The 114,508-nt window shown below is 46.5% G+C and overlaps 1 protein-coding gene across 3 annotated transcripts; it reads left to right on the plus strand.

Annotated features, from left to right (window-relative positions):
• Positions 1-20,597: 20,597 nt before the first annotated feature.
• Positions 20,598-102,214, plus strand: ABCA12 (ATP binding cassette subfamily A member 12). 3 transcript variants are annotated; one of them, XM_059868216.1, is made up of 55 exons: positions 20,601-21,037; positions 24,837-24,930; positions 37,576-37,723; positions 39,983-40,071; positions 41,106-41,215; positions 41,967-42,152; positions 42,972-43,150; positions 46,012-46,124; positions 47,186-47,282; positions 47,411-51,544; positions 52,160-52,275; positions 52,894-53,000; positions 54,444-54,697; positions 54,808-54,920; positions 55,352-55,476; positions 56,274-56,447; positions 57,336-57,500; positions 58,517-58,718; positions 59,307-59,446; positions 60,001-60,120; positions 61,254-61,344; positions 62,691-62,870; positions 63,731-64,037; positions 66,040-66,154; positions 67,465-67,794; positions 68,634-68,703; positions 68,805-68,939; positions 69,604-69,759; positions 70,499-70,676; positions 72,159-72,377; positions 73,008-73,204; positions 73,803-73,963; positions 74,698-74,922; positions 75,685-75,823; positions 77,761-77,776; positions 78,044-78,280; positions 79,888-79,974; positions 80,775-80,868; positions 82,341-82,468; positions 83,715-83,802; positions 84,232-84,337; positions 87,654-87,708; positions 88,418-88,595; positions 91,043-91,158; positions 91,896-92,055; positions 93,313-93,581; positions 94,229-94,439; positions 95,896-96,005; positions 96,628-96,772; positions 96,901-97,035; positions 97,841-97,944; positions 98,188-98,280; positions 98,728-98,833; positions 99,477-99,614; positions 100,797-102,214. In XM_059868216.1, the coding sequence occupies exons 1-55, from the start codon at positions 20,969-20,971 to the stop codon at positions 100,914-100,916; spliced, it is 11,934 nt and encodes a 3,977-aa protein (XP_059724199.1). In that variant the 5' UTR covers positions 20,601-20,968; the 3' UTR covers positions 100,917-102,214. The 3 variants fall into 3 exon arrangements, with proteins under 3 accessions (XP_059724200.1, XP_059724199.1, XP_059724198.1); XM_059868215.1 differs by lacking the exon at positions 77,761-77,776 and having other exon boundaries at positions 78,028-78,280; XM_059868217.1 differs by lacking the exons at positions 77,761-77,776; positions 96,901-97,035; positions 97,841-97,944; ... (2 more) ...; positions 99,477-99,614; positions 100,797-102,214 and having other exon boundaries at positions 20,598-21,037; positions 78,028-78,280; positions 96,556-96,629.
• The last annotated feature ends 12,294 nt before the right edge of the window (positions 102,215-114,508 follow it).

The raw sequence follows: 114,508 nt of genomic DNA on the forward strand, positions 1-114,508 counted from the left end.
CACAGTGGAAGGTGGTGCAGTAAGAACCATTAATTTTTTCCAGGAGCACTGACAGGAGTTTCACCTCTGGGAAGTCCTCCCGCAGAGCTTCCACACGGGCAGAGGCAAAACACTCGTTTACCAAGTCTGAGGTAAAAAATCATTTGCAAATAGCAAAATGATGCTTTTCTTTATTTATTTTCTATTTGTCTCCCTAAAGGGAGCTTTTTCCCCTCTGTGGGCCTCCAAATTTCCTGATGCTCCTTGCAAGAGAGCTTTGTTTGTTTTCCCGCTAGCCTGTGGTTCACAGGTAACACTGAACACGTCGGCTTTCACTGGTTAAAATCTCTGCTGTGCCCCTGTACACCCCAGCAGGGTTTAGCTGGAGCACTGGGACAGCAGCAATCTGCACACAGAGAGCTCTGCTGTTAATTTGCAGCACAGGCCCTGGTCCCACCTGGTAATATTGAATCAGCAATTATGTCAGCACGGGCAGGCCCCCGAGGCATCCCTGCCTAATTCTGCCACGTTTTCATCGGCCACACAGGGGTTCACTGCACACCTGCAGCTCCCAGGTCACCCAGGCTGCATTAGGCTCTCCACTTGCATTACAAAAGAAGGAATAAATGGAAGTTTTTAGCTCTTGCAGGCAAAAAGGTGGGAAGTACAAGGCAAAGTGCAACTGGAAGGCCCAGACACTTGGCTGTTGTGATTTGTGAAGTCTCTGGGCTTGTCTGTGTGAGGAAGAGTCAAGCCAGAAATACCAAATATACTGAATAAACCCAGTGTGTGTATTACTCTCAGTAGCAGCTAGTGACAAGCAGCAATAAATTACTGCTCAGAGGGTGGCTGGGGCCAAATGAAAATATACTGTTAAGTAAAATATACTGTTAAGAGCACTATCATTATGAAAATACACACCTTGGAGAGAATAAAAGCTGTGCACAGAGTACAGCTGAGGCAGACCTTGGTGATGATGAATGTATGGGCAAATGAACAATTTGACAGAGCACTGCATTTTTATCCAACATTGGAGAGCGACTGTGTATTCCAGCAGGGTGCCTGGTGGCCCTGTCAGCCTGTGCATGAGGACAGGGACACTGCTGCCTTCAACAAACAGTGGGAGGGACATTATCAGGGTCAATAATGGCATTGGTTCCATTGTCTGTCCAGCAGTTTGTTGTCCCCTGGCATCTGAGGTGAGGTTTCTGTTTGTGCAGGAGTGGCAGGGGGTGGTTTGGGCTTAATCCCGGCTTTTGGTTTGTTTGCCTTTTGCTCTCAGGGGTCGTCAGAACTTCAGGGTAAAATCTTCTTGGTGTATTCCAGGAGAAGAGGAGCTGCTAAGTATTGCTCTGTTGAACCTTGTTCAAGAGCTGCATCACACTGCCCGTGCCACTCCTGTGAGTTAACTCTGGGGTAGCTTCAGCACTGAGCTGGTGAACAGGCTGGCCAGGAGTGTTCCACAATAACAGAGAGGCTCAAGAGCCCTGATGCATTTTGAGTTTCTTTTTCAGCCCTTATCAGCTCGGAGCAGCTTTTGTTTCACTGTGCTCCTTGGAGGTCCCAGTTAAATCACATCCGTGCCGTGCCGGCTGTCAGCTGTTGTTGTAAATCCCTGCTCAGGGTCCCATGGAGCTGCTGGGGTGACAGTGAGCCTTTAGCTGAAGTTTAGAGACACCAAAGAGCTCTGCACGTTCAATCTGACCTGTGGTGTGAAGGTTACATCCCCTCTTCACTCACCAACACCAGTGGTCACTTTTCCCACACCTGTGATATCAATGCCTGATGCTTTTCCTGCAAAAGAACCAATTCCCTTGTAATAGAATAAATATTGCAGATTTCAGCCTGAGTTATTCTCCTAATGCACTGGGTTATGAATGAGACCCAAAGGTGCATAAACTGAAGGCCAATTTATTTTCTGAACACTTCCATTCCTTTCCTCCCAGAGGCTGGTTCCTATCCAAGCATAGAAGGAAAAATAATACCAAAAAATATGAAATAGTTTCTCTTGTTGGTGACTCAGTGCCTGCTCTATGATCTGAACCCCACATACAGGCTGTGGGTGAACAGGTCTGTTTGCAATTGCAAATATGGGGTTTGCAGTATAAAAAATAACCTCATTCACTTTGAGGTTCCTTGCCTTGTCAGGCTATTTGTGTGAAAGGAAGAATTCCCAGAGGAAAGGAAAGAGGAGGAAATATTTTATTTGTGTGTTTTTGCTGTAGGTGAGAAGAAATAACTTTATCCATAAATAACAGGCTGCTTTACCTTTTCACAGCACCATGGAATCCCAGAATGGTTTGGGTTGGAAGGGACCTCAAACTCATCTCATTCCACCCCCTGTCCTGGGCAGGGACACCTTCCACTATCCCAGGTTGCTTCAAGCCCCAACCAACCTGGCCTTGGACACTTCCAGGGATGCAGCCACAGCTTCTCTGGGAAATTGAAATCACTGATTCATCGGTGCCTCCCTTGCCCCCAGCTCTTTGGACACCAGTGTTTGTGTCCCTGGGTGAGAGGGCTGCTGCCGGGAGATCTGTCCTGCCGGAGATCTGTCTGTCCTGCTTGATCCTGCTGGGATGCTGCCAAATGTGCAGGGAACGGGCTCCCACTAGAGCGCGCTAGGACAGTTAAAATGGAGCTGGTTTTCCGCTGGCATCGGGGTGGAACCGTCTAAGGTGCCTATGTAAGGAACGGCACTTCTGGCTTTCAGCAGGGATTCTGGCCAAGTTCCCCATCTTTTGAGTACAGTTTCCCCGGATGAGTGTGCAGCAAAGCCAGCTGTAGCTGCCTTAGAGCACTGAGGTTTGGGCTGGGACAAGTGCTGGCAAAAACCTGTTGGAAAGCCCTGGCCTGGACAGAGGGCAGGGAGAAGCTTTGTCCTCAAGGCCTGCCTCATCTCAGAGTCCCTTCGTTTGCTGCTCTGGAAGGCAGAGGAAGTGGAAATCTGTGCAGTACCTGGACAGGAGTCCACCTCGAAGTCCCATTGTTGGTCTGCTGTTGTCATTTGTGCATTTTGAAGCTACCCCTACCAAACTTGCCCATCTTCACAGGAGAATTTCCTGCCTCCACCCAGGCCCTTGGACCCCTGTCTGCTACCCTGGTTTGCTTCATGTTTACTTAATTAGCCAGCTGGAGCATAATTCCTTTCATGATGCACGGTCTAATACATAAAGATGACAGTGACATGAATCTGGGCTTAGGTTTCAATTTGCATGTTAATTCATTGTGGTTCCCCAGATAGCTGGAATTTGCTCCAGCAGGATCTGGGAGATGATGAAATGGGCGGGTGTGCTCTCCTGTGTCCCAGCGAGAGCCTGGAGCGATAGGTGACATAGTTTTACTGTCCACCAGGCACCATCTCTGCTAGATCTACAGCAAAAAGCAAAGGTGAAAAGCAAAGCAAAAATCCTAGTTGAGGAGCTTTTCTTAGTACAAAATGCAAACAGAGTCATGGCTCTGGTAGTTGAGAAGCATCTGGAAATCAGTGAAGCCTGGTGAGAAAGCCTGCAACAGATTAAGAGGGAACAGAGTGATTTTACATAACAACCCAGCCCCAGTCATCTCTGGTTCACAAACCCCTCAACACACCTATCTAGAGAAAGAGAGACTCCAGGCAGGGAGGAAACAGTGATTTCCCTGAGTGGCAGACAAGCCCATGTTGTCTGTGAAGGGTTTAGGCACAAACCCCATCACTCCATGGGACTCATCTTTCTGTGTGACATCCAGGAGCTGGCTCACAGGCAGGAAATGCTGTGAGCCTGTGTTCAGTTCCAGCGCTCTGGGGGACCATGGGAACACTGTCAGGCTCACAGGAGACTGACAGCAAACACTGGCAGAGCTGCCATTTCCCTGAAATGCCTGAGAAAGCATCACCTTGCCAAAAGTGGCACAAGCTCTCTGGGAAAGACAGCCATAGGTGGTTATTTATCTGTTACATTAGAGCTGACTGAGATCCAGACCCTGGAGAGCCGGGATCCAGGATAAAAACAGGGCTTTGCCGCAAGACCCTGTGAGCTGAATAGAAATCATGGCTAAACAGGAGGATGGGAAGAGAGACAGAGCTGTGGGAAGAGGCATGGCCAGCATCACACAGCAGGCAGTGCCACAGCCAGCGAGGCTTGGAGCAGTCTCTAGCTGGCAGATGGGTTTAGTTGCAGCAAATCATCCATTTTCAGATTTTGCTGATTTTACACAGTCTAATTTTAATAACAGAAGAAAAGAATGAGACATTTTTTCATAAATCACTTGCTCCTTTCCTTTGTTTTTCCTCCCAAGTAACAGCACTAGGTAACTGGATTTTGGCCTTAGAAACATGGATAACATTTTAATGAAGAATTGTGGGGACAAAAAATTGAAAATAAATGTTGTCTCTTCTCCGTGTTCAAAACCCAGTGGCTTTGGATTCTCCAGGAATTTCTTGTGCTTTCTGAAAATGCTGTTATCTTGTATCCCTTGCATTCACAATCAGTTGTGGTTCCTTCTTTCTGTTCTGACCTTCCTTGCTCAGAGTCTTGAGTCACAACAGGACAAGTTCTGGCTTTTCAAAATCATCTTCCCGATGCTTAATGGCTAGAAAAAGAAGGTTTTTTCCCCCGCAGAAGACATTGTAAATCAAGCCTTTTCATTTTTCACCTCAATCAAAGCCAAGTTTCTCAGCTTTTCATTAAAAACCAAGTATTTGAAGTTGTTCAGGAGGCCCTAAAATGAACATTTCCAGGTTCTAGAATAAACACTGTAATTTTCCAGATACTACTTTTCAAGGAAGCAGAATTTAATCATGTAGCTTCTGTTCCATTAACTAAGTTATATTAATATTTTGAGCTCGCTTAGTACAGCTGTTTGGGAATTGGAAAATGCAAGGTTATGATAAGCCAGTGCAAATTCAGTGAGAGGTGTTGGTGTTTCCCTGCATGAAACAGTGTGGGAGGAAAGCCTGTTCACAGCTGAAATCTCTTGGTGCAGAGCCCTGGGCAGGACTGAGCTCCATCAATCCTGGGCCCAGAGCACCCGTGTTCATGTGGCAAATCCACCTGGAAGCAGCAGGGAGCCTTCAGGATGGGGAAGACAAACACCACCCCTCATTAGGCAGAGCTGAGGCAGGTACTAATTAACCTGGAGCTGCAGTGGTGCTGCTCCTGCCTCCTGCCCTGATGATTCCCAACTCTCTTGGGCGAGGGCAGGATCAGCATTGGCTCTGCTTGTGGTGCAGCTTTCCTCCACCTTTTCCTCCACCTGTCTCCATGCATTTCAGGCATGGAAACTGTGTCCCTGTGCCCATCTGTGCTCAGTGACTCTGGAGCCACTGGAGCTTTAATTGAGTGGAGCTGTTTTCCTGAGCTAAGTTAGCAGACACATGGGGGTGACAATTTGGGCCCCGTATGAGTTTGGTGGTAAAAACTGAGCCTGGGACTCAGGCCAAGACAGCAGGGCCAGAGGGAATTTAATGGTTCTTCCTGCAAAACACAACTACAGACTTTCAATTGACTTTCTTCAATTTGTCTAACTAATGTCTTCTCCAGCCCTGCTTTTTAATTCATGATACTATCATCAATCACATAATTATGACCTCATCTCATTCTCTGTTAAAACTTGGGTGACAAATAAGGACAGGGTCACACTTCAGTTTTTGTTGCTGTGTTTTATTGCCTAGATGAAAAGAAGTAAACATGCTGGGGACAGAATTCCCAAAACATAAAATTCTGCTGACAATTTGCAACATTTAGCTACTTCTGGAGAGCTGGAAAGCAGGACTTTTTGGTTGGTTGGTTTTATTTACACTGTTTTCCACATAAATACACACCTTGTCAGACCTGGGAACAGACTCCTTTTAACTCATCTCAGGAGCACACATCAGCATCATAACAAACACATGGGGAGAAGAACTATTTCTCCAGGCAAGAGGCAGCTTAATCCAGTGGGCCAGATAAAAATCCTTCAAATAGAAAATGGGAAGTTCTTTTATAGATTAACCACTGCAAGGGACAGAAATCCCAGTGTTAGGCAGCCTCAAATTCCACTGATGCCAGAAGCCATGGCAAGGAGCACACTGAGAGTAGGAATTAAGAACATGATTGAATCATGTGAAAGGGTTTATACTCCTGAATTAATGTTAGAGATTTGGGCCTAACGTTATGGTTAATTATTCACATCCTGTATTTTTGTTCAGCTTTGACATTTCCCTGCCAAAACCTCCCTTTGCTGACCCACTGTTCATAATTTTACTTGGTTATCAGCACCATCACTTCTGGAAAGAGGGTGGCTCTATTCTTCAAGACATTTTAGGCTAAAGAGATCCTCTTCTAAGCATCTTGGGAAGACCCTGAATGCTGAATTCCATGGGATTCCTTGGATTCCCAAGAAGGGATAAACGCCAAGGCTGTGGGAAGTCTGGTGTTTGAAGTCTGATCTGTGGCTCTGTTGCAGACACTTGGAGCAGACTCTACCCTTGCACAGCAGAAGTAAACCATGAAGGTTGAAAACTAGAAGAGAAACATTTAGAATGTATGGAGTGTTTTTATAAACCCATCCATTTTCAAGCCACTTTCACAGTTTCCTGAGCCTAACTTGAAAGTTATGAGTGTTTGGGGTAGGCAATACCCCACAAACAATATCCACTTCCAACACATGCACATTCACAAGCTTCTCACTGTTTCTCCTACAGATAATGCCATGCAAAACGATTCATAATGGTTTGATGGCATAATGCTCAGCCAGTTTGAGCTGTGCCACACCATGCAGCAGTTTTGCTGCTCATCTCTTGTATTCACACTTGGTAGCTGAAATACTGCAGCCCTCTGAACCTGCTTTCCTGTTTCCCCCTGATTTTCACTCATGTTCAGATAAGCACTTAGTCATCTTTACAATCCTTGCCTTTCCCTGTGTTCTCTTCCCTACAGTATGACCAAAATTTATTAGCACAGGGTTTTTATGAGCTTCTGCCCTCACTAAAAAAGGGCCAACTTGTCTTGGGAAGTTTCCCCCATCAGTTTTGACATCTCCTGCAGCTTGCCATTCCTTAGCATTAATTTCTATCGCTTCCCCCAATTTCCCTGGAAGAAATTCTGATTAGGCAATAAGTGCTGGGCTATCCATCATCTCCTGCCAGTCACAAGTCCAGGGTTCTTCTCAGCCTGGAAGGCACCGATCATTCTTAATCAAGCTGAGAGTGCCACAGGTAACAGAGCTAAAGACCTGATTTCCGTGGCCATCCCCTGGGATCCTCTGTGAGCACGGCAGTAAGGCAGAGCCATTGTGAGAGCCCTGTAACACAGCCCTGCAGCACAGCTGATTAAATCCCTGCAGAGCTCAGAGGGCTTCACAAAAGTCCTGTCAGTCAGCCTGTATTTGATTTCAGGTCTGATTTTCATTTGTTTACAGTATCGCCCATTATGTGTAGAGTGTGTGCTAAACACTGAAGAATAATGGTCCTGTCCCAGGTAGCTGACAGCAGAAGGGCTGACAAAGGGAAGGAAAGCAGTAAAATAGGTAATTTATGTATGAGTCATGCTTCCCAGCCAGCTGTGCTGATAAAAAATGGCCACTTTTATGGGAAGGCTGGAAAAGAGCAACGAAATTACCTTTCTGAAAGAAAACCAACCCAAACCAAACCAAATATTTGGACCAGCAGTTTGATTAAAGATGACTTATTGCCAACAGCACAGGAGAGTCCTGGGGAGGCATTTGGGTTTCTCAGGGAAAGATGTTTCTGGCACAGGCACCTGCACCTAAAACAATACGGAGGCAGCAGCAGGAGGTCCTGCCTAGGGCGCAGAAAAACCTGATAAGGAAGCAGGAAAACAGAGGATATGAAGTGTCAGAGATGAGAATTGATAAGCAGGGGTGGAGTTAGGAGCTGGGAGCAGTCACTGAGGCAGGGGAGGAAATCCTTGGAGGTACTTTTCTGGCAAATTGCTGAGCAGTCCTGTATCCACCTAGAGCTCTGGGGAAGATTTATATTGTCATCCAGCCACGTGACTGGGGGCCTGACTTTGCTCCACTTAGAGGCAATGACAGACTCCTATTGATTCATGGGAACCATAGAAATCAAAGAAAACTTGCTGTGGCAACTGGCTAATTCAATAAAAGCATTGATTTTTCCAGCTGGATAATTAGAGAGCGTGAATGCAGTGTAGCTGATTTCTGTCTCTGAATTAATGTAACAAATGATCATTGATTCATGTGAGAGGAAACTGTACCCCAAAGGAAAGGACCTCCCATAGTAAAAATCCCCCAGCCTATGTGTGCTTATCTTTAATGTGCCAGAGATAGAGCTGGCTATGATTCTGTGTCTCTCTTGGTTAGCACACTTAGGAGTGAGTTGACTGTCACCTCACAGAGCAGACAAGGTAAAGGCAGACACACAGGGCCAGGGAGAACCCTGGAAAGGTGATGCAGGAGACCATGGAGTTCAAAACAGGTAGTGGGGGCACCTCATAGCATCACTTCAGAGGAATGGCTCTAGTTTTGCACTGGGTTTGAGATAGACTCATGGAATGGTTTGAGCTGGAAGGGACCTTAAAGATCAACCAGTTGCACCCCCTGCCATGGGCAGGGACATCTTCCACTATCCCAGGTTGCTTCAAGCCCCATCCAGCCTGGCCTTGAACAGGGATGGGCCAGCCACAGCTTCTCTGGGCAGCTTGTGTGAGGGCATCACCACCCTCACAGGGGAGAATTTCTTCCTAGCATCTGATCTAAATCTACACTCTGTCAGTGAGAAGCCATTCCTCCTTGTCTAGTCCTTGTAGAAAATCTCTTCATTTTTGGTGTCAGTTCCTTCAGGCACTGGAAGGCTCCAATTAGGTCACCCCAAAGCCTTCTCCTCTCCAGGCTGAGCAATCCCAGTTCTCCCAGCCTGCTGTCCCCACAGCAGAGGTTCTCCATCCCTCAGTCACCTTGGTGCTTCCTCTGGACTGGCTCAAACCTCTCCACATCCTTCCTGTGCTGGTCCCCCAGGGCTGGAGGCAGCTCTGCAGGTGGGCTCTCACCAGATGGGAGCACACAGCTCTCTCTTCCTCCACAGTGGGGAAGATACTTTGAGCACCCCCTTAAAGCCTTAAAAGAGGAACTTACTTATACCACATGCAGTAGCTGTGAACACCCCCTGAGATTTTTGGGTCTCTTGGGTATTTGCAAATGTAGGTTATGGCTCAGGATATTGCTGCCCTGCCTCAGGAGTCAGTGTTCCAGGCAGTGTGAGCATTTCTTTCAGAGGAAACTGGTGTGCCACTTGTCCATTTGCAAATCCCTTTTGCTGTTGAGATGAGCTCTAATGGTGTTGAAGCATCTTGAACTCACTGCACCATGGAAGCCCCCCAGACTGGGCTGAGGAGTCCCAGCTGCTGACCAAGCCTCCCCCAGGGGTGACCCTGGTTGCAGCAGGGCATGCACCCCGGTGTGCCCAGCCCCTGGCTTCAGGCTGGCTGCTGGCTGTGTGGGAGGTGCCCCGGGTGTGCTGTGCTGCTGGCACAGGGGCTGTTCCCCGCCGGGTGTCACCCGGGGTAGGACAGGCAGTGACGTTTTAACAGCTGCCGTTGTTTGCGTCAGTGCCTGTGAGTCAGGGCCCTGACCTGGGGGATGTTTCACCTTGGTCCCTGGGCTTTGACGTGGTTGGGCCATCCCAGCACCCCTGACCTGCCAGAGACACCACCTCCTCTCATCTCCCCCCTGCTTCTGCTCTGGGTGCTTTCTTTGTTCCGTTTCTGATGTCCTGTACCTGCAGTAGAGATGTTCTGAGAAGACCCTACAGACACAGTGCACCTCCTGCCCTTCATCACAGCAGCAGCAGCAGTGAGGAGGTGTGATAAGAGTTGTGGAGCATTAATGGAGCAGGATGCTCAGTGCTGGAGGGGGAGGAGGGATATTTCTATCAAAGTTAAGCTGCTTTACAGCACAGCCTGCTAGAAAGTGGTGGTTAGAAAAACGTGTCTATTAAAAGGTCAGGTGTGGTCCTGAGTTCTGGGCTGACACTTGCACAAGCTGGTAAATGATACATAATGAACACCTTATTAGATTAATTTTGTCTATTTGGGGTCACCGTGAACAGCCCATTAGAAAATAGTAGGTTTCTCTGAGGCTGCCAAGTGCTGGTTGTTGTTATTTCTGCAGATAAGACTGAATCTGTAACTTGTTTGAGAGCAGCATATGCAATATTTGGTGCTCACATTTGGAACATTAACTGGATAGCTGAACTACTTCGTGTGCTTCTCTTCACTGACCATGGGAGTGTAACTCTTAGAATCAGATTTCCCATGTGCAACAATCAGAGGGACAGCCACAATTAAAGCTTCACTACCCCAAACCACTCAAAAATTGTGGTGGCTTCTCTGATCACCATGTCTTTGTAGAGTCTCTGGTTTTCAGCTTTTCAGTTGTGAGAGATGAAAATTAATCTTTTGCTTCAAGTAAAGGAATATTCTCACTTATATCCCAGATGCCAGCACCAGAAACACCAGGGAGAAAAATGAAATACCTGAGAGCATAAAACTGCAAATGTACTTTCAGAATACAGCACAGGATTTGCTCCCAGTAAACTGTCAGAGCTCCTGCTGGTAGTGGAGAGTGCTTGCTGAAAAACAATGTGAAAGGTGCCAGACTTATTTAAAAATTCACAGACACATTTTCATACTCAGAACTTCTCTCCCAGTGTAGTAAGAGAGCTCCACTCCTGGAATGGCTGGTAGCTGTCATGGAAGCTTTTTGTTTCCTAGCAAAAGGCACAGAGACAACAGTGGCACAGGCAAGAGAGCTTTGATGCAGAATGTTTAAAAGCCTGATTTCTCTTTCCTCTCCAAAGACAGGCCCTCCAGAAACCTTCCTTAACCTCTTCCAGGTATAAAATAATCCAGGATGGGCTTTGGTGCTCTTCTTCATAAGATTCTTCCATGTCCTCCCTACAGGCATCTTGCCAAACAGTCCAGGAAAGTATTGCTAGCACTGCTTTCTTCTGTGGATGGATTTTGATTATTAATAACTTGGTCAGGATGAATGGAACTAGTTCACACCTTGTCAAAGCAGCACAAGCAAGATGCTGCTTTTATGAGACTTGCCACTGCCCCTTCCTCCTCCAGATCATCCCTTTCATGTGCCTGAGCAGCACTGAGGTGACTGCCTGCTTCATTAAGAGCTGCTGCAGCACAGGAACCAGCTCAGGAAGTGGTTTACAAACAGCAAAGAGAAAAATCAGAGGCAGAATGAAAAAGGGGGGTAGAAAGAGATGATTGCAGTTTTAAGTTGAATTTCCATGACCTTCCAAGCAGGCATTCCAGTATGAGTACATTAAATTCATGTATTTCTCAACAGCAAGGGCTGTTTAGCAATAAAGACCTTTGGCACTGAAAGAGGCTCAAAACAAATCTTTGCAGCCAGCAATAAAACAGAAGGAGTGCCATGCTGAACATCACTGGGTCGCATAGCTTGTTAAGGCAAGAGGCTGGAGGCTTATTTGTGCAATCCCTGCAAGAAATGCTGTCCTGTGACACACTCACTGTCAGAGATAACTGCTTTGGAGATTAAAAAAGAAAAAAATTAAATGTAGCCCTTCCAATGCAGTGCTGTAGCCACACTAAAGGAAAATGTGCACACCCACAGACACACAGAACATGAGAGCTTTCTGAAACTTGAACCAAACTGCATTTGGAATTGGGTTTAGAGCTGTTGATTGTTGCCCGTGGAAAAAAAAAATAACTGCAAGAGATGCTTGTGGGGTGCATCCTCTGAACAACCTGATCCAGGGGAAGTGGTGAAGTGATCCCCACCCTTGGCAGGGACTTTGACTGAGATGATCTTTAAAATCCCTTCCAACCCAGGCCATTCTATGATTCTGTGATTCTAGAAATTAAGATAAAAAAAGTCTCAAAGCCAATGCATAATACAGGGTCTTGTCTGGAAGGTCCAAGCATATAGTCCAGGAAAAATGCAGTGGGGGATTTTCACCTTTTCTCCTGTAAAAAAGGAGATGTTTGACTCCCCAGCTTTCCTGAGGTCTGAATAATGAAATAGTTCTAAGCAGTGTTTATAGGAAGCTTTGACTTTGGTGCTGCTTTGCATTGCACCTGCAGTGTGCCAAGAGCCTTCCTGCCATCCAGGAGAGGCCTCTGGCTCCCACTGGCTGGTGCCCCAGTCCTGCAGGGATTTTTTCCACAGGCTTTTCTTCCTGTTTGTGGGGAGCTGTTCCACTTTTCAATTGTCTGTGGAGATAAGCATGTGTATAAATGACTGTAGAAGTGGGTTATTTAAACTTGGGGTTATGTAAGGGCTGTACATTTTAAGATGGTTTCTACCAGGGATTTTGCAGGCAGATCAGAGTTTGCCCTGCTCATACTCCAAGGAAAACTGAGGAAATGTGGAAATGTGTCCATGGTTAGCTGACACACCATTCCAGCTCAGCTCATAGTGAACTCCAAGCATTGCAGCCACAGCTTTGTATGCCTTTAAGAACCAAAGCAAATACAGAAATTCTTCAAGACTCGAGGCAAGGTCATGCTGAAACTCCCTGTGCTCTCACACCACAGTGTGTAGCTGTGTGTGTGTGTATGGGAGTTACTCCATGTTCTTACATGCAGGAGAGTTTTTTTTCCAAAATTTCTCTCCCTTCCCAAACCCACTGTTTAACCAATGCTTGATGAGGATGTTTTAAATCATGTTTTTTATTAACTTTCCCATGGAATTTAAGATAATTTCACTGTCACAAAATATCCAGTTGTATCCAAGTGGCATTAACATATGGGACTGGGGGAGATTCCATAAATACCAGTGGTGTAGGAACCCAGTGTTTTACATTGGTGGGGCCCCAAGGCTCCTGCCTGTCTCCAAGTGATGAGCTCCTGGGTAGCCTTTGTGCCCAAAGCAATCTGAAAATAGTCCTGCAGCACAGAATTGCTTGCAGTATTTTGTTCTGTTGATAGCCCACCCTTGTTCCATATTAATCTGTGTCTAATTTGCTTCATGTAAATGCAGGAGATAAATTGTTGATTCTACAATAGCTGGATTAGTCAAATGAAGACCATGTCTGAGTATCATGGAGTCCCCAGTTTTCTGTTCATGTCTGAGAGAAAAAATGTTTCCAAAAGGAGACAATCATCTGTTGTTTGCTGATTTCTGCTGTTACATGTTGTGTTATTTGTGCACCTCAGGTCTCTTCACCCAGGTCAAACAGCCTGAACTGGTGAGGAGGTTCATGCCTTGCTGTGTCATCTGCCTGATGTGGATATTGCATCCCTATTTATCCTCTGGTTTAGCTTTTAGGAAGAAGTTCTGTCCCAGATAAATACACAATCCCATTTGCCAATTCCATCAGTAGTCCTTAATGTTGTCTTTCAGTTGTCAGGATGGCAAAACTGAGCCTTTCTCACCCACTTCTAGTGAGATACAGGTATACATCTGTCACAGTCTGTCTTGGAATTAGTTCTGGAAAGGCAGGCATCAGTTAGCTCCTTCCCAGGGGTTTACATGGATTAGTGTCTACAGAGGGCACTCTCTTCCCTGGCATTTTTTCCTCAAGCAGACATCTGATGCTGCTTCTGTTTTCTTGGAGGCAATGAATGCTGCTTCCAGTACATCATCAAGTGTCTCATTATTAAATAATTAGAAAAGGTTTTTTAGAAGCATTTTGACTGTAAAGAGCCCCAATTACTGCTGTTACTACGACCTTCTGGCAATGCTGAGGAAGACACTGGTGAATCTTCCTTTGATCTTTGTGGAAACAAGCTGGAGAAAATGGGCAGACCTTTGGACTCTAAATAATGATGATATCCATAAATAATAAAACTCTTTGGGGCCCTTTGAAAACAGACTGTAACTTCCTGCCCAAAGGTGTTCATCTTCACCCACAGGCATAGTGTGTGTCCTGTGCTCTCTTATCCCTGGTCCTGCTGCTTACATTTCTGACTGTGGTAGTTGTAATGGCATCCAAAAGGAGACTCATCCTTTGGCATGGGTTTGAGGGGTATTTTATAAGGGGTTTTTATAAAGTAAAAGTTTTTCTGGGCAGAAATTTTTGGGGGGCAAGGAAAAAAAAACCAAAAGGTTACAAACAACGTCACTTTTTGGACATTTTCAGACATGCAGGCTGGCAGTGAGGGGAATTCTGGCCAGAAGCTGCAAAACCCAGGAAGATATTTGGGATATCTTGGGCTCCAGACCAAGGAGTCCAGAATACAGTGACCAAAGAACCTTGCTAATAGTCAGAGGGTTCTGTCAGGCCTGCCAGACAGGCAGAGGTCCTGGAGCTGTGGCTGTAGACAACTTGCCTTTCAGCTTTACGATGCACATGGAGTGGGACCAGCACAAACAGGACCTGTCTGACCTGCTGAGGAGGTCCTGCATGGTGCATCATTCTGTGCCCACCAAGCATGGCTTGGTTTGGGTGTGATTGACCATCTGTGGCTATCCAGAAGCTGCTGGACTGGCTGTGCAAACCCATCCAGCAGTACTGGAGTTTAATTTCTCCTCTTTCTCTGTTCCATGCCCAGGATAACTTCCATGTGACAGCAAAGTCCCAATATCAACTCAAGGTTTCATTTCTGTTTGAAATGTGAAACTACAGCATGAGTCAACTCTCTGAGGTGTAAATCTAGAGTGGGGTCTGTCTGCCTGGGCATCCAGGGATGTGCATCTCCCAGGACACCTCCCAAGGTAAGGACACGTCATGGAAGCCCCAGTGAGGGCGTGCAGGTGGCAGGGAGAGGGGAACTGCAAGCTCAGGGTGTGCAGGTGAGGCCCAGGTGGGTGGCAGCACATCCTCCAGCCCCTCCCAAGGAGCTGCCCCTCCCAGCACGTGTCCCACCCCTGCTGCCCAGCTCTCCAGGGATCAGCCTGTGTGCCCTGTGCTCAGGCACACATGGGCTTTGACATGCAGGCCAGAAGCTCAGGGCATGCCTTACAATGAGCCCTTCTCTGTGCACTGCACTTCCTGAAGGACCAGGCTGATTCCTCCCAGGAAGGGTGCCTGTGCTGCAGTCATTAGGGAAAGGAGGGGTGAGCACTCTCTCCAGGCTGATTGCAGAGCCACCTTCCTTGCCCATCCAGTGAAGATTGCCCATCTCCACCCTGGGAGTCAGAGAATCAAACCCTCTTTTGAGAACCTGCCTTTTATCAATGACCTAAGAGATCTTTAACCTTTCCTTTGCTAGGAATGAAGGAACTCTCAGAAATATTCTGTAGGTAAGCAGCTCTCCTGTGCTCCTCCATCACTGTGGTGCTTGTGAGGGATTATTACAACACCTATTTTTCTCTGCAGCAAGCAAGTTCCCAGCTCCAGGAGGCTGACAGGCCTTGTGTAACTTGTCATTACTCATCAGCACTCCCTATGCTCGTTTAGATCCCAGGGTGTGGTTTTAATGAGCTGATTTTGTAATAACACCCAGGTGACTTGGTGATGGATAGTCACCCTAGAAACCTATTAAGCAGGAGTGTGGTGGCTGCCTGTCCTTAGACCATGCTCTCAGATTGCTGTTTGCTTCTAGATATGGAGCTTGTGGGGTTGCCTGTCTGCCCTTCCCCACAGCTTCCAAGGCTGTTGGTGGATAAATCCCACAGAAATGATTGGTAGGTTCTTCACTGAAGTGTGCAACCTTCACTGAAGTGTGCAACCTTCACTGAAATGTGCAAGCAGGTAGTAGAGAAAGAACATAGTGAGTGCCTGGGCTGCTTTAGAGAGTCCATGTGAGAAGGAACATGTGTGAGTGCACTCCAGCTATGGGGGAACAAACATTGCTCACAACTCATTGCTAAATCTGAGCAAGCTTTTAAGAAGGTGTTTTATTATCCCATAATATAATAAAAATTATGGTTTTTTCTGGTTTTTTTGTGTGATGAGGTATATTGGGTTAAACCACTGCATTATGGAATGTAGAAAAAAGCCTTTACTAAATCCACATGACTGAGGATTTAACTTCCTTTGATGTGCAAATATAGTTAATTTTTAATTTGATACTATTTTAATCTTTCATTGCAGATAGAACAGCCCACCCATGATACAGCTGTTGTCCCAAGCACATCCTCTCTCTGTGTTTCCTTATCCTTACAGTCTGTTCCTAGGCCTCTGAACTTGGAAGTTGTTTTGTTGGAGTTTTTTTGTGCAGCTTTGCTAACACTTTGGCTTGGAAAGCACAAGTTGTGCCCAGCCTTGGAAATACCAATTGTTCTTTGCAAAGTCAAATCTATTTTTCACAGTGACCTTGCTTTGACCTTGTTATCAGCCTTGCCATGAATAGTGTGATCCCTAATTAGTCCATCTGTCAGCTGTCCAGGCTCACGTGATGGGACAGGAGCATTGCTGGCAGATTGGAAACCAGCTGAAAACACAAAGAATGATAAATGAGAAATGTCAGGATTTGGACACTGGCAGCCATCTCTTGTTGGCATCAGATCTGGGTTTAACATTGTTAAAGATCTGAAGGAAGGGTTAAAGGACATCCTAATGAAACTCTCCTATCACCCACTTGCTCCAGCCTTGGGATTTAGTGGGTTTGTGTAGACTGGGAGTGGGGCCCTGGCCCCAAGAATATGACTTTTTAGAAAGAGTTTTAATGAATCAGGCCCCACCCATAACTGTGTGAGCACACCAAACCCCAAGTCAGTGGCTTCACTGCATACTCTGAAGAGCTGTACATTGCTGAGCAGGAGCAGAGTGGGGGGTGGCTCTACTGGTGACCTTCTGCTGTGCAGGGAGAGACTAAGCTGGGGTTGTTGGTGCCTGCCAGGATCTCCCAGCAGCTGCTGCCTTTCACTGCTCATTTTGTGCCCACAAGTCTTTGCTGACTAACTTCTAATCCTGATCCAGTGTTGATGGGAGCACAGGAGTTTGTAACCACTGGAAAAGGGGGAGTGTGGTGCCTACAAGCAGCCCTGTGGCAAGGTAGGTGTGTGTGTGTGGGAGCCTCACAAATCCAGCCCTCAGTGCTGGGTGTGGTGGGAAATGATTCATGCACCTGTAGGTTTGCTAGGACCAGATGTGGCTAAAGGTGACCTTGGGAGCAAAGGAGTAGGGTGAAAGACTGGCTGGGAACAGGGCACCACGGCCTTAAAACCAAAAGTTGCATTTCCCTGCCTTTTCCTAAATCCAGCAGAGCACTGTTCACATAAGAGGAAAAACCCCAATAGTGAGCTCTTCTGCCAACCCTGTCCCATATGTTTCAGCTTGTCATGCCTCTAATTCATTTGCAGGAAGCTTGGACTTAGGCTAAATTAAAATTTATTTTTATGCTCATCTGCTCTGCTATCAGAGTATCTCAAAGCTCTGCTTGGTCTGGGGGCTTGTTCCTAGAAACTATTCCTGCCTTGCAGGAATAAGGAATTAAAATCCAAGAACTTTGAGCCAAAAATCAGCTGCACAGTTCTCATTGACCTCTTTGGAGCAGGCCCTGTGTGAGATAATCCTTGTATTGATGACAGTGACAGACCCCTTGAGGGAAAACTGCTTCCAGGAGGGGCTGCTTTGCAAATGCATTTTAATAGGGGGGGAAATCACTAATAAATAGTGGAAATGGCAGTGGGAGTTTGGTGGCAGAGTGGTGCTGTGCTGGTGCCATATCACCTGCAGTTTCATAGGGACTAAAAACAGTGCTGCCCATTTAATTTTTTTAAATGTTCTGAATGTGTTTTAAAAATGCTGAGGGAGCATCTCTCAAAACCATGTCTTGTGCCTGAATTTAGGCACCCAGGAAATGTGTTGGAATTTGCATTTCCAGGCTCCTGCCATGCCATTGGAAGGAACTAGGAACAATTCCCAGAGAGTGTGTACAGCCTCTCCTGGGGAATGCCATGGGCTGCTCAACAAAAGCCTTTTTTTACCATTTCTCAAGTGGTGTTTCAGTTTGTCTTACACCACTGCAGCATCATCCAGAGCTGTGCACTATGTTGCCTAATCCTGGCAATTCCTCAGGCAACTGCTGCTCCACCTGTGAGGGAGGCAGGGCTTTAAATTGGTTATGGACTTTTAAATGCTACCTTCCTTGGTGCTGCAAGGCCATGTGATGTTAGAATCATGGAATTGGAGAGGGTGGAAAAGACTTCAAAATCCAAGCATCTATGCAGCCACCACCATGTTCACCTCAGACCCACATCCCAGGGATAGAGACTGGCACTGACTGACTTCAAATATTCTACCCTGTAAGGTTTGATCCCCTTGTATTTCTCAGCCAAGCCATGAGCAGACTGCTGCATTTTGTGGTGCTGCTGTGTGGACCTGTCACTTTGGCCAAGAAACCAGTGAAATATGAATGAAAAGTGCAGCCATTTCTTCTCATCCCCCTGCTGTGTTAGGGCTGGAGAGAGCCCCCAGCACCCCCTGACTGACCCTGTGCAGCAGCTCCTCCACAGCACTGCTCTGTTCATGGATCCCTGCCTTGCTGCTGCCTGTGGCACTCACAGCAGCCAGCCCTGGCACGTTGGACCCGTAAGGACATGTCCTGCAAGAATGTTTCCAACATCTGGCAGATCATTCACTCATGGGCTTTATTCTGTCTTGCATCACTTATCTCACTTTTCATTTCTCATAGAGGTAACTGGGCACACTTGGGAAGCACAAATGTCATCATTGCTGCTGAAATAAAAACTCCTCTCTTTGAAAGAGCATCCCAAGGAGAGGTCTGTTGGTGAGTTCTGGCTCTGTGGGGTGATTCTTCCTGCCCTGGAAGCTGCAGCCCCTGCAGGGTGATGGGAGCTGCAGTACAGGGCATGAATCATGGCTCTAATCATTTGCATTGGATAAAAATCAGAGTTCAGAGCTCCCCTGAGAGCTTCCTCAGCTCCACAGGCACAGAAACAGATGCTGCTTTTCTTCTCAGTGATCTGAACCACCCCTCAGTGGGTTTGCCCTTCAGCCCAGAAGAGCCCTAGTTGTTCAACCAGAGGAAAAAACCAACTGAGGATGTATTAGGAGAGAATTTGGCCTTTCCTTCCTTTCCCCCTCTGGCTATTTGCACACATTGGCACACTGGGACATGTTCCTGCTCTGGTCACTGTCCACAGCCTCCTGTGCTATCTACAGCAATTATTAAGTACAGGAATTAAAAAGCAGAAGAGTATAATGGTTTAATAAAGTTCTCATCCTGTTTTCTGGAATGGGAATGCTGTGGTGTTTGGGGAGTTGAATGCAGGTGCTCTGAGAGCCAACTGACATTGAGTTATTCTGATTTTACAGTGATGATCTTGAACAAATTATCCTTTGGGTACTTCCCAAGGGGAATGTTTGTTGACTCAGTTCACAAAGGAAGTAAGGATGTGCATTTGCTTGGGAAAATTATTATCCAAATCATAGTGCTCTTTTGAAACAGTTGTTTGACTGAATACCAAAAAGAAGCAATCAGACACTTGCCTTAGAAGACCTTGGCAAGGCAGTGAATGGTGAAATTATAGATTTCTTCTCTCTTACCCCCTCAGAGCAGAATTATCTATATTTGGATTTCTTTTTTCAGCCCCAGAGAGGAAGTGAATGAAGTTTGCAAATCCTGTTTGGACCAAATGCAGTGAATCCAGCTGTGCTTCCTATGTGGAGCTGAACTGAAACAGGGTCCCAAGGAGCAGTGATTGTTCTCAACTCCCAGACCCAAACGAGACCCCTCTCCCTCCTAAGGATATTTAGTAGAGAAAAAAAAGGGAATGTAGAGCTGGAAGTTTAGACATTTAGGTTTCTTCCCCTTGCTATTAAAACTATATCAGGGAAGCCTTTTAGGTTAATTTTAGCTCCAGCTTCACTCCCACTGTTGGAATGTCCAATCTATTTAGGCTGAAGGTATGTGGGGCAGGGACTGTTCTGGATCTGTTGCCATTCCCACCTTTGCAGTGCTTCCTCACCAATCCAGAGAAGCTGTTTCCCTTCACCAAGTACTACATGTCTCTCTTCCTCTTGGTGCTTTCATCAGCCCTTGGATCAAAACTCCTCTGCTGCCACCTCCACTCTGGTCCCTGGATGGAGTTTTGCAAGGACTCCAAGAGGGTTTTCATTTCTGATGCCTGAAGTTAGTTTGTGTCTGAAAGAAATGTCCTGTGCAGGAATGCTTTTGGATGTCTTTTGTGGAATATGCTGAGAACAGTGCTGTCTTCCATTGCTTACCAAGTGCTTCAAGGATGGTCTCAGTGTTAGCAGACACCCAAGGGGGACCAGAGCCATCAGACAAATCCATATTTCAGATTTATGCTGCTCCTGTTGTGCAATGAGCAGTTCCCTGTGCTGTCATTGCTTCCCTCTGTACCTGCCTCTTCTCTTTCCTCTCATCTTTGGCTGTTCTGTTTAGGTACCACTACCTTGGGAAATTCAATGATTAGTAGAACAATGAGTATTTAAGCACACTAATGCTCTGAAATCTTGTGAAATCTGACCCATTCTCAGGGGACTCGGTGTGTTTCATGGAAACCAGGCAGTGAGAACCCCAGGACTTGATTTCCTGGAGGAAAGGGAAGATGCAGGAAGCCAAGCAGTTGGATCAGGCCCTGAGATGCATGCTGTGGCTGTGGATGCTTTCTTCCCAGACATTCCCTGTGAACTTGGGGAAGTCAGACTGGCCTGGCAAGTGGCCTAACTCTGCTGCTGATGACACCTCTCCAGCAGAAGCGGTGTGTGGGCAGACAGGGAGTTTCATCATGGGGAGGAGGAGGCATGCATCACCTTTTGTTTAAGCAGAAGCATCTTTTTGGAATGCTATCCATTTTATCACTGAGGGTTGGACAGGGAGCATCCAGGAGAGGCTGGATATTGTAATTAACACAAGTGGAGGCAGGCTGCTGCATCTGCCCGCCCGCCCAGAGAGGAAGAACCTGTTGAATTTGCTAGGAGCTATTGCTGTGAGGACAAGAGCCACAGTTCCTGGGAGTACAGCAGCCACAAGTGGATGGAGTAGCTGCTTCAGAGCTATGCTGTGGGGAAGAGGCAGAGGCCTGGATTTTGGACACTGGATGCCCTTTTGGGTTAGAGCCTCCACTTTTGCCTCCTAAGCACGGGGAGGAGGAACACGCAGCCCCTCGCTCTCGGTCGGGTGAGCCAAGGATGGCTGCACTCTCCCAGCACCTCAGGATCCTGCTCTGGAAGAACTGGCTGAGTGTCAAGAGGCAGCTGGTGAGTGTGGGAACAGAGGAGTGCAGGAAGGGGAACCTGGAAACACCAGGAGCTGAGGAGCGAGGGGGGCACTGCAGAGAGGCAGGTTGGGCTGTTAGGGTGGGAGGGTGGTGGTAGAAGCAGAAGGAAGGAAGGAAGGGAATGGCACAGAAGTGAAGATGGATCTTGTGTGAAGTCAGGAGTCCAGACTGAGTACCATGGATGCCTCTTTTGTTCCCTCAGGACAATGTCTGTGCAAACAAAACCATGCACAGACTTGTGGGCAGACCTGAGTTAGGGCTGCAGTTCTGAAGCTGCTGCCATCTGAGCAGACCCTGTGCCTGCTGCACAGCCTGTAAGGAGCCCCTGGGATCTGGGGGTGATGGGACTGCCCTTATACAGAGCATCCATCCTTGACTATTTGTAAAGGATGGATAACAAAAAAGTAGCTCTGAGAGATGCAGGTAGGACAGGTTTCCAGTGCAGTCCAGTGTCCTGCAAATCAAACAGCCCAATGATCTTTGTGTCTGAAAGATAAACCACTGCCAGCAATATCCAGAGAGGGATCTGAGCTGCAGCAGCTTCAGGGAGCAAATGTTCCTTTGGGAGGCATTGCATGGCCAGGCAGAGTTGCTGTGTCCCAGTCCAGTTTTGGTCCAGCTGTGTGTGGTATTTTCAGCAGAAGCATGGGCAGTTCAGGGGCTGCACCATAACCTGTGCTCCAGGAACCCAAACCTGGTGGAGTTTAAACTTGCCTTGGTGTAATGGAAACCTTGGCAGGCACAGGAAGTGCTGGCCAAAGAGAAATGTCCATGGAGAGTGTGATGTGAGGGTGAAGTGAAAGGCCTTGTATGACTGTGTGCTTCTGCAAAGTCTGTTCCAGCTTATCCTGCCCCATCTCCTGGTTGTGGAGCCTGATTCAGAGAGGTGCTGAGTGCCTCAGAGCCTTCTTCACTGCTGCAAAATACACTTTTCCTGAGATGCAGGCGAGTCCCCATAAATTACCTCTAATTTCTCAAGAGAAATTGTAACAGCCTTGTTGCAAGCAGAAGGCTTGGGTCCCTTTTAGCTCTTGTGTACCCTGAGTAAATGCCACCTAAGCCCTACCTGTGCTTCTGACCACAGTCTGACTTGCTGTAATTCTGGTTTCCTGTGGAGTTGAAATATCAACTCTGTAGAACTGAAATGTCAATTAAAATTAAAATCTGCCCACTGCTGACTATTTTATGGTTGGCATGCTTTGCAACCCTCCCTAATTTTTCTCTCTTACTCCAAATTAGGGAGCTTGCTCAGGCTGAGGAGGGTGTGAGGAGGTAAACTCAGATCTTTTTGGGAGCAAAGTTGGGCCTGAGTGCCAAAGGGATCTGGAGATATTGGTGCCTCTTGTGTCTGGCACTTCATTATTTAAACAGAGGCAGAAGGGGAGAGAAAATGTGCACTCAACCAGAGATCCTAAGTACGATCTGAGAGATTAAATCAACTTTTAGCAATGAAATAATCCAGCAACTAAGAGATTATGCAACCTACATCACAGTTCTTAATGTCCCAAGAGCCAGATTGAGGTTGGTTGTGGTTCCATCGGAGTCAACACGTTCCACCTGCAAACAGTTTGGCCAGGGTGGTTGACTTGTTTTTGTTTATTAGAAATGCCTGGGACAGTGGGAATGCTGTGATGTTGCAACTGATGTGCCCAGCTACTATTAAATCCAATTAAATCACACGACAGAGATACTGAGAGAAGACATGTCTGGAAAGTGGGGAGTGTAAGCTCAAAATGAGGAGGGACAACGATTTTCCTGAGTAGGAGCAATCAGTATTCATTTATTGTCCCAGGAATGTGACAGATGTCCAGCCCTTCCTTTAGGCAGCTTCTGACTAATATCAGTTTCTGTGCTGTTACCCCATAATTTTACTTTAGCCTGTGTGGTGCTAAACAAGGAGGACACATTAATGATACCATTTGCATGAGAATTAATCACAGTTAAACTGCATGTTTGGGGACTGATTATAGGGAAAGCATCTGATATAAAAAATTACTAAAATATGTCAGTGCCAGTGATGGATCTTGTTACAGGTTGGTATTGTATCCATAAAAAGCAGGAAGGGTACTGTCTCTCTAAGCTAAAATGTAGCTGAATGCTAAAATTATAGGAGCACCTCAGAAGGGGTGTGTGGGGAGGTGCCCTGTGGTTTGATGTCTGTCACTTACCTATTTTGGGGCATGAATTTGCTGCTACTTTCAAGCCTGAGTCACCTCATCAGGGACGATAGGGATGGAGTTGCTGTAGAACAACCATCTTTAAGCTGAATTGCTCTCCAGGATTTGTTTGTCTGTCTGTTTGGCTTTATGTTCCAGTGAGTGTTACAGGAAATGAAAACACGGTTATGGGCTTGGAATTACTTTGGAAAAACAGCTTTGGGTAATATGTACTGATCTTAAAAAAAAAAATAGCAACACAACGATGAAAAATGGGATTATTTTGAAGAAAGACATCTTTGCAGTTCCAAAAATGGGCATGAAGATAGAACAGCAATTTTGTAGCACAGAGGAGTTTCAGTTTAACTACTGATGGATGGAAAACTCTTAATCTAGTAAGCATGGGAACTAGCTTGCCAGCTAGTGCAAAAACAGGGGATTGTTTGAATAATTACAAATTATAAAACTCCAAGGTTTGTGTTCTAAGATTTTGGACATCCTCCCTCGATTGGTTTACTATACTAGATGATTAATTCTAGTATACTAAATAATTAATTTACTATACTAGAGTATTAATTCTAGTGTTTTCTTAATTCTTGTCCATTGAAAGGGTCAACCCTCATGTCAGAGGCAAGAGTTCTATACACGTTCATGTGTTTTCCAACACATAAGGGCAATATTACATTATTTCTCTTCCACCTTAAGTTAGATACATGGAAAAAATTCTTCCCTGTGAGGGTGGTGAGGCCCTGGCACAGGGTGCTCAGAGAAGCTGTGGCTGCCCCATCCCTGGCAGTGTCCAGTGCCAGGTTGGATGGGTTTGGGGCACCCTGGGATAGTGGAAGGTGTCCCTGCCCATGGCAGAGGGTGGGACTGTATCAGCTTTAAGGTCCCTTGAACCAAAACCATTCTGGGAATCATCTCAGCTCATGTGTATGGACTGCTACAGTCTGGAGATGGAAAGGTGCCAGGGGTTTGGGCTGCTGGGGTCAGAAGTTCTTCTAAGGGATTTTTTTCTTGATGATGGGTGTTCAGATGTGTGTTCTGTAGGCTGGTTGCACAGCTCTATAAACCCCTTCCTCTACCATGCTTGAGCTCCACATCTTCTGAATGACCACTGTGAAAATCCTTCCTTCCAGCTCTACCATGAAGATCCACTGGTTGTGAAAAACAGCTAAATATTTTTGGGGAAACTGCTGTAGGCTTGTCAAACACTTTAATTCTGGGGTGTAGGTCAGTTGAGGTCCTATTTACCCATCATTTCACTGAAAGTGAAACCAAGCTTTCACTCTGCAGCTGCTTTATCTTCTGCTTGGTGCTTCCCAGCATGCCTTTACTGTGACATAGCAGTGTCTCAGAGCTGGGTAAACACAGTCCCCCATAATTACCAGCCAAACTGAAACCTTGTGCTGCTCTCAGCCTTGTTATTTGCTCTTAAAATCTTCGGTAGTGTTTCTTCCTGAATAGATAATGCTTGGATTTTAATTGTATGCATGCCAAGACAGGTGTGATTTACAGTGCACCTCATAACTCACTTAGGGCACTGCTTGTACATTCCAGACAGGCTCTGGGTGACATCAATGGCACAAACATAACCGATATATTTTCATTGTTGTTTTATAGGTATGGTCGTTTGTTTTAATTTCCTGGCCTGTGGTTGTTTTCATAATCTTGGCCATTATCCGTCTCAAATTCCCTCCAGAGCCACAGCAAAACTGTAAGTAACTGGTTTGTTTTTATGTCTGTGGGGTTTAGCTCTCATTTCAGTGACTGATGTGTTCATTTGATGTGTTTTGTTACTTTTACAAATTTGGCTCTGTGTAGTTTCCAGTGGAGATTTCCTGGGATGCATCATGCTGTAAATAAAATGTGTGTGCTCCTCTGAGGTTGTTTTTGCTCATGGTTTTTTTTTTTTCCAAATTAGCTTTATAATTAGAAAACAACCTTAAAGAACTGTCTCATCAAGATTTATTTGGATACTGCAATATAAATTTCCAGAATAAACTGAGGGAGAAGAGGGCAGCTGGGGGAGAGCTTGCTCAGAAAAATGAGTGTGGGCAGAGGCTGATTATGCAGGTGAGGTGGCAAACATGAGGTTGGTCAACATGAAAGGTTTTACCTTGTGCATGCCACAGGCAAAATGTGCACATTAAAGTATCTTGTTGCTAAGGCTCAGTTGAAGAGTGATAACTTGCTTGGCTCCTGGGACCTGGTGGTGCATGTGAGCCCCTTGTAATAAAAACAGCAGCTCCTTGGGTGGGTCAGGAGTTGTTGGGGGTCAAATGGGTGAGAGTTTGCACAAGCTGGTTCTGCTTGCAAGCCTTGCTCCTTGGGTCAGGAAGTGTCCATCTCAGAGCAGGGATGCACTTGGGTCTGCTCTAAAGCACTTCTGCTGAGCAGTGAGTCCTTACCACCACCAGAAGCATGGCCCAGCCCTGAGCACATTTGTTCATGAAGTAGAGTAAAGCAGAGCAAGGAGTTCCTCCAGTTGGGAGCTTTTTTATCTTTCACAGTGTTAGTTTTGGGTTGAATCAAATGATAAAGCCATAGAATGGTTTGGCTTGGAAGGGACCTTAAAGATTTTCAGCCCCTGGTTGACAGCAGAGACACCACCATGGATGACCCAGGTGGGGCTGTCCTGGGCCTGCAGGAGCAAAGCCCTGGCATGGGCAAGGTTGGGGGTTTGTGTTTGGGCAGGGAGACTGGTGCAGGAGGAGAGGAGACAGAGCCTGGCAGGAGAAGAGACAAGCAGTTGGCTCCCAATGTCTGTAGCTGTCCCATGTGTGAGATGTGGTTGGGAGGGATCTGCCTCTGATCACCCTGCTGAGTGACAGGTGTGATTCTCTGGTTAGCAACTCCTCCTTCCTCTGTGAGCTGTGGGACAGGAGCACACTGTGCCAAGTTTCAGACATGCAATTAGGATAGTCCTTGGTGCAGAGAGTCCTTGTTACAGCCTAATCCCACTGAAGCATTGTGTACCTCCTTCCATAGGCAGGGATGTAGGCAAGTTCTTCCTGAAAGTATCACAGGAATTCTGTAATGGGAAAGGACATTCTTGAAGTGTTGGGATCATTTTTGAACCCCAAGCCCATCTGCTGTCAGCAAAAGACCTCTTTAGGCATGTTATATATTCCAAGTTCTCCCAAATTCCCTTGAACAAGTTGGAGCAGGCAAGACAGGACACGTTGAACTTTGTGAAAACCCTGGATTTTGCCAAGTGTGGAAATGGCAGACCTCCCACGCTGCCCTACCAGTTGTACTTCCTGTCCCCAATAAATCAGATAAGTTGGATGTCAAGGGAGCCATCTGGATGGGGAAATATTTATTCTTTTATTTGACATGGTTATTAGTTTGAACCTATATTGATTTGCATTGTTTTTACTCTGGATGATCACATCTCTGCCTTAATGAATTAACAGGAATAATCTTAGGAACTGCAAGTAGCACCAGCAGTTGGGCTTTGCAGGAAAGGGGAAAGTTGGGCAGTGTCTTTGGATGAGTTCCTTTTCCTTCTGCAGATTAATTTTATTTCAGTACAAGTCTCAGTAAGTGTGTGAGTAGGTGTCTGTCTCTCTTAGAAGTGGATGATAGGAATTCTCTATTGCAAGAGAGGTTTTTTGCTGGAAAATAATGGTTATAATGGTTTTGGTGTATTCTTGTGATCCAGATGTTCAGAGACCATCTAACAATCCTGAGGGATGCTAACCAGAGCATCAAACAGCCAGGTTCTGCTGCTATTACTGTTAAATAAGAACAGTTGCTTGACAATTACACTTTTTTTTTTTTTTTTTTGACAACTGGTAAAAATGTATCAAACTTTTTGCTTGAAAAGCAAAAGATAAATCACTTGGGAACGTTCCTTTTTGATAGAAAAGCAGGCGGGGGTGGACACATCTAGGAAAACTATTACAGGAAGGGATTTTATTCATTTTATTCATAAAATTCACCTTATGCTGAGTTCCAGTGCCTGCCTTAAGACGGAATTGTTAAGTAGTGACAAGAAATTGTTTCCAATTCTGCTGTCAAGAGATTATTGCAGGTAGACAAGAGTCAGGAGGCACAGAATCAAAGGAACAGAGATGGAATAAGCTACTCAGATGCTGAGGTTTGGAGCCTTAGAGATAACCCCACAGAAAATCCCACTTTGTAAGCTTGTCTTGTGTATTCAGGGCCACAGAAATATCATGAAATCTATTTTTTTTTCAATTAAAACACCTCAAATTTGAGTCAGTAATTTCTTCTGAAGGGCAGCTAATACACATTGAATAGATGGAGGATTATGTAGAGAAATGACCAGGCAAGTATCAGTGAAGGGTGAACAAATGGCAAGGGTTTCCTGCAGGAGCAAGTTGCTTGTGCTGAATTATATTGTGTAGCACTTAATGCAAAGGGAGCTTGTGCCAGGCTGAGCTTCAGAGGGAAATGACATGCCAAATAAATGTCACCACTCAAGAGCTGCTCATAGGAGAACTAAGAACTGAGGAAAACAAGGAGCTGAGGTCTGATAAATTATTTTCTTCTCAACTAAAGCATCTTGTGTCTAGGAGGTAAAAAACCCTATCTCTCTTCTTTATTCAGGGATTCTGTTTGATGATGTGTTTCCAGGTCAGCAGAGATTGTTGTCAGGAGAAGTGAAAAAGAGATTTCACTGTCTGCATACCCGGTTTCTGTGATTATCCCAGAGTCTTACAAACAAAATCCCCATCCAACTTACTATTCACATTGCAGTTGTGACTTCTGACCCTTTCATTCCAGCCTCTCTCTTTGCTAGGAGACATTGGGATGTGTATGTGTGGAATAGAAAGCTCTGAACTGGAAGCTTGCAGGTGAAAGCCACTGGGTTTGATGGTATCACCCAGACTTGTGTGCCTGTATCACCTGTTTTCTAGAGCAGGGACACAAGTCCCTTTCCATCCTACAGGTTTTAGCAAGGTATGAGAATTGTGTACGAGATACAATCTGTCCCTCAGGGCTCAGCCCACTCAGTCTGCAGAGGAGCCCAATTACGCTCCTTGCTGTAACGAGCTGTCACACCCTGTCACACCCTCCCCGCCCGATTTCTTCCTTTCCTGCTGGCCTCCTCTCCCCTGCTGCCAGTAGCTGAACCTCATCAGTATTCCCGGTAGGAGCTCTCTTGGGTGTGGTTACAGAACCCTGCTCAGAGCCCTGAGCTGTGGGGAGGATGTGGGACAAACCTCACCCCTGTCAGACCCCGGGTCTGCTCCTGTGGCACTCCCAGGGACAGCTGGGCTGTCAAACCCGTGCCTCATTCACAGACAGGTCTTCATGGAATGTAGCTGTGCTCTTGGGTCTGCTCTTAAGTCCACCGAGTTCTGCCAGGGAATTCGTTGGCAGAAGTTTTCCCAGTGAAGCACTTTCTACCCTTCACCTCTGCCCAGAATTCCCCTCAGATTTCCCCAGCATTACGGAGGTGCCTGCAAGGATGCACTGCATTCACTCAGAGGTGTTTGTCAGAGAGACTCAGCAACAGAGTCCTCCATGAGGCTGCTCTTTGCAGCCAATATTCTGGGGGAATATCATCAGTAGCCTGCTGGTCAGTACCAGCACAGGTGTTGGGATCTAGCTTAGAGCCAGAGCTGTGTGGCACAGCACTGTGAGGAACAGACTCTGCTCTCATTCTTGGCTCCAGTGCTCCTGGGAGAAGGAAGGCCCAGGATAGACTCTGCCTCTGAGCTGCATCCCCTTCAGTCTTACTCTGATGGGTAGCTAGGATTTGAACAGGTCCAGAACTGGCTGGAAAAATCAGTACAGGCCCCTGAGCAGAGCTCTCTGATGCCTTAGAAGGTATCTCACCTGGAGGTGAGAAAACCCTGAAACTGTACTTTATGGGAATTTGCCTCTTAGTTGGAGGCACCTGTATTCATCTCTTTTCCCAGTAATGTGGAAAAATTAATAGGTTCCCATGCTAATTACAGGGAGTTGGGATGATGGCTCAGCTGCACAGGCCACTCCATTCATTTGGATAAGTCATGGATATTTATGCAAGTCATAATCCACCCCCAGGGTTCAGCCTATCCTGCACACAGACAAGCTCACAGCAGACTTCAGGGCTCTCCTTCACCACTTGCCTGTGGTGGAGCAGCCCCACTCCTTGTGTTCCTTTACACTGCTTCATTTTCCTCCCCTGCTTTTCTGTCAGTCTTTCCCCCCTTTTCTGCACATCAGATATTTTTTATCTGATAGAGTCTGCAGTGATTAGGAAAATGCCTCACCAAGGCTTTGGTGTGGAATGTTCTGTTCCATTCTGTTGTGCTAGGGAGCAGACTGCCATCTAACCCTCTGTTTCATTAAACCAGAGCTGAAGGGGGTATGGATTATATTAATTAACCCCACATTTGCTGGAATAGACATATGCACTGATCTCCTTGCATGCAGAAGCAGTGCCCAGCCATACAGTTCCAAATCTTCCCCTTGGCTTGGAGATCAACTGCTTAAAGAGAGCACTGTGATGTTTGTAATGCCTCCCTTGCCATAAATCTCCATTTCCCTTTCTTTCCACAGACTCTTCTGCCTTCTGGGGTGTGACTGAAGGATGTTCAGGGTTGGAGCTGGGAACTCCTGACTTACCACTGTGATTTTTCCTTCCTCATTGAAGCAGGGCCTTGGGGCAGTCACTTAATTCTAATTGATGTCCTGAAACATCTCAGTCCAGGCTCTGAGATCTAAAAGGACAGAGGTATTTTTCCAAAGGTGCTGAGCAGCTTGGCTCAGACTGAAATTAGCAGTTGTTGGTGCCTGAATTTCTGGAAAGGAGGTCACTTTTGGGTAAAGAATCTAAACCTGGGCTCTGGAGGCACTCAGCATTGAAAGATGTTGGTTGGGTAAACACAGTTTTTTGTGCAGGTGTTTTTGCAAGAGTCTAGATATGGATTTAAGCTTTTAGGTTCCAGTTTCTTGCTGGGAAATGCCCTCTCTTCTTAGGTCCTGTTTGGGTAGTCCCCTGCTGCTCATACAGACAAGATCAACCTGGCTTCGTTACAAGACTGAGTTAGCCTTGTCTGCATTAAATATTGCTTTAAAAGAACCCTCTAGGAGAAGGGCTTGTGTGCAGTTACTGCTTTCTCCTGCTGTGTTTGTGCTTCAGGCAGTGGAGCATCCCTTGCTAGCACTGTCAACCTCCTCAGCTCTGTCATTTCCCCACCTTGCCCTGAATTTGCAATACCTCTTCGAAGGGCTCCAGGTTCCACCTCCTCTCCTCTGTTCCTGTCTTTGGTGTGGAGGTTCTTTCTCCTCCCTCTGCACCTGCTGCTCTTTGGCTCCTTTGTGATTTTTATGCTCTCTGCTCTTTGTGATCAGTCCACGAACCCGATGCAATCAGATCGCTGTGCTGATTTTTAATTTATTAAAGAAGGAGGTGGAAGTGGAAGGTCTGTGGTTGAGCAAAACCAGCTTGCCCAGTCTTAATAAGCATGGAAGTAGATTCTGTCTGCTCTGGGCTGGTCTTATTGCAGAGCCTGAAGTGCTTGGGGGAAGAATTGGGCAACAAAATGAAATGTTTCTTCCGTGGAGGCCACAGAGGGAGGGAGGAGTCTGGCTGTGAGTTGTCTGCTGCTTTGATTGCAGTGTCCTAGGCAGGCAGCTGAGGACATCATGGGAAAACAAGGGTCCTGTTGCTGTAAAGATAAAAAAATGCAAGGCTTTAAATCTCACCCAGCCACACTGGATGTCCAGGGGGCTTGGATGGGTTTATCTGGGGTCCTGCTGTGCTTTCATTTCAAAAATCAGGAGATGCAAAAGGAGGCTGTAGTGAGGTGGGGGTCAGTCTGTTCTGCAATGTCTCTAGTGAAAAGATGAGAGGAAATGGCCTAAATTTGTGCCAGGGGAAGGTCAGATTAGATATTAGGAAAAAAAATTGCACTGAAATGCCACAGCAATAGATGTGCCAGGGCAATTAAATACTCTCTTTTAATAGGTAAGGCAAAAGCCAGCTGGGTATTCATGTATAAAAGTACCCTGCTTAAAAATTATTCTTATCCCATAGATTTGATGATTTGGTTTAGTTTTTGGAGAGAGATTCAAAGTCCTGGCATTAGCATAAAGCTTTGTACAATAAAAAAATAAAAAGAGCTTAAGTTGTTAGTGATAAATAGATATGAACAAAGCTGGAAATGGACAATTGCATGTGGTGGAAGGGAAACAGGGTCTTTGTCGTGTCATGAAACAGGCACTTTTGTCTTTCTGGCTATTGAAAAAAGCAGAAATTAAAATTTAGAGTGATGCTTTGTGACAATGAGAAAGACTAGAAGGGAAGCCAGAAGGTTGTGTGTGCACAAACATAGCCAAACATTTGGCATAGAAAGTTGGGAGGAGGTGACCAGAGCAGGGCATGTTCTCACTGGGAGTTTTTGTGACTCTTGAGATAAATATGGATCACAGCTGATAAACAGCTGGGGGTCTTGTGCTGTTCTGGGTGAGACCCCCACTGCTCAGGGGTGATTTTAAGAGAGTGTGTAGGAACACAGCACAGAGTGTTCCCTCCACTACAAAAACCCTGAAAGGTTTAAGGTTTCTTCAGCCAGAAGCTGAAGGGGTTTGATCCATGAGATCATTTTAGTAGATGCTGACAAATCTATTTTTGTGAATTTGTCCAATTCTTATGAAATCAATGACTGCTTTATCTCATTTCAGTAAGTTCTACAATGCTTTGATATTTGTTACAAAAATGTGTTTTCAGTCCTGTTTGCTGGTTATGTCCTGATCTCACTGTGCTTTGCTGTCCCTGTGTTGTGAGGGGTGACCATTTTTTCACCCTTTTACTCACTGATTCCTAACTTTATTTCTTTATCAAACCATTTTTTGGCTACCTTTTCCCTAGCTGAAAAGTCCCAGTTATGATGTTGCCTTGTATGGTTTGCCAATGATTGAATGCATTTCCAATTAAACACAATACTTCCTAATGAAACCATTGGCTCATTAGTGCCTCCAATTCACCAGAGCTGAGATCTGTATGGATTTGTTATGAACTATGGGAGGAATCTGGAAGGATTTAGAGCATAGGTAGTGTCAGAGTGTGTGAATTTTGAAAGCAATAGAATATTTTCATGCCCAAGGACTGGCGATACAACCCTAAACTAGAGGTGAGTAGAAACAAAGAAAATTCAGCTGGGGACTGCTGTGGTCATGGTGCTGTGCCTCTGATCTGCTGAATTCCTGGCTGGACTCAGCTATAATGCAAATACCACAAACCTCAGAGCAGTGGCAGCAGCAAAATCAATGTGGCGAGGTGAAACATGGTCCATTTAGGTTTAAACATTTGGGTCAATTTCAATTAATCTTCTAGACCATAGTGAAATAGTCATTCTCATCCCTCTTGTATGACATTTAGAACCACGCTGACATTTCTCATTGGTATTATACCAAGCACCTTTACCTGAAGAAAACAAAATGCTTTGGTCGTGTTGAAGGGAAGTGTGCTGGAATTTACAACATTCAGAAAAATAGGAGAAATTAATTTTCGTTTTTTATTCTGAATGAGAGCAGATGGGGAGAAAACAGAATTTCCAGTGGCATGCATGCATTAATTGGTATCCTATGTTTGTTGTCACTGCTCTGCATGCCTTGTTTCTTTCCAGCTCTTGGAGATGTGGCTGGCCTGGTTAGATGCTACTGAACAGGGAGAGCCAGCCCATGCAGCTCTGAGCCTTTGGCCTCCTCTGCCCTTTGGGATGCCTCTTTCCTTCAGTTTTGGGATAAGAAATCAAAACTCTTTGTCAGAAGACACAGTAAAAGCCTCTGCCCTTGGGATTCTGCTGCTGGCAGACCCAAAGTCAGGCTTTGCTAACAGCATACAGATTTGGGCTTGAATTTTGGTTGCAGAGGTGTCAATTTGGCCAGAAATATGAGAGGGTGATCTCTCAGCTCAGACATGTGGCAGCAGTGGGTGCAGTGATCTCTCCCCCTTGACTCATGGGCACTGGTAGTGGGACCCTTCAAGGGAAATGGGAGTTTTAGCAAATTAGGAGGTTTAAAGCTAAAGGCTTTAAAGGGGGATTGAAAAAATCTTTTGTCATGTGTTGTGGATCTGCTCTAGTGTGGGATGTGGGATCATAAAGTTGGGACTTGGACATGGCATTGCCATAGATTTGAGTGGGAGAAGGAGCTGCCTGTGGAAGACAAAGGGATTCCCAACAGCAGAAATACAGCAAAAGTCTCTAGTGGGGGTGTTACACTTCAGACTGGGAAACTATCACTGTGGAAAGACCATCCTTTAAAATGTGTATTTGCAGAGCAGGTGCAGCTCTCCTTCTGTCACATTTGGTAGCTGGTGCTTACGTTGTGCACTGGTGTCACTGGTGTGCTGGATAAACCTCAGCCAAGGCAGGGACAGGTCTGTATGGAGGTCTCCTGGAGCAGCTTCCTCCCTGGCCATCCATGCAGTGGTTACAGGGCCAGCAGGGAATTCACCTGTGTGGGCAGCACAGTCCCTGTGGCTCTGTGGGGTCACTTCTCCTCACCTCCAGCAAGGGGATGGAGGGCAGGAGGAAGGAGCAGGGAGAGCATTAATTTCATGGCTCACCTTGGCATCAGTAAATTCCTTCCTTTGCAGGATGCAGGGCTGAGAACCAGCGTGGGTCTAACTCACACCACATGAGAATCTGGCCCAGACATTTTGGGGGTTTCTGTGTCATGGTCTTTCTCAAACATCTTCCTTAATTCTCTAGCTGCTGTCAGAGCCCAGGCCTCTTCCAGAAGAGTCCTCCCTGGCATTGTCACTGCTCCTGTGCCAGGAGCATCATGGGGTAACACTGGTTTGTGACTCAGGGATGGATCAGGCCCCATGGCTGGATCCAGCTGCCAGCAAACTGCTCAGCATCTGCTGAGAGTTGGCAGAGCCTCACTGAGTGCCTCAACCTCATGGGCCAGCAACGTCCTCAGAGGCATTGTGCCACCAGTGGCAGCACTTCCAAACTTCAGGTCACAAATTCCTGGCTCTTTATATCTGGGGCAGCTGTTTCAAAAGAAAAGGAAGAACCTTTTGTACAATACCATCGCTGTGTTCTGATGCTGAACACTTCACTGTGATAGAGCAGCTGATTGTTTAATTGCCCACTTAATTCAAAGTGTGCCACCTTTGAGTCCAATTAGGGTTGTATCACCACTACTCGGGCATGAAAAAAATTCTCTTGCCTTCAAAATCTGCACACTGGCACTACCTATGCTCTAAGTCCTTCCAAATTCCTCCCATAGTTCATAATTCTAGAATTTGTTATTGCTATACTTGTACCTCAAGGAAGAGTCTTCCTCTGATCTGGATGCATCAGGATCTCTTGCTTAATCACTTCTGTAAACATCTGACATGTCTTTGGAGAAGACCAGTGCTCTGCAGACCCATCCTTGTGTTCCCCTTTCAGCCTTACCCTGAGGAGTTACACAGCTCTAGCTGCTCCTGGTCTGCTAAGAGACATGAACTTAGCTCCTAGCTGTGTGGTTGTTGAGAGGTGTGGAGGGCAGTGAAGGGTGGAGATCCTTCACATCATTGTGGCTATGCCCTCCATCCCAGGCCTCATGGCTTCCCACATCTTTGAAGCTTCATTTTGGTAGGGACAGCCATCCAGTGAGGTCTGTGGTGTGCATTTTTGGATTGGTGTGCAAATCAATGCCCTGCATGGCAATGAGGGTGTGGGAGATGAGAAGGAAGATGAGAGCAAAGTGTCTGCATGTGCAGGGTTGTAATTGGTGATCCCAAAGGGCAAACACTGCAGACATGGCAGGGATATTCACACAAGGATGCTTCCAGATTAAAGTGCTCTGCTCTTTCCCTCATGGGCAGCAGATTAATTACCCTGCAACACCTTTAGAGTGGTGGATGCTTGGTCCTGTGGCCCCAGCACCAGAAGTTCTGCCTGGAGGGATAAGGGAGCTCTTTTGCTGCCCTTGGTGCTCTGAGGTTACTGGGAGCTGGTTCAGCCAGCTGTGTAACTCCTGAGGGAGGGAGGGGTGTAATTCCTGAGGGGGCTTGAGGGATGCAGGGAGTGTTGGGGGAAGCTTCCCACAGCAGGGAGCCTTCTCCTCTGGCAGGTATCCATGTCCTTTAATTTTCCCTTGTACTCCTAACTCTCCTCTGAGGTGTACAAGAGAATCACACCACCATCAGGGTGGGTGCCTGTACCTCTGCAGTTCTCAGGGCAATAGAACTGAGAACTCTGTTTTGGTTGCTGTTTTGGCAGTGGCAACTCCTGTGCTAAACCATGAGCTCTTGTGTTCTGACCCAAAAATGCAGTGACCAACTGAGCTGAGGAAAGCTCAGGAAAATCCAGTCTCCATCAAGGAGACCAACAGCCCTGGAATCCACCTACCCCTGCGAAGCTCTCTGGGAGCATCTGGGGTTTGACCACTGCTGTAATAAATAAATGTTGTACAAATGTAGTACTGTGTCCTTGTTGGAGGGGTGAGAGATAAAGCTGTGCCTGGGTGAGAGTCTCAGGTCATCTTTGAAGACTAAAGAGCAAGGTAATCAATTACCACAAGCCTGCCCACAGGCCTTCAGCAAATCTGGCTCCTTTCCATAGCAGAAATAATAGCAATGTCCTTTGCCAGGTAATTTTCCAAATGATTATTTTAAATAATATGTTGCTGTGATCCAGCAAAGGAGTTTGGAGATTTATGAGAGCGTTTGTCTGCGAGAAGAAGAGCAGCCGTGAACTCTGCGGGCTGGCAGCGAGCAGCACGGGGCAAGTGGCACATCAAACACTCCTTGGGTGTCTCATTGCTCAGGTCCACTCTGTGTCTGGAGAAATGGAGCCAGGACACAGATCTCATCCCTCAGCCCTGGCTGCCAGCATCCCAGGTCACCAGGCAGATGGTGCTGGAGCTGCTCTGAGCTGGGAGGATGCACGGGGGGTGGTGGTGATGGATTGCCCCTCTGCCTTCCTGGGGCAGCTCTGCTCAAAAGGCAAGGGATGTTTGTTGGACCTGGATCCGTTGCCCCTTCCTGTGGTAAAAGCTGAGGAAAAGCCCTGTTTTAATAGCAGCAGTGGGTGCAGTGTTTGGCAATGCATTTTATTTCCTGGCTTTATTTCCTGGCTTGGAAATGAAGATTGTGGCTTTGTGTAGAAAACAGTCCAACAAGTCTCGGAGAACATCTTCTCATGGATGCCTCAGGTTACTCTGGCCATGTGCCTGCTTTCACTGTATTTTATTTTTTAAAGGCAGAATTAGGATACCTTAATCTAAGGGGGCTTTTTTTTGTCATTTCTTGCCTGTTGTTGGATTTGGGAGAGAAGGGAGGAAATGTGCAGTTGCTTCAGGATCAGCAGGTATCCTATGAACAAATAGCTTGGCTCTTCTTCCTGTTAACGGGGACCCTGAGCAACTGGGTCTAGTGGGACATGTCCCTGCCCATGGCAGGCATGTTGGAACTGGACAGCCTTCAAGGTTTCTTCCAAGCCAAACCATCCTGTGATTAAACAGCCTGTGATGACTTTGTCAGTGTTGAGGAGGTGCGATGTTGGGGAAGATGAAACAAGAAAGCCTTACAAATATGATTGCCTAGCAAAAGATTTTGAGAATATAGAAACTATAAGCGAGATTGAAATGAAAGCAAGCTTTGACATCCCTTAGTTACTGAACAACTGGAAAACAATGGTGTGGCCGGCTGAAGGTAATCCCCTTTTGATGAAACAATACCCTCTGCAAGCAGGCAGGTCCAAGGGTCAGAGCAGACCCTGCCAGCTTGGCAGAAGGGGTCCAAAGAGTAGTTTTTAGAGTTTAAAATGTAGCACAGTATGGTAATGTAGTGATTCTTATAGGCTGTATGTAAATGCTATAGGATTTGTATGCTGTACTAAATTGGTTAGTGAAAATCAGAATATTCAACACAGAAGATGATTTATTGTATTGTAACGAGAACTTCGCGTTCTTATGCTCTTGCTTTTGTTCTTATGCTCTTGCTTTTGTTATTATGCTCTTGCTTTTGCGCTTATGCTCTTGCTTTTGCTCTTGTTCTCTTGCTTTTACTCTTGCTCTTAGCTCTTGCCTTTTACGTTATTACCCTCTCATCCTCTCTCTTCTCTCGGGCCTGCTCCGAGCTGCAGCTGGCAGCTCCCACAGGGCCCTGTACCCACACCCTTTGCAATAAACCGCAAGTTCCACGACCTGGCTTCAGAGATCTCTCGTCTCCATCCGTCCCGACCGTGCTACCCCCAGTCTGGCCTACAGTGCTTGGAGTGGGATTTGGCAGATGATACTGCCAGGGTGGAGTCAGTGAAAGGAGCCTCAGTGGAACTGAGAATCTGTCCTGTTGTTTAGGAAGGGAAAATAACACATCCTGACAGAAACATATGGCCAAAAAGTGCATGTCCTCGTCATCATAATGGCATTTTCTCTGTCTTTCTCCCTCCAGGTTACCTTGCACCCCGAAACCTTCCCAGTGCAGGCTTCTTCCCATTCCTGCAGACGGTGCTATGTGATTCTGATGCCAGGTGTAAGGGCACGCCATACACCCCAGAAGATCTGCTGCCAAGACTTAATGACATCTCACCCTTCAGACTGTAAGGGAATCTGAATATTTCCTGGTGTTAGGAGCTGTAAAACAAAGTCTGTTTTGGGGGGGAGGGAGCATCCGTGCGTGTCTATGTGCATGTACAAATTTGTCCACAATAGATACACCTCAACTACCTGTTCTAACAGATGTCTGACACTTAGAAAAGAGAATATCAGCTGCAACTGGACACTTCTGAAATAATCATCTTAGAGACAGCTCTTAGGAATGTGTCCACTGATTCAGGCTTGAATCTTCTACTGAAGGGAATTTTGCTCCCTGAGAAAAACTCTTTATCTCACCCAGATCATACAAAAGATCATTTTTTTGCATGACTGTGGGTCAGGTCAGTAATAAGACTTGCCCCCAGAGTAGCCCAGAGTATTGATCTGCCCCTGAGAGGTATCAGTTCAGGATGCCTTGGCTGGAAGTTTGGATGTTAGTTCTGGAGCAACTGCTCTTTGAGCACATCCTCCAGGTGCCAGCCAGAATGGGTGTCCTCTCTGCAGGCCATTAAAAGTGTTGGGAAACACATGAAAATGCAGAAACATTTTTTGCCCATGAAAGCCCAGAGATTTGCAGCATGGAGCTGGCTGGGCATGTTTTGTTGGAATGTCCATTTGCTGAAATGGAAATGTTCAGTGGGACCATTTCAACTTCTTGATGTTCCAGTTGAAGTCAAGAAGGATTTGCTTTGAGGCATGCCAGCCAGGGTGGTTACTACATCTTGGCTGCCCAGTTCTGACAGATCCCTGGGGAGCATGCCACACTGAGGCCTGGCTGGTTCATGGAGAGCTAAAAATCTGGGCATCTCTCAATGGCCCTGGTTACTCATGTTTGCTTTCAGGTGAGAGGCTGCTCCATAGTCAGAGTCTCAAAATCCCCCTTGGCCAGAGGTTGAGATTCTGAAGAGCTAAAATGGGTCCCACCAAAGAGCACATCAGGCAGTCCTGGGTTTGGTGGCTCCTTAAGGATCCTCCTTAGTGCAGAGGGAGTCATTTCCCAGGCCAATTCAGTGGTCAAAATCTCTCCATGAGTGGGAAGGATGACTGAGGATGTGGGCAACTGAAGTTGCACAAGGTGAATGCTAATCAAATTCAAGGTCATGCAGCAGAAGAGAGGAGGGAAGGCAAAGCCATATGGAGACTGGATGCCTGGATTCACAGCTCTGTTCCTCAGTGTCATTGTTTTTCCCTGGCCATGTTAAACAATGCTTCATTTGGGGTATTGAAATGAAGAAATGGGAGCTTCTAGTGCCAAAGCTGGAGGTCTTCCATGGGTTTGAATAGCTACAAATCCTCCTTGCTTTCTGCTTTTGGTTACTGCAAAGCTGTTTAGGAAATAAGTGGTTTTTCCTGCCAAATGAAAACCAAAGGATTTGGCCAAATTTTCTATCAAGAACATGAGTTATTAGCAAGCATCTTGAGCCCTCTTGATGCTCAAGATTGTCTGTGGGAAGTATCATTATAGATATGTGGCCATACCTCCCCTTGCATGGTCAGTGTCAGCCTTGGTGTATTGTACAAGGAAAAACACCAAGTATTAAGTAGCCACAGCATAACTAGCAGGATGCAGCAGAGTCTAAAACCTCAGGAAAAGATTCCTTAGGAAGGGGGAGGCTCCAGATGAATAGGTGCAGCTCTGCCTCAGGGGTACTGGATCCCCATTGGTGAGTTTGTCACAAAGTGAGTTGTGGCCCTTCACTACCTGGATATGTTGTTTTGTAATATTCAGCTAATCCAGGCTGGTTTTCTCCTCTCCCATTGTGCAACTCACTGAAGCTCTTGTTAAGCTGTTTTATAACTTGCCCTAAAACTATGTATAACCAGAGGTCAGCAGAGAAAATGGGCAAGGCTCTCCCCTTTGATTCTGTTCCTTAGAGGCATTTACCAAGGTGTGCACGGTAAGGTTGCTTGAAATTTCCCTTAATAAAAGGGAACCAAGTCCAAAACTCAAGCTCAGCAACCTTTTCTCCTGTAGTGGAATGATTGGGAAGGATGAGTAAGGTCCTGTTGTCTGGAAGGATTTCTTGGTAAGGCCACACACTTTATAGCCATGGAGTTCTGTACTTTTGCTTCCCCAAGATACGTGCCAGGCCTCCAGAAGGAACCAGGCTTTTGCATAACCCAGATTTCAACACACCTGCCATGAAATTCAGCCACAGACATATTCTGAGTTAAAGCAGTAAGTTAATTATAAGAAATTCTGGCAGTTGTTACAAGTGTCTCTTCTTTTTTTTCCTTTTTTCTTCTTTTCTTCTTTCCCCCAGCAAGCGCGGGAGCTCATCCAGTGTAGCCAAGGACAGGCAGCAATCACCATGGAGTGCAGAGGTTCCTGAAAGCAGGAATGCTTCACTGGGTAGGTTACTCACTGCTCCAGGAAGTTCTGCTCTTTGAAGGCTGATCTTTTGAAGATCTCTGGACAGAGCTGCAGTTCTCAGAGCACTGCTGAAATGATTTATGTGTTTCATGGAGACACGTGACAATGGCCATGACATTAGTGTGAATTCTTGGGAACAAGTACAAGTAGCTGTAGAGAAGACTTTGGAATTTGGCCAAGAAACCAGGATTAAATGGTTGTGTTTCACAGGAGCAATGCAAGATCACAGATTGATTGAACATTAATTAGAGACCTGGCTGTTTATGGAATATTGCCCTTTTACTACCCACAAATTCTCCATAAACATCTTATGATTTTTTTTTCAAATGGGTTTTTATCCAATGTTATCCAGCAAATAAGTTGTCTTCTGTGCCAGAGTGGATATTTATTGTTGGTGATGTTCTCCTCTGATGTGGTTCTCTTTCCTGAAGGAACTTTCAGTCTGAAAGTTTCCATAAAATCATTACAATTATTATTTATTGATGGTAATGGCTGGTCCAATCTGCAAACCATCATGATGGATAATCCTTTCTGCAGGGAGCTCACGATGAAATGAATGATTACAGATTTGCATTTGCCTGTTCTGCTCCAGCCATTCACTGTTCCAATTAGCATTCCTGCCAGCACCCTCCGTGGTGCACAGACAGAAAAAGGCAGAATGCAAAAGGGACCAAGTGCAGAGGCGTGGGGAGGGGAAAAGCAAATCAATGAACAGTTATGGGAACTATTGACTCATGCTGATGGTCAGGGAGGAACTCAGTTCTACATTTTATTAAAAAAAAAAAAATTAAATGATAGGTCGTGGCCCCGTATAACAAGTTACAGTGTCATCCAGAATTTAATTATATCAGAAAAAACCCTAAAGTACTTACAGGTTGCCATTGGCTGTACCTTTGGAAACAGTTTGATAATGCACCCAAAGCTGTAGCAAGCTGTCCTGTGTCCTGGTTTTATGTAGCAAAGAGGTTTTAAAAGCCATAAGTAAAATAGAGTGTTTCAAACTGTTATTGCAGCTTTTGGGTATTTGGTATCTCATGGAGAGAAAAGCCTTCAGAATGTTTCATCACCATCCAACTTGACTGCCAGCACCCACACGTTCAACAAGATCTTCAGTTTTGGGAAGGTAAGTCTGTATTTGCATAATAGCTGAGTATGAACATTTGTGTATTCTCATATTTAAAGAATTAGAAGCTCCAAGTACCAACACACAGCTTTTATTGCTTTAGGATATCTCCCCTATTATGTGAATGAGCTTTATTTTGGAAACACAGTGGTTGTGGGTGGATTTTTAAGCTTTGTGGTGAATTTTTTATCCTCTAGGCAGAAACCAAGCAAACCTTGAGACATAATACCATGAAATACAAAATATAGTCACACACAAGAAATACCCTGAGATACTTTGTTCAGAACTTATGTGAGTTAAGATGTTTGCAGTGTATTTTCTCTTTTATGAAATTAAAGATACGATGTCACAGGCTTTGACATTCAAATATTTATTTGCCCATGCTAGTCCTGCCGTGGCATCAGAGGCACTGTGTGTTTATTGTATAGGTATTTGATATTTATGGAATCTATTGCTTTGTAGTAGAAATTTGTTACAATGTAGTGGCCACTGCTTTTGTGCTTTGGTGTCAAGGCCTACAAACACTTAAGCACACTTTCTCTTTGTAATTGATGAGGAATTTGAGGGATTTTAGTGAAACTGTTCAGCTGTTAGAATTCTGTCTACTCGGTAACCACAATGCTTTTCAGATGTTACTGCTACCCCTTAAAAAAGTCTCATCACTGCACCTCATTTAAAAAAAGTCTCCTTTAGCACCACCCCAAGCACAATATTGCTTTACAGGCACCCTGAATGTTTGTTGTTCTTTCAGAGCCAGCCCCAGCACTCCACTGCAGGGAGCCTCAGGGCCCTGCTGTGCCAGGTCTTGTCGCGGTACCTGGCACATCCCGGTGCCTCGGGAGGGAGCATGGCAGCCAACATCCACCACACCTTCTGCTTCACCAACTCATCACTTCTGGAGTCCTTTGCCCAGGAGTTCAGGACCCAGCTCTCCCAGGTGAGTGCCTGGGACCTTCCCTGGGGGCTGTGGCAGTTCACACAGGTCAGGCAGGGTTTGGAGCTGTAACACGGCCCCTCGTGGGCAGGAATTGCTCATCTCTGTCTCCAGAACAAGTAGGGCACAGTGAGGCTGAGTGAATTCTGCATGGGGTTAGCCCAAAGACCTCCAAGGTTAATACATGGAAAAGTATTCAGGAAAGCCAAGGGTCATCCACTATCAGCTCATGGCTACTAGGGTTCTCACCATGCCTGGGCCTTGCTTCTCCTCTTTGTTTGTTCTGCTGCAGTGGCAGGTCAATAGAACAGCATGAGGATGTGGTGAAAATAAGAGTGTTTAAACCTTGGGAAGGCAATAAATTTAATTGTGTATTACCTCAGCAGTATAACTTCATCCAGTGACTCCTGCATCTGATCCAACAATTCATGATTGAAGCAGTACTTGTCTTTGGGAAAGCAATATAATTAAAGCAAATTAATCCTTTAAAGATAAAGCCTTCTTCTTCTTCTTTTTTTTTTTTTTTTCTTTGCCAAGGTTAGGATTGATATTAATTTTCTTGTGTTCCTAGTTTTTGGACTCTTTAGGACATTGTGAATCGTAGGCTTGTCTGAACAGAGAATTTATTGTACAACCTGGGGTGTGAAGGTAAAACACAGTCACACTCTCAGTTATTACCTGTCCTTTGAATGTATTGTTAGCAGACTTGCATGCAAATGCAGTGCCAGCTGAAAGACAAAGTCCCCCCCAGCAGCAAGGCTTCTGGTTATTAAATAATTTCTTCTGGTTCTTAAATAATTCCTTACATTTTTATTTGTTAAGGTGCAGCACAACCCGGAGTACCAGGAGACTTTTGTCAATGAAATGGTCTCGTTTCTGACACTCATCTCCCAAGTGCAGAATGACACCTCCCTGTGGCACCTGCTCTTGCTGGCCCCAGATGTGTTTCAGGACAACATGCAGCTGCGAGACATAATTGATTTCCTTCAGAATCCAAGCAGGTAAAACAGAGAAAATGGCAGGAGAAGCACTGAAATCTGGTTGGTTTGTGTACTGACCTCTAAGGATATCACCTCTCCTCTGGAAAGAAAGGTGTTACCTTAAAAGCATGATTTGTTTGGGGAATGATGCAGCTCCATGCTAATGCATCTCTAAAGGTGTCTGTGGACTGTGAGCACTGTGTTGTTTTTCAGTGCCTCTTGTGTCATTCTTTTAATGGGAACTTGATATAAACTCTTGAGTTTTCTCCCAGCCTGCTTAGAGGCACTGTCATGCCCTTGTGAAGATAGAAAAGCTGGTGAGTCACAGGCACTGCCTTTGGTGGAAGAAAAAACCCTCCTGGATGGATAAAGAGAGCAGCCAGCTGCTTCTTTCCAGAAAAGCTCAAAGCCAAATTCAGCTTGCTTTGGAACACCTCAAGCACTTGTAGGGGAGCCATAATGTTGTTTTTTAAAACTGATTACCTAATCTACTGCTGGGTTCATCTTTCAAGACTGGTCCCAAGAAAGCAGAGAAGAGAGGGAGCCTGGTTTTCTACCATATGGGCTTTAACACATCTGACTTGAAGAAGAAAGTGCCAGTTATGTACTTGCTCAGTGGTTATATGAAAAACAGAGCTGGCTTAACTGCATTATTTAACTGTACTGAAATACTTGATGCAGTTTGCACCTAGGGAAATACAAATTTCTAAAATGGGCTTAACCTTGAAATCACTTTCCTGGGCTGTAGTTTGGCTTAACTCTCCTTGATCTCTGGAAGACACAAGTTACTCAAGATTAAGGGACTCTGTTCCAAATCATCTTCTGGATATGTGACTGACCCTGCTGTAGAATATTCTGGATAGTCCAGTTGTTACAGTACATGGAGGACACCAAAAAACTGAGTGTCTTCAGACTGCTTTTTGTTTTTATCTTGCACACATGAGCAGTTGGGTTAAGATGCCAAAATAAGTTGTAGAAGCTTTGCCACTTTGAATGCACCCAAACTTAGAGGAACTCACTTTTGATCACTGGTGTGTTGCACTTAGAAACCTGTATATTAAATATCAAGGTAATTTTCCATGCTGCATTGTGAGACCCATGTGAAAGCTGTAATGTCCTTATCCTTAAAGGAGTCAGCAGCAGTGTGGCAAGAATTGTAATTTTATTCAGAAGTGTTTTGTTCATGCTGCTGTTTCAGTCCCAGGATTATTACATTTGGTTGCATTTACTGGCTTGCAGAACCCAGCCTGAGAACCAGCCCTGTTGGAGTGCCCAGGGAGAATTAATATTTACTGTGCTGCTCTCCAGCTGCAGAGCTGGGGGAAGTTATCATAGGCACAACAAAGAGGCACATAGAATTTCATCACCAGAACTGTGCAGTGCTTTTATGCCTGGCATCTGGCACTGTAAATGCATGAGTAAAGAGTTATTGCAAAGAGATTGCACAAATAGTACTTTTAATGATGCTTACAAAAGCACATCTTAGTGAGCCTGGCCACGTCTCTTACTCAGGCAGGACTGAACTCCTAAAAAAGTGCTGTACAGGGAGGTTTTTTTGTGGTTGAAATATGAAGGTATAGAAGAAAAGAACTTTTGCTCGTTGTTGCATCTGTATGAACCGAGTGATAAACACCACCAGTGTGAAACTGTGACTTCCAAGTCATGAATCCTATAGAAAGTTTAGCAGCAAATTTTATTACTCACAAAAACCTGGTTTGCAGACTGATTTCACAAATGCTCCTGTTTGTTGCTGTAAGATAGTTTTTCAGCTAAGCTTATGAGCTGAGCTTTTTCTCCACAGCTAAAGTGTGCAGAAGCCCTGCAAGACTGAAATAAAAGGGCAGCAACAACACTTGTTTCCATGTTTGCTGCCTTCTGATCTGTGTGATGTGCATCTGTTTTTGGCAAGTCTGTGCCTGCCTCCTCCTTGGCTCTGCCATTGCTCAGCTAAATATGTCATTTATAACTGGGTTCCTTCCCCTCTAAGACTCTTACAAGCACATCTGCAGAATGAAAATGATGAGCACCAAGCCCACAAAGCCTACGTGGAGACATTATGTTAAATTAGGAGAGAAGATATCCCCAGTGCTCTGTTCTCAGTAGCAGCCTGTTCCCATAGATCAGTATGTATTTATTTATGCCCCTGAGATCACCTGCAGAACCTGAGGCAGGTGAGAGAGAAATGGTGCATTTCAGTGACCCCACAGCTACAGTGAAGGTTGCTCTTTATACAGGAGAAGAAAAAGGGACTAAAAATCACAGTGAAGTTTCCAGTAACCTGCACACCTGAGCAGGCAGTCCTTTAAATTAGTTCCTCCATGGTACAATATGCCTGATTATCACCTGGTTCCTTCCTAACACTGGAAAACATTCCTTGCTTCCCTGTCAGCCTGGCTATAACAGCATGAGAAAGGAAAGAAGGAGAATTGGAAATGGCAGCAGTTATTTGTGGTCACTTCTTCCTTCCACAGATGTTTTCCCCCCTGGGATCCCTGCTCTCCCTGGAGCCTTGTCTCCTTGGTTCTTGGGGTTTTTTAGGAGGAAATTTTCCTGCAGCAGTGAATCACATGGCTGGTGTGTCACCTGGGTGTTTTCTGAGACCTGCTGGCTGGATTTTAGTGGCCTGTAGATTTTACATAGCTCTGGAAAAGTGCACCTAATGAGTGCCACACGTGTGTTTGTGCTACTACACCACCATGGCTGTCCCATCAAAGCCCCTGGTGTTTGTATCTTGTGCATGATCAAACAAATAATTAAAAATAGGGGTGATCTCTTGTCTGTTTGACATTTTAAGAATGACAGGCTGTATTCCAGCTGTTTCCTATTAGAGCATATAAACCTGTAACCACAATTTATTTTCCTTTTTTTCCCCCCTCCTTCAGTGTTGTGCTGGGAGCTCAGAATGTCTCTGCATCTCTTGTGAGCAATGATAGATTCCAAACTGTTCACAATGGGGTTACAGATTCTCCACTTTCCCTGAACTGCTTGGAGCAAGGTAAGACTCCTCCATTGAGTCATATCTCTGCTGAAAACCTGTGGTGCTGAGGAGAAGCAGACTGCAGGCTAATAAGTAACCATACAGATTGCACACTGTTCAGGGCTCAGCATGATGGGTTCTTCCTTCAGCTTTTTACAAATGTGAATAAAATGCCTCATTTCAAATGGAAAAGTAAAAAAGGCTTGGGTTTGTCAGTAGACAATGAATTACCATGAGTTTGCAGCCTCAGTGGAAATGGGGAGCAGAAATGTTTTACCTTCAGTTGCTTTTTTGGGGGGGTGATGTCAAAATCTGCCTCTGGCTGTGGACTCTGTCTAACTCAGCTCGGTGCAGCAAGGCAGGGGCTGCACAATGAGCTGTTGACATCCAGATGAGCCATTCCTTCAAATCCCTGTCCCTTCCAGCAGAGATATCCCCCTCTAACTGGGGATCTGGGAACAGGCAAGGCAAAGGAACTAAATGCTACAAGGGACAGATGGGGATTGCAGTCCCTTCTGTACTTGTTTTGAGGAGATTGTGGAAGTTGGGGTGGGTAAAAAGAAAGATGAGGTGTGCAAGAAGGGAAAACATGGAAAGTGGCTGGTGAGGGGATTGGACACATGGGGATATCAAGATGAGTGTAAATGGCAGTGGGAAACATAAATGATGCTGCAGACAGAGCTTATGTGTGAGTAAAAAAGCAACCCTAAATGAAGGGAAAGAAATCATAATAAATACTTGGCCACCTTACGCTGCATTACTGACAGCAAAGTGCTCCTAAAGCACGAGGACACCTCTGTTAGCATCCAGATCACAGGAGCATTGAATTGTTCCTGAATTATTTCAGCACAGAAAGTCACTTCTAGGATGCCATCTTCACTTCCCTCTAAAGGCCAGGAAGAGTTTCACCCCAAAAGAAAACTCAGATTTTTGGAAACTCAACCAGGATATTGTGGCTTGTGGTAGGAGCCTAACTTCATATGTGCATGTTATCCTGAATGGATTTGCCATTATAGCAGCTCTCAGGTTCCAGAATTACATGAATCTTCACTAACATGCTCTTCACATTTTTGTTGTAGATAAAGAAAGGAGTTGGGTGACCAGATCTATTTGTAATTCCTTTGTTCACTGGGAAGACAATCACACTTTAGTATCTGAATTGGAAGAAGTTCTAAGGTGAGACATTAGCTAAAGGGATATTACTAACAGTGTAATTCAAATCTATGATCTTTGCTCTAAATCACCTTACATTTCCACTTGCATTGATTTCATATTCACTAAAACACTTTTTTGTTCCCCTCCAGAAAAATAAAGTCACCAGAGATTGGTGGAAAGCACTCCAAGAGGTCCATTAATTCAGATGATTTAGAAGCCATACAAAAGCATCTACATCGTTTAAAAGGCTTTGAGGAAAAAATGAATAGAAGTGAATTGAAAAGCTTAAATCTATTCAGAAATTTGAAGAATGAAACATTACAGAAATTGTATGCATTTCTTGAACTGGGAATGAATCCACACCATGATTATAAATTAAAGGAACCATATAATAAGGAAATAATTGATGAAATCTATAACTTCACATCACTGCAATTACAGAGTGACTTTAATGGGACTTCCATTTTCAATACAGTGAGCCAGTGGAAAGAAATTAAGAGGGCTTTAAAATTAGCTACAATGCTTTGGAATCCAGCTCTCCTAAATAATTCCAATTTTAGTACATTGAAAACTAAGGATGCTCTCAAAATGTTGCTCTCCACAAGCATGCCATCGCTTCTGGAAGGTCTCAGAGACCTTTTGAGTGGATTGCAAGAAATCCCATCTGTGTTTTCTGATGATCTGCTTGAGTCTGAGTCCTACAGAAACTTCCCAGAGCAGCTCCTAGCTCTCGAGGAGATGTTCTTTAGAATGATGGGCACAAATGTAGGTTATCAGTACCTCCTGCTGCCTGTGTTTGAGCTGATGAGGGCCGTAGAGAAGTCCATGGGTGAGGCCTGGTGGGATGAGTTGAACGTCTACTGGCGCCTTGGGGAGAAGCTGAGATCCATGAGGTGGAATAACACAGCCATCGTCGCCTATGGGCAGTTCTTGGAGGTGTTAAACAGCCATTTGCAAAAGCTGCATAATAAATCAAGTGGTGTCTTCAATGAAGAGCTGGATCAGCTGTCAGAGTTCATAACAGCTGTGTTTAAAGAGTTTGGGGAAAGCTCTGGAGTAGCCAATATCTCACAAGTCACTCAAGCCATCCAGAAGACGTTGTACATCTTAAAAGACTTACAGCTGAATTATAATGTCAGTACATTAAAATCTATAGATCTTTTCTTTAATTTTAACAATAAAACCTTGGAGAGCTTGTCTGAACTTCTGAGAACAGGAAGGAAAATCCTTCATTATTCAAGTGCCAGTGAAGGTTTCAGTGAAGACATAATTAACCCCATCTATAATTTAACACATCTTCTACTGCAGGAGTTCAGCCAGTCTCCCTCACAGCACAATTCCTCACTACAGGCAAAAATTTGGGAGTTCTTACGATCAGCCTTGGATCCTTTCCTTGAGCACAGCAGCAATGGTTATAGAGCATTCCAGAACTGCTCCTTTGAAGATCTGCTTGACATAGGCCTCGAGGTGCTGTTTGAAAATGCCACTCTAAGGGAGTCCTCAGGCAGGAGCCCCTGCAAGCCCCTCTTGGACTCCTTGGGCATGGATGGTGGGGCAGGGAGCAATGAGACCTTCACCAGGGTGTTCCAGCTGGCCATCAGCAACCTGCAGCTGTCCCCAGAGTTTGCTGCTGCCTACAACAACAGCAGGGAGAGCTTTTCCAAGGAGCTGTCGTGCCTCACCCGAGCTCTGCGTTTGTCTCTGGCTTTCCTCTCCAAGTTAAACCTTGTCTCAGAGCTGGGAAACTCGTGGCTCCAGGAGAAGGTGAGAGCTCTGAGTGCAGCCACGGAGGGGCTGGTGCAGGGTGATGCCTCGTGCCCCGTGCCAGCCCAGGATGTGGGTGATGTGTCCCCATCCCAGCTTCTGAACGTGCTCCTTCCTGCCCTGCTGAACGAAACAGTGCTGAGCTCCCTGAATTCCTCTGGCAGCTCAGCAGCCTGGCATGGGCTGAGGGATGGGCTGCCTGTGTTTTCCCAGCTGTCAGCACCTGCTTCCCTGAGGAACAGCAGTCTCTACGAGCTGCTGCAGGTGGGCAGAGCTGCCTCCAGCCAGCCCGAGTGGGGACACTTCTCCCGGCTGTGGCACGCCACTGGCAGCCTGCTGACCTCCAAATGGAGCCTGACAGAAGTGGGTGAATATGTGGAACTCCTGCAAATGATGAAGAAAGCTCTAATCCTCGTGGACTTTGGGGTAGCTCCTGGAAAAGCATTGGTGCATCAGATCTTTCAGAATTCTACTGAAGCAATTGAATCCTCAGATCTGAGTGATTTGTATAGTTCATTAAAACTCTTTTTCAGTTCAACTTCTGCCACAGACAACACACTGGACTTGGAAAGGATGTTTCAAGAAATACTCCCTCTGTACGAAGAGGGTAGTGAGGGACTGTTCTACTCTAATCCCTATGGAAAAGAAAATCAAGATGTTCTGACTATGGCTGCAGTGATTTGGAATGAGATAATTTTAAACAGGACTCATTTTAATGCAGAGAATGCATGGGAGGTTATCAAAATGCTTGCACTCGATGCAATCTCGCTTGAAGACATTGAAAATTATCTCAGCACAAATGAAAAAGTGTCATCATTATTTTCTGACTTCTTGTTGACCCCTGAGACTTCTGAAAAATTTGCAGAACACCTTTTGTCCCTTGAGAAACTTCTTGGTGCCATGGCAAAGGTGAATACCAGTGATCATTATCTGCTGATCTCTTCTTTGTCTAAGCTAATGCAGGAGCTCCCTCCTGGAAGGCAGGAAAATGAACTTGATGCTTTCTGGCACATTGCTGAAGGTCTCCAGTCATTGAACTGGAATAGTACAGACAATCTCACTGCCCAGTCACTTCTGGACATGCTGCAAAATTTGCTAAGTACCCTGGAAAATTACTCCAGTCTTCCTTTCAGTGAGGAACTGAAGCAGCTGCTAAACTTTGCATCTTCCATCTTTGAGCAGTATGATGAAGAAGACTCCAGGGGAAACAACATCTCCATGTACTTGCAGGCCATGCAGAGAGGTATCTTAACTTTGAAAGGTTTGCAGAAAAGTTATAACATCAGTGAGCTTGAATCTCTCAGCCTGTTACTTGATTCTTACAGTAACTATACACCGAGACTGATGGAAATGTGGGGAGCAGGAATGAAAGTTCTTCATGACACCAACTTAAACAAAACATTTGAGGAAAAAATGGACACTGTCTATAATTTCTCACGTTTGCTGCTGCAGGAGTTCAGCCAGTCTCCCTCACAGCACAATTCCTCACTACAGGCAAAAATTTGGGAGTTCTTGCGATCAGCCTTGGATCCTTTCCTTGAGCACAGCAGCAATGGTTATAGAACATTCCAGAACTGCTCCTTTGAAGATCTGCTTGACATAGGCCTCGAGGTGCTGTTTGAAAATGCCACTCTAAGGGAGTCCTCAGGCAGGAGCCCCTGCAAGTCCTTGGGCATGGAGGGTGGGACAGAGAGCAATGAGACCTTCACCAGGGTGTTCCAGCTGGCCATCAGCAACCTGCAGCTGTCCCCAGAGTTTGCTGCTGCCTACAACAACAGCAGGGAGAGCTTTTCCAAGGAGCTGTCGTGCCTCACCCGAGCTCTGCGTTTGTCTCTGGGTTTCCTCTCCAAGTTAAACCTTGTCTCAGAGCTGGGAAACTCGTGGCTGCAGGAGAAGGTGAGAGCTCTGAGTGCAGCCACGGAGGGGCTGGTGCAGGGTGATGCCTCGTGCCCCGTGCCAGCCCAGGATGTGGGTGATGTGTCCCCATCCCAGCTTCTGAACGTGCTCCTTCCTGCCCTGCTGAACGAAACAGTGCTGAGCTCCCTGAATTCCTCTGGCAGTGCCACAGCCTGGAATAACCTGAGCACGCTCTCCAGTGTGGCACAGGATGAGCTCCACAATCTGCTGCAGAGGCTCCAGCAAGGCCTCACCATAGGCAGTTACTACACAAGTGTCTGGGATGTGTATGACAGCTTCCTCAGCACCAAAAGGAGTCCAGCTGAAGGAGCTTCCCTTGCAAGGCTGTTGGAAGCAATGGCAACTGACTCTGCCAGTGATGTGTCAGCTCTAGAAATCACAGAAGCCACCCTCTACATCCTCAACGGGCTGAACATCCCTGGCCTGCTAAATGAATTCAATATAAGTTCCAGCTCTGCTTCTCTCTCCAACAAAACCAGTTTTGACAGTGTGATTGATATTGTTGCTCATCACTTCACTGTTGTGGCAGAAACCCTTTACAACAAGACCCTGCCTTGGACTCTGAGTGACCACACTCTGTCCCCAACGAGCTTGATCACACAGTAAGTTTGGGCTTTGGGTATTGTAATTCCATGGATGGGTTGTGACCACCATTCTCATTCCAGCATGAGAAGTATGGGATTTTCTTCCAGTGGAACAACCTAAGCCTGCAATCACTGTAATTTATGACACAATATGTAATGTGGGTTAAATTGAAGAAGAGGAAACTTCTCCTTGAGCTGAAAGTACAGCTGAAAGTCAGACTTACAAAAAATTGTGTGTGTTGGCATGTATCAATGCACAGTGGAAGAGAGTTCTGAGTCTCACCACCAATGGTAGGCTCTTTGGAAAACCCTCCTTTGTTGGATGACTCTCTAATTTTTGATGCTCAGTCTGCCTTAGGTGTTCCTTTCCATCTATGTAATGCATCCATCACATAGATGTGAACTTTTCAAGTGTGTTTTCTTATTTTGAGAGTGAATGACAGCTTTGGGAAATAACAGCAGAAAGAACTGATGGAATAAAACTGGGGGGGTACCCACTTAGGAGAGATGGCTTTCATCTGGAATTCTTATTTACTCTGCTGAGGAGCAGCATCCACAGCTGACAGGTCGCTCACTAATACATACCTTGTTTTTGAAAGAGAAGCTGATTTAAATTCCTATCTTATTTTTCAGATTTCTGTTTTTAGAATTTCAAAACACCATCTTGCAGGTGACAGCGAATAACAGCTATAACCCATACCTGATGTGTTTAATAAATTCTGCAGCAGCTGAAGATGGGGAATTGACAGGTGATCATGATTTCATTAATGCTGAGGGGCCTCAGCTGCAATGTGTTTTTGCCTAATGGTGGGAAGGAATGGTGCTACATGGTTTTATCTGCTGGCAATTAACTGGAGCTGTGAGATCTGGGGAAGCCAGCCTGGGGTTTTATTTATTGGGATTATGAGTTTCCATCCCAGTCTCTCCAGAAGGCACATCTCCTCTTTTTGGTGTGATGACAGGTTGCTGACACTCAGACAAAGCAATCTTACAGATAGAAACCTCTTTCCCTTCACAGCTTTATGTAGCTGTAATAGGACAGCAGTTATTTCTGAGAGTTAACATGGTATTTCACATAGATACTCATCTTTTTTGCTTATTGTAACACCCCAGAGGTTTTACCTGTGCACCTATTACCAGGATGGGGTGGATTTCACTAGGAACAGAGCACCTACTTGAACTCAATCCCTTATAACCCAGATTACAATTTAGGCCTTGCTCTGTGATTTCAGAGGTCCTCAGCCATGGGAGTTTGCTATTTTTCACCAATGCTCAGTTGGCCTCAGAATAAAAGTGCTGATATTTCCCTCTGTGAAGTTTCTGGCATTTTTGTCTGGAGTAACTATTGTTTTTTTTCCCCTGCACAGAAAACATCACACTGCTTTTGAAGCAAATTCATCTGAAAAAGAACTCTTTTATGCAAAATAATACCTCTGAGAAACATTCATCCATACCAGAGCTCCTGAAGCTAAAAGTGAGTCTGCTTAAAATGCTGACTTGAAGGACATCCCGCAGTGAAACATGAATGTGCAATGGTGGTTTTGAAAAACAGCGTATGGAAAAGAGTTTTCTTAAGAGAACAGCTGATAAAAACTAGGGCTGAAACCCTTGTGTTCTGCCTGCTGCCTATATTTGAAGGTCACCTGTAAACTGGGTTGAGAAACTTTTTCTTTTACCTGTCCCTACTGAGTGTACACCCATTTTTCAGGGAAGGGAGAGGTGTTCCTGTCTTCCCATGTGCTGGAGAGGATGGCTCTGTTTTCCACCAGCTGTTCCAGGAGGATGAGCACTGCAGAGATGGCCAGTGGCAGCATATTCCTCAGTGCACCACTAGCTTTAAAATTCAGTGTATTGAGACTTCCTGAATTACCTTGCAGAGCTGCAATCATTCTAGAATGCCTCAGCTTCACTAGAGGAGGAGGTAGGGAGGGGTTGTGGAAGGCACAGGTAGGGATTAGATACCTCTGCCCTGCTGCAAATCCATGGAATTGTGCACTCCTAATTGGCAGTTGGCAGCATGACTAACTGGGTTACTTAAGGAGCTGTACCAGCACCAACGTGGCTGGAGTCAAGTCCCCACATGCTCTTCTGGCCCCAGATGTCACACAACACCAGAATGGCTTCTGAGATTAGCACTAGGATTGATTCATGGAGTTCCCTCACCAGCTTTGGGTTTGGCAGTGCCTCATTTGAATAAAATGCTTCTTAGCCCATGCATTCATGACTGCACTAATAGCCTGCATGCACTTTAGTCTATTGCTCCATATGAGAAATAGCATTTAAAAGTCCTTTTAAAAAATACAGCAGTGTGCAATGTTGTTGCTCTGTAATATATCTGTAACAATAATATGATGAGCCTCAGTGTGACAGGTACTTAAGGGCATAAAGCTGAAAATAATTCTTCCCATAAGAGCCTGATAATGTAAATAATGATGTCAGACAAGAGGGAAGCCCATAATAGCAAAGGGCTGTAATTTTACACGGGTTGGCAGATGAGGAAGCTCTGACTTCTGGCCAAGTCCCTTTCCTGTGCTGCAGTAGATGACCAGGTGGTATCTGAAAGGCTAAACCTGTTGTGCAAGGTGGATTTATTTGGTCTCTGAGAAGATTAATTAGTAAACAGGTAAGTCCAATGGAGTACTGCTGTCTAAGTGTGTAGTGCAGGGGAAATGACATGTTAAGGTTTGCAAGGTTTATTAGATGCAGCCAGGTCTGCCAGAAGCTCACACAATGATTGTCACAAGCTGTTCTATTGGAGACCTTTTGAATGAACTAAATATATATACATTTCAAAATCTTAGTCCTAAGGAGAGACAGAAAGGGACAGCTAGACTCTTTAAAGCTTGTCTTTTATAATTCTGTCATCTAACTGGTGTTTGTGCATTTGTCTTCATTTTTTCCAAAACGTCCTTTGAAGATCTCTCGCCTCCGGGATCTGACAGCACTTCTGTGTGACTATGAGAGCTTTCAGTCCATCCAGCAGCTCTGCCACCTCCCTGAGGTTCCCTTTGGGGAGCTGTGTGAGCAAGGCCAGGCTCAGGAGCAGCTCCTCCGTGCTGCTGAGCTGAGCAGCCAGCTTGTGACCAACGTGCTGAGTCACAGGAGGATCTCCCAGGAGCTCCAGAATGTCCTCATTGGGGATGCCACAGACATCCAGGCACAGCTAAAGTGGTGAGGCTCTCCCTCTGAGCTAGACTGTTTTAGTATTCTGTTTATGAAATGACTTCTTGCCTTCTCTTTATATTCTCAGTTTTGTTTGTTGTTTTGTTTTTCCAATTCAGGCTTCAAGAAAATGTACCAGAAATTGCTTTCTTTCAAGAGATTCCTCAGTATGTGGCTACTTTGAATTCCATGTTGAATGTCACTAAGGGTTTAACAGACTCCAGCAAGCAAGGTACTCTTCTGTATTTTCTTTACAATGTTGGTAAACATCACTTTCTGCTGGAAATCCCAGAACTGCCTGGCTGCCAGGAAGAACTGGTATGAAAGAAATCACATACACCATGACCTTGGGATCCTTTATCTGGGGTGCTTCTAGAGCCTGGTCAAGACCACACTTTGTTTCCTTTACAAAGAAAGCACCAAGTCTTTCCATCTAAGCAAATTTTGCTGTCCTGAGATGTGATAACTTCAGCCCACAAACCAGACTGTAAAATGTAGGAAGTAATGACTGTATGTTTCAAGTTTTTTTAGATTTTTTTTTTCATATCAGCAGTGAGGTACCACGCTCCCATACTTCACATAAACTCTTCTCCGTGTGCTTGAGATTTGCTGTGTGTCTGGAGAAAGCTGTAACATCAATTGTTCTTTGACTGTTCATTCCAGAAAAGTTAAGAGATGTGTTTAAAAATGTGGACCAGCTCAAAGAGGACCTCAGAAACACAACAGGAATGTCCACAGCCAGCATTGATGCTCTTCTGGAAGCATCTTTCCCAGAAAACAGCAGTCAGGTAAGTTTGCTGTTATCCTTTAGGGAGGTCTTGTTGCTTTCTACTGCTCAGACCATTAAAACTGTAATTTGTTACTGAATGCAGCTGACAGATAACCCCACAGGGATAGACAGAGGACAGCAGAGCATGTTGTGGGTTGGGATAGCCACCAGGAATGCTGTAGGAGCATCACTGTTGTCAGCCCAGCCATTGGAGACTGGGAACCATATGGTCCCTTTGGCTGTCACCAGGAGCTGGGCAGGAGCCAGGCACTGCCTGGAGAGGGATGGCTCTGATCTGGAGCAGGACACAACTCTCTGGGACACACTCATGGGGGCTGAGCAGGGTCTTCAGTCAGTCCTGGTCACTGAGAAGTTGTCCCAGTCCAGGTGGAAAAGTGCATTTATAACCACAATGTGTGAGAGTGCTCAGGGTCCAAAAATACCCTCCCAGAATGAGAGATGAGCTTCCCTTCCTCAGCCTCCTGCTCCTCAAGCAGAGCTCCAGATGCTTTTCCTCTTCCCAGCCACCTTCTCTGGACTGGGCCCCAAAGAGTGTGCTCTTTTCCAAACTTCACATGCATCAGTCAATGAGAAATTGAAGCCACAAAAGCTTTTACTACTGTGCAAGCTGGGTAGTAAAACACAGTCCTTAGGATTTGTCCCTGGGAGCAGGAGTAATGGGCAGGCATTTTCTGGTTCTTGGGTGGTTGAAATATGGCTCTGTGGAAAGAACAACAGCCAGGCAAGATGAATCCAGGCATGGTGGAGCATGCAGTGCACCCCTAACAATCCTCTTTTTCCTTTGTGCACGCCCAGCTCCTCTCTCAGGTGCTGCAGCTGGAGTCCTGCAGTGCCCATCCCACTGTCCCACAGCTGCAAGTGGTGGTGCAGGAGTTGTGCAGCCTCCCTGTGCCAGAGAGGACTCGCAGGACCTACCTCCTCGGGGTCACCCTGCTGAGACACTTGGACATTTACAATTTCTTATACAAGGTTAGTGCTGGATGTTTAGAGTGCTTTCTACAGGCTTTGCTGCACGCCCTGGCTGAAAGGTTATAAAATATCATTGCAGTGGCCAGAAGCTACACTGATTTACACAAGCCAGAGATCAGGCTTTGCTCATGCAGCAATTTTTATTGCATATCCATGCTGTGACAGCGTGGATATAAATGAGAATCCCAGCTGGTGTAAAGCAGCAAACCTCATTTAAAGGCACTGGACCTACTCTAAATGCCTCCCTATCTGCTAGTATCCTTTATGTGCTGTCACAACCTCTTGAACACTCCCAGCTGACCCAAAAGTGAGCCAAATTTTTTGATTTCCTGAAAAGGGAAGCCCTGGAAAAAGTCCTGTAAAATATCTTTTCCCTATCTATTTGGAACTACAAAATATTAAATGATTCCAATTTCTCCCACCCCAGCTATAGAAACAGCATCTAAGAAAACATTCACAAAGAAGTGAATAGTGAGCATGTATTTAAAAATACAGGAATGATCCTGGGCAAAAAAAGTTGTTTAATGACAATGCCAATGAATTTGGGCTCAGGTCAAAAGTCACTCACAGTGTTTGACACCTGTGCTCTGTGAAATGGAAGATTTGGTCATATCCCAGCCAGAACATGACACATATTTCCCAACTGTAGGTGTTTGGAAACACACTGCTAGATTATGTAATGTTCAGGTGAATGGCTTGCAAAAGTGCTTGGGGATTTAGGAATACTAATCCCATTCATTTCCCATGGGACACCCACTCTGTAAAACCTCCTTGCAGTTTTGAAAATCCCACAGTGCTCAAGTTTGAGTTAACACAATATGGGTGTGTGCATGCCTGTGCATGCAGATTCCTGCTCATCATAATTGATTTCCTTCCTGCCTCTTGCAGATGTTTTTCCCCAAGGAGCTTCAGAAACCCATGGACAAGATGTTAGGCCTTCTGACAAAAATGAAATATTTCAGACACCAGGTTGAATCTGGCATTGATCCATTGCTGCAAGCTATTCATTCCCTGAAAAAGCTCCAACAGTCCAGGAAAATGCCACTGACTAAGGTATGTGTGGTCTGCATGTGCTTTTGAGGCAAAATGCCACTGAAATGGCTTCCACAGTAATTTCTCACCCTAGAAGCCACAGGTGCATTAAACCATAGATTCTGTTTCAAAGCAACAGTGTTCTGAGGAAAAGCTCTGTCAAACCTATCTCTGGAAGTGTTCAAGGCCAAGCTGGATGGGGCTTCTGGCAGGTGTCCCTGCCCATGGCAGGAGATTGGAGTGAGATGAGCTTTGTGGTTTCTTCCAACCCAATCCATTCTGTGATTCTGTGTTGCCTTCCTGGGAAAGTTTTGATTTGGAGCTGTGGGACCATCATGTGCTCATGAGTGGGGGGCTGTGGGAGGAACACTTGGAGCAAGAATGTCTTAAAGGAGAGAGGATTTGCAGCAAAATACTGGAAGCTGGTGAAAACTGCCCACTAAAGGCAAACCCACCAAAGTCAGCAGCAAAATCTGCCTTAGCTTTAGTGTGCATTAGATCACACCCAAAGCCTTGAGCCTGCCCAAAACATTCAGTACAAACCCATTACTGCTCTGACAGCTGCAGTAACTCCAGGGTGCTCTGCCTTCATCCAGCACAGTGCCCAATCCATCTCTAATCCATAGTCCAGGAGAGCACAAGTGACAGGAAATATTCCTGGTCATCATTCTGCCTGCACATTGCAGAGCCACGTGCAGCCATGGACTGGATGGGGACAGTGATGTGCACATCCATGTGACAAATCTGTGTTGTAACCCAGGTGTGTGAATGTCACCAGGCACACATTATAGAGAATTTCTCTGCACACATTGTAGGCACTTCCCACATTGGCTGTCATACCTGGAAATAAATGTGCCACCTCTGTCATAACCAAAAAATGCATGATTTCCATGGGAAGCTCCTGTTTTTGTAAATGCAAACCTCTCATAAGAAAGCAGTGTAAAAATGTTCAGTCTTTTCCTTCTCATTCTGTTATTTCTCTCCAAGTGGGGTGCTTTCAGTGTGCAGGATTCATTTGTGTTTTGCCTTTTCTGCAGGGGTTATTTAAACCAAACAACTCTGGGATAACACGTGGCACTTTTAAATCCATGTCAAAAGTCCTCTGCAACCAGGAGATCACACCCCTGTTTTTTGAGTCTTTGCTTCCAGACTTTGGAGACCCCATGAGCAACAGTTCTCATGCAGAGGATGTCTATGTCCAAAAGCTGATGAGGAAATATGGGATTCCTCAGGATTCCAGTAAGTCTGGCTTTTCCCTGGGGCACAAACGTTTCAGAGCTGAACTTTGCTATTTCCAGACAGATCTAGTGCTGAGCTATTCTCCATATGTCTCTGAGGGCTGTAAGTGCTCATTATTTATGGTAGCTGAAGATCTGCACTGCCCTAATTATTGGTGGTTTATTTCCATAAGTGTTCAAAGGGAAAACTGCCTGTGCAGCAGAGCAGTGCTTGACACTGCACTGTCTCCCATTTGTTGATGATCTGGTCCTAGGGCTCAACAGGTCACTGCTTTTTCTTGATGTGTAGTTTTTCTGACTGTACTGACATTATTAGCTCCTCTGAGTTCACAAAACTCCATTTAACCTTCAAGCAGATAATGCTGGCTCGAGCAGTGAGACTCTTGTTGTCTTGAGTTCAGCAACAGGAGATCTTGGGGGTGGATTGCTTTTGTCAAGATGCATTAGATCAGTCAGTGAAGAGGGCCCTGAAGTCATTCACTGGCCACAGCAACAAACTGGGCAGATGGGAGAAAAAACACCCTGGCAGCTTTCTTGTGTCTGGTCTGTTTGTTCTCTGTGCAATTTGTTTGCTGTTCTCCCCTTGCAGCCCCGTTTTGCTTATCCTTTTACCTGGACCTGGTCAAGACCCCCACCGGAGCTTTGATTTGGTCTTTCTTGAAACCAATGGTGCTTGGGAAGATCCTTTTCACACCAGATACCCCAGAAACTCGAGCAATCATGGGAAAGGTATGGCTCTGCTCCAGGATACACCCACTGCACAGGGCTGTAATTTGTCTAGCACAGGTTTGTTTCCCTGGGGAGCAGAGGGCTGCTTTCTCACTGCTTGGAGTATTCATCAAATTCTCTCTTCCTACTTGCCTTGCTGTGGCCATATGAGTCATCTTTTGTCTTTGGTTGAATCTTTCCTCCAGAAGCTGCTGTTGCTCTAATATTTATAGAATAATTGTTTAAGGTCTTCAGCTTATCAAGTTTCACCCCCATATTTTCAGCCAGTAGGAGAGATGTGTCTCCCAGGACAACTGCTGTAACCAGTGCTTGTTCACAGGCAGACCAGAGGCAGAAGAAAAGCAGATATTCAAGGCATGCTCTAAATATAATATTTTAAGTAATTGCATAAATTCAGTGTGTTAAGGGGTATTTTGCCAAACAATGAGAGGATGCTAGGAAAAATCCTAAGGAAAACAAATTTGGTCTCAACTGTTTCATTGTTTTATTTAGTGGTTAAAATTTGTAAGGTAATGAATAAATTAATCCTTTTATGTTGTGGGCTTCTTTTGTAGTCAAATGCTACCCTGGAGCAGATGGCTGAGTTAGCCCTGAAGTCCCAGGAGTGGCTGGACCAGTCTCCTGTCATCCTGAATTCACTGACTAAGTTAAACCAGACAGTTCCAATGATCAAGGTATGGCTTCCTACCTCCCCTCTGCCTCTTTCCAGGAGGGAACTGAGAGGATGGATTTGTTCACTGAAGTAAACTGGGGTTCCAGGGACATCTTAGGTCAGCTGGGAGACCCCTCTCAGGGTGTCCTGGACTTCACAGTTTCTGTGCCTGCCTGTTCCCTTAACAGAGATGCTCCTGACTCACCTTTCCCTGCAAATTCTCTTTCTGAAATGAGCTGTTTGTAATATGCTCCCTGACCCTGGCTGTGCTGGGGCCTGCTGGAGGGCTAAGATGAGCAGGGAACACTCTTCAGTTTGTAAATTAACTTTCTGCTTGATGGACTGATCCAGCCAGCCAAGACCAGGCAAGAAATGAATTTTTCAGAAAATGAAACAGTATCTATAATAAGCATGTAGTTCTGGGTACACACATAAGAGCTAGAAGATGTTTTGTACCTCAGTGAATGTAAATAAAATTTCTTTTTCCCCCTCCTAAGAAGCCTAACCTTTCTTGGATACAGAAAGCAGTAGACTGTCATGTCACACACACTTGTTCCTCATTCTTTCTAGTAAAAATTGTCTCCTTTTCTTACAAAAATGAGATCCCTGGAAGCCAAAAGCATTAGCAGTTAATTTTAGGGGTTGGAATTCATTCTAATTTCCATGGCACCAAGAGAAAATCCAGAGTGGAATATGCAAAAGTGAAATGAAATATTCTCTGCTGATTGTAGTCCTTGGTGGAATAATGAAACATTCAGCCAAAGAAAAACCTGTGCTGATCTCCAAGTTAAGTTTTGGTTGCCTATGCATTGTGCACTGGCTGTGTTCACAGGACTTAAAACAGACACGAGGGAAATTTACTTCTAGAATAAGTAAAATGATCCATGATTTTTTGGATGGGACTCTAGTGCCTGGTGGAGACTCAGTGGGTCCTTTCTTGACTCAAAGCAGCACTGACTTGGACTCAGAGAGCTCTCCATGACATTCCCATTGCTGGCATATCCCCATCCTGATGCAGACTGAAGGGAGTAGGGAGGGGGCTCTACAAATGCCCAGTGAAGGCAGCTGCTCTGTTGTGGTTTAGAATTACACAGTGGGTGAGCTCAAGAAGTTTCTGGTCAAACTGATGCTTTGTCTTTCTCTGCTTGATGATAGAACGCCCTGCAGAATCCCTTTGTGCAGGTTTTTATCAAGCTGATGGTAGATTTGGATGCAGCTGAGCTCCTGAGTCAGATAAATGAGCTGGGTAAGTGTGTCCATGATGTGCTGCCCTTTTCCTTACTGGTACTTCAGGCCTGGGAGCTCCAGAGTCAGCCAGCTGCAGCCATCCCATAGTCTGCTCTTCTCTGGCCCATGTTGGAGGCTCCAGGGCAAGGCAATCCCAGCTGTGATGCAGAAATCTTCCAGGGAAAAGACTCTTAGAGAGCAAAGTGCTGGTGTGGAGAGATGTTTCCCCTGGGTGGTCAGGGCTGGAGGGATGGGAGGCTTTGCCGCGGTGCGTGGCCACTGGAGGACACTGTTTAGCCGTAATTATGGCTCCAAATGAGCTACCTGGGACTCGCTGGAAAATGTTGTGGAGAGCTCCCTTGCATCGCAGCGAGGTTCAGATGAAAAGCTCTCCAGGGCAGAAGAGCCAGGGATCAGATAAATGTACCCAGGCTGATGGAGCCAAAGGCATCAATGCAGGAGATGCTCTGCTGCAGTTTGCTGTTCTCTGGTGGGCCTGCAAGGCCCTCCAAGGTGACATTTGCTGCTGTGCACTGTGAGAATCACCAGTAACAGTGGTGGTGGGTACATCCCCTGTGAGTGCACAGCATGGGGATCACAGTCCCTTCCTGCCAGCCTTGCTGTCCCTACCTGCTGTTGCAGTGAGTGGCCAGGCATGTCACCATAAATCTGGACTGTGCCAGCAAAGCCCAGCAGCAGCCAAGAGTGATTATGGTCTGTTGCAGTCATTTACATCCAGTTGGTGATGACCCCTGTGTTATTCAGGAGCAGCAACTCCTGCCTTAACTCCCCATAAAGCCACGGTGCCTGCAGCAGCTGTTCCATATTAGTTACCTTGCATTATGCAGCCACCTTTGAAACCTGCCAGCACACAGCAGCATCTTTATTAACTGCAGCATCAGGTTCAGCTCACACATCAGCACAGCACTCACAGCTCTGCCTTGATGTGCTTGGATAAAGCAGGTCCTCCCCTGAGACACAGCAGCTCCAAAGGAGAGTTGATTACTCCTAAACCAGAGGGTGTGGAAGGAATGGGGAGCACCACGTGCATGTCTAAAGCCTCAGCAGGTTAGTGGGGACTTCTGATTTGGGATGGCTGTCACATCCCAGGGCTGGCATCCTCCCAAAGGCAAACTCACCAGCATATTACAAATGATTAACATGAAAACTGGGTCAACAGCATGCCTTCATTGCATTGCTGAGTGCAGAAATGTATTTCACACTGCATATTTAGCATGATGCTTTTGGTTGGTTTTCTTTCCTCTTGTCTGGTGTCATCATCAGAGTGAAGGAGTGGAAGGATGGAGTGGGATTTTTGCTGGGTGTAGTGACGCTGGAAGGTTTGTTTGTGGGGTTTTTCCCTAGATGATATCCGGCTGGAACTGCAGAACAATGCTGATGTTGTTGAGCAGCTGAACACCTTGGCTGCCCTGGCTGTGAACGTCTCCTCCTGCGTCTCCTTCAACCGCATCCGGGCAGTGCAGGACTTGGACGAGATGGAGGCGGTGGCCAAGGAGCTCTTCCTGAAGAATGAGCTGTTTGCAAGTATGTGACAGTCCCAAATCCCCCTGACAGTTACATTTTGCCTGATAGAGTGTGGGAATGCAGCATAAAATATTTGGCTTTTCACCAGCAGCTGTTGTCCTCACAGCTCCCAGCATGCTGCAGTTGATTTGGAGCCAAGTGTGTGTGGGACCTTTTCATACCTCCCCTTACACCTCCCCTGGCTGTGGTCAGCTGGTGATTCCTCTTGGTTAATTCTCAGTTTGAATAAAATCCCACAGCCCCAAGGTGATCTTTGTGCAGCCATTTCCTTTCAAGCTGCTATGGGAAAAGGTGCTTTAATCAAGAAAGGTATCACAGAATCATTCAGGTTGGAAAAGACCTTTAAGATCCTCAAGTCCAAATTTGAGACAATTCAATTTATTAGAAGGTCAAAAATCACTTGAGATATTCCAGCCCAGCACCATAATGGTGTATTGGATCTTCTAAGTCACACTTTTCACATTTGTGGGATTGGATTGTGGAATCAGACAGCAGAGAAGGGTGGAGGGAGCAGGAAATAGGAACTTACATTTGTATCATTAATACATTTAATATTTAAAGATTAGATCCACCCATAAATCCTGTGACCTGTTTGGTTTTATACTTTGATAGAAACTTCTGCTTCTCTTGGAACTTCAAACCCTGGTAATATTTGTCCTTTCCCATTTGTCCCTTCCCATAGTAGCAGTTTTCTTCTCTCTTTGTCCTCCCATCTATCATATGTTTTTAGATGGAATAATCAGGAAAAATGTTCTGGCTAGAAAAATTTCTGTGAAGAAGCCTTGTAAAAATGAGGAGTTCCTACATATCTGTGTGTGCTGTCAACTCTTAAGGAAATCCTTTTCCCTTTCTTTTGCCAGGTATCATTTTCAAGCTGCCTTCAAGGCCTGGCCACTCAGTTGCTGGGGGCCTGTCCCTCCCTCCTGTGCTCAACTACACCATCAGGATGAGCAGCAGGATCACTCAAACCACCAACAGGATCCGGGAACGCATCTGGACCGTGGGCCCGCACAACTCCACCTCCCAGAGCCAGATTTACAGCAGGGCCTTCATCTACATCCAGGACAGCATTGAAAGGGCCATCATTGAACTGCAGACTGGCAAGAAGCCAGAGGAAATAGCTGTCCAGGTCCAGGCCATGCCCTACCCCTGCTACAACAAGGACATGTAAGTTTGGGTGGCTTTTGCCTTCATGTTTGGTGCCAACTCATCTTGTATTCCTTAATACCATACTCACATAGCATAAAAATAATTTAATTCTGTTCAGTTGGGTTTTTTTCTCAAGGGGCTGAACAAAACAGACAATTTTTGACCCTAAGATGATCTGTTTAGTTGGCCTGATCTTTTGGTTTCAGTGCTCTTTTTATACCTGGATTGTGGTGGTAGCTGTAGGTTTTACAGCAGGTAAAACTCCCTGTCCCTGTTTTACTGCACATAGTGGGGTTGAGAGTTGGCAGAACTTGGTTAAGTATGAGTCTTGGCTTGTTCTGCAGGTGTTCACATGCAGACAATGCAGCAGAACTTAAAATATTGATTTTTTGGGGGGCTACAAAAGGGTGCCTAGGTTTATGAGCTTTACAGTGGCCAAACTGAGTGGAAAACACACAGGGAAGGGATTTCAGTGTCCATCAGGGAGCACTGGAGGATGTGCAGCAGAAGTACTGCTAGATGTGAGGATCACTGTGCCCTGACTGAGGGTCTCCCTTGGGGCAAAGGCATAGGCTGGACCCAGGAGCTTTTCCTACTGAAAAACCTCTGTGCCAACTGCATGAGCCAAAAGATTTTTTGGGAGCTAGAAGAAATCATTTAGGAGCAGAGCAGAGCTGTTCATCTCCTGTGTCAGCTGTCACTGCAGAGAGCTGGGCACCTATAACCCCTGCTCAGGGGAGCAGCAGGTGGGGCTCCCAGGACACAGACAGGAAGCATCCAAACCCAGTTCTGCAGCTAATTCCTGGGTTACTGCTGAGAGAGAGTTTTGTGCAGTGATTAACTGCCTGCTGGAAGCACTGACTCCAGTGCTCCCTGCTCCTTTTTGTTCTTGGCCTGCTGGGAAAACCACTTTGGGTTTCCCTCTCCCAAGCCCAGGTTCAGAGGGAGGTGTTTGCTCAATTAATAAAATACCTCAAGGCTTTGGATTTGCATTCAGAAGAAATCATCACAAAATGTCTCCTTATTGATTGTTATTGCACAGTTATCATCATGGAGAGAAAAGGGGGGAGACTATATAAATATATAAATATATATATATATATAACAGTACATAAGAGGTGTTGGGCTATGCTGAATTTTTAGGAGCCTTTCTGCTGAATTTTTAGTAGCCTTTCCTGGTTCTTTATAATTAAGGCTTCATTTGCACGGAAGCATTTCCTAAAATGATGGTTTATAGGAAATTTTCAGCTTTACAGGTAAAAGAAAAGTTTGAAAACAAATAAAATGTGAATTTCTCACTGTTATTGTACATTGTTCCAGGAATAACACTGGTTGTGGGTTTTAAGGCAGGTTTAGAAACTAAGGAGGAAAATAGAAGCCCTGCAGATACAATGAAGGGGAGGGGAGCTCCTGCTATAAAAACTTGCTTTCCATGTAAAAAGGAGAAATTTATTTTTGGCCTTTTTTTGGTGGTTTTTTTTTTTTTTTTTTTTTTTGTTCTCACATCTGGCACTGGAAGAAGGTTTTAACTGAAATGAGGAGCCAAGAAATGCCCTGGGTTTGTCTGTCCTGTGGGGTGGCAGGACAGACAACCTGTAGGAAAGCACCCCCATCCAGACTCCAACCCCAGGAAATGTGGCCTGATCATGAAATTTGGCCATTCTGTCTGGGGATTATGTTTCCAAGTGGAATGCAGCCCATCAGAGAGCCAGGAGATGCCACTGCCCTTGGTGCTTCCTGCTCCTGCCAGTGGTGCTGCTGAGCAAGGAAATCCCTCTGCAACATTAAAAAAAAATAAATTCTGAGCAGTCAGGAGTTTGATGAATAGAAAATCCAATGCAGTGGCAAAGGAGTCTTTTTTTTTTTTTTTTTTTGTAATTATTAATTTTACTCCACATTTTGAAATATAAGCATGTCTTTTCCTGTGCCTGAGTATTGTTCTGAAATATATATTCTTGTATAAAGCTTTAATCCCCAGAACATTTTGTATTCAGCTAAAGCCTGCTTTTGCCTTTTACAGGTTCTTAACCAGCGTGACCTACTCTCTTCCATTTGCTCTGATGGCTGCCTGGGTGCTGTTTATAGCTGATTTTGTTAAAACACTTGTTCAGGAGAAAGATCTGAGGCTTTATGAGGTATGGGGAAACTTTCTGGGGCGTGCAGAATTATAAACAGATTTTCCTTATTCGTGGTTAGTGTGTCTGATGTTCAATATTAAATGGAGCAAAACAAGCATTAAGGGAAATATTCCAGATACCTATTGTTTGACCTGCAGTGTGTGAATTCTGACATTATAGCCAAGCTCAAAGCCATGGAAATGCAGAGTGTTTGCCCTTCAAGTGGAGGGAATATTGCTTTGCAGTGCTGAACACAGGAAACATGGGCATCTCACAAAATTACAGGGTTTCTGAAGATTTAAAGCTCTCTAAAAATTGACTTTGAGTCATACCTACTGGGGACAAAGACATGAAAAGTGACTTATTTCCTATCCTTGAAGTTATTATACTTAATATTTCAGCAGGTGCTACATATTACATCAGCTCCTCTGAAATGAAGTTCTTCATTCAGGTTGCCTGTTGGGAAAGAAATGACATTGAGACATTGGGAATTTATTAAATGAACTCAGGTTTCCAGTGTGATCACTGTCAACAGAGATGAACAGCAAAGAACTTTTGTCAAACTAAGCTTCAGCAAGCAACAAAAGCTTTGAGCAGATTTGTTTTTTATCCAACACCATGGTAACAAATACAGATTCACCAAGAACACTTCCAAGAAAGGACACTCTGACCTGTGATGAGATGGAAAATGAATGAACCCCAGGGTGTGCTCCCTGGCAGCCCCCTACTCTAATTTAGGCATTGTCTCCAAGGACCAGGGCATCACTAATCTTTTTAGCTGTGTAGTAATCCACAAGAAAACATCAGCACATGTAGTCTCTTCTGCATTTATCAATACAAATTTACAGTTTCATGCAAATGTGGGGAATTAATTATCAGCTAATATAAATTAATATTTCTTCCTTCTGACCATAGCAATTTAGCTGTTATTTTTTTTGTCTTGGGGTTGTGTGAGAAAGGTCTGGTTTCAAAGACATTTGAGAGCTTTTAGGCTTAAGCCACTGGATCAATTATTATTTTTAAAAACAACCAAAAGGCTTTAGAAAAGTTACAAATCTTAGGCCAGGAGCTGCTTTGGAGCCTGTGGGCTGTGACATTTGATCCTTGCAGGTCCTGTCTGGGCTGTTCTTTTCCAGCAGACTGCTTTGCAAACCTTGGGCATTCCTGAAATGGGAGTGCAGGGTTTGTCCCTGGGTAGAACAAGCATGGTCTGGTTGCAGGCCCTGTCCAGAAGCTGGAAAAAGAAATAATTCAATATCAACAGAAAGATCTCTTCATTTCTCTGAAAGGCCACTTGTGATTGTTATTTTTTACCTTCCTCTGTGCAGTACATGAAGATGATGGGTGTCAATGCCAGCAGCCATTTCATCGCCTGGTTCATCGAGTGCGCCATCTTCCTCCTGATTACTGTCACCTTCCTCATTGTTGTCCTGAAAGTGGGTGAGATCCTTCCCAAAACAGACACAGCACTCCTGTTCCTGTACCTGATGGACTACAGCCTGTCCATCATAGCCATGAGCTACTTCATCAGTGTTTTCTTCAACAACACCAACATCGCTGCCTTGGTGGGCAGCCTCGTCTACATCCTCACCTTCTTCCCCTTCATCGTGCTGCTCGTCATCGAGAACCACCTGAGCTTCTCTGTCAAGAGCCTCCTGGTGAGTTCTGCTTCTCCTTATTCCCAGGCAGGGACCTCAGTACCCTCCAGCTCTTACTGTATCTCGTGCCTTTCTGAATTCCATCACCAGTGGTGACAGGCACGCTAGGAGAGCTGGCCACGGCCCTTTTGAGGGACACCTGGAATTAGCTGTGTCCCCTGACTGAAGGCACTCCTTGTGGAGTTTTAGTGAGTTCCCACCTGCCAGCTGGATCACAGTAGTTTGAGTTATGTACTTTCCCCTTTGGAATTGCAAAGGTAAATGGGCTGCTTTCACCCACTGAAAAACCAGGCTGTCTCAGTGAGGGGTTTGGGTAGCAGGGCCAGCTTTGCTCATTGCTGCTTCAGATCATCCTCTGGCTTCCTGTGTCTCAAATTCCTACCCATGGGAGTAGATGTAGAGCCTTGTTTCTTACCAAGGGGCAGAGTAGGTAGGTGTTAGGTTCCAGAAGCCAGACTCATCACCAGATTCAAGGAATGACATCTATTAATGCAAGTGGTAAAAGAATTAACCACATGGCTCCATGAGGTCATTCTTAAGCACTGCTGTATTTCAAAAGCCTAAAATAAAGTCCTGTATGAGGGAGGAAGCTGCATCCTGGGTGTGGAAGCAAAAGAAAGTCCAAGCCCTAAGGAGACATTTCAGCCTGTCACCAGGTAGCATTTCCCATCACAGGCCTGGTCCAGTGCTCCTTGTGACTGCTGGGGAAAAAACAAACCCAACACTCATTTTTCTGGCTATTGGAATAACCCAGTGAAGTACCTGATTGGTTGACTGACCTGACTTCTCTTTGAGATTAATTCAAATGTTTCTTGTTTTCAATTTTGTTCATTCCCCAGAGTCTGTTGTCTCCAACTGCCTTCAGTTATGCAAGTCAATACATTGCTCGCTACGAGGCACAGGGCATAGGTGAGTTTGTGGCTGACAAAGCCAGGCTTTGAGCTCTCCTGGGGCTGCTGTTTCACTGGCTGAGAGGGGTTCTGATTGTATTTCTCAATTCCTCTCTGCAGGACTGCAGTGGGACAACATGTACAAGTCCCCAATGATTGGAGACAACACTTCCTTTGGCTGGATGTGCTGGCTCATTCTGATAGACTCCTTCATTTACTTCATCCTGGGGTGGTACATAAGGAATGTTTTCCCAGGTAAGGATGCAAAGCATGGAGGGTGGTGCTGTAGCACCTCTTCTGGAGAACAGTAAACACAGAGCTGGCTGAGGCAGTGAGACAGTGCACACACACTCTGTCCCAGGCCAAAGGGAGCATGACTTTGTGGGTGTCTGAGCCTGTTAATGGCACTGGGAGAGCACAGCAAGGGAGAGTTAGGGTTTCTCAGCCTGTCACTTGGGTAGGTGGTCTCCTGAAGAAGCTGAAGCCAAGGACACAGGAGGGTGTGACTACAGGCTGGTGGGTGAGAGTGGAGCATGTTAGACTGCATTTGTCAGCTGAGTGATTTCGAGCTGTGTTACTTACATCATTTGGTTTCAAAAAGTAATTCCTGCCTTGGGCAAGAGCCAGTACATTTGTCTTTTGCTTTTCTTCCCCACCTAATGAAGCAGTCCACTGGCATACAGAAATCTACCCAGTGGAAAATGTAAAGTTTTCCTGCCCTCCAGCTATGGAGTTACTCAGAATAACAAATTAGTGAGTGCTTCCTATTGTGCCAATCAGAAAAAGTCTCTACAAAGTCCTGGTAGTGCATGAACATATCAAGAAATCTCTGTGAAGTTAATTTTTGCTATTTTGAGTGCACCCCAACAGTGGCACTTCCTGAGGAACAGACAGCTGAATGAGACTGCTGTTCCTGCAGGTAGATATGGCATGGCTGCTCCCTGGTACTTCCCACTGCTTCCATCTTACTGGATTGAGTACAACAGCTACCTGCCCTTCTGGAATGAGAAACAAAGATGCCTGCTCTTCTCCAAGCTGATGTTGAGGAAAGAAGTCACCCTCCCCAACAAGATATGTATGTGGATACTAGAAGGGGTATCAGTAATAACTTCTATTTTGGGTAAACAAAGTCGAATTTGTGAAGAGGCACCATACTCAGAAAATACCATTGATTGTTACTTTGAAGCACAGGAAAAATTGAAAGCTGTTACTCACATGAATGGAGATCTGGCCCTTAAATTATGTTTGTTCTTCCTATTTGTTGTGGAGAGTCAGTACTGATTTTCACACTCATATTCATGTGTGTTCTAGTTGGGCAGTTACCTTCCATGCCTGTCTCTCTGTGTAGAAATACACTTTGGTTTGGGCAAGCAAATACAGGTTTCCACTTGGCAAAGGGCACGTGTGCTTCCTTGCTTATCTCTTTAAATATTTAGCCTGTAAAATATTGAGATCACACATAAAAGCTTGCTGGTTGCACCTAACTGAAAATAACTCTGTAGTTTTGCTTCATGTTCTCTAACTTTCTGTGCTTGTCTGGTATAAATAAAGTTAGGTGCTCTGAAACACCTAAATATGAGACCTTTTCAGAAGTGATTAATGCCTGTTGTCAGGAGTTATTAGAAGCTTCAGAAGTAAAAAGGAGAAAATCCCAGAGAGTTCAAAATGATACAGATCCAGTGGCATGTTCTCAATATTCCTGGCTGAAAGGCACCTGCCTTTGCTGTATTTTGGTTTGCTCTGAGATGAGAAGAGTAGCACAACACCTGCTGCAGTGCAGTAAGTGTCCCTGACCCTTCTCTTTGGTGTCAAAGGTGCCCCCCACCCTCACGTGGAACCGGAGCCCACCGACCTCACCTTGGGAGTGTCCCTCCATGGCATAACAAAGGTTTATGGATCCAAAGCTGCAGTGGACAACCTCAGCCTCAACTTTTATGAAGGGAATATCACTTCCCTGCTGGGACACAATGGAGCTGGGAAAACTACAACCATGTGTGTATCCTTTAAAGCAGCTCTTTTTTATCCTGTGGGGTGTGGTTGGGTGAGCAGGAGGGCAAGTGGGGCTGTGCAGCAGTGGGAGACTGAGGAAGGTGCTTCACTAGGCCAAATCCCTCCTGTAGTTTCATCTTGGCCTCAGGAGTTCCTTCATCTGTTAGAATTCTTTAGGTTCTAAAAGGTCCTTTTCTGCCTAGGAACATTTTTAATCTGCTGAGATACCCCCCAGGTACAGCAGCTGTTCAGGTGTTGTGTTCCATGGCCCAGGGTTAGGTTGTTCTGGAGCCCATGGGGAGCTCATGCACACACCAAAGCTGAAGTGATACTAGCAAGAAAACTTAATAAAGACACACTTCAGCTGTCCAGAGTTGTGTGTTGGCTGGGCTGGAATGGCAGGGGATTAATGCATTGGCCTTTCAGCCTTGCTGTTTATAAATTATTATTTGACTTGTTAGATAACAGCACTAAAACAGACCTGTAGAACTTGATTTTTCCACTGATATATATGTGCATATCTCTGAAAGGAACATTAAGCTGATAAATAGAAGCCTCAGAAGAGCCAAAACCAGTAAGACAGATGTGTGCTTCACCTCAGCTTATTATCAATTCACCTCATATTCTGTTTGCAAAGTGTAGCAAAGGTGATATGCAGAAAAGTATAAAACCTTCCTGAAACTTAGCACGGGCTTCAAATCCTGAGTAAGGTCACAAGTTGCTGCTTTTAAATGATGGTTTAAAGTCCCAGGAGAGAGGGAAAACTCTGTGAAGGTGAAGGGTGGTCTGAGATGCATCTTGTCCCTTTAGTCCCTGCAGGACAGCACCAAAATTGAGCTGTAATGTGCAAGTAGTTATTCTGAGCAGAGGGAGTTTGACTCAGCTCCTGCTTGGTGGGTGATTATTTGCTTGAAGTAGATGAAAGTGCTGCCCACTGTGAGGTGTCTCATGGAGAAGTCCTCTCCCATTTCTCATGAATAATGGCAGTGAAATCAGGTCTGCATGCTCTGTGATTAGTCAGATGAAGAGGTGGATTTCAGTCTCAGCTGTGGTTACAAGATGAGGCCGTGTGGGCACTCCAGACAAGCCCCAGAGAACAAGGAGTAACTGCATTCTGTGAATTCCCAGTAATTAAACTGGAAGTCAAGGGCATTCCTGAGTGTGTGGGATGTGGGTCTGACCTAGGGAGAGGGAGGCTGCAGCAGGTAAAAGGAGAAGTGAGGAGTAGCCAGGGTGAGCTTGGAGCGTGGCCCTGCAATCCCACAGAGGGGAACAGGGATGGCCATGGATGTGCATTTGCCTCTGCTCTGCCAGAGCATGGCTGGGCAGCAGGACACACAGTGGGCAGTGGTGTCTGCCTGGAAGGAGTGGGAGGGGGATACAACAAAACCTTGAAAGTGGTGACAGCTCCAAGGCCACATGGAAAAAATTACCCATGGCTTCTTCCTTTTTCTCACTTCCCCTTTCTATTTCTTTTTCCTTCAGATCTATTTTGACTGGGTTGTTCCCTACATCATCAGGCACAATCTTTGTGTATGGCAAAGACATCAGGACTGACCAGGAGGTGATCAGGAAGAACATGGGGGTGTGCATGCAGCACAACGTGCTCTTCAACTACCTCACCACCAAGGAGCACCTGCTGCTCTATGGCTACATCAAAGTCCCTCACTGCAGCAAACAAGAGCTCTACCAAGAAGTGAAGAGGTATAAAAGTAGCAGAGAAGGGAGAGAGGGCTGTCAAAATGGTTGTGTGGTGGTGCCAGCCCCCCTGCAAAGCTCAAAATCGTGGATTGGAGGTTTTGTTGCAGCTCCAGCTTAGGGTTCAAATGGTGCCTTGCTCCAACTAGAGGAATAAATTGATACCTGTGCTGTAAGAAAACAATATCTCTTCTCCAGGGTGTTTACAGGCTGCTGTGGCAATTATTTGGAGATGAATTTATAGGCCTGAGGGGCTACTCCTTGCTGCTTTACAGTTTGCCCTGGGAAGAGATTTAATCAACCAGTCAGAAAGATGATGTTGGCTTTATTGGTTCTGCAGAGAAATGAAGCAGCCAGAACGTCCCAGGGAGTTTGGATCTTGGTGTCTCAGTTGATGGGGTTGAGCCTTTTACCTTGACTTGTCAGATGAAAACTTTGAAAACATCCTCAAAAATGTTTTAAATTAAAATCCCAGTGACTGACTGCAGGGTGACTCTACACTGTGACCACTCAGCAGAGCAGTCCATACTTGAGCAGGTTTTCCAGTTACAGTTTTTTCAGATATTTTCAGATTCCCTGCTTGGAAAAGATACATGAAGGACAACTTTTGGGAGTTGTTTTCCCTCTGTTTTGCAGGACTTTGAAGGAGACTGGGCTGTACAGCCATCGTCACAAGCTGGCTGGCACCCTGTCAGGGGGCATGAAGAGGAAGTTATCCATAGCCATTGCTCTGCTGGGGGGATCCAGGGTGGTGATCCTGGATGAACCAACCACGGGCGTGGACCCCTGCTCCCGGAGGAGTATTTGGGAAATCATCTCCAAGAATAAAAAAGGTACTGTGATGAGAGATGTTCCCAGAGACAAAGGGGATTTGTGTCACTTTACAAAGATGGTACCAGTGGATTTGAAGTGTGGGTTTTGGAGGCCAGAGGGAAAAAATTTGGCAGACTGGGATTTTGCAGTTCTGGAGGGGAGGTTGCTTTCTGTAAATTCACAGTGTCATTTAAAAAATAACTTCACCATAGAACACAGCTTACAATACTGTAAAATTTGTCTCTCTTGTTGCCTTTCATCCAATTTCACTAATAATTACCCAAAAATGCAGTTGATTTTCACCTGATACTCTGTGTTCCCTCATTCAGTGAGGCTTTCAGCTGTCTCACTCTTGAGATAAGGACAGATCTGACCAGAATGTGATAAAATAAAATTGCTATAAACATTTATTGTTTTGATTTAACAATGTCTGCTTCTTTGCCATGGGCTGATCCAGAGCAAGGGGAAGCTCTGGAACCCCTGCAATTATCTTGATGATATCATTGTGTAGGGAAATCCAGAAATTTTTGAGGAAGAAAAGAAAATAACCCAAATCCTTCTAAAATCCAGTTTGGCCATAAAACCAGGTGTCCATTCTGTGGTGACTGTGTTTTCCAGGCAGAACCATCATTCTCTCCACACATCACCTGGATGAAGCAGAAGTGCTGAGTGACCGGATCGCCTTCCTAGAGCATGGAGGGCTCAAATGTTGTGGCTCCCCTTTCTACCTGAAGGAAACCTTTGGGGATGGCTACCACCTGACCCTCACCAAAAAGAAGGTTTGTGTCTGAGCTGGTCCTAGAGCTCCTGGCAGCTCTGTCTCCAAGGGAGTCATCAGGGCTGGTTGAGGGATGTATGGGCAGGAGCTGAGTGATCTCCATGGCCTTGTGAAAACAGCAATGTCAGTGCTCTGCTTTGGTGAAAAAGAACAGGGTCTCCTTGAAGGTTAAAGGCAAGGGTGCAGCATGAGAACTCTGGAGTTCAGAGGAGTAAAGCAGATGGAAAGAGCACATCTGGCCTGGGGCAAAGTGTTCTGCTTGCAAGGAGTGGGGGATTCTGCTCTTGCTAGCATTTATTACAGTGCTGTTGGTAGCCCCAGCACACAGGTACCCTGAGAGACCAGCCCCTCTTCCAGACTGCTGGCACTGGAGACAGAGAAAATGAAAAAAGACCCATGAGCAAGCCCATTTTTCATGGGAAACAGAGTGACTTTGGGCTGGCAGCCACATTCTGCTCTGTGGTACTACAAACCTCTAGCACTGCAAAGTAGTTGGTTCAGCCCAACCTGCTGAGGTTATGGATGGACCAAGGTGGGAGACTGTCACACATCCCTTTTTCAAGGGCCAGAAACCCACTTTCATCTGCTTTTCATATTTACCCTGACATGCTGGATAGCTGGACTGACATCATGTACCAGTTATGCTGTGGGACAGGATTTGGGCTACATCCTGCAGGAGAAAGCTTGACCTTGCCACCTTCTCAGTGACCACAGAGTGTTTTCCTCCTTTTTCAGAACATGCTAGAGGAATGTGACACCACAGCAGTGACCTCCTTGATCCAGTCCTATCTCCCAGAGGCTTATCTGAAGGAGGATATTGGTGGGGAGCTGGTGTATGTGCTTCCCCCCTTCAAGTCCACGGTGTCAGGGGCCTACCAGGCTCTCCTCAGAGCCCTGGACACCAGCTTGAATGATCTCCACCTGGGTTGCTACGGGATTTCCAACACAACTGTGGAAGAGGTATGAGCTCAGGAGCTGCTGGATTTGCTGAAATGTCATGGAGATTCATTTCACAGCCCTGTGTGGCTCTGCTCCCTGGGCATGTTAGGAATTCCATGAGGCTTTCAGGCAGGGAGGAAGGGGTTACACTGAGGTACACATCTATAAATCTATGTATATACTAATGCTGTCTCACCTTGCTGACAGCCTTTTGATGTTTTACCCAGAAAATGAGGCACTGGAGTTTGACTGAGGAGAGAGTAACACAGGCACCTTTCTGCCCATGGGGAATCTCTGGTCAAATAAACACATTTAATTGCATCAGAAATAAAAAGGAAATTATGACCAGTGATGACCTGTGTCTTGCAGGAGGGAGAGAGGGAGATTGTTACCCTCCTGCTCAGAATTTCTTGCTTTCTTTTAAGATGTTTTCCTAAGGCAGCAAGAATCAGTTGGACATCATGTCCCATGTGCCATGACTGCACACTCCCAGCATGGAGGCAGTGGGATTGCCAGGAGCTACAGGGTGAATATCCCAGGGAAACAGGTTGGAGTTTCCACTGCTGCAGCAGAACAGAGATAGGAGGTGACAGGGAGCTGGACAACAATTTTATATGGAAAAAAAAAAGTTAATTTCTCTCACTCAAAGGGAATAGGAAGAGAATTATTGTACATAACTGCTGCACCAACTACAGCTGCAAAGCAGAAGAGTGGATTCTGGTAATTGTTTTGGTAAATGAAGTCATTTGAACAAATTTTCCTTCCTATTTTCTTGCTCCATAGGTGTTCCTCAATCTGACAAAAGAGCTTGTGAAGGACCAGCAAGAAGATGCTGTGCTGCCCCATCAGCTGCCTGGAGTCAGTGGTCACACTGGTGGTGACGAAATGTCTGTGAGCACAGACACCTTCACAGAAAGAGATGGTACTCAATCACTTACAGGGTTTATTCCAGATTTACTGCAGATGCAAACACTGACAGATGGACTGATTTGAGCTCCCTGTCTTCTTTCTTTGTTGAAAACCACATTTCACCCAGCCAGGAATCACAAAACTTATAAATCACTGGAAATACAGCACTCATCAGTCCTTCAGGTCCCCTGCTTTGGAATAGTCTGAATCACAGGATAAATTACTGAAGGGGTTTTATTTGCATCTGCCTTCCTTTAAATTGATCCAGGTTTTAATCTAATCAAATACAGCATGTGGGTGAAAGAGTGAATGTGTACCTCTGAAAGTAATTGCTGTCATAGATGTAGAGATTATTGTCCCATAACTAGTAGAATTGGAAAGAAACTTCATGGAAATCCTTCAGTCTGCTGGAAAAGCAGCACAGCTCTGAGCTGGGTCCTCCTTGATGCTTTTTGCTGTGCCCCAGACATTGCAGTTTGGTAAAGGAGCCCAAGGGAGCAGACAGTGGGGTCAATTCAGAAGAGAACCAAGATACAGCACTATCCCTGGGGGTCTGAGACCTCCTAAAGGTGGCCCAACCCAAAAATGAGACATACCTGGCTGCAAGGCTTTCTTGGGTTAGAAACTGTACTTATAACTACACCATTTGTAGTCAGGAAAGCATCCAAGGGGCAACACAGAGGTATTTTTGTGCTTCTCAAAGCTGACCTGCACTGTAAATGTTACTGTAAACCATCACTCATGTAGAAAAGGGTTTTGTTTCATCCTTAAAAAGACTGAAAAGGATTTGCTTCATGGTGTATTCTACAGGTTAATATTTCATAAAGAAGAATAGCTGGCACAGGATTTGGCTCTGCTTTTAGTATACCACAAAATGTGTCCGTGCAAGAGGCCCAGTGGTTTGTGCTTGTTTTTTTATTTCAAGTCTAATTCTGTTATTTATTTTTCTGAGGACCTGCTTTTTAAATTATGAAAAATTTCAGCTTGCAAATCTAAAAGAAAAATCTATTTTGCCTGAAAGTTGATGTGAAAAGGTTGGATGTAGATAACCTATTTCATCTGGAAGCCTGTGTTTCTCTTGCAGGGTCTCACACTGAAGGTCACTACACGCACACATTTGAAATTTAACAAAATACTGGTGTTACATGAGCTCATGACTGGAATCCTGTCCCACACCTGATCCTGTGTTTGCTCCACCTTGGTAGTTTGGATTTGCCATCTGTAAAATTGTGCAGGAAGTGAAATACCCTCCCAGAGTGCTCTACCCATCACTGCCCTGCCTTGCACAAACGCTGAGCCATGACCCAGTGCCATCCTTTGTGCCCAGACCAGCTCCTGATCAGGTCCAATCTCCCCATCACTGCCTTGCCTTGCACAAATGCTGAGCCATGACCCAGTGCCATCCTTTGTGCCCAGACCAGCTCCTGATCAGGTCCAATCTCCCCATTGCTTCCCTGCCTTGCACAAACGCTGAGCCATGACCCAGTGCCATCCTTTGTGCCCAGACCAGCTCCTGATCAGGTCCAATCTCCCCATCACTGCCCTGCCTTGCACAAATGCTGAGCCATGACCCAGTGCCATCCTTTGTGCCCAGACCAGCTCCTGATCAGGTCCAATCTCCCCATCACTGCCCTGCCTTGCACAAATGCTGAGCCATGACCCAGTGCCATCCTTTGTGCCCAGACCAGCTCCTGATCAGATCCAATCTCCCCATCACTGCCCTGCCTTGCACAAATGCTGAGCCATGACCCAGTGCCATCCTTTGTGCCCAGACCAGCTCCTGATCAGATCCAATCTCCCCATCACTGCCCTGCCTTGCACAAATGCTGAGCCATGACCCAGTGCCATCCTTTGTGCCCAGACCAGCTCCTGATCAGATCCAACCTCCCCATTGCTTCCCTGCCTTGCACAAATGCTGAGCCATGACCCAGTGCCATCCTTTGTGCCCAGACCAGCTCCTGATCAGGTCCAACCTCCCCATTGCTTCCCTGCCTTGCACAAATGCTGAGCCATGACCCAGTGCCATCCTTTGTGCCCAGACCAGCTCCTGATCAGATCCAACCTCCCCATTGCTTCCCTGCCTTGCACAAATGCTGAGCCATGACCCAGTGCCATCCTTTGTGCCCAGACCAGCTCCTGATCAGGTCCAATCTCCCCATTGCTTCCCTGCCTTGCACAAATGCTGAGCCATGACCCAGTGCCATCCTTTGTGCCCAGACCAGCTGCTGATCAGGTCCAAGAGCCTGCGGGGTTTGCCGCTGCTGCTGAAGAGAACCTCAGCCCTGTTCATCAAGAGGTTCCACCACACCCGGCGGGACGTGCGCGGCTTCATCGCCCAGGTCATCCTCCCCGTGCTCTTCGTGATGGCTGCCATGGGCCTGGGGACACTGAGGACCAAGGAGACCGAGTACCCTGAGCTGCCTCTGTCCCCCTCCCTGTATGGCACGGCTGACCAGGCAGACTTCTTTGGGTGAGTGCTGCTCCTTGGGGCCCCGTGATGCTCTGTGAAGGCTGACCTGGAACAGAGGCCAGACAGAGTTAAAGAATAAAGCAGGGATTTATTAAAAGGTCTCCATGGATCTCCAGGGCTGCACCCAAGATGGACCAAAGTAATCACAAAATGGACACCTGGTCCCAGGGTCTCTCAGTTTTATGAGTTCTGCTCCATTTCAATATTGGAGTTAATTGTCCAATTACAGCCTTAGGTTATGAAGTCCCATCCTTCTTGTTTTTCTTCTTCAGTCCATGTTGTTCATGCTCTTGGACCTGAAATTTGGATCGTTTGTCCTCCAGCAAGAGAAGGAATTTTTTGTCTCACTACTCTGTGAAGAGAGCTTACTATCCCTTAATGTGAAGCTCAGAACTAGACACTAATGCAGTACAGAATCTGAAAAATATAAAAGCTAAAACTTGAGGCATGACCCTACTCCCCTTGGTTCAGGATGAGCCCTTCAGGGTTATTTCTGAGCACAGCCAGTGTCCTACACATAGGACCAGTAGTTATGTTGTGCAGACAATACAGAGAAACCCTGTTCTCAAGGGGTCTCTGAGGACATGGCTTGGCTCAGACCAGAAAGCTTCAGAAAAACAACCTCTCAATTGGATTTAACTATGAAATGTCTGAGGAATGTTCTTGGTATTTCCCATTGGAGTCTTTCAGCCCCATAGCAGCCATAGGGATTTTATTAATGTACACATATATGCTCCTCTTCCAGTGTGAAATGAGGGACCCACATCAGTTGCAACCAACATTGCAATTCTGGGATCAAATTCTATCCATCTTGTGAGCATTTCCCTCCTCTCTGTTAGCACAGGATGTTCTTTCCTGGTCAGGCCCTGCTGGTCCAAGGCACACAGGCAATTGGAAGAGCATGTGCTTTTCCAGGGTCATTAGGATGCCACCACTGAATTATTTCATTCTTCTTAAAAATCCTCTTACCAAAACAACTATAACTGGTATAATTTGGTTTTCATGCTGTGAACCTCTTTCCTTCTCCAGTAATTCTCAGCTCTAAGTCAGAAATACAAAACTTAACTCTAAAGCCATCTGCTCTAGGTGTTCTTCCCAGGATTCCTCACACTTTTCCACTTCAGTCCTGCTAGATGGGGGAATGAGCCAGAGTTGCATGCCTGAGTCCTCTGTTTCTAATGTCCCCTGCTTCTCCTTTTGGATCATTGCTGGAGAGCTGGGGCAGAACCAAGGACAATCTTCTGGAATGGCCCAAACCAAGTGGATGTCACAGATGAGAGACCTGATTGAGCCAGGGCTGCAAGCAGTGCCTGGAAATTGCAGTAGATTTTTTTTTTTTTCCCCATAAAGAGAAATCTGATTGTTCAAAAGTATCTTGCTTGGATCTAGAGGCAGCAAATCCCTGGAGTGGCTGAGGTGATGAGGGCTCCTTTTAAATCAGTGTGACTGTCCTCACGTACAGCGTGTCCTTCAGAGCTGCTTCCACAAATACTCAATTATTCAACATCTGAAATCCTGTTTCATTCAAACACAGTTTTCTCTGCACAGTGGAAGTGGAAATTCCTTGAACATTCTCCTGTTTTCTGTTTTTCTTTGTTAATTCTTAGGAATTTTAATGAAACCACAGCTGCTTTAGTTTCTTCCATGCTGGCTTTCCCTGGGACGGATAACACGTGCATGAACGAAAGCAATTCGTAAGTAGTTCTTGGGGGTTTTTTCCACTTCAACTCCAAACCTGCAAGAGAATTGGCATGACACTATTAGCCATTAGACCTTAATAACCATCTTTGATCATGGGCAGAATTCTCATGCATTGGACTCCTGCATTATGAGGAGTGATAAGGAAGCAGCTTTGGTGGTGGCAGGATGCCAGGAGGAAAATGAGCAATTCTCCTCTCTTGGAAGTGGTCCTTGCCGCCCCAATAACTCCAATTATAACCTGAGCCCACACAGCAAGTCCTCAGCACAGTGTTTGCTACCTCTATCTAGAAGCTGTGCCATGAGGGCTGGTTTGTTTTGGGCTTTGCAGATAAATTCTCAGGATGGTAAAGTCCTAGGCAGACTTGAATGCTCATGAAGGCAAATATTTACCCTGAGTGTTTGCAGTGACTGTCCAGGCAATACAGCCCAGCACAGGAGTGCCCAGGGATTGCCACAACAATAGCCCTTATTTCTGGGCAGGTTTCAGATGCTTTTGGCCTCTGAGTGCCAATTCCTTGCACTATCTGCTGCAGGAATGAAGTGGTGCCTGGATTCCATCCGATAGCTGAGCAAATCCAGGCACAGGGAGCAGCAGGGAGGGCTCTCTGCCAAGGGGCATGGGAGGCAGCAGCAGGCTGGAGATTCCCTGAACCACCCAGAGCTGACAAGAAGCTCTGCTTTTCTGCTGGAGCTGCCCAGCTGCCAGCCTTGCTGTCATTAAACATGACAGCAATTAGCTTCGTTTGCACACCTGAGCCCAGAGAGCCTCAGAGGAAAATGTGTTCCTTTTCAGGCAGTGTTTAACAGAGGACATGCTTGGCCAGTGGATTACCAGTGGAAACCAGAGAACTAAATATTCTGCCTGCAACTGCACAGATGGCATCCAGGTAACTTGGATAAACCCAAAAGTGAGGGGGCTTGGGGGATAACTGGGGCCTTGTTTGTTGGGAGTGGTTTTATGGGCTGGCATGATGCTGAGAGGGACTCAGCCTTCCAAGTCCTCCTGTCTGTCTTTGGCCTTGTTGAATCTGCACACTGGATGACCACTGTCTGCACCAGCTTGGGGACAGGAAAGGAGACAGCATCCTCAGAATATTCACACCCTAACATCCCTGCCTTGCTCCCCATGGTGGGAAAAGGTTTAGTGGTGGTTTTGGGTGTTGTATGATTGTCCCTTTTGACAGAGGTGAACATGTGTTCAAGAGGAAGATTTCATCTTATACAAGCACTGTCACTGGATAAAATCACAGCTACTTTTGCTGCTTGCTCTTCAGAATTCAACTTTATGCAAAGTCTAGATCTGCTCCTTGTTCTAAATATTAATGATTAATAAGAATAATTTGCATTACAGTGGTACCTACAGTGCCAGATATGGCACTGCTGGGATTTGCCTGCACATGGGGAAAAGGCAGATTCTGCCCCAAGGGTGTTACAGTTTTAGAGCTCAGTTTGGGGCTGAGCTCTCCTCCCTCCAGTGCTGCTCACCTGTCCTCAGCTTTTTGCCATAGCAGATAAACTCATGGCACAATGTGATGCCTTTTAACATAAAGGATGTACTTAGCTGAACGTTTCTAGTCATTCTTTCAAATGCAGCTATTTTGTGCAGTTTTCTGGACATACACCTAATTTCACATCATTAAAAGTATTGGCATAATTTCTCCAGCAAGTTGGGATAATGTTCAAAGCTGATTCTCACCTCTAGCAGGCACAGGCAGGTGTTCCTCAGCATGGAGGAAGCTATTTTGTGTGTTCAGATGAACAGATGCACAATGGGGGAGTCCAGGGCTTTTGTTCTGGATGAGCTGAAGGAAGAAGCCAACATGCTGTCTGGGAGGACACTTCAAACTCATGAAACACTGATGTGACTTTGGCCCTCAGCATGTTAAATTATATATTCAGGACTAATTCAAGGTTTCTCTGAAGCCCAGGAAAACATTTCCAGTGACTGACAGTAAAGCAGAAATAGAGTGTAGCTGCTGAGAAATGGAAGTTGAGAGTTTGAGGCCACCACAGAGTTTTCTGCTCTGTGAGTTGTTTTGCCCTCTGCAGTTGTCTGTGCAGTCACTCTGCTAAGTAGGATCAGCCTTAATTCAGCCAAAATCTTCCTCCATAGCATGAAGCACATGTCAGGGTCCCAGTGATGCCAGGAGAACTGAAGGGTACATTTAAGCAGAGGTTGTTTTTAAGCACGTCCCTGAATGCGCTGGGGACAGTGTGCAGGGCTGTGTGCTGTGTGTCCCTGCACCCTGGCTGGGGAAGGAGCAGCCTCTGAAGGAATGCTGCCATGGCAGGCTCTCAATCTTGTCCTAGTGTGGTGGTTTTCAGTTAAAACACCAAGTTTTTCTTTGTGTCCCCTCAGACATGTCCACAGACAAACTACACTCCCCCCCACAGAAGGACCTTCTCCACACGGACCCTTTACAACGTGACAGGGCACAATGTGGAGAGCTACATCCTGGCAACCACCAAAGACTTCCTGCAGAAAAGGTGGGGCACAAACCCCTCCCTCTGTGCTGAATGGCACTGGGAGCAAGGCAGGACATCCTGTGGGGGTTCTTTCCTCAGGGTCACCATTTGTGACAATGTTCCCAGGGGTCCCAGGATGAAGGAAGAGATGAGAAAGTTGACTCCATGTTCAGAAGGCTGATTTGTTATTTTATGATATATATTATATTAAAACTATACTAAAAGAATAGAAGAAAGGATTTCAGCAGAAGGCTGGCTAAGAATAGAAAAGGAATGAATAACAAAGGTTTGTGTCTGACCTAGACAGTCTGGACAGCTGGGCTGGGATTGGCCATTAATTCGAAACAACCACATGAGACCAATCCCAGATCCACCTGCTGCATCCCACAGCAGCAGATAAGAATTGTTTGCAGTTTGTTCCTGAGGCCTCTCAGCTTCTCAGGAGAAAAAATCCCAAGGGAAGGATTTTTCATAAAACATGTCGGCGACAATGTCCCACATCCCCTCTGCCTCAAGAGGTGGCAGGACAGTGGGGGTTTAGAGTCTGCTGAAAGGAGCTGAAGTGTCCTGCAATCATGGATAAAAGATAAAGGCTGGTGCAAGTGCTCTGCTTGATGGAGCAGATCATAGCCTGGGGATAACGTGTCAATCAGCTGGCATCTTGGGGCTGAATCTGCAGACAAGCCTTTGTCTGACTCAAATCTTTAAAAAGAGGAAAATCTGATCCAGCCTGTCATGAAGTAAACTCTGGGGAGAGATTTTCCTCCAGATTTGACTCTCTGAAGAGTCCCAGTGAGCGCTTCACTTGGAGGAGTGCATCCATTCCAGTGAGAGCAGAGTCTGAGCATTTCCTTGTGCTGTGGGGTGGGTGTGAGCTCTCTGCCAGGCAGCTGCACAGCAGGGCTTGGGCAGAGGTCACCTGCCTCTAAGGCTGGCAGGAAATGTGTCCATCTGCCACTGACAAACTGAGCTGCTCATCTCCTGGGTCAGAAGCAGCATCTCACCCCAGAGTGGCAGGCTCACAGCTCCAGGATCTGCCTCAAAGGGAGGCTTTCAGCAGCTTTCTGACAAGGCTACCAAGCTTCTGGGGTTTTTTCCCCCAAAGAAAGGCTCCCAGGGGAGAGGTGGCAGGGCCCCACCTGGGATAAGCTCTCTGAAGTCAGGCTGGAATTGCCTGGGGGGACAGTGGCAGTTAGCATGGCTCATCCAAGGCAATCAGGGCTTTGGGATGAGGGCAGCAATGCATTTCCCTCTGGTTTTCACTCAGGTATGGTGGCTGGAGCTTTGGGCTGCCTTTGACACCAGATCTGCAGTTTGACATCAGGCCAGTGCCCCCCAACAGAACACTGACTAAGGTAACCAACCTCCACCTGCTCACCCTGGTGTGGGACACAGGAGAAGCAATGTCAAGTTCATGGAAATTCCAAAAAAAACCAAACAAAACCCTCTGAAATCTGCAGCATGGCATGACAAAGATGACTTGCAGTTCATTTTTTTTTTCTCTCCCCTTTTCTCTCTTTTCTCTCACTTCTCTTGCTAGCAGGAGGTAATTTTTCTGCTGTCATAATTTTATTATACAGAGGTGAAAAGATCAATTAGTAACACTTTTATCTCATGAGGGGATGTATGTACCATAACAAGGGCTGGTGCATTCTGATATGCCCATTTCTCTGGTTCAGCTCCGTGAAAATGAAAAACACCAGGGCTAAAATGTGAGGTGGTTTGCAGAAGTGAAGCAGGACAAACCAACATGTTGTCAGTAATAATTTCTCAATTGTGTGCAGGTGTGGTACAATCCTGAGGGTTATCACAGCCTCCCAGCCTATCTCAACAGCTTGAACAACTTCATTCTTCGAGCCAACTTGCCAAAAAATGAGACTTCCAGATATGGTAAGTGTCCCTTTACAGGAGCAGAGAACTTCTCCCCTTTGGAGGGATATCCTGCTTCTGCTGAAATCAATGACAACACTTCCCTTGACTTCAATGAGGCCTTTCCTTTACTCACTGTTCTGCAATTCCTTTCCAAACAGAATTCAAGAGCATGAATAACTCACAGAGTTCATTTGTCTTAGTCAGAGGCTCAGGGGAGCTGGGCAGGGAGCCCCAGGTCCTATGTGAAACACTTCATCTGAGACATGCCAGCAGTTCCTGATGGATTTAGTGCCTCTCATGTGGCACTGCAAGGCTGTCTCTTGAGAGGTGCCCATCAGAGAAAAGCTCCTCTGGGTCATCTCCAGGGGTGGGTTAGACTGGGAAATTTTAAGATGTCACCCATCTGCTGAGAGCAGCCCAGGGTGTGTGGAGATTAAAGGAGGAGCATAGTTTCCAGCTGTGTTTTGACTCTGACACCTGACATACACAGATCCTGGAGTGCTGATGGCCCATTTGGAGTCCTCATAGCTTCTCCTCCATAACACACTGCAGCAACCCAAATTCCTGCTGGTAAACCAGGGCACCTTGCCTTTCCCTTTGCAGTTTAGCACCTTTCACAGTGCAGTGTGGGCACAAACCTGTCTGCAGGTGTGTCTGCCTCCAGAGAGGGCCAGGGTGCAGAGACAAGAGGAGATTTATCTTGCACAGAGATGTCTGGGCTCTGCTCTGCCAAGAGCAGCAATTGTGTCACCCTCCTGACTGACCTTCTTGGAGCTGCAGTGCCCTTCCAGCCATGTCTAGCCCTGCTCACCTCAGAGGGCTGCTGTCCCTGGTGACACAGGGACGGGTGGCAGTGTCTCTTGGCTCACAGGACACGCCTGAACTGAGCTATGATGGAACCAGGCATGTGGCCTGAAGCTTTGTGTGTGACACCCTGAATTCCAGCAGCAGCAGATGCTGATCACAAGTGGCCCCCAGTGCTTCCCAGCTCACTCCACTGCACTGAGACTCCCCTCCCAGCCAGCTCAGCTCACAGGGAGTGACACCAGAGCCTTGTCCTGGCCACCCCCTCAGTCAGGGCCTGGCTGTCCCCTCTGGGGTTTGCAGTGTGCCCTCAGCTCACACATCACAGAGCTGCCCAGAGAGGAGACCCCAGCCAGGCACTTCCACATCCCAGAGCAGCTGAATTATTAAGCAGTGAAGCTCCTTGCTCTGTCTCTATTCCCAACACATGCTCTGTTGGGAAAGAGCAAAGAGCAAAGGCAGGAAGCTCTTGTGAACAGCCAGAAAGTTTTCACAGGGAAAGTTTTCTACCAGCAAAATAGCAATTTTCAGGGGGAAAGAATTTTGTTCCATCTGTCCCACTGCTTCTGTGGTTTTGGAAAGAAATGCTTAGTAGTAAATGACCAGACAGACAATTCTGTGCTTCCCACTAATCATCCAAGCCAGAGAAGGAGAGAAATAAAGTGAGTGGATGAGGCTGGTTCCCCTGAGGTGGAGTAAATCCAGTCTGAAATACAAGAGAAGGCACATTCCTTGGGGTATGCTCCTGGCAGCTCAGTGGAGTTGTTGTTGTGACAAATAAATGATGGTTTAAGAGCCATTGAAATGGCCAGATCAAAGTGTGTTGTCACTTCAGCACTCAGAAAGAGGTGCCAGTCCTGCTTTAGAGGTTTGACTTAGACTGGGTGTATTTTAAAAAAATACATAAAAAGCTTTTTACCCTGTCACTAAGCAAGTCATAATAGCTTTTGACTTCTGTGTATTGTGCTTTCTCTTCTCTCAATCCCAGCTAACAAAAAAGGAGGAAGCATTGAAATGGAAATTTTGACTTCTAGCCTAAGCTCCAGTAAAGGAAAATGGCTTCATAGTGAAGTATTAACAGATTAGACAGACAGTATCTTTCTTTCTCTCTCTCCCTTTTGGAAAAGAGAAACATTTCCTGGCTGTTTGTATGGCTTTATCAGCAGTCCAGGATTTTAATCCCATTTCTCTCACTGATGACAAGACTGAGGTTTGGTTGGGTTTTTTTTTTCCCTCCAAAATTAATTTCTGATTAAATCCTTCCTTTCAGATTCATTTGCTCAGTATGGCATTTGGTCAGCTAAACCCTCAGGCTCCTCCCTTCTGGTCCCCCTGTCAGAGTGCCCATTCTTAGGGGAAATTACCCAGGATAATTCTTCATCACATCATTCCTAAGGTCTGCCACCTGGCTGTGAGGAGTTTAAATTCCACAAGTGGCATGGTGTAGAAAATCTCTGGATTTAAGAGCAGCTGGAGGTCCCCCAGCACTCCCTGAGGCATTTTTTTAGATGTCAAAATACGAATTGAGAGCCACAATTTTAGGCACATAAACATGGGAGCCCTTTCTCAGGCTCTGGAGTCTTAGAGACTGGGCTGGGCCAGGGCAGAGCCCTGCACTGGAGGTTGGGGCTGGCCCACCAGTGCCCCTCTGTGCTCCTTTTGCTTTTGTGGGCACCAATTGCCTCCAGACATGAGAAGCACTGTGGTGAACAATACCAGTGTCTTTTGGGCTGGGTGTTCTCCTTGGAGAAGGAGTGCTTAAACCTCATCTGAAGAGACCTGCACATAAGCAGAGAATTTCTCAGTTGCAGTTTGGGCCTGATACAAACTCATTTTTAATAGATTGGGGTTTTTTTGGAAAACATCACAGGGACTTATTAGTGTGATAATTAAATTTTTGCTAGTAACTTTGATCAAAATTCTCTTTTTTTTTTTTTTTCTAGCTTTTTAAGACAGAACAGTTCAGAATTAACTCCCTGCCACACTGGGGGCAAAAGTAGCTTACCTGGGTTTCTGCTCTCACCTCCACAGATCCCATATGGAGAAAGAAAAACATCTATCACAGGCAGGTAGCAGTTGTGGAGGAGGGCAGCAGGGAAGGAATTGTTCCTGGTGATAAAAGAACCAATGGAACAAGGTGGGCTCAGCAGACAGCAGCTCTGAAACAGAACACATCCATCAGTCTGGAAGGAATCAGTGCTGAGGGATCTGAGCTGGACAGCACAGCCCCACAGTGCCTGATTTGAGTGGGGGAAGGGAATGGGGCTGGCAGCCACACAGCTGGAGGAGCAGGGCCCAGGGTTTGCATTTCAGATCTGCTTGCAGCCAAGTGAAATCCTAGGAAAAAGGAGGATGCACAAAATCCTGCCCGAGATCACACAGAGATGACAGAGCAGAAACACACTTTTGATCTGCTTTTCTTCTCTTTTCTCTCAGTTTTCTATACTGTTGTCACTATCAGGAGCTGGTGAAGGAAGCTTTAATCTGGACACATTTTCAATTTCTTTTTTTCTTTTCTTTCCTCCCATAGGTATTTTCCTATCAGCTCACCCATATCCTGGAGGACAGAGTCAAGAACAAGTAATGTAAGAAGATTCATTTGGCTGATGCCTGAATTTTTTTAGCTTTAAAAGGAGCAAACCAGCTTATTGCAAGCCATAAACCAGCCTAAATTCCTGCATATCTTTCTCTAAGTGATGAAACTGTTCTCACTCATCTTCATTCCCCCTATTCATGAATAGTGTCCTACTTGCCCCAGAACTGGGGATTCCTGGGGGTTTTTTTTTTGGCAGGATCTCATGGAGATCTGGAGGTCACAGTTACAGCCTCACACATTTGTGTGCTTGGGCATATAAATAAATAAATAAATAAAAAAGGATTATGATGATGTGATAATAGTAATTATGATGATGACATTATTTTTCTTTTGGCCCTTCCACTCCATGCTGAGGTCCAGCACTCCAGCTCAGTCCTGTGAGTCCCTTTTGCTGGAAATCATTGCCATCAGCAAAAGGAGCAAAAAAAGGAAGAAATTCTCCTTTGTGAGGGGGGTGAGTGTCCCAGGCCAGGCTGGACAGGGCTTGGACCAGCCTGGGATAATGGAAGGTGTCCCTGCCCATGGCAGAGGGCTGGGATGGGCTTTGAGGTCCCTTCCAGCCCCAAACCATCCCTGGATTATAAAAGATCTGTCCATGAATCAGGACCTTATTGCTTCTGAGCTCTGACCAAGCCTCACAGTGAGGCAAATCTGCCACTTTCACTCACCAAATGCATCTTTCTCCCCTTTTTTCCCAGGCTCAACAGCTTACTGGACATCATAGTGTCCATGTCTGTTTTGGTGGGCTACTCCATCACCACTGCAAGCTTTGTGCTCTACATGGTCAAGGAGCACCAAACCAAAGCCAAGCAGCTGCAGCACATTTCAGGCATTGGGATGACAACCTACTGGGTGACCAACTTGGTTTATGATCTGGTAAATAATTCACATTCCTAAATGCACCAGGGGGAGCATTACATACCATGGGGGGAAAAAAGTTCTTTATTTAAAGTTCTTCCTATTGCTACCAAGAGTGTTGTGCAGTAATTGTTCTCCAAGGCAATGGGGAAGATTAGATGTGAACTGCAGCACTGGATTCTGCCAAGCAAAGGCATTCCTGCCCTCTGGAGTGGTGTAAAACACCCAGCACATTTACATGGGAGCAGGCTGCAGCTTGATTTCCATCCCAGCACCCAGCTGCTGCTCTGACAGCTTGCAGGGCTGGATCTGCTGTCAGCCAGGCTCCCCAGCTCTGGGGTGAGGCTTTGGGGCTCGGGGCTGCAGCCACTCTGGGATCCCACAGCAGCAGGCATCCCTCAGCTGACACAACCCTGCTGGGCAAAACCCCACCTCTGGCTGGAATGCTGTCTGTAAGAGTCTGTGTTATAAAGTTTTGAAGCCAAGAAAAGCTACAAATGCAGTCTTGCAGGACCTGAGCAGTTCTGTTTCACAGTGCTGCTTGGATGTGCCTTGCTGAGCTCCCAGCACTGTGCTGCATTCCCTGGCACAGGTGTGCCCCTGTTCCTCCTGAAGTTGTTTCCTCCTGGGGCAGAGGGTTCATGGCACTGTTGGAAAGCATTGCTGGGCCAAGGGGAACAATGTTTGGAGTGTCTGTAGGCTGGAGTGCTTTGTGTGTTCTGCATTCCCCGTGGTGCAGGCTCTCAGACCCTCACACAGGGAATGGGCAGTGCAGCCAAGCTCAGCTCCTGAGCCTGGGCACTGCCAGCTGGGCTGCAGTGCTGACCTGCTCCCCCCATCCCACACAGATCTGCAAGAGCCTGAAATCCCAGTGATTCCATTGCTTCCCAAAACCTCAAGGCCATTTGGGTGATTGACCCTCTTTGGTGCAGGGAGGAATGGAAGGGATCACAGGCAGCAGCACAAGGATGCTCTGCCCTGCAGGAGGGATGGAGGGGATCCCAAAGCAGCAGCACAAGGATGTCCTGCCCTGCAGGAGGAGTGGAGGAGATCCCAAAGCAGCAGCACAAGGATGCTCTGCCCTGCAGGAGGAATGGAAGGGGTCCCAAAGCAGCAGCACAAGGATGCCCTGCCCTGCAGGAGGAATAGAAGGGGTCCCAAAGCAGCAGCACAAGGATGCTCTGCCCTGCAGGAGGAATGGAAGGGGTCCCAAAGCAGCAGCACAAGGATGCCCTGCCCTGCAGGAGGAATGGAAGGGGTCCCAAAGCAGCAGCACAAGGATGCCCTGCCCTGCAGGAGGAATGGAAGGGATCACAGGCAGCAGCACAAGGATGCCCTGCCCTGCAGGAGGAGTGGAAGGGGTCCCAAAGCAGCAGTACAAGGATGCCCTGCCCTGCAGGAGGAGTGGAGGGGATCCCAAAGCAGCAGCACAAGGATGCCCTGCCCTGCCCTGCAGGAGGAGTGGAAGGGATCACAGGCAGCAGCACAAGGATGCCCTGCCCTGCAGGAGGGATGGAGGGGGTCCCAAAGCAGCAGCACAAGGATGCCCTGCCCTGCAGGAGGAGTAGAAGGGGTCACAAGGCAGCAGCACAAGGATGCTCTGCCCTGCAGGAGGAGTGGAAGGGGTCCCAAAGCAGCAGCACAAGGATGCTCTGCCCTACAGGAGGAATGGAGGGGATCCCAAAGCAGCAGCACAAGGATGCCCTGCCCTGCAGGAGGGATGGAGGGGGTCCCAAAGCAGCAGCACAAGGATGCTCTGCCCTGCAGGAGGGATGGAGGGGATCACAGGCAGTAGCACAAGGATGCTCTGCCCTGCAGGAGGTGTGGAAGGGGTCCCAGGGCAGCGTGGCCCCAGCCTGGCTGGGCAGTGCACAGCAGGGAGGGTGGAGCTGGTCTGTGCCTGCCTGCCCGCTCCGGGCCCTCCCTCCAGCCCTGCATATTTGTAAATCAGCCTGTGGCAAAATCCCCGGAGTCCTTGCACAGTCGGTATTCAGCGGGCTGAAACTAATCCAGCGCTCTCGGCAACTTGATATTTCTCAGTGAATCCCTGCCAGTAAATTCTGCTAAATCCCAGAGCAGGGGAGGAGAGGAGCTCTCCAGGCAGACATTTGGTAGATCTCTGGCTTGACTCGACACTATAAAGACTAGATTTACAGGGCACAATGAAGTGGTCTGACTGCAAGGCTAACAGAAAACCCAGAGGGGTATTTTTCATTCACAACCTTTTTTTTTTAAGTACTTTCTGCCCACCCTCCTCAGTGCTGAGGCTTTGCCTATTCAAAGAGGCTTTGTGGGTTTTCATCTGCAATTCATCTGGGGGGAATTGAGAGCCCACCTGTGATTGGTTTCCCTAGAAAAACCAAACCAAGCTGCATTTGTTGGACCAGATTCAGTCCTGACATTGTTTCTTCTGTATGGTTGTAGAACTGTTGTCCTAGTAACACCTTTTTAATATCATTTTGCAGGTACTTTTTATGGTCCCTATTGGACTCTCAGTAGGAGTTATTTCAGCCTTCCAGATCCCAGCTTTCTGCAACAACAGTAACTTAGTGGCAGTATTTCTTCTGCTGTTACTCTTTGGGTAAGTGTGGAGCTTAGTTATTTAAATATCACTGCACAGGGTAAGGAAGTGGATCTTGCAGGCTGCTGCAGTCTGAGATCCAGGGGGGAATATCTGGGCTTTTCTCTTCAACATGCCCTTCACAAACAGTGACTGAGTTGTTCCTTGCAGGAGCAGGGAGGTGAAGCATTGTTGTCATGCTTCTTTATTCAAAGCAATCCCTGTGTGAGGATATAGAAATATCCAGGAACAGCCCAAGCTATAAACAAATGCTTGCTGACCTCTTGCAAAGTCCAAGAGCATTTTAATATCACAGAGCAAAATAAACAGCAGTAGCACAATTCTGGAAAACTTAGACAAACTCTGCCTGGCTTTGAATCCTTCAGGCCCAGTATCTCTGTTTTCAGGGGGGTTCCATGTTCAAAGTATGTCTCATAAACCTTTTCTCCAAATTCTAACAGACACAAAGGCATTTTTCCTTTCTTTAAGCTCTGTCATGTGGAAATGTAATTACATGCCAGAACAGAACTGTTGTGTTCCAACTCTGGGAGTGTTCAAAGCCAGGTTGGACAGGGCTTGGAGCAGCCTGATCTAGTGGCAGGTGTCCCTGCTCATGGCAGGGGGTGGAACTGGATGGGCTTTAAGCTCTCTTCAAACTCAAACCATCCAATGATTGTGTTGTCTGATGTCTTCAGTGGTTTGTTTTCAAAGTAGCCTTTGAGTTACCATGGTTTTCTCTGCACTGTTGGTATTTATAGATATGCATCATTTTCCTGGATGTACCTGCTGGCTGGGCTTTTCAAGGAAACAGGGATGGCCTTCATTGTTTATGTCTGTGTCAACCTGTTCTTTGGCATCAACACCATTATCACTCACTCTGTTGTGTTCCTGCTCTCCCAGGAGAAAGCCACAGACCAGGTAGGAGCCCCACAGGTACTGACCCTGTGGTGACCCAGCAGGAGGCTGCCTGTGGGCTTGGTGGCTTTGATCAGGTCTCTAGCAGCTGGACACAGTCACAGGATTTCATGGGGTTCCCTACAGACAGGACAGGAGTCACATATGGATCTTGCTTGTCTGTAAATCTGCACCCCCAGCAAAGAAGGAAATGATGGTGACAGAGGGGAGAACATGAAAAGAGAGGGAGAAAACTGAGGACAGTTTATAACCACCCTGGTGATGGAAGGTGGAGGGCAGGAGGTGGTGGAGATGCTTGATAAGAAGTTGTTGATGGACACTTCAAACCATTGCTGAGTTCTTGAGCATGGGCTGGGGGGGGTGACAGTTGAATGTCACTGCCCTGAGTCTGACATGGGCTGCAGTTAACCCAGCACCAGCTGTCTGTCATTTCAGTCTGTAGTGCAGTCATCTTCTCCCTGCAAGGATGAAAAACAACCCAGAGACAGTGATGATTCCCTAAAGTAAAGCCCTCTCTTAAACTGAGATCTGCCTGGGAATGGCTGGGATAAAATGCACACTTTACACTTAGGTTTCTTTCTTTCTGGAGAGCAATTACAATAGCTGGGTTGGATTTTTCTCTCTGTCTGGACAGAGTTTGTTCAGCAACCCCTTGGATTTTAGGGATATGCAATTATGATCACCTTTCATCCTTCTGTGCCCCAGTGGCAGGGAGTCAGTTCCCTTCCATGCTAATTTAGTGCCTCTCCAGTTTGCTTTGTGCACTAATCCTTTCTTCTGCTAGAAATGTACCAGAGTTCTTTGCTGTGAGACTGCACTGGGCTGTTCTGCTGTGAATTAGCTGGAAAAGCCCTTCTGTGTCTAGAAAAGCCAAATCTTTTGTTTTGTGGAGATGTTTGTCCAAGGAAAACAGACAGGGCAGTGCTCCAGGGGAGCAGATTAGGGGGGCACAGTGGCAGGACTCAGCTCTGGCTCCTGGGTGGGTTCAGAGTGCTGGAGCAGCAGCAGGGACCATGCTGGGAACTGGCTGCTGTTTACTATGGGTGATCACAACCTCAGAGCTGCCTGTTGACTTTTATGACCTTGTGCCTGTGAAACGAGCTGTCTGCAGAGCTCTTTGCTCTCAATTTATCTCTGCTGAGACACAGGCAAATCCCAATGTAATTGTTACACTTCAGTCCCACAGTAAAACCTATGAATTTATTCCATGAATAAAAGCAGTGACTGACTGTGCTGCTCTTTGTTTTTTTTTTTTTCCAGGGCTTGCGTGATCTTGCTGAAAATTTAAGGCATGTGTTCCTCCTGTTCCCACAATTTTGCTTTGGCTATGGCTTGATTGAACTGTCTCAGGATCAGGCACTGCTGGGCTTCTTAAGAGCCTATGGAGTGGACTACCCTGACAAAACCTTTGAGCTGGACAAGACCACGTCCAAGCTGCTGGCCATGTTCATCCAGGGCACCGTGTTCTTTGCCATTCGACTCACAGTTCACGACAGGATGGTCCAGAGAGTCTGGAACAAGGTCCTGGAGTAAGTAACACCTGGAGCCAAGTCCTAAGTAACATCTGGAGCCCAAGTCCTAAGTAACACCTGGAGCCCAAGTCCTAAGTAACACCTGGAGCCTCACTGGGAGCAGCCCCAGCCACAGCTCCATGGTCTCATTCCGGGCTCCCACACCATCACTGGCAATTATCCAGCCCACAAATTTCCAGGACAATTTGTGAATGTGGAGTGAGTTTTCTCTCAGTTAATATTAGAATATTAACTACCAGAGGTGGAGTTTACAGAGTGCCCTGGTAGTTGGTGCTGGCTGGCACTGCAGCCCTGGGGTTGGTGGCTGGATGCTCAGCTGTTGGTGAGGGCAGTCATCCCACTGACAGCCTCCTCTGTTTGGCTCTCCCCATCTCCTCTGCCCTGGGTGCACACAGAGAGGAGTGAGAACATCCCTGTCACCTGCATTAGGAGCTGTCCACAAGGCAGGACCTGCTCCAGCCCAGAATATCTGCTGAAAAAGAGGGGAAAAAAAACAGGCAGGAAGAGAACACTGGGTGGAGCAAATAGCAGGAGAGAATAGAAACTCTGAGTATTGTGTGCATGCCCTGGGATCTCACAGGGAGGCTCCCCGGGATCTATCCCGGCTGCTGCTGGAGGCTGAGTCCGTCTCTGCCCTCCCCCAGGTTCCTGTTTGACAGAGTCCATGGCAAAGCCTCCCTTCTGCCCCCTGCGGCCGTGGAGGATGGGGATGTCCAGGCAGAGAGGAGCCGGGTGGAGTCTGGCAAAGCTGACTTCGACGTGGTGCAGCTCCAGAACCTCACCAAGATCTACCACCTCCCTCACAAACGCATCACAGCCGTGAAGAACATCAGCCTTGGCATCCCTGCTGGGGAGGTGAGCGAGGGGAGAAGGCTGCAGGCACCTTCCCCTCTCAATGGCTTGTTCTGCTCTGGCCTGTCCCTTTCTTTGCCTCATTTATTGGGGTTGCAGCAGTGACAAAAGGTTCCTGGTAGATTTGGGACATCAAGTGACAGTTTGAAGGCCCTAGAAGGAGGGAAGGTGGATGGGAATTGATGGAGCTCTATATTCAGAGCAAAATGGCTGCATGCTCTGTTTGTTCAGTGCAGTCTTGGGGGGGTCACTGGGGATCACCAGGTGGTGAATGAGAACAGCAGGACGTGTCCAGCTGAAATTATTCACCTGAACTGCATGGGACATGGTGAGTCAGGCTTATCTGCTTGTGTTATCCCATCAGGGGAAGACAAATCACTCCAGATGAACACACATTTTCATGAATCAGGACCTAAAATTAGCTCCAAAGAAAAAGCATTCTTTGGTCATGTCAGTGCAGCTGCCTCCCTGAGAGGTGAAAAGACAGGAGTACACAGAGCACCCCTGAGATCCAGAGGAAACTGGAGACCAGATTCTACCTCAGGCTGTGCACCTGACTTGTGGGGAAGCTTGGAATTAATCCTTGGCACCTGGTTTATTTTAATGGCCTGGGTCCCACTGAGATGAAAGGACAGTATCCTCACATGGACACTGTGCTGGTCTTTATGGCTGAGCATTTTTTATAAGCCAGGACTGGCACTGAGGTCTCTGACTTCTAGAAGAATTCACTCTGATGCTGGTGGGATTCAGGGCACCATTCCCCACCTGTAAGCAGGAGCTGTGGCCCTGCACTGCAGACTGTATGGACCTGTATGGACCAAGGTGGGGAAGAGCCCTGGATTGCTGTGCATCCCCAGCACAGGAGGACTTTCACATCAGCTGGTCTGTACTAATGATGGCAAAATAACAGTAATTATCAGCACAATGGAGATGCCTGATGCAACACACAACTGCCTATCTCCAGCCTTAGCTATAAAATGTGGATTTTTCCACGACATGCAGGAAGACAATTCTTCATCTTATTAAGGTAGTGCTCTGGTGATACTATGTAACAAAAACCTTGTGTTGATGAAGGTCTTAACCAGTGCCAGCCCAAACCTCACTCACCCCATCCCCAGGAGCAGCTCTGTCCCTGTCAAGGGGAGGCTTGGCACAGATGAGCTGATGAGGATTTGGCCTGAGCTCCTGCAGAAGTGCACCTCACAGTAAAGGGACTGACTCTACTGGACACACATCCTTGGTTCTTCACCATGTTAAACAAATGGTGCTGATATAAGCTGGAGTGTATGGCACCATAAACAACTCCACTGTAACACTGGCATGCTCTGAGTTCCTCTGGCAATTCATCTTGCTCTAGGGACTGGTGAAAGAAGGGGCAAGGTGCACTGAGCACCCATCTCAGAGCAATATTTCTGCATTACAAATACAGCAGGTTTACATCTTGACTTTTTTTTCCCAGTGCTTTGGCTTGCTTGGTGTGAATGGAGCTGGAAAGACAACAATCTTTAAGATGCTGACAGGGGATATTGGAGCATCCAGTGGAAGGCTGCGGGTCCAGGATCATTCTGGGTATGGAGGATGTGATTTCTGGGGAAGCAAATCAACCTGAGAGCAGTTTTTAAGGCTGGGTGGCAAAGGAAAAGAAATGTAAAAGTCTGAAATAAAACACTCAAACCAAAGCCAAAGTAAATAAGCCAGGGAATTCATCCTTTGAAAGTGACATGGTTGCTTCTTAGGGGATTGCATTTTGCTGCTCAGAGGTGTTTGTTCCACTTCAGCCCATTGCACATGAGATCAGGCTCAGATCCTGAGCAGTGTGATCCCACTTCTAAGCCAGACCTGGAGCCCAGCAGGGCTCACCTCAAAGCTTTGTTCACCAGGTGTAGGCTTGGTGGCAGCTGTGCCACCTGAGGTGCTGGCAATAACTGGAGAGCTACATACTGGACATGCAGCCTCTGCAGAACTGGGGGCCTGAAAGCTGGAGCTCTGCAGATCCATCTTGCATTTTCCTTCAAGGGTTGAGGAGGTTGGTAGGGAGTAGGAGAAAGAGATTTTCTCCCTCCTGTTTGATTCCAGAGCAATTCAATGAGGTTACAGTGATGTGAACCTCCTTACACAGGTCCTTGAATGACATCAGTGAGGCCCACTGGCAATTCAGTGAGGTTACAGTGATGTGAACCTCCTTACACAGGTCCTTGAATGACATCAGTGAGGCCCACTGGTCACTCTTTGGCTACTGTCCTCAGGAAGATGCCTTGGATGACCTGCTGACCGTGGAGGAGCACATGTATTACTACGCTCGGCTGCACGGCATCCCAGAGAGGGACATCAAGGGAGTGAGTAACAAGGGCTTTGACTTGCAGCATTTCTGTCATTTGGAGCCTTTAAATCAGTCCTTCATTAGACACATGTGTGGTAATCCACGGGCTGGACAGGTTGTGGTAGCAGAACTCTTGTTCCCTAGGTTGTACTCCAGCTCCTCCACCGGCTGAACCTGATGGCCTACAAGGACAGAGTGACCTCTATGTGCAGCTATGGCACCAACAGGAAACTGTCAACTGCTCTGGCTCTCATTGGCAATCCATCCATTCTGCTGCTGGTGAGAAATGGGCTCTTGTTGAGGGAAGAGGAGCAGGTCCTTGGGCTGGCAGGAGAACTTGGACAGTCTCACAAAACCTCCTCAGGCACAGCTTAAGGGACATTCCCCACATACCCGTGCTTGGCCTGGGAACAGAAACCATCACAGGAAAGTTCAGGTTCCAGCAAACACTCATCTTTTCTTTGAGGGCATAAGAGAGTGGCAAGTCTTTCAGTTTCTCTGGCAGCATCTTCCAGAAGTCAAAAATAGATCATATATTTGCCAATTAAACTCTCCTAGTTCCCAGCTCTGTCTTGTTTTTTATTTCTATCAGCTTACCTGCACAGCCTTGCAAGAAAAGCAGCAGCCAAGGCTTCAAAACTGTAGGAGAGCAAAGGAGCCACATTCCTCAGGCTTAGAACATGACTGCTTTTTTAGATTTGGCTTCCTGTCTTGTCTTTCACTCTGAATTTCTCCTTCTTCCATTGGCTTACCCCATTGGTAAAATGTTGCTTTTTGTGCAGTTTTCCCACTTGCTGTGCACTCAATGTGTGCAGCAGGATTTCCAATAATAAGTTGGATACCTAGTGGACATAAATATCCCTTGTCCCAACTTCTACTGAGCCCAGCAGTGCTGCCTTTACTTCTGACCACCTGCCAGTGCTCCTGCTGCTTTGTGAGATAAAAAAAATCTCAATAAAAATAGGAGGGGGAATTCTCTCTATACTAAACTGCTTGAGCCCAGGCTTGTTTACTTTTTGAGTGCAAATTTCCATCCAGTCCTTTTTGAGTGCAAATTTCCATCCAGTCCTGTCTTTCCCAACAGGACGAGCCGAGCTCTGGAATGGACCCGAACGCCAAACGGCACCTTTGGAAAATCATCAGTGAGGAAGTGCAGAACAAATGCTCAGTGATACTCACATCCCACAGGTAGGGCTGGGCTGCTCTGCCTCCCTTTTTGGGGTCAGCAGAAGTGTGGAGAGACCCATCCCTCCCTGCTCCTTGCACAGTTTCAGGGCACCAAGCTGTGGCAGGTTTGGGGGTTTGTTGTGGCTGACTGTGGTGTCCACAAAGACCCACTTTAGGGAAAACTTTAGTGGTGTTCTCCAGGTACTTAACCATGTTTTTATTCCTTCTCAGTGACTTACTAGAGTTTCTTGGTTGGTTTTGCAGCATGGAGGAGTGTGAAGCCCTGTGTACCAGGCTGGCCATCATGGTGAATGGGAGTTTCCAGTGCATTGGCTCTTTGCAGCACATCAAGAGCAGGTCAGTAAAGTGAACCTATTTCACTTTCACTGAACAGCCTCTGGAGTGACTGACCTACAGCTCTGAGTGCTCAGAACATGAGAGCTGTGTTATCAAAACAATGACTTTTCCTGGTTCATGTCCCTTATACTCCACTGAAATTCTGTGTTAACTAATGCACTTTCTACTCCCTCACAGCCTGTCTTCCCAGAATGTGTCCCCCAAAGTATTCTGTTCACTGCTGCAAATGAAAAATGTGTATTAGGGTTGAGCTTTGGTTTTATTAGTTATAACAATAGCTCAGCTTCTTACTAAGTTTCACTCCAGGTTAACAACCCTGACCCCATTCAAGCTGCACCGTGCCTGGATTAGATTTCCCCAAAGAAGCTGTGCAGGACTCTCAAAGGAGTTTCTTCATCTGTTTTTCTCTTTTCTACAGCGTTAATTGTGATTTTCTTTCTCCCCCAGATTTGGAAGAGGATTCACTGTGAAGATGCACTTAAACAGCAGCACAGTTTGCACTGAGAAGCTGACAGAGTTCATGAAGTCACACTTCCCAAATACATGCCTGAAGGTAAGCAAGGCAAATGCTTTCAGGAGAGGCTTTCAAAATCCCTTCAAACTGACCAAGAAGATCCTTGCCAAGTGGACATCTTGTGACATACTGTGCACATAGATCTGAGCTCTCAGAGCCACACTTGTCACTGCTTTCAGCTCCATTTCCTGAGGGCTGGAGCACTCCAGTTCCTGGTGGCTGAAGTAACATCAGCCAAAGAGCTGCAGTGACCCTGGAAGGCAGCTGTTAGGTGACCCTCTGCCCTGGGAATGCCCTTCCCACTGAAGCCTGGAATGGATGGAAACCCCCTTTAGGTTCAGTGGGTAGAGATGCTTCCAGTACTTCCAGTAACTGAGTAATTGTAAAACCAGAGTAACTGAGTCACAAATCCCATCCATTGTCTGTAACCCAATCTCTGCATGAATCAAAACTGCAGACCTGGAGCTGGAAAATGCCTTGGCCACCCTGGAGCCTCCAGCCTTGCAGTTTAGTTGTGCTCCCCCAGTCACAAACCCCACAAGAACTCCCAGTGGGGAAACAGTGGTCACTCCCAGACAATAACATTCAGGAGACACCACAGCCCCTGCCCCTTCATCCTGCCATGCTCCAGCTGTTGGATCTGTTGGCTCTGGGCTTTCCTCCACCACTCCTGTCCCCACAGGATCAGCATTTCAAGATGGTGGAGTACCACGTCCCAGTCTCTGCAGGAGGGGTAGCAAATATATTTGATCTCCTGGAAGGCAGCAAAGCAGCCTTCAACATCAGGCACTTCTCTGTGAGTCAGACAACGCTGGAGGAGGTAAGGAATTAAAATGTGAGGCCATCCATTTAAAACTGCTAACAGGGGAGCAGAATGATGGTTACACATAATGGACTGCTGCACACAATAGACTACACTTTGAAAGGGATTTCCATCTATATTCCTCCTGGGGGTACTTTGTCAGCACTGCTGCCTCCAGGTACCTCTGCTGGTGCTAGGGAAACACACACAGAAAGCTGCCTGGAGCATAAAGGACCTATTCTTCCCTCTGTCACTGCTGACTTCAGGAGCCTCGTGGGTGTGGGTGAAGGGCAGGACTATGAATCACCCCCAAGTCCAGGGCCAGGCTTTCCACTGGTATTGAAAATATGCTTAATGTCACTTTTCAGGTTCCAAGTTCGCTTAGCATTACTCCAAACTTAGCTTTGGGGCTCATTCCATTTTCCCTTGGAAGAACATTCCCACTGGCAACAAAATCTTACAGGGAGCACCTTAGCTGAAGGGATTGCCACAAGGTCTATCCAGAAGAAATCTGGATAGCAGATAGCAGATCCTGTTGAGCATCAGCACCAGGAATATTAGGTTTGTCCCAGACAGAGGAGCAGAGCTGCAGCCCTGCAGTGCCATGGACTGTGACACAGCAGTCAGGGAGGGGATTTCCTCAGTGCTGCTCCAGTAAGGGCCAGTGGCTGTGAGAGAAACAGGCAGGTAAAGTGCAGGAAGCCCCAGCTCAAATTTTGTGGGAGGACAGCTTGGCTCGGTGAATATGCAAATGTGATTGCAGGGAGAGTTCTGGTAAGAGTCCTTTCTGTATTCATTAGCTGCTGTTGAAAGGAAGGCTGTTACTGTGATTTCCTACACCTCTCTGTACGCTCTGCAGTTGTGCTTGCACAGATGTCAATTACACAGAGACAGATGGGTTTATGAAGTAATCATGGGACTGTATTACAGTGTGATTGAAACCAGCACTGCATGGGCAGTGCCTTGCTGGCTCCTGGCGAGCCTGAGCTGCAGGACAATGAGGTTCCATGCAGGAATGTCTGCCTTTGGATACAGGAGTGCCCATCCATTTATTTACATGAGCCCACAGAAGCTGCAATTCTCAAATTCAGCGTGAATCCAGGCTCACAGTCAAATGAACAGCCATGCCTTTTTTATATTCATTCGTGTCATAAATTATTTATGCTGTCACACACTGAGTGTTTTCCTTTAAACTTCCAGGTTTTCATCAACTTTGCTAAAGATCAAGCAGATCCTGATGGCACCGACGCAGGTCCTGATGTGACGCTGGACAGCTCTGACACAAGTAGCCAGGCTAGCACCATAAGCTCCATCTATTGAAGGGATCCACCCACACGGGATCATGGAAGCTGGGGAAAAGACCTGACAGCCCCTCCAACCCTGTTTTAAGTGATTTTAGGGTGATGGGGATAAGCAGTTCCACTTTCTTCAAGTACTTTGGTTTTTGATATGCGCTTCATTAATGTCACTAGGAACGTGGTAGGTGTTTGAGACTGGCACTTGGTTACAAATCAGATTGGTCTTTCCACAGGTTCTTTCCCCCCCACCCCCAGTTCTTGTTTTATGATCACTGTGAGGATTTACACAACACCACCTGCAGCTCGTGGCTGTTTGCTTGCAGCAGAGTGGCCGTGATGGAGCAGAGGAGCTGTGGGCAGTGCAGGCTGACCACAAAGCAGCCCCACGGCCCCAGAGGAAAGCCCACCTCCTCTCCCTGCTCAGCAGCAGACTTCCTGGGTGAAAGTGGCTCTGTTTTGACAGGCTCCCCCTGGGGAAATGGGGCTCATGGCCTTGCCTCTCCTTACAGGGGGGTTGTGAGGATGCAGGTGTTAAATACTGACAGTGGCAAAGGCCACTGGTGGGGGCCATCTTTGGTAATGACACAGAGCTTATCTGGTTATGTCAGCACAAATATAACTATTTTTTAAGTTAGTGCTTCCAGTGGTTTTGGTTTGTTCCTGTAGCTTTTTCCTGCTCTGTGTAACTCCTTGAGTGAGTCCCCTGGTCCCAGGCAGTTCCTGGCTCTTGGTGCCCAGTGGAAGATGATTCCCCCACGAGCCCCTTTCTCCTTGTGGCTGGAGTTCAGGGCTGCTCTGGAACAGCTGAGGAGTGGTACAGGGCAGGTCTGTTGGCTGAATGCTCTGACAAGAAGCAGCTCTTTGCTTCATAAGATTCTATTTCCCTGAGCACAGTAGAAGCAAGGAGCATCCCCCTTGCTCATAAAGCCTCCATCTCCAGCAGCTTTTCCTCTCTGTGTCCTCTCCAGTGACCTTTCTCCTCAACCCCACGTGCTGGCTGCCCCCTGACTCTGGAGCTGTGTTTTCCCACATAATAAGGCATCATTAGCTCCTGCTTCAAAGACTCTGCCTGCTGGCTTTAAGGGAGAGCTCTGCCCACTTCTGAGAGCAGCCCCCAGCAGCTGAGTTCAGCCCACCACCACACACACCCTGCTCTCCTCCCCAGAATGATTAATAGATAGAATAGTTTAATATGATTCTTTACTAGATGTATCAGCATAAGGCCCCAAAGACTTGGGTTTGGGTCAGGGCATTGATGTACCTTCAAGCACAAAATGAACTGAAACTCTGAGCTCAATAAACTTGCTGTTGCTGGTAAAACAGATTGCAGATCAAGCCTTACCTTGTGAGACCTGGGGTGGCCCAATCTTACCTGGGTTCACCCACACAATTCCAGCCAGGTGGTTTCTTTCTTCTTTTCTTTTCCTTCCCTCAAACTAATTTGAGTCAAAGGAACCTTTGATGAAAGCTGCAATGACACATCTCTGTTACCCTGGCCATGAGTTTGAGTAGTTCAGCTCCTCTGTGATGTCAGGGTTTGCTGTGAGAATCATGCAAGGAGTAGGCACTTTGTAAAATCCCAAACACCCTTGGTATTCAGTGGGATGCTGAAGTTCAAGGTTTAGCTGCTGCAAGGAGGTCATGTCCTCTCCTTGGTCTTGGTGTAAACTTCTTACTGATAGCAGGAGGAGTTTATTATGGATTGAAAGTGTTTTAGAGCTTTGAATTATGCCTCAACCTGCTGACTGTAATTAAAACTGGGATTCAGCTTCTTTCCAGAATGCATTTGACACCTGCAGTTTATAAGTGACTGAAAAAGCTGCCCAGACATCCATTGTAGTTTCTATTATTATGTCTCCAGCTCTGCAAAAGCTCTTTTTTCTCATTTTCATTGCACATCTTACACAGATCACAGTGTAAAATTAAGCTTTTCTCTAATGGAGGGCTTGTGCTCCCTGCAAAGGACTTGGAGCATGAATGCCAATGATTTAAATGCAGCCTTGTAATACCAATCAGAGTATTATTTTATTATGTCGATGGCTTTGCAACTGCCAGTGAAAGATGGATCTTCAGACTCTGTCCAGATGTATTTTACATGTAATTGAGGGAGACTGATACAAAACTATTCTTTTGTCCCTTTAGAGCCTACTAATCAAACAGGGAAAAAAAAAAAGAGGAAGTGATTCATTGGAATACTTCAGCAAGTTGCAATTTAATTGTGTAAAATAGAGTTTTGAGGAGAAAAAAAAGCCAAAAGCATCCTTTGAATTCCCACCCAATTCTGGCATTAATAGAAACATCTGCTCCATGTGAAATGTGTCACAGCCATGATCTACGCTCCCCGCTCTCACTCGCAGGTAAAAATAAACCATCTGCTCTTGCAATCAAGTCTGTGGGTATTGGTCCAAGCAAGGCAGAGTTTATATACTGGGGGAATTTAACTGAGGCCCGTGGAGAAGCAGTTACATCCGTTTGGGGGCTGGAAGCATCTGGCAGGGAGGTTGTATATAATGCCACCAGGGGCTGAATTACCATTCCTGCCACTTTCCAAACATCCCTGTTCCCTGCAGAGCCTCAGATCCATCCTGTCCCTTTCAGAGGTAGGACATGCTCCAAGCTCAATTGGAGGCAGAACCGTTGGAAGCCAGCACTCTGCTGCCTCTGAACACCAGCTCCATGCCTCCCATCACCTCCTTGTTCCCTGAGAAGGTCCCAGGGCTGGCCAGGAATGCAGAGAAACCACTGATGAGAATCTGAAAGGTTTTGAGCAGGCTCTACAGGACAGGGGTGCCCCCCACTGCCAGCCCTCTCTGAATCCCCTCAGAAATTTTGGCTTTACATGACTCTGCTTCCAAAATGAGCCACCAGGCTGCCTCCTTCCTCTGGCCTGAGCAGGGAGCTGAGATTGCTGCGTACCACGGCACATCACCTCCCCAGGAGCCAGAGATGAGTGCGTGTTCCAGGGAAAACAAGCTTTTCATCTTCCTCCTTTAATGCAGCGTCCCCTCAGTCACCCCAACATCCCCCGAGGGGGCAGCAGTGCCAGGGCGAGCCCGCCCAGCGCGGTCACAGAGCCCCGGGGCGTTAATTGGCACCGGCCTCTCCCTGGCTTCATTTAAAATGCATTTAACACAGGGAGAGGCAGGGCACTCGCTAAGCAGGGCCAGGGAGTCAAGGAGGAGTTGCAGAATTGGTTGTGTGCATTGGCAGGCTGATTGAAGTCAGGTTTGTAATTTGAGTTGTGGACTTGGAGACAGTGATTCAAATCTCCATCCTGGCTCTCCTGCATTTATCACTTCGTGCTGCTCCAGCCTGGTCCTTCCTTAGCTCTGCTCTCGGTGCAAATGGCCACTGAGGGCTGGTTTGGCAGGGTCAGAAAGGGTCTGGCAGAGGCTGGGGAAAACTCTTCAGAGGAGCCAATGTTAAGTAAAGTATTGTAAATATAAATTCAAGGTCTCTAATGGGATTTTTTGGTCCTTTCATGAGAGCTGCAGGAGTGGTTTTGTTACTGGGTCAGTTCAGTAAACATGTTTACAGCTCAGACAAACACATCCAGGTAAACAAAATTCAGTGACTGCTGGAGCTTAGGGGCTGGTGGTGCCCAAAGACCTGCAGCCTGTGAGGAGTCACTCCTGGGATCCAGAATTTGAGGGATCCATCCTCATAACAGGCTCAAAATGGGGCTTAGCCTGTTGGAGGAGCTTCATCTTCTTCCATTGCTGCAGCTTCACTGAAGTTGCTGGAAGGCTTTTTGGCTTTTTACAAGCCAAGAAAAATATCTGTCTCTTCAGTTAATAGTGGAAGGGTTATTTTGTGAGCTGGTGGAGAAAGAAAAATGGGTTTTGGATGGCAACAGCACATAGCATGATTTTACTCTTTTTTTTTTTTGTGGACAACAGCTGTGATCTTGCATAGCTCTAACAAAGTATCAACAGCATATTAAAAGTGAGCACAACACAGAAAAGCAGCAGTGGGGAATGACAAAAAAAAAATTGCATTCACGAGAATTATTATTCCATGGCAGTATTTAAAGAAAAAAAATCCCTCTAATTAATTTAGTTGTTCAGGGAGAGGATGGAAAGAAGGAGGATGGCACTGAAATAATAAGAAGAACATTAGTAAGGGACACAGCCAGCTCTTGCTGTTGGCTCTGCTCCTCATGCTAGTCACATACACAGCACTGGGAAGGAGGGAGCACAATGGGGAGCAGAATGATGAGTGCAGCCCATTTTGGGCCAGACCTGACTCCTCAAAATATCTGTACAATGCATGAGATCACCCCAGGGAGTATCAGAGTTTTGGGGCTGGAGGCTGCCCCGTGCCATGGTACAACCCTGCAGCACCTGGATGGTGGCACGTGCCAGAGTGGAAGAGTCCCACCGGTTGAGCCTGGGATGAAGAACACAGATCCTTGTGCCTGCAACACTTGGAAGCAGTTCCCTCTCCCAAGAGCTCATCCTGGGGGGTGCAGCCTCCACTTCATTGCTCATTGCTGCTGGAAGACCCTTCTGGAAACAAGGGAGAGCAACCCTGAGGGCCCTGTGCTGGGGGTGAGACAAGGACATGGCAGTGCTCCCACGAGCTGTAAGGCTCAAAGAAACAACTCCACCATCTCCCCAGCCTCGAGAGTCATGGAGGTGCTTTGGTGTTACACAGTGAGGCTTTCACTAGACCTGCAAGTTGGGTAGAAATGAAGCATCTCTTGGAAAAAGTTCAGGTCTTCACTGACAAAGAAAAAAAACAAAGGACGGCCACGACAATTTATGGTAATGCACATGAGATGAAATCCAAGTGAAGACAGGGGAATATTTGAGGCTCTTACCTCCATGAGCAGGTCAAGGTGAGCTCTCAGCCCTCTACTCTTCACGTCCTGGTTGGTTTTGCCCAGCTCTCTGCTTGAGTGTGCACTGCCTCTTTCCCAGCCAGAGACAAACAAAGCACATCCAGCATGTGACAGGGAGGAGGCAGCAGGATGATCTGCCTCTCCATAACCAGACCCAGCTGGGTTATTCCTGCACAAGACAGCAATGAATTTAAGTTAAAATGATACCAACCAGATTGAAATGCAATTAAAGGAGTCCCCTTAGGGTTGTGCATCCAATTAAAGTGTACCTTTAATTACACCAGTGCAGCTCCAAGCAGACACGTGCTGAGAGGGCCAGCAGCCCAGAGCTGAAGCCTGCCTGGTGACCCATATCTGTGAGGTCCCAGAGCTGATACATGAGGGTTTGCATCACCAACAGTGACCTGCTCCTCCCCTGGGGAAGAGCTCCCAGAGGAGAAACACAGGAACCTTTTTCAGCTTTGTAAGAGCAATTTTCTCCAACAGACAGTTGCTGGAAAACAATTAAGATCCAGGTGCTTCTAAAAGGTAAGAGCTTTTCACACTTTTTTGTACATGACATTTCCCTCTTGCAGTGCCAGAATGTACCCTGCCTCCAGGAACCCTGAAAGTTAAAGCAACAGAGCTGACTTTGTTAAGAAAACTCATTAAAAAATTAGCAATGCAAATATTAGGAATTGCTAGAAACACCAGAGCACTTCTGGGTGTCCCTCAGCCATCTCTGTGGAGTTACATGAGGTAAAAGAACTTTAACCTTGAGCATGATTCCATCCCCAAAGCAGCCAGCTGTGAGTCTGGAGTATGCTCCTTGGTCTGGAGCCTTAGCTGAAGTCCCTGGCAAAGCCTGCAGTCAGGCTGCTCTGGACAGCAGCAGGCTGTGCAACCACACCTTGCTCCCCCAGATTCTTATTTAAAATCCTGTCAAAAAGAGAAAATAAAGCTGGAGGAGACTCTCCTTTGCCCATTGTACCACGAAGCCTGAGGGCTGGCATGTGTTCATAACCTAGGTACCCTGTTTTAATGCAAACTCCCATCAGCTTGCATCACATGGAGCCCTGGGATCAATTCTGAGAGGTGCACGGAAGCAGGTGCTTCATCCATCTTCACATCCTCCTCCTCAGATGTGTCTTTAAGTACCTTCAATGTCAGTAAAACAAGCAAAAGTTGAGAGCATAGGCTTAATCAGATTAACAATTATAATCATTCCCATCCATCACTGCAAAGCAGCTGTGGTGCTGCCCAATCCGTTCTGCTCCAGGACCCTGGGGAATCAGAGCCATGCCTGATCAGCCAGCAAGGGCAGCTCCAGGCTTGCCATAAAGAGGAAGAGAGCCATTGCTCAGCCTGACTCCTTTACTCATTCTTTTATGAGCCTCCAGAGGCTCCCCAGAAGTTTCTAAAGCCTCTCTGAGGAGCTGCAAAGGGAGTGATCCCTCCTGGGCTGGTGCTCACACTGCAATAACACCTGGTGGGAACATTGCAGGGCCTGGGCAGTGAGACCTCTCCTCCCCCCTGCCTTCTGCCATTCAGCATTTGACCATCGTCATTACACACTCAGCAAGGGCCTTTCTCCCCCACAATCAGCTCTTTGCCAAGGTCCTACAGCTAGGCTGGGCCCCCAGATGCCTGCAGGGGTTGGAGATGCTCCAGGAGGAATGGGATGGTTTGCTCCATGCCTGCTGCCCTGCCTTTCCTGACTGTGGAGGCAGCACAGCAGGGGGATGCAGCTTCAGACTGAGTTCATATTTCAACCATTCTGGAAATCCCATGTGCCAGAACCACATGACTCTGTCAGCCTACAGGAAAATGTCATTCCTGGGTGAATGTCAGTGACCTGTGGGAGCAAGAAACCTTCAGAGCTCCCTTGGAGAGTCTTGATGTTGTAAGGGGTCATTTTTCCACTGTGAATATCCTACACAGGGTGATTTCAAGGCTTGAAATCAGCTCATATATGATGCTAATATAGTGCCCCTGTGAATAATAGAGCACCACTTCTCCCAGCAAGTGAAATGGGAGAGGCAAGTGTCCCCCCTGGACTCCTGAGTTCCTGCATTATCTCACCAGCCTCATCCTGATAAATCAAAGCTGCTGTGTTGTACTTCCAGCCCCTTTGGCATTCTTGAGCCCTGGCTCAAGCAGGAATTATGGGGTGAGCTGGCTTGGGCTGTGGAAGGGGAGCACTCCAGCCTATGAGGTTATAAAGTCCTTGGAATCACCTTAGGATGTGGGAAGCTCTTTTCCCATCCACCCAGGCTGTGACATGCAGAGGTGCTCAGCACCCACCTAGTGCAAACAGGAGGGTCTGTGGCAGAGCTTTCCCACCCCCACAGGACTGCTTGCAGAGTGGGGCAGGAGAAAGGAGCCTGTGCAAAGGGTTTGGATGGCTCAGGGCTGGGGTATCCCAGCGTGGGGCACTGTGGGTGCAGGGCTGGGGATGTGCACTGGCTCTGGGAGGGCAGAGGAGCTCACAAACCATCCTGCTTCCCTCAGGTGGATCAAGAGGAGGGATTACAGCAAAACCAGGGCACAAAAACAGGGGCTGTGCTTGCAGCATGGTACATTTGAGTGACAGAGCCTGCTAACCCAGAGGGGAGGGGGCGATGGTGTCATCCACTGTCACAGTTTGGCTCTCTTCCCTGCAGAGCCTGGAGAAGCCAGACCTGCTCCCAGAGGGAAACAGAGGTTTCCTCTGTTTTCCAGAGGGAAACAGCCCCCATGGCTCACAGGTCAGACCACTGTTTCTTCTGGAACTTTATGGCAATCCTATTTGTGGATTAAAGTGCAGCTGCCGAGGCTGCTGGCACAGGATTTACAACGTGGCATCAATATACAGGAGAGAAGGAAAGCTGAACTCTCCTTTGATGTTTGCAAGTGTAAACTGCAGACCTGGGCTGAACACACTGTAAATAAGGATCATTAATCATCAGCTAAGTGCCGTGCAGTTGCTGTTATTTACTATAACAACATAAATCACCAGGAGCTGCTCTCATGTTAATTTGGATTTAGTATGGATTAGTATGGAAAAAAATAATATCCTCACCTATTTGCAGAATCCATAACTTGTAAACACATACAGATGTGCTGTGGCTTTTGCTCCTTAGCTTCCTCCAGCCAGGATGCAAGTCAGGAAAACACTCTGGGAGATCTCCACGTGAGGGATTCCCAACAGTTCAGGCCAAGCCCAACAAAATCTGTCTCGTGCTGACACAGTAAATCAGCTCTGAGGGGCAAAGCAAGACCAGGGGGTCTTGGACTTGTTTTGCCACCCCCAGCCCTCCCTCCAGCCCCAGTGCAGGGCACAGTGCTGGCACTTCCCAGCTGCTGCAATGCATCCATGGATCTCTGCAGTAACTCCACAGGTTTCCTTATCTTTTTATCTGCACCTCAACTCTGGCTTTCCCATTTAAAAAGCACCAGGCATGGGTTTCATGGGATGCTGGAGCCTGCTGCTCCTCCCTTTGGAAGGAAGGCTTAGCAGGGAAGGAGCATTTAATTTTAAATTAAGGGAGCATTACCCACATATTTCATATTCTCCAGAAATGCCAGCTGCACTCCTTGCTGATGTATTAGTTTTTCCCCCTAAATTGACTTTATTCAAGCTAAAAGGTGGGGCTGAGACACTCGTGCACCAGAGCAAGGCTGGCAGGGCACCAACATGACCATACTTGGTGTTTTGGGTGTGGAGCTCATGCCAGATTGGCTCCATCCCTCTCCACAGATCATTTCTAAATTTGGTGGTGACACAGCTTCCCTGCCCAGGGATCCTCAATCTTGGTGCTTGGGCACAGCATCTGCCTCTGCCCTCAAGCAGTCAGGCAAAGTGGGGGTGTCTTCTCTAGCCCCCAAAATAACTTGAATTTTTTAACGTGAGGCAGGTTTGTTGCTAAGAAATCACAGCAGATTTCTTCCCAAAGTTAGTCCAGCACTCACAGTCCTGGTTATCAGCTTTATCCTGGGGGAACTGGAGGTGCTGAGCCCTGACTGAAGGTGTGGATGTCCCTGACTGACCTCATGGAGGTCACCAGTGCTGCTTTAGCTGCAGGTTAGTCCTGATTGAGAAATAGGCCTTGATATCTGGGAAAAAATTACAGTGTGCATTTTTAAAATGTAACTGGAAGGGAAAAGAATTTGATTTTTGGGGGGTGTCCCAAAGATTTCCCTTAAGCTTGAAGCTGCAATGATGCTTTTAAAAACACTCACAGGTGAAAAGAACAAAAGCAATGTTGCACCTGCACTTTGGTACTCCACCAGGTCTAAAAATACAAGTAATTGCCTTTAATGGTCTCTGTCATTTTTAACCTGTGTTTTGTGTGTGCCAGATGAACAGACACCAAACCAGGGTGAATCTCTCCAAGCGTTGAGCCGGAGCTGAGGTTTGCATAAATTAAAAGTGGGTTAATTATAATAACTCTACCACAATAGGGATAGTATAATAAGATTAATTACATGAGGACTAATAAGAGGGTTCAATCCACAGCAGTACAAAAACTGCACTAAAGTTCTTCAGTGGTTTCCTTGGACTTGTCTCCCACTCAGCTCAAGGGCAATCCAACATCTAAAAGCCACTGCAGAGCCTGACTGTGTTTTCCTGAGCAGCCAGGCTCGCCTCGCACCGACCATATGTCTGTCTCTGTCTGCTAGCAGCTTGCACCAAATATTTTCCTTTTCATGGTGGCTGAGCAAACAAACACCATCTGTGGGGCTCGAGGGAAATCCTGGCCCCCTGGTGCCAAAGGGAAGGCAGCCACACGTGTCCATGGGGCTGACATTTCTGACATCCACAGCCCCAGACAAGAACTTCCCTCTGCTCCTCAGCTCTGCCCATCTGCCCAGCTGAGTCAGGACCTGCCATCTCCCAGATTTAAATTCAGGTTTTACTGAAGAAAGGCTGGATCCCATCGAAGCAGACTGCCTGGCCTGACCCAGGTTAGTGGGACTGCCTTGGGTGGTAGTAGCTGGAAGAAGGCAAGAAGGCTGTTTTTGGGGTAACTCTGTCTTGGATGTACCCACCCTGCTGGGGGCTTTGGGCATTTTCCAGCCATACTGAAATCCCTCAAATCCCAGGACTGATGGAGAGTTTTGGTCTTGCCTGACCTGCTTAGAGCCAGAGTTCTTGGAGGGCAGCTGATGTGGGATGCACATTATTCCCTGTTCAGACTTTTTCCCTTCAGAATTAAACTCTGGGGGACACCACCTGGGAGGGAGGGTCTGTGCCATCTCTCCATGCACCCCAGCACTGGAGCAAGGGAGCATCAGCAGTTGCTGCAGCAAAGGTGTGAACGTGGTCCCCGGCTGGGCACAGGGTTTCTCATGCTTTGCTGTTCTCTGTTACTTGCCTTTCTGCAGGAAATCCCTTTTCTGGTCAAAACAGAAGGGTAATTTAAATTTTGTAAAATCCCCCACAGTTTTTGACCCATGTGAGCATTGACAGAGATCTCCTGCTGGGCGATGGGCAGGTGGAAATTACCTGTCACCTCTGCTGCTTTTCTGCAGTGCTGGGCCCAGAGCTTGTGCTCTGACCAAATCTTTTGTACAAGTGCCCTTTGGGTTTAGCAATTCACACGGTGAAAGCAGAACCAATGAACCACAGGCTTCTCTGCTGCTGCCTTTAATTAAAAATGCCATGTCTAACACCAGCAGATGTTCCTGCTATCAAGACTTGAGGAATAATTTAATGCTCTGTAATGCAATGCTGACTGTGCTGCTTAGTCTGAAAGTGTAATAGACTTTATTATTATTATTATTATTATTTCCTTTGAGGGATCAAATCCCTCAGTATCTGAGACCTTAAAATTTGGTAGTCTAACAGCCCTAATCAATTCCTGCACTGAATGATCTCAGCAGCCCCATGTCTGTCAAACCAGCACTGCAGCCCATGATTGCCTCTGTGACCATGGTGAGCTCACAAGGCTTTGGGTGTGGGGCAAAACTGGCCCCAGAGGGGTGGCCTGAGGAGCAAACTAAGCCTGTTAAAGCCTGTGATTCAGACATTTGGGAAGAGAGGGAATTCAAAGATGAGGCTGTGCCTCCTCCAGTTTTTTCTGCAGTCACTTGCTGTGGGTGGTCAGCACATCGAGCTGAGCGCCCTTTCCTGGCAGGGTGCAGAGGTTTCAGGATGTGCTCTGTATTCAGGTGGATGAGAGCAGAGGGATCTCCTCTTCAGGGAGCTTTAGCTCTTTTAACCCCTAGGAAAACAACAGATTTACAAGACTCAATGGAACTGCTTCTCTCTGCTCCTTCCCGTTACACGATGAATCCCATAATAATTGTATATTTGTTGAGAAACAGCTGGAGAGCTTCACTAAATGAATAAAATATCAGGTAGCAGTGTATTTCCATAAAAAGGCCTTTACCAGATGGGCAATGCTTTGAAATAAGCACGAGCTAGGCGAGGATTTTTCCCTCCCCTGTCAGCCAGGGAGCCGAGCCATCCTTCAGCATGGCCTTGGCTCTGGAGGCCAGCGTTGTTTGGAAATCCCATTTCCAGGCCAGCACGGTGAGGATGAGCACTGCCTCAGCGGTGTGTGGAGCTGCTGATTCATGCACACACCAAATCCTGCTGCCTCACTATATCACACCACTGCTGAAACCCTTCCACTGGCTTTCTGTCATGCAACAAATTTATTTTAAAGTCTGTGGGCCTTATACTGCCTGGAATGGCTTGACTTGTACTTTAAATACCGCATAAACCAAATTTAGAGATATATTTCTTGCTTCCCTCTGTTCCCCCCATCATTTTTTTTTGCTCTGACTGTCCAATTGGTTGCAGTAATTCACTGCTGAAGAAGACATTTCTTAGATTTCCAAGAGTGCCAGCTCCTTAACCTTTATAAAATTAAGGAGAATGAATCATTCGTGACTTTTACATCTTTCTTGAATGCAAGTATTTTTTAGATGCAGGCTGCCCAGGGCAGTGCTTTGCCTCAGTTTAACTTAGTTGTAAATGTTTGTAAATTCCCACATAATGTCTCAGCACAATGGAAACTATTGCATCTGTGGATTTATTGAGAGAGACACTAAACATATTTCAGCTGGAGGAAAGGAAGAGGAGGCACTTATCTGCTTTACTGTGCTATACAGTATATATTGGCATCTCATATTTTGTGAACATAAATGCCAGGTTGACTCAAGAGATCTATGGATCAAGTGTTGTTTGTAACCTGCTCCAAATGCTTCAAATAGCGTTAAAGTTTCATCTCAGCACTGAGGCCTTTTGCCATCTTTCAGGATCCCTGGTGCACGAGGAGCTGCTGGGAGCTGGGATTTTGGAGCACAGGATGAGCCAAGAAACAGGGAGTAGCTAGCTTAAAGTTAAGGTTGCACATGGCAATTCTTCATTCTTAAGGGAAAAATGACAGGCTTAGCTTATTTTCTTAAGCCTAATTCTTCTTTTCTTAAGCCTTATTCTTATTTTCTTAGCTTATTTTCTTCAGGGACTTAAGTCCCTTGGCTTGAAGGGACAAACTCCTCTTTGAGCAGCACACCCAGGGCACCTGTGCCTGCCCCTTTCCCTCTCCCAAGCCAGGAAAGGAGGATGCTGTGCCCCGCAGCAGCTCTTTGCACCCAGATCCTGTCAGACACACATCCGAGCCCGCCTGCTGCCCGCGAGCATCCCCACGTGTCCCTCGCAAGGTGCTCTTTGTAACACGAGTGGTTTGTGTCGCACTCCCACGCTCGCCTCCGTGGCTGCTGCTCTTCCCTGGCGGGGCCGCGCCGCCGGAGGTGCCGGGCTGTCGGCAGAGGGGACACAGCGCCGTGTTTTTAACGCAGCGGGGCTTCCCTGAGCGCCGGGAAACAACAGCCCGTTCCAGAGACGCACCGCACTTCTCCCGGCAGGATCCGAGCGCGCTGATGGCAGCGGGCAGCCCCGCTCCCCGCGCCGGGGAGAGGAGGGGATGGGCGCGCTGGATTCCATCCCGCCCTGCCGCTGGTTCCGGGAGGGCACTGTCACCTGCAGAGGCTGCTGAGTGACCCTGCAGCCCCTCCATGGACTCTTCTCTCACAGATAAGGACTGCAAGTAACCACGAGTGCAGAGAGCGTGATGCTGCTTCACCCTGGGATGTGTCAGCTTTGCCCCAGAGGACAGCAGCAAACGTTCTCCAAAGTGCTGAGAGATTTCACATTTTCACATCCTGTGTGGAGCCCACTTCCCTGCACCTCTGGCTCATATTAGTAAAAAAGATAAATATTTAGCCTTCCCTTGAGAAAGAGAAAAAAAAATAGAAAATTCACAATTTAGACCATCTCCAGTGTTCAGGAGCTGTGGAGGGAACAAGCTACGAAAGCAGGGGAGTGTGACCCTTGAAAACTGTAGAACCTCCCTCTTGGAAGACATTAATAATAAGACATTAATAACTTATTAATAAATACTTTCAGCCCTGATTTAACACCCATTTCAGTAGAACTCCTCCTGTCTGGATAGGGTAAGGCTGGGACACCCCTCTGATGGCTGTTTTCTACGACTGTCACAAACCCAATTTTGCAGCTCCACGCCGCCATGTCCTTTTATGATGAAGTTCCCTCAAAGAATAACTTGCTTGCTTTAATCACGTTTTCTCCGAGATTTATGGCTTGATGCTTATTCACTGGCGGAGCTTCTCCACGTGAAATGTCAGTAAGCCCGTTATAAATTGCTCCTGGCATTCCTGCTCTATCTTTTACTTGGCCAGGAGTATTTCTACCTGAAAGTGATAAATTCCTGCTATAACTACTTTATGTGCTCCAGTAATTACACTGTAGAGGGATGGCAGGGGCTGCATCTCTGTGTAGG

This window comes from Haemorhous mexicanus, chromosome 26, assembly GCF_027477595.1.
Source record: "Haemorhous mexicanus isolate bHaeMex1 chromosome 26, bHaeMex1.pri, whole genome shotgun sequence".
In the NCBI taxonomy this organism is placed as follows: Eukaryota; Metazoa; Chordata; class Aves; order Passeriformes; family Fringillidae; genus Haemorhous; species Haemorhous mexicanus.

What these genes read in the sequence shown, in the direction of transcription:
- ABCA12 (XM_059868216.1), top strand. Translation starts at nt 20,969, where the DNA reads ATGGCTGCACTCTCCCAGCACCTCAGGATCCTGCTCTGGAAGAACTGG. An exon ending in CAGAGCTCCTGAAGCTAAAA is followed by an intron (nt 53,001 to 54,443) that starts GTGAGTCTGCTT and finishes CGTCCTTTGAAG; the next exon opens with ATCTCTCGCCTCCGGGATCT. An exon ending in AAAGACTTCCTGCAGAAAAG is followed by an intron (nt 82,469 to 83,714) that starts GTGGGGCACAAA and finishes GTTTTCACTCAG; the next exon opens with GTATGGTGGCTGGAGCTTTG.